This window comes from Amaranthus tricolor, chromosome 17 (assembly GCF_026212465.1).
Source record: "Amaranthus tricolor cultivar Red isolate AtriRed21 chromosome 17, ASM2621246v1, whole genome shotgun sequence".
NCBI classification, from domain to species: domain Eukaryota; kingdom Viridiplantae; phylum Streptophyta; class Magnoliopsida; order Caryophyllales; family Amaranthaceae; genus Amaranthus; species Amaranthus tricolor.
In genome coordinates, this window is record NC_080063.1 from 15,388,937 (window position 1) to 15,533,115 (window position 144,179).

At 32.1% G+C, this 144,179-nt stretch overlaps 11 protein-coding genes and 1 non-coding gene across 16 annotated transcripts in view; 3 read left to right on the forward strand and 9 right to left on the reverse strand.

Moving 5' to 3' along the window:
• The first annotated feature begins 11,186 nt into the window (after window positions 1-11,186).
• On the forward strand, window positions 11,187-15,009 carry LOC130804608 (uncharacterized). Of its 3 annotated transcripts, none has more exons than XR_009040041.1 (3): window positions 11,187-11,383; window positions 13,059-13,251; window positions 13,389-15,009. XR_009040041.1 is itself a non-coding variant. In XM_057669107.1 (3 exons), the coding sequence occupies exons 2-3, from the start codon at window positions 13,104-13,106 to the stop codon at window positions 14,083-14,085; spliced, it is 405 nt and encodes a 134-aa protein (XP_057525090.1). In that variant the 5' UTR covers window positions 11,187-11,383; window positions 13,059-13,103; the 3' UTR covers window positions 14,086-15,009. The 3 variants fall into 3 exon arrangements, 1 of the variants encoding a protein (XP_057525090.1); XR_009040042.1 differs by having other exon boundaries at window positions 13,752-15,009; XM_057669107.1 differs by having other exon boundaries at window positions 13,829-15,009.
• A 7,681-nt stretch (window positions 15,010-22,690) lies between these two features.
• LOC130803792 (uncharacterized) lies at window positions 22,691-28,296 on the forward strand. The gene is made up of 5 exons (XM_057667993.1): window positions 22,691-23,067; window positions 23,601-24,974; window positions 25,062-25,481; window positions 25,558-25,757; window positions 28,128-28,296. The coding sequence occupies exons 2-5, from the start codon at window positions 23,604-23,606 to the stop codon at window positions 28,294-28,296; spliced, it is 2,160 nt and encodes a 719-aa protein (XP_057523976.1). The 5' UTR covers window positions 22,691-23,067; window positions 23,601-23,603.
• Window positions 28,297-47,774: 19,478 nt separating this feature from the next.
• On the reverse strand, window positions 47,775-53,364 carry LOC130804609 (sulfite exporter TauE/SafE family protein 3-like). Its single transcript, XM_057669108.1, has 11 exons — window positions 52,874-53,364; window positions 52,434-52,593; window positions 51,380-51,580; window positions 50,881-50,945; window positions 50,594-50,621; window positions 50,357-50,508; window positions 50,215-50,265; window positions 49,911-50,132; window positions 49,089-49,182; window positions 48,787-48,927; window positions 47,775-48,182 (listed from the first exon to the last, which is right to left on the reverse strand). The coding sequence occupies exons 1-11, from the start codon at window positions 53,087-53,089 to the stop codon at window positions 48,097-48,099; spliced, it is 1,416 nt and encodes a 471-aa protein (XP_057525091.1). The 5' UTR covers window positions 53,090-53,364; the 3' UTR covers window positions 47,775-48,096.
• A 2,300-nt stretch (window positions 53,365-55,664) lies between these two features.
• Window positions 55,665-57,374, reverse strand: LOC130803793 (uncharacterized). Its single transcript, XM_057667994.1, has 6 exons — window positions 57,206-57,374; window positions 56,576-56,821; window positions 56,354-56,511; window positions 56,167-56,279; window positions 55,953-56,046; window positions 55,665-55,853 (listed from the first exon to the last, which is right to left on the reverse strand). The coding sequence occupies exons 1-6, from the start codon at window positions 57,372-57,374 to the stop codon at window positions 55,665-55,667; spliced, it is 969 nt and encodes a 322-aa protein (XP_057523977.1).
• Window positions 57,375-62,059: 4,685 nt separating this feature from the next.
• On the reverse strand, window positions 62,060-66,567 carry LOC130804610 (ras-related protein RABG3c). The gene is made up of 7 exons (XM_057669109.1): window positions 66,335-66,567; window positions 66,180-66,206; window positions 65,953-66,052; window positions 63,397-63,543; window positions 63,240-63,320; window positions 62,922-63,067; window positions 62,060-62,408 (listed from the first exon to the last, which is right to left on the reverse strand). Exons 1-7 carry the CDS (start codon window positions 66,385-66,387, stop codon window positions 62,342-62,344), a joined length of 621 nt encoding a protein of 206 aa, XP_057525092.1. The 5' UTR covers window positions 66,388-66,567; the 3' UTR covers window positions 62,060-62,341.
• Window positions 66,568-68,884: 2,317 nt separating this feature from the next.
• Window positions 68,885-72,505, reverse strand: LOC130804611 (serine/threonine-protein kinase RIPK-like). Its single transcript, XM_057669110.1, has 5 exons — window positions 71,308-72,505; window positions 70,956-71,091; window positions 70,735-70,871; window positions 70,436-70,562; window positions 68,885-69,676 (listed from the first exon to the last, which is right to left on the reverse strand). Exons 1-5 carry the CDS (start codon window positions 71,710-71,712, stop codon window positions 69,225-69,227), a joined length of 1,257 nt encoding a protein of 418 aa, XP_057525093.1. The 5' UTR covers window positions 71,713-72,505; the 3' UTR covers window positions 68,885-69,224.
• Window positions 72,506-73,390: 885 nt separating this feature from the next.
• Window positions 73,391-78,243, reverse strand: LOC130804612 (proline-rich receptor-like protein kinase PERK15). The gene is made up of 8 exons (XM_057669111.1): window positions 77,257-78,243; window positions 76,294-76,752; window positions 75,416-75,502; window positions 75,265-75,335; window positions 74,998-75,083; window positions 74,756-74,903; window positions 74,503-74,664; window positions 73,391-73,907 (listed from the first exon to the last, which is right to left on the reverse strand). Exons 1-8 carry the CDS (start codon window positions 77,981-77,983, stop codon window positions 73,641-73,643), a joined length of 2,007 nt encoding a protein of 668 aa, XP_057525094.1. The 5' UTR covers window positions 77,984-78,243; the 3' UTR covers window positions 73,391-73,640.
• Window positions 77,083-77,156, forward strand: TRNAI-UAU (transfer RNA isoleucine (anticodon UAU)). The gene has a single exon. It is a non-coding gene; the product is annotated as a tRNA-Ile (tRNA).
• Window positions 78,244-79,971: 1,728 nt separating the features above from the next.
• LOC130804613 (beta-adaptin-like protein A) lies at window positions 79,972-93,078 on the reverse strand. Its single transcript, XM_057669113.1, has 11 exons — window positions 92,752-93,078; window positions 89,206-89,722; window positions 88,637-88,761; window positions 87,091-87,289; window positions 84,870-85,098; window positions 84,571-84,737; window positions 84,088-84,297; window positions 82,195-82,305; window positions 81,933-82,109; window positions 80,582-81,013; window positions 79,972-80,477 (listed from the first exon to the last, which is right to left on the reverse strand). Exons 1-11 carry the CDS (start codon window positions 92,808-92,810, stop codon window positions 80,187-80,189), a joined length of 2,517 nt encoding a protein of 838 aa, XP_057525096.1. The 5' UTR covers window positions 92,811-93,078; the 3' UTR covers window positions 79,972-80,186.
• A 584-nt stretch (window positions 93,079-93,662) lies between these two features.
• LOC130804614 (lysine-specific demethylase JMJ32) lies at window positions 93,663-99,193 on the reverse strand. Of its 3 annotated transcripts, none has more exons than XM_057669114.1 (5): window positions 99,104-99,193; window positions 97,270-97,989; window positions 97,010-97,185; window positions 94,123-94,181; window positions 93,665-94,022 (listed from the first exon to the last, which is right to left on the reverse strand). In XM_057669114.1, exons 2-5 carry the CDS (start codon window positions 97,957-97,959, stop codon window positions 93,952-93,954), a joined length of 996 nt encoding a protein of 331 aa, XP_057525097.1. In that variant the 5' UTR covers window positions 97,960-97,989; window positions 99,104-99,193; the 3' UTR covers window positions 93,665-93,951. The 3 variants fall into 3 exon arrangements, with proteins under 3 accessions (XP_057525099.1, XP_057525097.1, XP_057525098.1); XM_057669115.1 differs by having other exon boundaries at window positions 93,666-94,022; window positions 97,270-98,011; window positions 99,104-99,190; XM_057669116.1 differs by lacking the exon at window positions 94,123-94,181 and having other exon boundaries at window positions 93,663-94,022; window positions 97,270-99,186.
• A 1,874-nt stretch (window positions 99,194-101,067) lies between these two features.
• Window positions 101,068-102,762, reverse strand: LOC130803794 (cysteine-rich repeat secretory protein 59-like). The gene is made up of 2 exons (XM_057667996.1): window positions 102,660-102,762; window positions 101,068-101,819 (listed from the first exon to the last, which is right to left on the reverse strand). The coding sequence occupies exons 1-2, from the start codon at window positions 102,760-102,762 to the stop codon at window positions 101,068-101,070; spliced, it is 855 nt and encodes a 284-aa protein (XP_057523979.1).
• A 40,092-nt stretch (window positions 102,763-142,854) lies between these two features.
• LOC130804615 (indole-3-pyruvate monooxygenase YUCCA6-like) overlaps window positions 142,855-144,179 on the reverse strand; it is a 6,140-nt gene continuing 4,815 nt past the window's right edge. Inside the window, exons 3-4 of the mRNA XM_057669117.1 lie at window positions 143,763-143,885; window positions 142,855-143,601 (exon numbers count right to left, since the gene is read on the reverse strand). Coding sequence (XP_057525100.1) covers window positions 143,395-143,601; window positions 143,763-143,885 — 330 coding nt within the window. The 3' untranslated portion in view covers window positions 142,855-143,394. The remainder of the gene's footprint in view (window positions 143,602-143,762; window positions 143,886-144,179) is intronic.

Below are 144,179 nucleotides of genomic sequence, written 5' to 3' on the forward strand. Positions count from 1 at the left end.
GATTTAGATGTGTCGTTGGGGAGACCAGAGGATATAATGAGTCAGTTTTAGATTTGTTTTTTTGATTCGATATAGACAAGGAAATATAGAATTAATCATTCTTATGTGATTAGAATGAATTTTTGTTACAAGGATAAAAAGAAAGTTTTAACCACTAAGCTAAATTCACATAATTTTAGATTTTAGTTTATATATTTTTTGCTTCTTTTATTTTTATTTGCAACCCGTATTAGCTAAAGACTAAATCACTAATCAGAAAAAGATGTTAGGTTATAGTGATTTTGATTATTATTTTGGTGAACAAATTCCATTCATAATGAAAAAAGGTAGTATTAGATTTTGTTCATATTAAAAGACAAAATCTAATAAGATCATAATTGTTGCGCTACTGAAATCGACCAGGTTTTGAAATTCATTATGATGATCAGACAAACATACAAGGTCATGACATATTTCACTTTACAAAATTATATTCCCTCCTTCCCGTGTCATTTTAATTTGTCCTACTTTATATTATTTTTATTTTTGAAAATAACTCACTATTTTTTTTAATTTTATCCATTCATTTAATTTTATCCATACAATTTATTCTCTCTTTTCATTTATTACCATTATTCACTTTTTTCTTAAAAAATACGCACTTTCTCTTTGCTTTAATCCTATAGAGGGAGTACTTCTTTGTTTCTTTTCAAATGTCCCATTTAATTTGAGCACGTTTGTCCATCCACTAATATTACCCATAATATTTCTTATGGTGTATAATTAAAAATTATAAAAATTATATACCAATAAACCTTATGTTGAAACGAATTAAACAAGATCTCATTTGACTTAAAGATTAAAAATAAAATATAAATTAAACTTAAATGATGAACAGTGTCCAAAAATCAAATTAGACGTTTGAAATTTAGAGTATATTTACATGCAGCTCTAAGAGCTATAAATAACATTACTCATATTATTATGCATAGCTAGTTTGACCAACAAAAATGAAAAAAAATAAGATAATATAGGGTTGACTTAGCAGAACATTGAAAAACAAGTAGGAAGATTGGTGCCTCGTGAAGGTCCACGACGACCATTAAATCCATCACGATGAGGGAGTGGGCGAAAATGTTTACCCCAAACTGGTTTTACATCTTGAAAATAGTCGTGCATTTTCTTCTTACCATCCCAATTATTACCACCTTTTCTCCCTTTTTTAAATCCTTTTTTGGAATTACCCCATAAATTTTTACCTCTTTTATTTTTATTTGATTTTATATTTTGTCCGGACATTTGCATTTCACGACGTCCTAAATCTTGCTGTTGTTGTTGATAATTTTTGTGCTCGGAAAGTGAGGATCGTGCACCCGAAACAATGTTTAAGTTGATCAACAAAGTTGTTAGGGTTAGAATGACAACCCAAATTATTAAGGTCGGGAAAACATTCATGATGATAGAATATAGCTTAGGAAATTATTTTGTGATTTTTGGATTTGGAATATGTTTTAATTATATGATGATTTTGTTAGGGATTTGATGACTACTATGTGGTTGGTGAGAATCTATATATAAGTTAAGATGTACAATTTTAGCATATTTTCTAATTATAGTATAGAAAACTTGTGAAATATGAATCAATTTGTATAGCTAAGATATGGATAAAATTAGGTGAAAACAAATAATATCTTTCACGTTTATCTGAGTTGGAGTAAGTATTGCTTTTTTTAAATAAAATTATCTAATGATTTTAATACAAATCACACAAATAATAATTTATTACCACTTCATTATTCAACAATAATTATTATAATTTCATTATAAATTTCACAAATAATGATGTATTAATATTACTTCCCTTTTCACCAAATATGTATATTATTAATTCAATGCAAATGGTGTACATAGATGAAAGAGGATAATGCAATATAGTTACTCCCTTCGTTTTTAAAAGATTGTCTACTATGACTTTTTCACACATATTAAGGAAAATAAAATCTTTGTAGTAAGTGGATATTATTTTAATCAAATAGTAATGTGAAGTAATAATTGTATTGGTATTATGAAAGAGAAAAGACATTTAAATTAAAGATAAAATAAAGAAAAAAAAAGAAAATAATCAGTGTCATAAATTTGGAGAGAGAAATGTACAACATTAACAAAACAACAATCTCTTTTGGTTTCAAAGGGGGCTTTTTTATTTTGAAAAGTTTTAAAGGGTAATTCCAAATAAGGAAGGAAACTATACAAAATCTAAAAAAAAAACCAGCAGCTCATTGGGCAATTACATTAAACATGGATTAACAATTTAATGGAAGCTAATGATTGATTACCAAAATAGAAACCAACTGGACTTTACAAATTCTGTTAATGATGTATATAAACATAATAGCTTCATCATAATACCTCCATAACTCACATTTCATGAGCTTAAAAAAATAGAAGTGCTTGAGCACAATAGCTTCAAAAACCAGTCATTAAATAGCTTCAAAACAGGAGTGCTATGAGATGAGGCATTTAATCTTTAGATCAAGCCAATATGATCCTCAATCAAGCTCAGAATCAAAACAAAAACCGACAGAAATGGAAAAGTAGCAAAGAGAACAACAAGACAATCATCATAAGCCAAGGCTCAGTAGTGAGATGAGGCATTTAATCTTTCAAGAGATGCTCTCATTGAGAACAAGTGACTCACTACCTCATGGGACTTTCAAAAGGATTGCACAAAAATATGGTTATCATCATAGGACCATAAGAAACTTAGGAAAAGGGAAATGCAATCAAAAGAAGCAAACAAACTATACATCGTTGATTCAAAATACAAAAACTGTGGAAGGAAGAGAGTTGTGGTGCCTCCAAATATTCTAGAATCCAAACCAATGGGCGACTGTACTTGTATAAGAGATGTTGCAAGTTGTTTAGACTTGGCACCATCGACAATTTGGAGGTTGATCAAAAGAGGAGAAATAAAGGCCTATTCAAATCCACTTCACCCGGCTTTAATTGATGCTAATAAAGTGAGAAGGGTGGAGTGGATTTTGAGTCTTATCCAAGAAAATAGCATTCACAGACATCCAATATAAAAGGGAATGTTTGATTTCATTCACATAGATGAGAAATGGTTTTACCTAAGCAAAAACACTCAACGAGTTTACCCTGCACACAAAGAGAAGATCCGTACAGGCATCAAAGTCATCTAAATTCATACTGAAGGCCATGTTCCTAAGGGCAGTTGCTAGGCCTAGATGGAGTCCACATGGCCAATGCACTTTTGATAGGAAAATAGGTATTTTCCCTTCATTAACATGGTGACAGCCGTGAGGGACTCAAAGAATAGACCCAGGGGGTCAATTGAAATTAAGCCAACATAATCAGTCACTCAAGATGTTTATAGGAACATGCTCATACAAAATCTCATTCCGACAATATTAAGAAAGTGGCCAAGTGAAGGGCCCTCAATCATTTTTATTCAACAAGACAATACAAAAGTGCATATTACAAATAATGATCCAATATGGCAACAACACAACAAGCAAGGTGGGTTAACTTTCATTCTCACACGACAACCCCCTAATAGTCCAGATTGTAACATCTTGGACTTGGGATTCTTTAGAAGCATTCAATCATTGATGCATAAGAAAATACCAAAGAATATGACAGAGTTGATAAGTGCAGTTAAAGATGCATATGCGGAACTTCATCCAAAAACATTAACAAATTTTTGAATTTCATTGCAGCACCATTTGAATGAGATATTGAAGGTTAAGGGATGTAATGACTACTTCCAACCACATTTTGGTAAAAAGGTTCAAGAAGATAATGGGACGCTCATAATTCAAGTAAGAATTCCAACATAGCTAGTTAAGGACTCATTTTAGTAGGAGAATCATATAGCCACTTAACAAATCTTCAAAAGGGGTTCTTTTTCATTAAAGTATGAATAAGAAGGAGGAGAAGAACTAGTCTCACGATACATTGAAGAGGCGTCATCTTCAATAGACTTTTGATAGGCCTCAAGTTCTTTGTTAGACCACCTCAAAATCTCATTTGAGTATGAATGTGGCCGGCCATGCAAGGAACATGAACATAAATCCCCATAATCACAAAGCCCATCATAAAGAGAACTAGGAATTGTCGAAGACCTAGTAGATCTGTTGTTTTCCATACTCGAAATTCAAAGCACGTATTAGTTTAGGTTTTTTTTTTTTTGTAACACCCGAATTTTCCTCCCATCCTTTACGGTTTTAATTTCGTTAAGGGGTCGAAAATTCAGGGGTGTTACATGTTTAAACCCAAAAAACGAAGGAAGAAAGATCAAAAAACACAGAGCTTTGAACAAACGTTAATGGCGGGTGAAGAACAAGGGGGTGATTTTGCAATATTCGGCCAAAAAATACGAAACTTACCTCAAAATGTAGAGAAAATACCGATCTTTATTTTAGTTCAACAAAAATGAACTAAAGGTAAACCAAAAAAATGGGGCAAAGGTTTAAAGAAGCTATGAAAATGGAGTATTTTAAGAGAGAGAATGAGGAAAAGAGAGATCAGAGAGACACAGGAATTGAGAGATCAATTATGAGGGCTCGTTTCATACGAGACAATTAAGGAAGAGACAGAGAGAGAAAGAGTATATTCCAGGTAGATTGGGGAAAATGGAAGGGATTATGAGGGTATATTAGGAAAAAAAATTTTCAAAAATGAAAAATATTTTAAAGTGGACAAACGTTTAAAACTACCCGTTATAGTTAGGTAAACAAACATAAAAAAAACGGAGGGAGTAATACTTATTTTTCACCAAATATTTCTACTTTAATTTCAACTTATTATATACCCATTAAAAATTATATATTTTTTTATGCTCCCTCAAAATACTCTTTTATTTAATTTCCAATGCTGTTTTAATATTCTATTTTGGTTTTTGGATCAATTTATCAGCTAAAACATCTTGAAAGTTCAGTTATTACAATAATCTAGAACTTTATAAAGATAAATATAGTAGTTTATGCTATTTGCTATAGATTATTTGTCCCAATTTATTTACTCCAAATGAGATACTGTTGTTTTTATATAGAGTCTACTATGGGTATTATATATATATATATATATATATATATATATATATATATATATATATATATATATATATATATAGAGAGAGAGAGAGAGAGAGAGAGAGAGAGAATAACAAACCATTAAGTTTCGTATTATACTAATATATTCATGTTTATTACTCTCTTTGTCCCATTAGAATTGAATCAAAGACAAAGTGAGTATTTTTTTTAAAAAAGTGGATAATGGTAATAAACGAAAAAAGAAAATAAATTGTGTGGATGAAATTGAAAGAGAATTAAAATGTATGGATGAAATTAAAAAAAGTAATAGGCATTGTCCAAAAATATAAATTATGCAAATTAAGTGAGACGGACTAAAATGACAAATAATGCAAATTGAGCGGAAAGAAGAGAATATTTCAAAACTCCACTCATACCATTTTAATCATGCAAATTTGAAGAGATTAGTTCCCTTAATTAGAAAATTAATTTTTTTTCCTCTTCCTTCTTTTCCCTCTTAAACAAAGATCAAAACTTTGCCTATTATTCCCTCTCTTTGCCATCTTAAACAAATAACAAAAACCTTTGTTGTCATTCCATCCCCTCACTTTGCCTTCTATCCCTTCTCCTTCTCTTCTTTTTCTTTCCCATTAAAATTTTTATCCAAACATAATAATAATATAATAAATGTGATACAAATGAAAATAACAATTGAATTGTATGGATAAAATTACAAAAAAGTTTAAATGTGTGATTAAAATCAAAAGAAAGATCACGAATGCAATTCCTCATATTAAACCGATCAAATTAGAAATTGATGCAAATTAAAAGGATAAAAAAGTACATAATTAGTTAAGTTGTTCAGCATGATCATAACTAGCTTAAATTTACATCATTAAAAGAATTACAAATGCAAAAAAAAAAAAAAAAAAAAAAAAAAAATCTAAACATTAGGTAATGTAAATTGAGGGAATAAATGACTCAATTTAGAAGATTACAGTGTATTAAGGGGTGATAAATGATAATCATAGGTCATTAGGTAGATAAATTTGGCCAATATAAGCGTATGTGTTGGTAGGTTGGGGTTGGTAGGCATTTACAAGTTTCATTAAATGGCTGTCTTTGTAAAGATCATTTGGGTAATGAGTCTTAGAAATGGCAAGAGCATTGCTAGGGTTGTTTAACAAATTACAATCCACATAACTAATCTTTCGATTATCACGTACAAAATAATATTGATTCGTATTTAAACTCACATACTTGTAACCGAGTACCGGGCAATATGACGAAGTACTCTGTTCACTAATTTGATCAGAAATATCAATACCTTTTTCAACACCTTTCGTGAATCTTTTTGTCGGAACTGATTTGATTACCGGCTGCTTTACCACTTTTGATGTCGACTTTGTTAGACCAGATATAACGCCCGCAAGTAATAAATTACGACGTTGTTGCACCAATTGCTGGTCCGACCGCGTAAAGCGTGCATCCAAAACAATGTTTGATGAGCATATTATTGGAATGGTGATGAAACTAAAGATCATGAGGACCTTAAACAAGAAGGATGTGTAACAATTCATGTTCCTTATTTTGTTTTTGTTTGATTTGATGAGATATACGTACTATTGCTAGTAATTGTTTTTGGGATATTTAGCGTTGCAATCCTTTTTATTGATAGAGGGTGATATTGATCTTTACTTCATGTAAACCATTGACCTAGCTAGTCATTACACGACTTGTACTACTTGTACAATAAAAAATTGTCAACATACAAACCATTGACCTAGCTAGTCATTACGCAACTTGTACTACTTGTACAATTAAAAATTGTCAACATACAAACCATTGACCTAGCTAGTCATTCCGAGCAACATGTACAATAAAAAATATGTATACAAACTAAAGCTGTTAATGGGCGGGTAGCAAATCGAACATGCTTATAAAATATGTCTGTGTACTCAATCTTTCAATAGTCCGCCCGCTATTATAAACCCTTTTTTTGCCGCTACCAGCCATCTTTCATAGCGGGCTTATTTTTAAAACTATGGACTAAGAATTTGACACTTGGAGTATTGTATCTTCGCATATAATTTTAAAACTAAAAATTAAAAAAATTGCATATTTTTAAATAAGTGAACGGACGTTACCTATGAATATTATTTTATGCTGCTAACCGTCGGCTTAAATTAGTGGACAGATATTAACCGTTCAAATGTTAATTTTTTTTTTTCAAAATAATTATCTTAACTCGCCCATTTTTTGTTGAATAAGTCGAATTTGATGAATAACCACCTATACACAACTCTAATAAAAACATTCGATCACCTAGCTAGTGGTACATGCAAAAACTTCTAAAATAAAAAATACTTCATGTCAACACGCAAACTATTGACCATTTGACCTGGCTAGTCATTACGTGCAACTTGTACAACTTGTTCAATAAAAAATTGTCAACATACTTTCTCCGTTTTATAATACTTGCTACTGATAGTGACATTTTTCCATACAACATATCACACTCAGTAGCAAGTATTATAGAACGGAGAAAGTACAAATCATTGGCCATTTGACATAATCCATACATGTACAAACTTAATTAACACTTTTTTTTATATTGGAGTACACAAATTCTTGTGAGAGACGTCTCTTTGAGAGATCATCTCTAATTGAACCAATTTATTATATATTTTATAAAATATTATAAGTATGCATCAAGAATAATGTAAGTAGACATTTAAGATATTAAAATAGACATTAAGGATACGGTAAGTAAGCATTAAGGACAACATAAGTAGGCATTAAGAATACGGTAAGTAGACATTAATATTTAATGGGCTGTGCTTGAGATACGTCTCTCAAAGAGACGATCTCTCAAGAGACTCAAGAGACTAGCTGATTGGAGTATTTAATAATGAGAGTTGTACAATATATTTATACTTAGTCTGAGTCTATTTTCAGTTTTCATTATGTTTTTTTACAAAATAATTTCCATTTTACATAACTGAAAAACATATTTTTCTCTATATTATCCATGTAGGTTAATATTTTATTTAACTAGTTTGCTAATTTAGATGACAATATGTATAAAAGAAAAACTCGTTATTTGAGATAACGGTTTGCTTCTAAATAGATAAATTAAAAAATTAAGATTAAAGCTAAGTGGTCTTATCTGGTTCTCGAACCCACATTCAACATTCTAAGACGCATTTCATGGAGAACTTTCCAACCAACTGCACTCCAAATTTTCACTAAAATAATTTCTTGCCTATGGTTTCAACTAAACAAATATAGCAATTTTGGCCCATAAATTTTCACGGAGCCTAATATTTTTTTCATTAAAATATTTTAAGTAGATGGCGATTTACTCTTAGATTTTTTTTCTCAAAATTATTGTTTAATTAAACTCCCATCTCAAATTACGGTTTGCTAAAAAATAATATCAAACCGTCATTTAAGATAACGGTTTAATCTAAAGAATAAATAAAAAAATTGTGTATTATCCTACGTGCGTGGACAGTTCTATAGGAAATATTTCTCATTAATGTAAGATTGGAAAAAAGTTACCAAAAAACATTATTGATGGCAAATTAACTGTATTTGTAACATTTAAGTTTTTCTATATGAAAGCTTTTTGGGAAGACATGTAGTAATTTCAACGAGACCAATGGCGGAACTTTGATGGGGCGGGTGGGGCTTCGCCCCCTGAGATTTTCGGAAATTTTTTTAATATACAACGTCATTTTATATTTTTTATAATTTCAGTCAAACAAATGAAAGCAACATGATTAAAAGAAGAGAATAACAAAAATAAACAAAAAATCTTATAAGTAATACTCTCTCCCTTCCACTCAAAATGTTCCATTTACTTTTTCACACTATTCAATTCACTTATGCAATGCTTAACATCCGTTATTAACTTATTATATATAATGAAATACTATGAAAAGTGGATATTAATAATCTTTGCATTCAGATGAATCAAACAAGATCTCACTTGATTATGTTTTAATCTATAGATTAAGAATAAAATACAAATTAAGAGTGGTTTGACACTATTGTCAAAAAGTAAATGGGACATATTGAGTGGAAGGGAGGGAGTAATAAATTATCAAATAGAAATAAAATTATCATTTAACAACTGAAAAAACGAAAAAAGAAGCAAGCGATTGAGAGAAATCGACAATCAAAAATTAAGCTTACCATCATCCCTAATTGAAGGATAAATGTTTGTTATATATTTTTATATGAATTTTTTTATCTTTATTTGATAATTAGTTTAAATAAATACTTGAATCACTGAAAATCCATTAAAAAAAACAAATCAAATATGAAGATACTAAAAAAAACTTTGTAACAAGATGGACCACGATTTTCTTGCTGATAATTTAGTAATATATTTTTATAGTGTCAATGACATTATAGATAATTTAAAAATGTCAAAATAGCGTCGAATTTTACTTTGATTTAAATTTACATTATAATTTTTGCTTGTATCGATTGGCTATATTTTAGTTGAATTCAATTTTTTTATTAAATTCACCTCTTAAAATTTTGTTCAAATTTCGCCAATGAATGAGACCAACAATGCAAATGGTAAAGCAGTACACAAATTGGTACCATTAGTGAGGAAATAGAAAATCATACAACTTGTTAATAATAGGAGTCAAGAGCGAAGCCATATAGGATGCCGACAAGGGCCTGCACCCGCAACATAGCTACCTTCGCAGTAAATTCTTGTGATGATCTTAGCACAGTTAGCTAATAACAAACCAACAAATTGTGTAGTACATTATAACAAAATCTCTAACAAACTATATATGGCAAGGCAAAAATAGAAATTCTATTTTATGCAAAGATGATGATCATTATTGGAAAAGCATGGTTCAATATCTTGCAACTTATTTCTAGCTAGTTTGGCCCCCCAAAATTCAATTACATATTTCTAAATGCTAATATCGTTTCATAGTATCCCAATTCCCTTACTTTTATATTTCGGCTTTGTCCCTGATAGAAGTATCCCCTACGAAGATTATTAGGATCTACTGATCCAAGTACATGAAATGGTAATTCCATATGATTTTGGAAAAATTACTTCTAAAAGTGAGGTTAACTTTTAGCCCGTCTACAAATAAAAGGTTAATTTTTAGTTTATTTTATAAAGGTCCAACCTTTACGTCTTATTTGCAAACAAAGGGCTTTTTGACCGGTAACCGGGAAACCATTTAATGCTTTTACCTACCTGATGTTACCTGTCACTTAACATATTGTTTTGAAAAGGTAAATTCGATACTTTTCATTTTAACCTTTCACATGTAACTTACCTTCTTCAACTCAAAATATTATGCAATCATTCTTCAATCCTTCAATGATGGTTCATCGTTTCTGGGTTTGAGGTTCGATTGCGAAGGGCAATTTTGTGGTTTTGCGAAGTAGTACTAGAGAACATCTTCGGTACACAAGTAAGTATTTCTTTTTAATTTTTCAATTAAACCTTGCAATGTTTCTTTAAAGGTTCGAATTTTGCTCAGATTTTAGCTCTTCCTCAATTTATGCTCGAATGTTGATTTTGTACATAGGTAATTTTGAATTTTTAGGGATTTATCTCAATTTATGAGCACAATGAACTTAGCCATTAGCTAATACAATGGAGATAGAAGGACAAATTTGCTTCCGATTTTAATTTAAAGGATGAATTGAGGAAGATAGATGTGAAAAATAAAGTTGTCCATTTGCATGATGCAACAATTTGGAATAGAGCAGTGAAAGTGTATGTGCTTCATAAAAATCCAATTTCATCTAAACCTAGTCTTGAAAGAAAGAAAGAAAGACAAACAGCGAGAAAGAGAAAGAGAGAGAGAGAGAGAGACAGAGAGAGAGAGAGAGAAAGACGAAAAACAAAGGAAGTAGGGTATAGGGTGAAAGAAGTTACTAGACATCCCTACTCATTTATAAACTTTAAGAATATATTTTAATATCCTTTCAATAACCATTTACCTGAAAGCCCTTTGTTTGCAAATAGGATGTAATAGTTGGTCATTTGTAGAATAAATTAAATGTTAATCTTTTATGACTTTACTTGCAGACGGGCTAAAAATTAGCCTTTTAAAAGCAATTTTTCCTATAAATTTATGGTGATGGATGACCGCAGGCATACACATACCCCTTATTCTTGGAAGAACCACTCTAAAAACTTTCGACGCATTCATTGATCAATTGTAAGAACGATACAATCAGTCATCGAAAAACAGGAGGGCTTGAACTACAATTATTGAAAAAATTTAATATTTGGGTGGGTACTATCCGTGCGCTAAGTAAATCGGGCTGGTGGCAACACAAAATAATACTCGCGGGTAAACTTGCTCGCTCACCTGTTTATTTATAAATTATATATACAATTAATTTTTATTTTATGAGATTGAAAATTCTATGCTTTATTATTTTTTTTTTCTTATAAATTTTTGTGTTTTTTGTGTTCTCTAGGATCCGTTGTAATTATGAATTGCATATTAGTTAGTCTTGAATTTAAGTATTTTGTATATAGTTCAAGAACAAATTTCTAACTATTTTTCTTATGGTATCAACATAACTTTGGATAATATATTGTATTATTTTAAATCTTGTTATTAAGACTTAATTTTGATTTTGTATTGTTCTTTTTAGTTTTTATAAAGGTAATGTCCGTGATCAAATCACATTTCTAAGTCAGCAATGTCATTTTTTGCCGTATATAAGTTATGAACTAAAAGTAAGAACATATAAATTAGAGGTGTTCAAAACCGACTCGATGACTTGAAATTTACATACAAAGGTATATTTCTTTATTGAAAAACTACCTACTAAGTGAAAAAACATTGTTTTGCGATAAAAAGTCATTTATTATCGGTGATTTTTGATAAAAAGTCAAAATTTATAGGTAATTTGAGACAATATTATCTTTTTAAATACGGAGTAGAATATGGAATAACTACTGGAGAAAAACATAATAATCTATCATATAGTTAATGAGAATCAAACCATATCTCAAAGATAAGAACGAATGAAAGCCCTCAAAATAGTGTAAGCATGAGTGCATGACTACTAGGTTATAAATTAATCGACCCCATATATATAAATTAATAAGCTGGTGTTTATTAAATTAATTTGAAGTCGTTACACATAATATATCAAGCTGATTATTATCAGCATGACTAGCTTACATCGTTTTGCATAATCAATTAAATCAATACAAATCATTGACCAAGTCATAACTAGCTGATTATTATACACGTGTTAAATAGTTTAATTAATATAAATTATGAGAAAATATATATATATATATATATATATATATATATATATATATATATATATATATATATATATATGCATCCTTTATTTTGAAGTTATCTCACAAAAAGTAATGATCAATCTACTACTGCATCGTCCTAAGCATTTGTCTCATTTGTTTTTGACAAAGAGACTAAGGAATTTCATATAGGGAACTAGAAAAAAAAAAAAAAAAAAAAAAAAAAAAAAAAAAAAAAAAGAGGAGTAGTTTTCATGAGACTTGTGTTGTAGAAAATATTGCCGAGAATTAAATGATCACGCAGTTTGGTATTTGTGAGGACATTAACAGGTAGTACGGAAAAGCGTGTTCAATAATTAGTGAACAAAGAAGCCGAAATGAAGACATAACGCCATTATCAAGGAATATTACTTTCCATGTGTCTTTAATATTGCAACAAGGATTTAATATGACATACAAATTAAAAACTTTTATAGTTGTGTAATAGGGAAAAAAACAAAGACTAATACTTAAATTGTGTAAATTTATATAAAGAGTAAATAAATATATAGATTAGATCAAAAATTCAATGGCACGATCTAATATTAGGCAGACTAATCAAAAAACTCCATGGATTATGCAAGATTATCAGCTTGTTTGACCCGCCCCACCCTGTCTCATTCTTTATGATCAATTGAAAGAAAAAATAATATTGATATATTTCTTTTAATGTTTGTCATTTTGTATTTGGTAATCATTAGGTTAAAGGCATCGATTATACCGACACTTTTGCTCCTGTTGCTAAGATGACTACAGTTCGGGCATTCCTTTTAGTTGCTACTGTTAAAAATTGGAAATTCTATCGGATGGATGTTCACAATGCCTTTCTACATGGTGACTTGTTTGAGGAGGTTTACATGAGGATGCCTCCTGGTTTTCAAGGTACTCTTTCTGGTAAGGTTTGTTCTTTGCATAAATCTATTTATGGTTTGAAACAGGCACCCCGTTGTTGGTTTGCAAAGTTCGCTATTTCTCTTTGTCAATATGGTTTTCGTTAGTCTTACTCAGATTATTCTCTTTTCACCTATCAGAGAGGTGCAATTCAATTGAGTATTCTCATCTGTGTAGACGATTTGATTATCTCCGGTAATGATTCCGCTGCTCCTAATGCTTTCAAGCAATATTTGTGTTTTTATTTTCATATGAAAGATCTTGAGGTTCTTAAGTATTTTCTGGGTATTGAAGTTAGCTCGAAGTTCAGAGGGTATTTACTTGTGCCAAAGAAAATATACTCTTGATATTATTATTGTTGAGACTAGAAATCTTGGTTCAAAACCTGCTACCTTTTCCATGGAGCCTAATCATAAACTTGTGTTGTCTGTGAGTCCACTTCTTGAAAATGTAGAGCGGTATCGTCGGTTAGTTGAGCGATTAATATATTTATCATTTACTAGATCTAACTTGGCGTACTCTGTTCATGTGCTATCACAATTTCTTCCTACTCCTCGTCGTGATCATTGGGACGCGGCAGTTCGTGTTGTTCGCTATCTCAAGGGGTGTTCAGGTCAAGGTATTCTTCTCCGCTCTGTGACTTGTCTTTGTCTGGTTGGTGTGATTCTGATTGGGCCACTTGTCCGCTCACACGTCGCTCTGTCATGGAATGGTTGGTTTTTCTTGGGCATTCTCCTATTTCTTGGAAGACAAAGAAACAAGTCACTATGTCTAGATTTTCAGCTGAAGCATATTATCGTTCTATGGTTGCTGTCACATGTGAGCTTAAGTAGTTGAAAGGTCTTCTTCTTAGTTTGGGGGTGCATCACCCAAAAGCAATGAAGTTATATTGTGATAGTAAATCTACTCTATATATTGCGCATAATCCAGCATTTCATAAACGTACGAAACATGTTGAAATTGATTGTCATTTTGTTCGAGATGCCATTCAAAATGGTTTCATTAGTCCTTTTCATGTCCCTACTACCGTTCAATTCGTAAACATTTTTACAAAGGCTTTGGGTCAAAGATAATTTTTGTTTCTTCTTAGCAAGTTGGGCAATTGAATTTTACATACTCCAAAGGGATGTTAAGGTTATTCGGTGTATTATTATTAAGTCATTGTATAGCCAGCCCATTGAGTAAATCATTTAGAATACACTTGTATTTAAACACTTTGAATCACAATGACAGGCAAGGAAAATTTCCCCAACAGTTGCCCATTTTAAGGTTTTTTTAGTGTTAATTAGAATATGGTGGATATGCAAATCCAAACATAAAACCCGAATCCATGTCCTCGCCCATGCCGGGCATGTCATCGGGCCCAAAAGCAAAGTTGTCACTTTTTGAGCATCAGTTTTAGAAGCAGCACTAATACCAGACATTTTACTCAGTAAACTTCCTAAAGCGTCCCCGTAACACTTCAAATGGCTGCACCATTGAAAACAGACGCCTCGATTTCTCGTAACCATTTGTAAGATCATGATCATAGTCCGTAGGAGGATATGCTCAGCACAAAAAACGATTTTTGCACTTAAGGATGTGATCACAATCACAATCCAAAACAAATTCAAGAAACGACCATCCAAGGAGCTATGACGATATTTCTTCATTTTTTTTTTATTTATTTGAATGTAAGATTAATTTTGAACTTGAATTTGATGAGTTTTCTTTAGGAGTTTCTATTCTAATATATATAGAGGTTTCTTGAACCTAATCTTATTTATGTTACTTGCCTCCGTTTTCTTCGACATGTTCGAATTCGTAAGGTTCTAAAATATAGAGGGCTTTAATATTAAGTTACGTAGTATTTTTTTTGTTTCTTTTCAAACCTTCTATTTGCTTTACGTATGTTTGTCAATGCACTAATTCAATTTTTAATATCTTTAATTGTGAATAATTAAAAATCATAAAAAATAGATATTAATACACATTATGTTGAGATGAATCAAATAAGATTTCATTTAAGTATGTTTTAATTTATATATCAAGAATAAACTACAAATTAAGAGTGGTTGATGAATCAAAAAGCGAATAGGATGTTTGAAAAGAAACGGAAGTAGTATATCTTAAATGTTTAGGAGATACAAACTTAGTATAGAAATATCATAAATTTTGAAATTGCATAGAGCCTTTAAAGAATTCGTCAATTTTTCTTCCGCCTCTATTCTTTAATATCTTTAGTTCTTTTATTTTACGAAAACTTTTTAGGTGAAGTGTTGCTATTTAAAAAAAAAATAAAATACATTAAAGGAACCATAATGCAACACATGTCTTCTAAGATAACGACTTCCAGCTATCTGTATTTGCTTTTCTTGTAAAGAAAAAGTGAAAAGATCCATTAATATCAACCGTTAATGAGACGAAAAGATCCATTAATATCAACCGTTAAAGAAAAAGTGATAAGTGGGTAAAAACCATTTAGTTGTGGTACGGGCAGCGTAGTACTAATTTTTAGTGGTTTAATGAATTAAAATTGCTATTATAAATATAATAAAGAATTTTTTTTATTCAATAAAATACTATTTTGAGTAATATTCATTGGTGCTAAATTTTTTCATAATGTTACAATTTGTATTCTAAAATCAAAAGTAGGGATTTTAATTTTCTCAACATCTTTTTTTACAACAATAATAATTTACACTTAATAAGATAGCTAAATATTCAACAGATAAAATTGTAGTTTGTATAAATATAGCAATCCGTACAAGTATCTTACACTTAATATGCGTTAAGCTTTTAATTAATGCCATAAGATAAAGTATTCTCTTTTGTTCCCGAAATTATAAAACTTTGAACTCCTACTATTAATTTTAAGTGTTAAAAAGAAGCATAAGAGACTGAAATGAGATAAGAAATTACCCAATATGAGCAATTTACCTTTGTTTTTCTTTCAAGAAAGTGGTGTTCTTTTTCAATTATTAGTAAACAAACACATGTATGTATGGCACTCTAGAAAACACAAAGATAGTCACTCATTATTAAAAAATTGAAATCCAAACGAAATAGGAAAAAACTTCGTGACTAGTTTTTGACTTTTTCATAAATGTTTTTTAAATTCGCATGGTAAGTTTGAGCTTTAAAGTTTTCCATGTGGTAGACAAAATGTTAAATTTTTGAATAAATTAAATACTTATATATTTTGATTGAATTTCAAAATATGTGGTCAATTAGGGTGATCACAATGTTTATTTTTAGAAAAAAAATATCGGTACGTGGATAAAAATAGTGTTAAGTTAACAAAAAAAAACTTTTTTTTTGTCTACCAAGTGGATAAGTTTGAAAGTCAAGGTTACCATGTGAATTTAAAAAAAGATTATCTACCACGTGGAAAAGCCGAATATTTAGGATTACCATATGAAATTTTCCAAAGAAATAACAATAATAATATCAAAATCTTAATCTCAAAAAATAAATAAAATACAAGTCAAAGAAGGAACACAAAGTTAATTAATTAGATAGATGATTCAAGAATGTAACGAAAAATGGTTAAATTAAAATTAGTGTCCTTATTTTAGAGTATATAAAATTACCCTAGGAGAGGGTGGGGGAATTTTTTTCCTCCAAACGAGAAAAATCATTCTTCTTTTTTATTTATTTATTATTTGATTCTTATTCTATATCTTTCACAATTATTTCAATTATTTCATTTGCATGTCTAAATATTTTTATTTTATTAATCTATAACGTTTTTACCCCTTAAATATTTTACATTCAATCCAAGGGAACCCTTAGTATTAAAAAATAGAAGTATAATATGACAACAATCTATGAGTAATTCCACTCATAATAAATGGACCAGGATTTTTTAAAAGAAGCTCATATTGATGTTGAATTGAGGATTGAGTATTTGAGTGTATACTACATGTTCAGATTGTATAAAGTTTAGTCGTTTACAAAATACTCATAATAAATGGACAAGGATCATTTCTCTATCATTTAAATTTTTTTTAAAATATGATCATTATTTAAAATAAAACAAATATATTCGAAAAAAAATATGATACATATAGCTTTATACAGTAAATTAAAAAGAACGTTAAATTATAATGTAGTACTCTTGCTTTATTTCTTGATAAAGTATAATGTTATATTCTTATGTTCTTATAATACATATAAAATATAAGTTAAAAAAATATATAAATACATATAAAACATAAGTTAGAAAAAAATATAAATACATATAAAACATAAGTTAGAAAAAAATTATAAATACATATAAATTCATAAATATACATATGTTAGAGAAAAAAAGATACACAACATAACTTTGTAGTCAATAAATTAATTAACCACAATCACAAATATTAACAGTTAAAATGCTACCTCAAAAAATGAAAAAAGTTAAATGAAATTAGTAAATTAAATAAGAGGGAGTACGTATTCTAGTATAACATCTAAGTCATTCATTATTCATCATACAAATAAAACATTTATAAAATTAATTAAAAATAAGTTTTAAAAAAATTGATGTTTAAAAGTAACAATCTCAAACGTAATGGAGGGATTAATTAATTTAGATGTTGGGTGAAAGAAAGTAATAATAAGACAATTATCTTGATAGCAAGTTAGCAACACACACAATCTTCATAAATCATAATTGAAAGAACTCCATCAAAGAAGTAGGTCTTTCAATTTGGTTCAGTACAAACACAACACTACTAATTGATAAAACCAGACCGCAACATATATATATATATATATATATATATATATATATATATATATATATATATAATACTTTTTCCGTTTTATAATACTTGTTAGTGATTATAACATTTTTCTACACAATGTATCACACTCGGATGTGAGTATTTCAAAAAAGAAAAAATACAAGCTAAGATATCGATCAAGGAGAATCGATGATTAATTTCTAAAACAAAGAAAGCAACACACACAACGATGAAACTGATCGTGTAAGAGATCAACGATAGGTCCTGATCATACCTAGTTAGTACAATTTTTGTCGCTATCACATAGAGATGATGAGCCAATCCAATTATAGATTGTTTCTCAAAGATACTGTCTCTCATAAGAATTTGTGTTAATTTATTATTTTAATTTGTGTCTTCAATTTCAAACATCACCCTTTCAATGTCCTCCGTTATCCCAAAATAGAAAATTGTAAGACCTAGAATTTACTCCTAAGATTTACTCCTCTATCTATTTAAGTAAATTATGAGACTGACTCATATGGTGCGGTACAAAACACAATACTACGAGTTAATAAAACCAGACGACAACATAATTTTTAAAACAAACAAAACAACACACACGAATACAACGATGAGACTGACTCATACAATCAGCTTATAATATAATATCTTTAATCGTTGATCTCATTACTATAAACTGTAAGAGATCAACGATCCTGATCGTACATACTACTTATTACAATTATAGCCTCATACAATTACAGCCTCTATTAACCGCGTGCTGGTTCCGAGTAAACGATTTGGTTCAGCTGTACTAGTGTTGTTTGATCGCCGGTCCCATATCAAACTAAAACAAATGATTGTGTACTGCTCCTTTCGTTTCTTTTTGTTCAATTTTCAATGTAAATTTTAAATCTCAATATCTTTAAATACACATAATAAAAATTATAAAAAATACATGATAAAAAAATATAAATTAACACAAATCTAACGAGATCTCATATAAATATATTTTTATCATCTAAATATATATTAAAAGTATTAATTAAATTTCTCTCTCCCTAATATGAAAAGAATATTAAAGAAAGGGAGAAAGTATTATTCAGCACGCTTAAATTATGGCTTACTCCCTTGTCATCAATATCAAAATGATGATAATCCAAATTTTCTTTCAAGAAAGAGTCCAACTTTTTCGTGTATAGTCTCCCACCAATATTCTCTCATACTCATTGTCTATTAATTTTAACTTTCTTTTAATTTTAATTTAATCTCATATAATTTGATATTTTTTTCAATTATTATTATTATTATTATTATTATTATTATTATATTCATATTTTTCTTTATAACTCTTTATTTTATCTTTAATTAATATTTCTCTGTTCCTTAATGAATTTTCTGCAAGGAATGTTTATGCGAATTACGAAATACAGAATCTTTTAAATAGTTAATATATTATTTTATTGAATAATAAATTTGATGGAAAAAATGGGAATTATAAACATTAAAAAATATTTAAAAAAATTTGTGGAAAAATAATCAAATTTTTTTTTAAATTGCGTGGTGATCCAAAGTTTTATTCGTTAAATCACCGTGACCCTACAAGAAATATGTTTTGATAAAGGGTGCAATCAAAATCGATAAAATCAAATTGTAGGATTGTCTTATAAATATGTTTTGATACGCTATACGATGAATGATTATGTGTCATATTTGTTCATATTTGTTCATTTTTAAAGTTTTGAGCTGAAAATAAAAATTTATTTAATTTCATCTTTTATTAATTAAAAGAAATATAATACTTATAAGAATCATTTATAAATCGCAAATCAGTAAGACAGTAACTATATAAATTTTCATAATTGTAATGATAATATATTTTTAATTTATATTTATATAAAAGTAAAAGTTAAAATAATAAGATTGTTTTATGATTTAGTCATTTGGATTACCCTTGTAGAATTGGTCGGATTGGTTTAAGGTAACTTTAAAGTATGTAAATCTCTAACGATGAGTTTGAATATAATTTTTAAATTTTATCATGATATCTGAATAATCCACATACAAAAATCAGCATTTTTGAACGCAAAATCCATTTATAAAAATATGATATTTATATTTTTACAAGAACTTACTCTACTTCATTTATAGAATTAAAGTAAAAGTTAAGATGGTACTCAGAATTTTTAACTTATTGATTTTTCTACAAGCCGTCTCGTCCTATCATTGTCACCACATTTACGCAAGACCACCGCTAACTGTTACGCATTAAAGCAGCATATTGATTATTTTAGTACCCTTCTAATTATTAAAGTAAAAGAAAGTAATTTTATTTAGTTTTTTATATTTATCGAGATAATATTTAAGTATTTAATATTTTTAATTGTTCTTAATTAAAATTTATAAAAACTTAATATTAATAATTCTTATATCAATACGAATTAAATAAGATTACATATGACTATATTTTAACTTATAGATTAAAAATAAAATACAAATTAAAAATGATAGGTGAATAGTGATAAAAAATAAATAAGACTACTAGCTTGAATAGAGGGAATATAAGTTTTGAGTCATTCATTTTTTAGTAAACAAATAAAATATTTGGAAATTAAAAAAGGAGTTTTAAAAAAAATAATATTTTAAGACAATAATATAAAACTTCATTTGATTTTAATAGTTGCTACACTTTTGTTTTTCACGCTATTTAGTGCACGATTTTAATTTTTAATATCTTTAATTTTATGTGATAAAAAATTATAAAAAATTGATATTATAAAAATATGCATTAAGACGAATCAAACAAAATTCCACTTGACTATATTTTACATTATAATGGAGAAATATATAACAAATAAGATCAATTAATGAAAACTATAACAACTATTAAAATTCAGAGAAAGTATTAAGTAATCGATAATCTCAAACTTAATAGAGTAATTAATTAATTTAGATGGGTGAAAGAAATTAAGTAATAAGACAATTATCTTGATAGCAATAGACACACACAATCTTCATAAATCATAATTTAAAGAACTCTATCAATAAAGAGATTTTTAATTTAATTTGGTGAAATATAAAACACAACACAACACTACTAATTAATAAAATCAAACGGCAACATACATATTATATAATACAAGGACGAAAGCTAGAGATCAACAATATTGATCGATGTTTTCATTCGAAAACAAACAAATTAAAGCAAACAAGTCTGATATAAGAGAGTCTTAACATTACTTACCATAACGAGCTTATCTCTTTGATTGATGATATCTAGTTAATTATTTTATGACAATTATCATTAAGAAACTTCAAAGCTTTCTGGTACAAAGATATTTGCTGCTGGTAAAAGTGAATACGACACCTTAACTTATCACAAGTCTACAACTTAATATTTTAATAAAAATGTGAGATTTTCACACTTGTAAAGTACTTCCAACAAACTAAGTGTCTTTTTTATTTTAGGATGGTTGTATTAATTCTGCTAATGCCTAGTAATTAATACAAACTGTACGTTGATTGGTATATTTAATTATTCACTAAACATGATCATTGTATTAAATTCAAATAAAAATACAATATTTTACTATGATTCATATATCACGTGACAACTCTTGATTAAAAATAAAAATAAATTAATATATTAAAACATATAGAGTATGTAAAAACCTGATGATAAGCTTGAATAGTATTTTAATTTTTTTTTTTCAAAAAAAAAAAAAAATCACACACCCCTTCGCCCTGCCTCAATTACAACCTTGATTCCAATCATCGTACGTACTATCTACAACTGTGCAAATGTGAACCGGACCGGTAATCTGGACCTAACCCGATTAAACCTAGATTTGAACCGGATAAATCAATATCCAATTTTTTTTTTTATAAAAATCTTCTCCTTGCTCAATGATGCTCATCTATCATCACACAGGGAGTAAGTACTGAAAACATCCATTAATTACTCTTTTTATTTAATTTATTTGTCTCATTTAGATTTAGTCACTTATCACACTCTTAATTTGTATTGTATGATCTTAATTATCTATAAGTTAAAATGTACTCAAGTTAGATCATGTTTGATTCGTTTCACTGCAGGAGAATCAATATCAAATTTTTAAAATTTTTTAAATTTTATCTCGGAAAACATAAAAAATTATATTGGACTAGTAAATTGAATCAGACCAAGGATTTTAGCATAACTTCTAAGTCATTCATTTTTCTTCATACAAATAAAATATTTAAAAAGTAAAAAATGAGTCCTAAAAAAAATTGCTATACTTTAAGACAATAATATAATATTAAGTAATCATAAACAATCTAAAATCTAATGGAGTAATTAGTTACAGCCAGTGTAAGAGACTATTTTTTTGAGAGACGTTTTTCAAGCCCTACCCATTAAAATTTAATGCCTATTTACATTTTGTCTATATGTACTTACCGTATTCTTAATGTCTACTCATAATATCTTAAATGACTATTTAGATTATTTTTAATACATACTTATAATATTTTAAAAAGTATATAGTGGACTGACTCAATTAGTGATGATCTCTTAAAAAAAGGGTTTCTCACAAGAATTCATGAAATGATTAATTTAGATGGGTAAAAGAAAGTGGAGTAATTAATAAGACAATTATCTTGATAGGAACACAAACAATCTTCATAAATCATAACTCCATCAAAGTAGGAGCCAGAGGTGCAGTACAAGCTCAAGATCAACACTACTAATTATTAATAAAACCAGGCCAGGCGTACGGCAACATATATTACAACACAAGCAAAGGACCAAAGCTAGAGATCCATCAACGACAAATCTATGATTCTCTAAACAAACAAAGCAACACACCCAATCCAACGATGAGACAGACGATCTCATTACAATTAATTAACCCATTTCTTATTTGTCGCCACCAATTTCATTTTATCGCCACCCCCCCTTGAATGAAATTACGACTTTACCCCTGAAATTTAAAAAATTACGAAAATGCCACTAAGCTTATAACTTATATAAAAACACTTCAAATCCACTCAATAACACTTTCATCACTTCCATAAAATCAAATTCTTCACATAAAATTAAGCGGAGCTAAAACTTTGGAATCGAAATCGTCAACAAAAATTCGAGGTAAGTTTTTTTTAAATCAATCGAAGCAAAAAAAAAAAAAAAAAAAATTTTGGATTCGGCCCAGTCGCACAAAACGTGCGACTGTACAGTCGCACGTTTTGTGCGACTGGGCCAAAACCAAATTTTTTTTTTTTTTTTTTTTTTAAATTTTTGAAAGAGTTTGTTGTTAGTTAATGTTATTTAGTAAATGTTGTAATAATATGTATTATGATAATGTTGTTGTAAGAAGTAGTTATTGATTTACGTATTCGAAAAAAAAAAAAAAAAAAAAAAAATTAAAACCGGTCGCACAAAATGTGCGACTGTACAGTCGCACATTTCGTGCGACCGGTTTTAATTTTTTTTTTTTTTTTATTGTAATGAATTTGTTTAGTGTAATTAATTTATTAAATTTGAGTTGTTTAAATATTTATGAATATAATAATTGTTTAATTATTTGTAAATGTGAAATATTTTACGTGTTGCTTGTTTTTAATTTATTTGATTTTAAGTAATTTAAAATGTTGTCTTAATTTAAATTATGAAAATTCTAGTAAATGGCTGGAAATCAAGGTAAAGGAAAAGGGTTTTTTAGAGGTTTATTAAGCGGCAATAGATCTAGGCCTACTTTACTGAGAGGTGATCCCCATGAGAGGGGGGTTACGGGATCTGCAAGGCGAGCAAGGCAAGAACAAGCGGCCATACATAGTCAGGCCCAACGTTCAAGTACCCTAGAGCAAGTGCGTAGTCGCTTTGAGCGCCAAAGTAGCCTACATAGTCATACGGTCGGCTCAGGTGACGATGATACTGATTACGACGAGTCTCTTAGTCGGGAAGAGTCTCTTGGTCAGGATGAGTCTGCATGTCATCCTGTTGATTGGACGATCGTAAGAGGCCATGCTGTTAAGTTCAAGAGTAGAGGGCAGGGCTCGAGTGGCACTTCTGATCAGGCAGGAGTAAGCCAGGCTGAGGATGCGGCTCCACGGGGGAGGAGGCGATCGCAGTCCGCGGACACGGACTGGTTAATCACATCAGCCCAGCCCGGGGGCCCTGTTGATACTACTTTAATACCCAGCTACGGTGGGCACGTAGCAAAGGCTATATTTGAGGGATCGGAGCGCACCCCTCCGATTTTGGAATGTCGTGCTCGGAAGAAAACGTTGGATTCAATCATTAGACTTCAGGACATGTCTGATGAATTGTACAGAGTGTTACCTGGTACTCCCCTTGGTCGGCTGCCGTATATAATGCACCAGCACATCGACAGTGCTCTCATTACGGCATTTGTGGAAAGGTGGCAGCCTGACACCAACACCTTCCACATGCCGTGGGGGGAGATGACCATAATGTTGCACGACGTGCAACGCATCTTGGGAATTGGCATTGACGGTTCACTTCCCGTGCAACCGTCTGATAATGAATGGCAGCTTGGCCTGGCCGGCCTTTTTGGTATGCCATTGTCGGAGCTGCGTGCGAAGGGGCACTTCACAAGCGGCAGCATTAATGTTGGTGCACTGTTGCAGCTATGCCACCGTTCTCAGTCTATGGATACTCAACGTACCGCCTACTACATGGCTATAGTAGGTTCCACGTTGCTCGTGGATAAGACTAGAGTCGGGATGCGTCCTCACCCTGTTGTTACTATTACCGCTGATGAGGTTGATATTGCTTGGGGTGCAGTGACGCTTGCTCACATGTATCGCCAACTGGGTATGGCGACAAGGACTGGGTGCAAGACTATTGCTGGTTGCCTGACACTGTTGCAGACATGGATTTACGAGTACTTCCCAGCCTTCCGCCCCCATCTGCGTCAAGCTGACATGCCGAACAAGACAAGGGCAGAGATGTGGTCCCCGCCGAAGCCAATCCGCGAGCTGAGCAGACTGATAGACTGTAGGAGCATACTGGATGCCATGACAGAGGCACAGGTTTTGTACATGACTTCAAACTTAATTGTTTAACTTGTCAAGGGCAGAGATGTTATGTTGATTATGTATTATATTCATTGTGAGCAGGTGGAGTGGACTCCGTACTTGACTTATGATAGGTCTTTATTGAACGAGCACCCACGTACCTCGTATATCGGTGGTATCACCTGTTTCGATATCGTGGAGGTCTATTTGCCTGAGAGGACAGTGAGGCAGCTCGGTTTTGCACAGGAGATTCCCCCGGCTCCGCTGAGACCTACCCAAGCTCTGCAACCAGCACAGGGCTCCTACTCAGTTACATTCGCTTCTTCCTGTATGTTTACGGAGATGTGGAGTAGGTTCCCTTACTGTGCCCGTGTAGTGGAGCAGGCACAGCGTCGCGCATCGGTTCCATCAGAGGCTGCCCCGGATTACGTGGACTGGTTTAGAGTGTCTTCCCACTGTTTTCTCATCCCAGGTGAAGGACCTGCTGCTGCGTTTGGTGCTGCTGATAACAGAGTCGAATATGTTAGTATTCCTAATTATATATTTTATTTTTATGTTTCATAACATGTATTGACTTTGCAATTGTCTGGTTTTACAGTTTGCTGCTGAATTTCCAACTCGACTTGCACCATTGCTCAGGATGCCAGCTATTGCTCAAATGACGCCTCGGGAAAGAGATGCTGCTGATATGTATTTAGAGGATCTTAGAGAGTTGTTTTCCGAATGGCAAGAGTGTAGAGGGCGCAGCCCCTTAGAGACTTGCACCAACCGCATTTTTCTAAAAGACAACTGCCCAGGGTTAGCATCCGGTTGTGCTCCATCATCAATAGTTCCAAGGCAAATATAGAAACATGACGATACAACGGTCGTAGAAAATTTAGTCGCGACGTTCTTGAAATGGAATTCTTAGATTCCTCAAGAGCTTGTATTATTTTTGATTGTTGATTCGTAATTTGTGCGTGCGCCCTTTTAAACAGCGTATCGAATGAGCTATTACCGCTACCCAAGTAGTACTTGAAGGAAGAGTGTTGACTTTCAACTCGACTGGTAGTCTGGTTACCCAAGTGCAAACAATCATTCGTCCACGCACGCACAAATTTCTCTTTGTGAGGAATCCATGTTCCTGCCAAATATTGCACGACTCTCCGGTTCCTAGTCGACCAAGTGGACACAATCCCTTCCCATCTGTTTTCAAAATCGGCGATCGTCATACTGTTAACCAAGGGGTTCCATTTTGTTTGCCTGAATAACTGGCCCTGTTGATTTTTCTTGCCGCCACACAATTTATCGACCATGTTCTCCACGTCATTGCCAATATGCCATACGCATAATAGATGTCGTACATCTGCATTAAACATAAATTTAAAATTAATTCAGAAATATATAATACATAGATCGACGATAATTAATAATTAAAACATGTTTACCTGGAAAGACAGCATGAATAGCTGCAGACAAACCCTCATCCCGATCCGTTACGATTACATCCGGCGTCTGCACTGTCCCGTAAATATCCCTCAACCTCTCCAACACCCAAGAATAAGACACAGCCGCCTCATCTCGCATCAAACATAATGCAACCAAGAAATTATGATTCGTTGGCGTCATTCCAATGATTTCGCAAAGGGGCCACTTTTGCTTATTCGTTTTGTACGTTGTGTCTATCAACACAACATGGGGCCACGAACGTAGCATCTGGATAGAAGTTGGATTCGCAATCAATAATCTAGTCAACTGATCCTCACTATCCAAGTCCCTCCAAACTACATAATTATGCTCCGTGGCCATATACAGACAGTGTTGAAGAGGAGTCCTACCATCCATCTCTTCTCTCCTCATTGACTGTCTCTCATTGTAAATTTGATTCATACTAGCATAAAAACGAGGAAAATTTCTTCTAATTGAAGACATTATAAATGCTGGTTGCATGCCAGTTGCACTTAGATCTCGTATGTGCTGCCTGATATCCACAGTCATCCTATTTACTCTTATTTGACCATCTATGTACATGAAGAACGGATGGTTATGTATTCCTTTTTCACCAGGAAACACTCTAACCGTCCAAGGTCTTTCCTTTGGGTTACGACTAGTTCCTAAAATCATAAATTTACACCCACAACCCCTACTTTTGGAACCTGGTCGGGGAGCATTGTCTAAGTTATGCAAATCAACACTTCTTTTATCGTAACGGTGACATCTTAAGTACAGACTCACTCTAGAACGCCCTTCTTTTTTTTTATATGAAGCACGTGTAAATTGAAATCCAATTGTTAGTGCTATCTCATTAGCCCAAGTATGTAAATCATCTACAGAATCAAATTCTCTATCGGTAACAAATCTATCAGAATAATCTATATTATCTCCTAAATTTTCAAAGTCCTGCAAATAATAATTATAATAACATTATCATAATATATCAAAATAATAATAACTTAAAAAATAATTATTTCTACAAAATAATTATAATAAAATACCATTATTATAGCACAACAATAGATTAAAATAAAATAATTTAATTAAACAAAATAAATTTTATAATTCGAAGTTAAAAAAAAAAATAAATAGAAGTCGCACAAAACGTTTTGTGCGACTTCTATTTATTTTTTTTTTTATTCAAATACAAAAAAAAAAAAAAAAAAAAAATTATGAAGCAGTCGCACGAACCAGTCGCACAAAACGTGCGACTCCCAGTCGCACGTTTTGTGCGACTGGTTTGTGCGACTACGTTCCTATTTTTTTTTTTTTTTTTTTTTTTGCAAAAATCGAACCGATTAATTACTTACCGGATCGTTATCATGCACGTCTTGGTATGCCATTGATGTTCGATCTAGAGTTCTAGGTTGTTTAACTTTACGTATTGTTTTTAGAGAGTTTTTAGAGAGAAGGTATCGTGTTTGAATTCGAATATACTACCATAAAGCCTCTGAAAATTCAATATATATATAATTCCGATAATAATGTCATTAAGCGATAACAATGTTATTAAGTGCCATTTACATTTCTTAAACATTTTTTAACTTAAGTGGCATTTTTGTAATTTTTTTTAATCTAGGGGTAATATGGTAATTTTGTTAGAAGGGGGGGTGGCGATAAAATGAAAAAGATGGCGACAAATAATAATTCCCTTAATTAAATCATGTGCTTTATTAGATAGATCTGATGGATCAGTCTGCGCCGCATTCAGCCCCACATCCTTGATCTGGTCCTTGTGCTCAATTTTATTGAAGGTTTCTGTACTCTTCTCAAACATTGTACCAATAAAACCTTCAACATCCGGCAAGGCTTCGGTACTTATAGTAAAAAAATGAATGGTGGCAGCAGCAATAAAAAGCCATAGAACGAGACTCAACCTCATTTTTTGTCCGGCTAATATAATTGCTGCGTTGAGGAAACTAATAAGCATAGTATACCAAGCAAGGGACTAATTTATAATGAGCTAATCCGTACTATCTTAGTGCATGCTGTGTAAGAACTGTAGCTGTATTATTGGTAACCCAACCGCCTGTTCAGCAGCACTAGTGCTGTTAAATCGCCAGTCCCATACTATCCTTGTAAAAGAAATCATATATTGTCTACTATTACTCTGCACGCTTAATTCTTTTGACTTTTAGGGACTAATGTCAAGGAAATAGGTTACAATTACAAATTTATTTCGTACATCATGTGAGATTGTCATTATTATTTTTGACCCACATTTATGTCCTTACGTTACGAGTAATAACGTGGACAAATATAATATATAATGCACTCGTTTGCATAGAATATGTTTCACAAAATTTAAAATAAAAAAATATTATTGTAAGATTATCTCTGTTGAATTAACTCTAATTTATTTAGAGAATGTTTGGTACAAAGAGTAGAATAGAAAGGGAATGGAATATGAAAAGATAAGGTAAGGGAAACAATAATCGTTAGCTTGAAAACCTATTTGGTTTAAATAGGTAATGGAATCAATTACAAATTGAGTACGTAGTAGAAATGCTTCTTTTACCCATTCTCTCATCAGCAACAACATTGTTCCCACTTTTATCTAACATACACCCTTATTATTTCTCTAATATTATAAATAGTTACCTCAAAAAAAAAATTCTATTTCAATTGCTAGAAAAAATATATAGTTAAGTGGATCGATTGAAGGACTTTTATTAAAAAATTTGATTCGATTCTCTTTATATATATATATATATATATATATATATATATATATATATATATATATATATATATAATGAGATAAGATGTAATTGAAAAGCCAAAACTTACCATACAATGAAATTAAAACTTGTACAAAATATTCTTCTATATTAGAGGAGAGAGAAAGTGGAAATAGAGGTGTTGATTGTTGAAGATGGGCAAGCCAAACTGATATAAAAGTAAAGTCTTATACACAGAAAAGTTGAGATGATGATTGCGAGAAAGAAATCTATTTTTTATTTTTGATTCGAGGTATTTATGAATTTTGTTACTGGTGTATCATGAGTGGAAATAAATTTTATGTAGTGTTTGGAAACAAGTATTTCACTTCAAATTATAAATTTCAATTATGAAATCATAAATGAAGAATTTGAGAATGACAAGGTTTGGGTAGTCATTCTCAAATTCTTAACTTTAACTACTTTAAAAACAATGATGGAATTGGATTCAAATCCAAATTTGAAAATTATTGATTTGCTAAACATGACATTGGGAATTGGTTACCTCTTGGTAATGGTAATGGTTACCGAATATGCAAATCAATCATCAAGTAACAGAAATAATTATTTATTATCGTTTACTAATCTTAAATTTCCCAAACCAAACACCCCCTTAGTTTATTTAAATAATTATTTACAATTTAAAAATAGACTAATTACATGATAAAAAAGAACAATCTCATACTGCAACACTTGCATACGTGATTCAATGCACTAATTCAATCATTAATTTCTCTAAATATATGATAAAAAATTATAAAAATTTGATATTAATAATCTTTGCAATGAAACGAATCAAAAAAGATCTCACTTGACTATATTTTAACCTATAGATTAAAAACTAATCACAAATTAAGAGGGACTCTTTGGACGCGCTCTCCTCTATGGATATAAGTTGCCGTCGTCCTTCCCTCCCTAGACCCCGACCATAGTTTTCTATGGTAGGGATATGCTAGGTATGATGATGATGATAATTACTCTTGCAACTATTTTACGCTGAATACTCTGGAAAAGATACCGAAAGTCATATCCATAAAGAAGGATGCGGCGAAAAAGTCCCTTAGCTCGAGAATGACGCCCTTATAATGACATAAAAAAATATAAAAAATATAATCTATAAAAGTTAAAAGAAAAATAATTAAATAAGGAATTGAGTTATCATGTAAATAGGCAAAGAACAAGAGCAAAAACATGTATGTGAGAATGGTTTCAGTAGTCTAAGACACGAATTATGTGTCTCCAACTACACTTATCCTTAGTCAGGTCTTTAAAAAAGTGTAACTCATACAAATCACTTTTGATTTGTTCCTCCCATTGTTTCCGACATACGCATTAATCATTCACATAAACTTGCGAGAGACAGTCTCATATTGAGACCGTCCATATGAGCCGACCCAGAAGCCAAAACTTGAAAATAAAGATTCCCAAATTCCATAAATTAAAGAATAAAAATACAATTTTGACCTTAAAGGAATCAATTTCAACTTAAAGTAAATCATAACTAGATCAATTAAAATAAAAAAGTTAATTATGACATAAAAGTGATCAATTTTTATATTAAACTGATCAATTTCCACTTACAGGTTTATAACCTTAAATTAATTAATTATTTTAAAGTCTTTAATTTTGATGTTAAAGTGATTAATTAATACTTTAAAGTAATTAATTATATATAAAGTGATCAACTAAATGATCAGTTATAACTTTTAAAACAAATCATTTTGACTTTAAAGGTATCAACTATGATCTTAATTACATTAATTACTGATCGCGTATTGGAAAAAAACTATAAATTAGCCGATTGAACTATTGGTCTCATATTGAGATGGTCGCGCGTAAGATTAACGGTTAATCTTTTTATTAATACCATAAGATAAAGTATTCTCTTTTGCACCAAGCTCGCCCATAGTTCATGACATAGTGACATTATACAACTTTGAACTGTTGCCATTAATTTTAAGTGTGAAGCATAAGGTAAGAGATTGAAATGAGGTAAGAAATTGCTTAATATGAGCAACTCACCTTTGCTTTTCTTTCATAAAAGTGGTTTTTTTTTCTCTATTATTACTTTATTAGTAAAGAAACACACGTATACCACTCTAGAAAACGTATAGATGGTATACACTTCAAAAAAAAAAAAGTGAAACTAAGAGAATCAAGAATAATACTCCCTCCTATTCAGTTTATGTGTCTCATTTTTTTTTATGGTCAAGTCATCTTAATTGTTCCATTTTTATTTTTGGTATGAGTTTTTGACTTTTATGCCCTTAGTAGCTTTATCCTTTTTTCAATTATACCCTCCATTATCCATACTAATTTTCCTCCCTTACATTAAAAACCCATAATACCACTCTCTTTCCTATACTTAGGGTCCCACTTTTGACTCTCTTTAAAATTCGTGAAAAGTCAAATAGGACTCTTAAGATAAATAGGAGGGAGTATAAGAAAATCCAAAAGATTGAATTCGATTAACAAATTGAAATAAAAAATAAGGATACACAAATTGAGAGGTGAGAATCCTTTGAAAAGAAAAACCATACAACTCTTAAACACGGGCCGGGGAAGCTAAGATAATTTTATTAATGATTGTTAAATAAATTCCCATCATATTGTTGTTTTATGTCCCGTGATTATTAATTAGTGTTATGAATGGTAGTATACTAATGTGATTATAAATGATAGTATACTAATGTGTGACTTGAGTGCACATTAAAGGGTTGAATTCATGTGTGTGACTCTTGAGTTGTGGAATCCAAAAGGGTGTAATAAGGTGAAGAGTATTCATGGGAATTATTGGTGTTAATGAAGATTAAGGTGAAGAGTCTCATGTGTGTGACTCTTGAGATAATGCCTTTTCAAGTTCTTAGAGTTATTTCATAGTATTCATTACCCTAAATTAACTATGTATTTATGTGAGCCATTCATCTTCAAGTACCTAGCACTATAAATAGGGCTCTCATACCCACACTTCAAATATGTAAAAACACATCAAACACAACCCTTAAGCCAAACACATAGCCTATTGTTGTTATCTCTATCTCAATTGTAATTCTTCATATTGAAGTGTTGTTTGTATTCATTTGATATAATATAAACATAACTACACACCACGGAGGACGTAGCCATCATTGGGTGAACCTCCTTAAATTTTTGTGTCCTTGTTTGTTACTTTGTCAAACTTATTTTTGCTCATTGTTGTTTGTTCTTAACATCGTATTTGGCGATCGTTTTCAATTGGTATCAGAGCCAAGGTTATTTTGCGGTGTTTTAAGAAATTATTACTTGAAAATCATGACTACAATGAAGCTCGATATTGAGAAGTTTGATAGGAATGTAAACTTTGGCTTATGGCAAGTCAAAATGAGAGCCATTTTGATTCAAAATGGTGTGCACAAGGCGATTGATGGTGTAGAGAAGATGCCGGAAGGAATGTCCGCATCGAGACGGGAAGAGATAGACACAAAGGCGTTATCGGCAATCCAATTATGCTTATCCAATGAAGTTCTAAGAGAGGTTGTTAAAGAAACAACAACCAAGAGTATATGGGAGAAATTGGAATCACTCTACATGGCCAAGAGTGTTACCAATAGGCTACTTTTGAAGAGTAGACTCTACGACTTACGCTTGGAGGAAGGTAAACCTTTAAAACCTCACTTGGATGAGTTTTGTTCCATTGTTATGGATTTACAAAACATTGATGTTAAGCTTGATGATGAAGACTTGGCAATTTATCTTTTATGTTCTTTACCCCCTTCTTATAAAAATTTTAGAGAAACTCTACTTTATGGTAGAGATAATTTGAGTAGTGATGATGTGAAGAATGCCTTGACTCAAAGGGATCTCATTGATACACAATTGTCACAAAAGTCACCAAGCAATGCTAGTGACGGTTTGTTTGTAAGAGGGAGGTCACAAGAGAAAGGTTCCACTAGTGGGAGTGGAAACAAGGGTAAAGGAAGGTCCAAGTCCGTGAGGCCAAACAAAAATAAGTCTTGTAACTATTGCAAGCTTAAGGGCCACATCAAGAAGGATTGTTGGAAGCTTAAGAGAAAGCTAGAAGAAGAGGCAAGGGAAGGAACTAGCAATGCCAATGCTAGTTACGTGAATGATAGTGATGATGGCGATGTTCTTGTTGCCACTCATGAGTACAAAGGTAATAATGAATGGATTCTTGATTCGGGGTGCACATTCCACATGACTCCCAACAAAACTTTCTTCCATACATTTGAAAGTGTTGATGGGGGAAATGTTACCATGGGAAACAACACCACATGTAAGGTTGTTGGGATTGGGAGCATTAAAATTAAAATGTTTGATGGGATTGTGAGGACCTTAACCGATGTAAGGTATGTCCCGGGCTTGAAAAAGAATCTTTTATCTTTGGGTACTCTTGATAAGATCGGGTGTAGAATCACTTGTGAAGGTGGAGTTATGAAGGTAGCCAAGGGTTCACTAGTGGTGATGAAGGGGAGGTTGAATGGGAGTTTGTATGCTCTTCAAGGTTCAACCATTCTTGGCTCGGCGAATGTATCCACAAGCACAATGTCCGATCGTGACACCAAACTTTGGCACTTGAGGCTTGGTCACATGAGCGAAAGAGGTATGTTTGAACTCTCTAAACAAGGTTTATTTGATGGAAAAAATTTTGGGAACCTTGGTTTTTGTGAACATTGTGTTTATGGGAAACACAAGAGAGTTAGTTTTAAACCCGCCATCCACAACACTAAGGGGATATTAGATTATGTCCATTCCGACTTGTGGGGGCCTTCACGAACGCCCTCCCTTAGTGGTTGTAGCTACATGTTGACCTTTATTGATGATTACTCTAGAAAAGTTTGGTGTTACTTTATAAAACATAAATATGAAGTTTTTGATGTCTTCTTGGAATGGAAGAAGATGATTGAAAAGAAAGCCGGTAGGAGCATCAAGACCTTGAGAACCGACAATGGTCTTGAATTTGTTGATAGCAAGTTTCTCAATTATTGTTCTAATGAAGGTATTGTTAGACATAGAACTTGTGCAGGTCGTCCTCAACAAAATGGTGTTGCGGAGAGGATGAATAAAACGTTATTGGAAAGGGCAAGATGCATGCTAAATCAAGCAAATTTGGGGAAACAATTTTGGGCCGAAGCGGTGGCTACGGCATGTTATTTGATCAACCGTTCACCTCATACCGCCTTGAAGTTCAAGTCGCCACAAGAGGTATGGTACAACACTCCGGTAAACTATTCTAGTCTTAGAATCTTTGGTTGTCCAGCTTATATTCATGTAAATGATGGTAAGTTAGAACCTAGGGCTAGAAAAGGTATCTTTGTGGGGTATGGAGTGGGTGTAAAGGGGTATAGGGTATGGTGTAATGAATCAAAGAAAATTATTGTTTCTAGAGATGTTGTTTTTGATGAAGATAGCATGCTTGTATCTAATGTTGAAAAACCTTTTAATAATGATGATAATGAAGCACAAGTGGAGGTTGAATCCTCCAATGTTGATAATGAGAAAAATGATGATGTTCAACAAAGGTCTCCTCCTTTGTCCACAACTAGGCAAAGAAGGAAGATCGTGGCTCCAAGGAGGTACATTGAAGAGTGTGATTATGTTGTTTATGCTCTCAATATTGCTAGCGAAGTCGAAGGGTTAAATGAACCAAGTACGTACAAGGAGGCTATGGCCTCAAATGACTCAAGCAAGTGGTTGATTGCTATGAAACAAGAGATGGAATCTCTTGCGAAGAATGGAACTTGGGATATCGTTGTTGCACCAAAGAAAAAGAAGATTGTGGGGTGCAAGTGGATATTCAAGAGGAAGGAGGGTCCTTCTAGTGATATTCCTCCCATCTACAAAGCAAGGGTTGTTGCAAAGGGATACTCTCAAATTGAGGGTATTGATTTTCACGAAGTTTTCTCTCCGGTCGTGAAACACTCTTCTATTAGGGCATTGCTTGCTTTGGTGGCGATGGAGGATTTGGAGTTACATCAATTGGATGTAAAGACGGCTTTTCTTCACGGTGAGCTTGAAGAAGAAATCTTTATGAAGCAACCGGAAGGTTTTGAGGTAGCCGGTAAGGAGAATCATGTGTGTAGATTGAAGAGGTCATTGTATGGGTTGAAGCAATCTCCAAGGCAATGGTACAAAAGGTTTGATTCCTTTATGATTTCACATGATTTTGTTAGAAGTTCTTATGATAGCTGTGTTTATCTTAAGAAATTTGAAGATGGTTCTTTACTATATTTGCTCTTATATGTTGATGATATGCTAGTAGCATGTAGCTCTTTGCTTAAGGTGGAGGACTTGAAAGAGTTGTTTTCAAGTGAATTTGATATGAAAGATCTTGGTGAAGCCAAGAAGATTCTTGGGATGGAGATTTTGAGAGATCGGGCTAAGGGTGTCTTATACCTTAGTCAAAGGAAGTACATTGAGAAAGTTGTTCAACGTTTCTCCATGGATGATGCTAAAGGTGTGTCTACTCCTCTTGCTTCTCATTTCAAATTGTCCAAGAATTTGTGTCCACAAACAAAAGAGGAAGAAGAGCAAATGGTAAGAATTCCATACACTAGTGCCGTTGGTAGCGTTATGTATGCTATGGTATGCTCTAGGCCCGACATTGCTCATGCGGTGAGTTTGGTGAGTAGATATATGTCTAATCCGGGTAAGGGACATTGGGAGGCACTAAAATGGCTATTGAGGTATTTGAAAGATACTTCAAATGTTTGTCTCATGTATGGGAAAAATTCAAGTGAGCTAACCGGGTTTTGTGACTCGGATTATGGTGGTGATCTAGATAATAGAAAGTCCACAAGTGGGTTCGTGTTTACTTTGGGTGGTTCGGCGATTAGTTGGCAATCATCTTTGCAAGATGTGGTTGCTCTTTCTACAACCGAAGCGGAGTACATAGCCGTGGCCGAGTCATTCAAGGAAGCAAAATGGGTTAAAGGTCTTGTTGGTGAAATGTGCAATAAGGTGTGTGAGGTAAGTGTGCATTGTGATAGTCAAAGTGCAATACATTTGGCTAGAAATCAAAATACATTTCATAGAAGGTCCAAGCACATTGACATTAAGTATAACTTTATCCGGGATGAAGTTGAGCACAAAAGGGTGTTATTGAAGAAAATTGACACTACGGAAAATCCGGCCGACATGATGACAAAGTCATTACCTACTACCAAGTTTGAGTTATGTGTTGACTTGGTAGGTTTAGCTCCTTGCTTGAGATAATGCCCTCTTGGGCATTTTGAGGTGTGTATGTTTTTTGAATATGAAGTGAATTGATGAATGTTGTGACTTGGGTGAACTCAAGTCAAGGTGGAGATTGTTATGAATGGTAGTATACTAATGTGATTATAAATGATAGTATACTAATGTGTGACTTGAGTGCACATTAAAGGGTTGAATTCATGTGTGTGACTCTTGAGTTGTGGAATCCAAAAGGGTGTAATAAGGTGAAGAGTATTCATGGGAATTATTGGTGTTAATGAAGATTAAGGTGAAGAGTCTCATGTGTGTGACTCTTGAGATAATGCCTTTTCAAGTTCTTAGAGTTATTTCATAGTATTCATTACCCTAAATTAACTATGTATTTATGTGAGCCATTCATCTTCAAGTACCTAGCACTATAAATAGGGCTCTCATACCCACACTTCAAATATGTAAAAACACATCAAACACAACCCTTAAGCCAAACACATAGCCTATTGTTGTTATCTCTATCTCAATTGTAATTCTTCATATTGAAGTGTTGTTTGTATTCATTTGATATAATATAAACATAACTACACACCACGGAGGACGTAGCCATCATTGGGTGAACCTCCTTAAATTTTTGTGTCCTTGTTTGTTACTTTGTCAAACTTATTTTTGCTCATTGTTGTTTGTTCTTAACATCGTATTTGGCGATCGTTTTCAATTAGAGTTAGGCAAATTTATTGATTTGCTTTTATGAATTTAACATGTTAATGTATAACGTGTATTTGCTGTTAAAATTTATTTTCTCTTCTTCCTTTTTTCATTCCCTCTTAAACAAATAGTATGAAAAGTGAATACTTTTCCTATTATTCCGCCCCCTTCCTTTTCCTTCTCTATCGTCTCCTTCTCATCTTTTCCTTTCTATTTAAAATTTGTATCCAAACACAGTATTAATATGATAAATGTGATATTAAAAGGAGAAAATGTTTAATTTGTACGGTTAAAATTTACAAAAAAAAGTGAAAAAGATAAAAAAGTACAATTTCATATAAGAATTAAATAGAAGTAAAATTATAAAGAAAATGCAACTCAACATATATATTGAAGCAAATAGATAGAAACAAAGAAAATTACATAATTATTTAAGCTAGCTGATCAGCATGATCATAAGTAGGTTACACATATATCACATTACATCATCTAAAAAGTTGAAATGCAAAAAACAAACATAAAAAGAAAAAATACATGAACTTATAAATTTAGGGGTGATTATCGATAAATGATAATTAATCATAGGTTAATAGGTAGAAAAGTTTGGCAATTATAAGAGTATGTGTTGGTAGGTTGGGGTTGGTAGGCCTTTAAAAGTTTAATTGAACGGATATCGTAGTGAAGAATAATTGGGTAATAAGTCTTAAAAATGGCAAGAGCATTGTTAGGGTTGTTTCTTAGACCAGCTTTTATGTAGTGTCCTGAGCCCACAAGTAAACCACCTTGTTGGTGTTAGCACGAAATGGTGGTGATGATAATTAGCCTTGTTATTATTATTTTGGTCCACCACAAAAAGAATTGAATTTTGAGATAAGAATTATTTTTGAGGAGAAAAGTTTAGTGAAAAATTTAGTGACAAAAGTGCTTTGTCACCAATTAGTGACAAAGATTTTTTGTAGTTAAATTTGTTGCTAAATTATTTTCTAATTTAATGAATTTAAATTTTAGAGAAATGGGCAGGAAAAGGTGAAATTAAATAGTAAAAAACGTTTAGCGACAAAGTGTTTGTCGCCAACTTGTCGCTTAACTATTTTCCAAATCCAAAATTCAAAATAGGCAAATTTTAGCGACAAGTTTGGCGACAAAGCTTTTGTCACTAACATTTTTTCTGGATTTCAAATACGTACTTCAATCCCTTTCTCATTTCATTCTTTAAACTTATTCTCTTTCTGCTCCAACTTCTCTCTACTTAATAACTTTTCTCCTCCTTCTCTCTACTTCTCACCACTTAGTTCGGCGACTTTTCGGCGTTTTTGAAGCGAAAATTCTTGCCTTTCCATAGGTAATCTTACTCTTTAACTATTTTTTTCATGGTTCTTGTACACTTTTAACATGCATTGCTTATGTTTTTGTTTTATGTCGAATTTGATTCAATTCTTTTGTTTTATGTCGATTTTTGTCCCATTTTTTGTCTCAATTAAGTTCAGGATGTTGTTGTTTTTCTTTTCATTTCTTTCAAATTGTTTTTTTTATATTGATTTTAATGTTAATTTTTTCAAAATTTTGTCCAGCCCTGGTAGATCTGGAGGATCGCGTGAATTCCGCGGCGGTGGTAGTCACTCTAGTCGTAGTGGTTATCACTAATTTTTTATTTAGACATTGATTATTGTATATACATTAATGTAAACAATTATTTTTGTAATATATATCTAACTTTTTATTAATAATCAATTTAATCATATAATTTTAATTTAATTATTTTTGTTGATTATGTATAGTTTTTGAGTATTATTTATAAAAAAAATAAGTGAATATTTGTTATTATTGTTAGATAATAATAGTAAAAATTACTATTACTATTTTAATATTAAGAAAAAATATTTTTTTTATAATCTAGAAATAAATTAGCGACAAAACAGGAGACAATGATTTTTTAGCGAGAAATTTTTTATAGATATAAGGTTTTGTCGCGTATTTTATTGCTAAACCCCTTTAGCGAAAAAAACCATGTGTCACGAAATGCTTTTGTATTTGCTGTGGTCAAACGACGGTGATATAACCAAAACAGTGTTTGAGGTTATAATCAGCAGAGTGCTCACTGATGCAAACATCAACACCTTATAATTAAGCAACAACATCATCATCTAACTTTGGTTGGGATTAGTATATTTTAATAATAGTGTGTGTGTTTGAAATTAACATAATAATCCTTCCTATTTATAGAGCTAGCTAGGGTCATCAAATCAAATGGAGTATTAATTGTGTACTTTCTCCGTTTTCTAATATTTTTTCCGTTTAAAATATTTTATTTTAGAGAAAGATTTAATTAAGATTTTTAAGACGTATACAAATGATAGAATATAATGTGTATTTAGAAATATTAAAACTCCAAATTTAATTTCAAAACTATATGTATGACCGGTCTTCTTTATTTTTCATCTTTCATCTGTTAATACTAGAGATGCAGGCGGGGCGGGTCTAATAGGAGACCCGCCCCATCCCAGCCCCATCGGGGAGGGGATGGGTCCCGGTTTGATGGGTCATGGGGCGGGTACGGTATAAAATTCATACCCACCGCGGGGATGGGGATGGGGATGGGTTTTAGGTGATACCCGCCCCGCCCCGCCTCAAGATATCCGCCTCAAAATATTTTTAAGTCTTTTACTAGTTTCCGTTTTCTTTCCCGTTTTGTAAATGCGATATCTTCTTCGTCCGGACTCGCATTTGTCTTCATAAAAATGGTTAAAAGAGTTCAAAGTTGTTAATGATGAGTCGATTGGTATTTTAACTAGTTATTGATATTTATGTAATAATGTTATTAGTTTTATAATATGATTGAATATAAATATGTGGCACAGATGGGTATTAATTGGGGATTTGACGGGTGGTGGGGTGGGGAAAATGGGTATTACACGGGGATGGATATCCAGATGGGTGGTGGGGCGGGAATGGTTTTAGATACAAACTCATCGGGGCGGGGACGGGGAAAAAAATTATACCCGCCGCGGGGATGGGGATGGGGATGGGGATTGCATTAACATATGGGGATGGGAAAGGTAATTCCAATACCCGCCCCGCCCCGCCCCATTTGCATCCCTAATTAATACCAAGCTCCTTTATTACGTACGTTTTTTTCGATTTTCTACTAATGCATAGTGCCAAGAATTTTCTACCTCGTACTATTAATAATGATACAAACCAGGGGCAGATTTAGAGTGAGGTCAACGAGGTCAGTTGACTCCACTTAAATCCAAAATAAAATCAAATAATATAAGAAAATATATACTAAGTCAGTGGTTAGTACTCTCATCTCCCACAACATAGATCTAGGTACAAAACTAAACAATAGTATTCATGAATATTTTTTTGTTTTTATTACCCCTATTAATTACCCCCAATTCCCAAAGAAACTAAAAGCCCAATGTCGAACAGTCGAAGCAAGGCCCAAACGGCCAAACTCTCACTCTCTGTCGACTCGGCTCTGTAAGACTATGACGGTCATCTGGCCGGCACCATCTGACCAGCGATCGACGTCCACCACAGCACCACTCCAAAATATGAAAACGCGATGTGGGCCTTTACCTTAATTTATTCAATGGTGATTGTAATTTTTTTTATTATTGACATTACTTCTTTTTTTTTTTTTTTTCAGAATTCGCCACTGATACAAACCATTGACCAAGTCATTACAACTTATGGAAAATTTGGCAAATACCAATGCAAACTTAAAAGGTATTGATGAGTAGATGTCATGAGATTGCCGAGAATTAAATTAAATCAGTATGCAGTTTGGTATTACCTCTGTTTTCATTTGTTCTTCTCATTTACTTTTTGCAAAGATACCAATGCAAATTTAAACGTCACATTATCTTAATTATGACTTTTTAAAAATTCAAAAAAATTGATAATTAGAAAAGGAAAAAGTATCAAAAAGTACCTAATAATTTTTTTTTTCAAAAAAAGTACCTAATAAAAAAAATTCCAAAAAATACCTAACAAAAAATTTTCTTTTCAAAAGAGTACCAAGTAACGGCTGGGGTTAAGTTTTCCATTATCTTTTTTGCCCATCTTTAAAAAGTACTTAATAAAAATTTTCTTTTCAAAGAGTATCAAGAACACAACATAATTATCCAATACAAATACAACATCATATATATACAAGTGGTCTTTGGATTTTTCCCCCATATTATTCTCTTCATGTACAATATACAAGTGGTACCATCTATCAATTTCAAAGGATTCTAAAAAGGAAGGGATATCTTTTATCATCTTTAATTTCACTTCTCCTATCAAATAAAGTGTACCATTTTCTTATACCAAATCCTTCCCAACATCATCCAAACCACAATCATTCTTAATCAATTGCGCAATTTCAAAGTAACAAACTTCCTGTTTTAATGTCTTAATCCTAAAATCCTTCCAATCATACACAATACTATTACATTTTGTCACAAAAAAACCCCCAAAGTAAATCCAAATCTTAATAGGTTTCATGAGGTCACACAGCCTAAAACAAAGTAATTAAAAAGAAAATTCAAAATTCAAACACAAATCCAACAAGAAGAATTAAAGCAAAAGTATAAAATTTAACAAGAATTAAAGCAAAAGTGTAAAATTCAACAAAATTATGCCAAATTTTCGAACAAAAAAAAAACTAGGGTAAAGTTACTTATTTGAAAATTTTTGCAGAGGGAAGTGAGTGAAGATGAATAAGGAAATAGTAAAGGAAGAAGAACTTTAAAATTGCAAACAAATGACTGCTTGGGTGAAGAAGATGGGGACGTTTGTAATGGGGGTTTTCGAAACAGTGAGTAAGAAAGCAGATGAAGAATTATAGGAGAGAGAAAATATTTTGAATAAGAAAATGGAATTGCGTCAATTTTTTCAAAGGGAAAAAGCAAATGATAATGGAAAACTTAACTCTAGCCGTTACTTAGTACTCTTTTGAAAAGAAATTTTTTGTTAGGTATTTTTTAGAAATTTTTTTTTATTAAGTACTTTTTTGAGAAAAAATTTTATTAGGTAGTTTTCGACACTTTTTCCTTTAGAAAAATAGATATTGAGACGAATCTATTAAGATTTCACATGAATATGTCTTTTAAATAGATTAATGAGAAATGATAGTCAAAATTTAACACTAAAATTTATAAATTTTAATTAAGAACATATGAAAATTTGTTAGGAGATGCGATCGGTATTATTACTGGACACTGGTATTAGTACGGTAAAGAGTGTTCAATAATCAGCGAACATATTGCCGAGAAGTAAATGTCGGTGCATGAAACACGTACAAATAGAAAATTCAAAAGTGGGAAAGTAATGTTATCACTTGCTAACCGCATTACTTAATAGCTTGTTATGTGAGACTTTTTGAGTAAAGTGTCACTATTAATAAATAACTGAGTTAAATAGGGTTGTTTTGTTTGTTTTTAAATTTTAGAGCAAAAGATAAAAAGGACTCGTAAATACTTAAAGTATAATAAATAATATAATATACTTTTTGTTTTTTATTATTGATATTTAAACTATATTATAAAAAAGCACTAAGAACTAATATTACTCAGCAAAAAATGTGAATTATTTTTCAATTAATTCAAATTCATATCACTTCCTCAAAAATATATCACATACACACATAAAAATAAGTTTTTGGACCTAAAAAAAATTCAAGATCCTGGAAGGTAGCCCACTTTATGCTTGCTAATCGACGGCCTTGAGAGGTAGTATTATCAATTGAAAAGAAAAAATTACTCATATATATCCTTTGGTTTGACATCAACATTTGGTATATCATTATGTTTTTTATACCCAAAATAATTTTCTAATGTGTGTATGATACCCTTAATACCAAACTCAGGGAAAAAAAAATTATGTTTTTTTATATCCTTAGTACTTTTACTCTATCAAAAAAAATTAAGTACTTTTAAAAGGTTTGTAACTTGTTCATCAGAGAATAAGAAAATAAAATAAAATGTGTCCAACATATTATGTAGAGACAATTATGTAGAAGTTTAATGTTTTAACTCATTAATTAATCACCTCTTAATTAATTAGGCTGAGGTTTTTGGCTAACAAGATGTCCAAATGTGTAATTGGTAATTAGATATATAGTAATACCCAGGTATTGAACCTATAATTAACATGCATGGTCTATAAGTTAATTAGATAGATAATTTAAAAAATTTAATTATTAAAGCGGTGAAAAATTGATTAGACTGTAAATTTGAAAAATAAATTTAACGTAGGGGAGATTGAGGAAATTTTTTCCTCCAATTGAGAAAAACCATATGTTTTCTATTATCATTTTTAGTATACTCTTATTTTATTTCTTTCACAATTATTTCAATTACTTCATTTGCATCTCTAATTACTATTAATCTATTAGTTTGATTTTTTTACCATTAAATATTTACCCTCAATTCAAACAGATCTTTATTTTAAAAAATATAATATGACGACAATCTATGAGAAATTCTACTCATAAATGGACAAGGATTTTTCAAGAGAAGCTCATATTGATGTTGAAGAATTGAGTTTATACAACATAAGTTTGTACAAACCTTAATTAGTCGTATAAATCGTGAAACTATACTATATCGGAATTTAATTGTTTAATGTGCTTTAGTTTGCAGTCTCTAAATAACTGAATTAAAAGCCTTTAACAGGTTCAACAATGAAAAACAAATGAAAAATATAATGCAAAAGATGAACACAGGTGTATGAGGTATCTTGGATACATTCTCCTCAAATGTAGTTTATTATATTGAATTCAACATTTACAAGTATAATAAACCTCCTTTTATCTTGAAAACAACTCTCTCAAGATTACAATACTAATTCTATGAAGAACACTCTCAAATTTCTTACAAAGAAATAGCCCTCTCAACAATATGTGTGTTTTTTTTTTGTGGCCTTTTTTCTTTGAATGATACTCCCTTTTATAGTGGAAGGTGAGTATCATTCTTAGAATCTCTCAATTACTCACTATTAAGCACTTTTAACACTCCAATTAACTATGACAATAAACATTACAATAAACATTACAATAAACAAAAGAGTAATGCACCATATTATTGCATAATCACTACACATTCTAACAAAAAACAGGATCCAATATAATCTGCTCGACTACCACTCAATCGAGTCACTACCTCGCTCGGTCGAGTGAGCTTCCAGTGAAGTTATTGACTTGTTCTGGACATTCTGCTCGACCGAGCCAACACCGCTCAACCGGTCGAGCTAGGCACTGCTCAATCGAGCGTCTGGTCGAGCCATTCACGGTTTGCTTTTTTTCTTGTTGCTTTGATCAAGCAACTCTTATCAATCGTTCCAAACCTTAAACCACCCATATCCGACACATCTTTATCGACCTTATTCAAAGTACAAGACAAAGCATGTTCGACTAAATGTTCAAAGTTAACGTCATTGTTAAGATTATTGACACTTGCTTTAACAATTAACAATTTTAACTTCCTTACTTTTGTTACAATTTGATCACTATTTTGCTAGGTCATCATTTATTGGTCTCCAATTTGATGATGAAATTAAAGTATCGCCATTTCGTTAAGTCGTCGTTATTTTTTCATTTTTTTATTATCTGTTTTTCTACGGCAAAATGCGTAGGTTAGGGCACAGGGTGGGGCGTCGTCTCCAATATTTTTTAAGAAAAAATATTTAGAATAATCTAAATTTTTCATGATTTTCCTATAATAATTTATCTATTAATTAACCATGAATAATCTTAACTTTAAGGGGTATTTTTCTAAAGTAAATTTGGATAACCCGATGACCTGTTATAGTGGATAATTCACCAAAAAATCCAATTCAAGAAAACCAAATTTGAGATGTCAAATGATATCATCAATTATGAATAAAACCCATCAATTTAAAAACAAAAAATTCAAAGAAGACCCAGAAAGCATAAATAAAAATGCGATAAAAAGGGATAGAAATAGGTAAGTGGATTACCAAATGTCTTAAGGAAAACCGTATTTGATGAGTTCTTCATTTTCATACTTATCAAGACCCATGAAGATGGTGTAATCCCCAGCTTCGGGTCTAGCCTTGATGTAAAACACCATCTTTGATTGCTTTTTTGATGTTGTCTGTCTAATTTATTGCTCGATTATTTGGAGACAAAAGGAGAGAGGCAGATGTTGGTATACTCCTACTAAAGAGGGGCTAAATTATTACTCCATCAATTCACAAGGGAAAACAGCAAGGAAAAGGAAACAAGAATAGGTCTACCTTTGCTCCGGGCCTCTTATTTTTTTCCTCTTCTTATTTCGGGTGCCCGAGACTTGAGACTTGTTGAGAGTTGGGACTTAGAGAGTTGGGACGATGGACATCGGTCTTCAATATTTTAAGGGTTTAGATTCAATTTGATTTTAATTTAAGGGTTTAAATTTACTTACTTTTATACTTGTACAGATCGGATTAGGGTTTATGAGTTTAGGTTTGGATTCACACGTTTGATATCCATTTATATTTTTTTTCCAAAATTATGTATTAACCATTATATGTTTTTAACTGTATGATTTGGAACTTTATATTTTGAATGATTACGTGATTTGGAACCTGCCGGTTCATGTAACTTAAAATGTGGTCGTTGTATCTATGCTTTAAATTCGAAAGATTTGAAGAGTTTGAATGTTGGAAAACTGTGTTAAATATTTTAAAACAATTTCAGATTAAAATAATTCTTTACTAGATTTAATTTTTCAGACCTTATGAATCTGGGTCCGAATCTGAATCCAATAAAAATAGGGTCTTAGTTTGGATCTAGTTGGACCCGACCCAAACCTACCCATGTCCATCTTGACTTAAGGATCGAGACTCGACTTCTATGTCTTCTTTCATCAGATTAATTTTGGTCAAACAATTTAAATTTAAGTATTATGTTCACTGGAACAAATTTTAAAATTAATTTTCATTCAACTTGTTTTTACATGTAGCATATAGGTCACCTAAACATGAGGCCACTTACTCACACATTAATTATTATGGTAATTTGTGTCACCAATTTCAATTTTCAAGTATCACCAATGTCCTAGGTACTCCCAGAATACAAAATTGTAAAACCTTAGAATTTACTCCTAAGATATACTCTTCTGTATGTTTAATTTTACACAAAATTAAAATTGTAGATATTATCTCTTATTAAATCGCTCTATATAAATATAAAGTAAGAGTATGTATTAAATTTTATTAGGCTGAGTATAAGAGACCAACTGAATTTACACAAATTCTTGATAAATTCATTGCAATTTCAATTGCTTTTCAACATTATTCTTCATGTAACTCATTTTGCGAGGCAATTTGCAAGCTTCCAACTATTGTTAGTTATTATAGAGTAAACAAAGCATTCTCACTTCAAATTTGCTACTAAAATAATATATTATGAAAATTTAAAGAATAGAGTAAACTCAACAGTCAACAACATCTTGTGTTCATTCCAATCATGAGCCTAAAAAATAATTGGGCATTTAAGCAATACAAATTGCTGGCATCATCTCTATTTGAAAAGGCATGAATCCATTATCTAATGCTTATCCATAAAATCTTAGTAGACCAATTGTTTTGCTGTCATCAGTCCTAAATACGGGTGTTCTGCGCCGGATAAGAGCCCTTTAAAATTAATATGGGCTTTAAATGGGCTGGCTTTTAAAGTCTGACCCGGCCCACTTGACCCTTTTTTACTATTAAAAATTATTTTAATCCCTATTTATCAATTTATAACAATTAAATTATCATTTATAATAATTAAATTGAAAAAATATTAATAATTTTATTGACATTGTCATTTATAATATTTAAATTATACATTAATTATGCTATTTACAAAGGCCCGTTTTCGGCCCTTATTGAGCCCTTTTATGACCCCCTTCATTTAAATTATAGTATAGCCTGTTTTCGGTCTGACCCTTACAAAGCCCTTCTAAAAAAAGGCCGAATAAAGGCTCAAAATAAAGCCCGGCCCATGAACACCCCTAGTCCTAAACATGCGATAATACACCAACACTGTCAATTTCATAGCACTTGGTCCAACTACCTGGGGTCCACATTTTTGACATACCACAACGCCCCACACCACACCATGGTCTATATTTTAAACAGATCCAATGATTTGACATTTATCTGACCTTATAATTATACTTAAACTTAATCTGACTTTAAAAATAAATTTACAATTATGTGAAAACCAACATAGATGCAAGACTTGAATTGACATCGACACAAAACACCTGATCTTAATCAACTCGATGAATTGAATAAACACATATTAGATCTTCATTTTTTATCATTAATGAATCTACAATAAATAGCATAAGGAAGGATTCTACATTCATATGAATGACAACAAAAAAATCTGTCAATTCCAAAATTATTTGTTTGATTCTTCATTTTAATTAAGTGGCGTACATGCAACAAAATTATTATTGTCGAATTCTCAAATCACATTTACCGCACAATGCACATAGACATAGTATATCCTCCGTCTTTTTTAAGTTCTCACATAAAAAAAAATATATAATATCTACTCGATAGAAGGATTATTTGTATATGAATATATATTTCCGCCTTCTGTAACTAAAAAGGAGGAAAATATGGACAATCTGAGCTTCTAATCATCGTTCAATCATGAAAACAAATAATCCGATCATGAAAACAAATCCATAGGTCATGTTGAGATCTTCGCAAAACCATGGAATCGCCCAGTTGTACATGAAAATGAGCACAAACATAAATTGAAACTATGATTTCACTGAATTCGGAGAACATAATCACTCGTTCGCCAGTTCCCAACGAAATCGTGGGAATAAACAATCAACAACTGCTTAAGATACATCATCCATCTTTTTCGTCGAAAAGTAAAGGAAAAAAACATTTATACAGAAAGAATTGGTATACTTTTTACATGGAAAAAAATCTATGGAACAAACAGCAACATTGCTCAAGGAAGAAACACACAACTTTATGTAACCGAATTTGTGTAATGTCGTAAGAAGCAAGAGGTCTTGTTACCTCGAGAAACAATAAAAAGATTGAAAGACTTATTTCTTGTACTTGCAAAGATTCTCAAATCCCATGTATTCATGTCGTTGAATGCTTCCAATCATGTTCGAGATGCCAACTCCACCTGCAAATTATAAATAGCGCGTACAATGAGTTCACTTAGTACTTATATATGCATGTAAATTGTTACTCGGGCGTTTTAACTCATGAAGTACTCGTGTTGGGTCCACGACACTTCGACATTGGTACTGAGACTTTGACACTCCACATTGGCGTGACACCTCAACACACCGATTTGGACCAGAATTATGGAATGTTTTCACAAAATAAGCCAAGACAAACACTTGGGAACATACTTAAGTATGACACAAGTACCCAAGTCCGACTAAAATATCTAAGTTACTTGGACTCGGGTACTGAAGTTGGATACTGTTACGTGTCCAAGAGCCAGATACATCTGAATATTCAATTTCACGCCTAAAATGAAGCGTCTAAGTGCAATGCCAATGTCCGAGCATCAAGAATCGGACAAGGGTACTGAAGCAAAATGAAGAATCCGAGTAACATAGCATAACATACAAAAAACTAAGCCATATCCGAATAACGGATTTCAGGTCAGAAAGCCGATAAGTTCACTTCAGTTAAAAGTCGATGTTTGCATGTCTATGCAGATAGCTACTCTACAAAGATGATTGTAGAACATCAGAAGTGCTGGATAAGTAACTTACCTAATGAGACAGCACTAACGAAGATTGTAAAAGACAGGATGAAGATAATTATGGATGCCCTTCCCAAAATAATTATCAGCTTTCTTACAGCATGTTGTCCAACAATGGCAGCAAAAGTCGCTACAGCAATGAAGTAAAGCGCTGCAGTTACAAGTCCAAAGAAAAATTGTTAGTTTTCCAGGAAAAAATATACAAGTAGTAAGAAGTCATCCTTGCAGATTTAAGGGATCAATTTTTTCAGTTAACTGTTGGATTGAGAATATATATGGAGCAACAAGTGGGAAAGTAAGACAATTGTTTACCAAAAGGAATTGGAAAACGCTTGAGAAGGTAGTACTCTATAACAGACATGGAAGCAGAAAAGGCCATTGCAAAGGTGGCCGTAGCACTTGAAACCTGCAGGATATAATAAAGATCAGGAGTCAGGGTTTTGCTTCGCTATCTATACCTTCAAATTCTAAGTTGTGATCATTTGTAGAGCTAACTACTGTTCAAATCGCGATATGGATCGTATAAGCGTACGATTTTACTATCCAGATCGGACCTAATGACTAGGATTGTTACTGGAATCGGAATCAAGTGGGATCGTTAGAATCGGCTAGGATCGCTAGTAGGATCGTTAGGATCGGCTAGGATCGTTTAAAACTACTGATTTAAATATTTTTGCTAGTATCTTCGTTCTTTTTTATTTACAATGGTTTATTATTTTATTCTTGTGTGTATGTGCTCTAAATATATTATGTGTATCTTCTAGTTAAGAATAGAGAAAAAAAACGACATTAAAAGGGTAAGATATGTATGTATTTTAAAAGTAAAGCAAAATCTTTAGAAAATATATGGATTCTTAATGCTTTTTTATATTGAAAATGATCAAACAATAAACATTGACATAATACAACTTGTTAATTCTGCAAATTTGTAGGATTGTCCGATCCTACGATTTAGTCCTACAATCCCTCTCACCAGTTGATTTCAATCCTACGTAGAATCCCGATCCTGACAACCTTAGAGCTAACAATCAAAAATATCAACAGTCCAATTTCATTAATTCTATTACATGCTCTTAATATATACACTTCTCAAAGAACAATAACAGACGAACAGATAACACAAATAAGTCTCACCTGAGGAGGAATTCCTAGCTCCAAAAACAAGGGACCCAAAATAAACCCACCACCAAGACCAAGCAGTCCACCAACGATACCGGCTGATACCCCACAACAGCAATATAAGACAAGCTGGTGCACTTTCCAGTTAGTGGTAACATCTCCCTTTGAGGAGATTATTCTGTGCCCCTTGTATAAGCTGAATGCCTGAGAAGAGGATACACCAACAGCAACAGGTATCTGGAATACATTTACGATCATTTTATAATCCGAATAAAGAACGGGAAAAAAGCAAATGGACAACAAAATGAATAGAAAATACCTGCATTAAGTTCAAAACCCAATAGGTTGTAGAGCAAGTGGCTGTTTTTTCCTGTTTGAATTGTATTCGGGAAGTTAGTAATGAAAACTAATTATCTCGTAGGAGAACAAATAAGTTCAAAACTCTTTCTAAGAACGCGGACCTTGAAAATTTGCAGGACTAGAAATGCAGCCCATACAAAGACAAGGAGACCAAGTTCCTTCCAGCGAACATTATTGATGACGGAATCTGCGTCTTTTCCCTTGTTTGGCCTGCTAGGCAGGGCCTTATATTCCACTGCTTCACCATTGGTACCTGTTTTCAATTAGAAAGGCGGATAACTAAGATACTGAATCTCAATAGTCTAGTGATGCCTACGCAACGCAAGTATCTTACTTACCATTGGATGCATACTGCCTAAGAGCTTCCTGCAATCAAACATAGCCATGTTTAAAGAGAAAGGAAATAGTTACTCATAGTTAACTCCATCCCGTACCATTACCCCATTGCCGTTACTACCTAGATGGGGTTTGGGGGTTTGATGCTCCAACTTTACACTTGTTAGTATTAACAAAGACATTGTTTCCGATTGACCCCTGGAGTAAAATTTTAACTTATTTAACTTATTTTCTCGTTAGTGACACTATAAGAATCAAGTGAGAATTGGGGATAAGATGCACAAATTACCTGCTTCATCAGTGTTTCTTTTCTCCAAGTTTCAATACCCTTAAGCAATGCTTTAATAGATGTACCTACAGGGAGTCAGCTAGCTCAGATCAGGCCACCATATTGGGTGTGTTTGGCAATTGGCTGTTGTATTTTTTAGTTGGCTTGTTTGATCAGTTGAAAATGTTGGCTTTGTTTGTTGGCTTTTAAGCTAGCTCAAAAAGCCAACTGTTTATGGAGATATTTGGTAAATGTTTCTTTGTTTGTTGGATTTTTTTAGTATTGGTCATTGGCTGTTTATTAGAGAAAAAGTGGGCCAACAAGCCAACAAAAAAAAGCTAACTAGAGTAGCTTTTTATTTTGGCTTAAAAGTCACTTACCAAACACTTTTTTAGTTGTTTGACCAACCAATAAGCCAAAAGCCAACCAAAAAGCCAAAGTAAAAGCCAAGTACCAAACACCCCACTATCAAAAAAAGACTAAAACTCATGTAGTAACACCAAAATGAACAAAGAATTACCAACAAAAAGAATGAGCAGAAGCACTGTGACCATCCAATCAGCAAAAATCACATTAAAAGCAACACCAATACTAACTCCTAGCATGAGCATCGGCTGGAAAAGCAGAGCCAAATCGTAATCGATGATCGGCATATCAAGAGTTGGATGCCTTAGTTTTAGATTATAGTACACAGTCGAGGCTGCAGCACCGGTTATCATACCTGAAGATCAAACAAAATCACCCGAACATCATATTTGATGATCATATAATGCGTACCTTATTATCCCAACAAGAAATTTTCATTTTCAGCCAACAGAAATCACTGAAAATACAGAAAAAAGGCACTTCAGTAAAAGAAATTTCCAATTTTGTACTCCATCAATATAAGAAATTGACCAAGAATCCTTAGATTCCTACATAATCTTTACTATTCCCTCTATCCCATATAAATTGCTTTCATTTGATTCCGTCCCATAAAAATCATTACAATTCTATTTTTTTCCATAATCTACGCTCTTTCTTTAATTCTAATTTACACGTGTAACTTATCTTTTTATCTAATACATACATTTCGTTAGAGTATATAACATATCCAGGTTAGCTTTTGGTAGTTGGTTCCTTGACATGATATCAGAAACCAATGTAACAAGACGTTATGGAATTGCATCCCAACCACTCCTCTTATCAAGTGGAATATTCAGCATTAAGTACGAAAAGGGTCTGTGCAGCATTCACACTTTTAGCACAAAAAAGCTCTCGTATAAGGGGCATGTTAGAGTATGTAACATATCGTGGGGCTTCAACCTTCAACTCAAACTTTTGGTTGAGTTGGTTGCTTGACACATTTCTACAACTTCCCCTTAAAGCACACTGTTTACCCCTTTCATCGGAAAACACCAATTGTATACTTATAGCTAACCCCATAAGACAGAGGAAGTATTCCTTAAAATAAATTCTGGGTATTCAATTTTGGCGTTATCCTATTCCTAGCTAAGTAACTATCATTGTAACATGGAGAAATTCTTGACAGAATCTATAATTGGAATATAACAAGGTTAAAGATAAACCCTTACATTTAGATATAGCAGTTGCAGATTTAGGATCAAACCCAATGATTAAACTAAGCATTGGTACAAAGATACCACCACCTCCAACACCACCAACACTTCCAAATGCTGCTCCACAAAATCCAATGAATGATCCCAAAACAATTTGCCACCCAAATTTGATTTCCTGTTAAACCAATAATCATTTCAAAATAATACCCACAAAATAAGATTCAAGATTCTGGTTACCCACAGAATAATGAATTAAATCCCATTAAATCAGAACAAAAATGAAATTAATTCATCAACCAATAGAAACTCATTTCTGGGTTTTGTTTTTTATGTAAAAATTCCCTAAAAATGCATTAACATAAGATTCAAGATTCTGGGTACCCACAGAATAAAGCTAAAAGTGAAACAGTCCATATTTAATAAGTGAAGAAAAGATAAATTGTATAATTATTTACCGGCCAAACATGGTGGTAACCAGATTCATCAGGTCGCCATAAAAAGTAAACAAATTGAGAAAGAAGATGATTAGAAGAAGCAAAGGTGGGATTATTGAGGGAGTTCAGGGTTCTTCCAGCTGAAACTAATACGGAGGCCAACAAAAAGCTCAAAGAAGCCATTAAAATTGATCTCAAAAGCTTCCATTTTGGCAACCATGAAACCATAATCACCATGATTATTTTATGATACCCACAAAAATTTAATCAGATTGATATTTTGGTAATATTTTTGTATAAAACTATGAGAATAGAGGTGGTTTTGGTTGAAGAGTGGATATGGAAATGATTAAGAATACTAAAAGTATAAATTATCCGTTTTAATACTTGTTATTAGAAAAAAATATCATATCAAAAGCAAGTATTTTGAAACGAAAATAATTACTTGCTGCAAGATATACATGGTGAGTGAATAATAATGAGTGACAATGATTGTTTAATGGAATAATTTTGAATGAATATTCACATTGAATTATCCATTATGGTAAGAGTATACTTCTTCTATCACTATATAAATGGAATTATTTTAAATAAAATTATTCTAATTAAAATTAAGAATTCAATTTTATTGAGTTCAACCAAATAAAATCAATAATGTAAAGTTCGGAAACAAGTATTTCTTTCAAATTATGAATTTTTATTATGAAATTATAAATAAAGAATTTGAGAGTGACAAGGTTTAGGTAGTCATTCTCAAATTCTCAACTTTAATCACTTTAAAAATAATGATGGAATTTAATTTGAATCTAAATTTGAAAATTTTTAATTTGCCAAATAATAAATTTAAGCTAATTCTAAATTTTCAAATGAAATCATTGTTTCCAAATATGGCATAAAGAAATTTTTGCTCAAAGAAATTGATCTAAGTTATCATTGTAGTGTGATAGTATTTTTTTTAAAAAGGTTCTCAATATATTGTGCACGATAGCATGTTTATAAAAATATAAACAATTAAACTGTTTACATTGAATTTTTTCATGTGTTTTTCAAATTTCATAATTTTTTAAAAATATAAAGGATTAATTACCAACAACAACTTTAAAGTTTACTCAATTTCAAATAAATAGCCTCGAACTTTTTTTTTATTTTTACCAATAACAGCCTTCAACTTGGAAAACATGACAGCGATACAGTCAATTTACCCCAATCTGACCAAATGACCGGCTGAACCCTTTGACTTTACTTTTGACTTACCTTTAACCTACCTTTTTACCTTTGACTGAACCCCAGTTAACACTCATAACCCAACTCCCAACTACCCATTACCTCTTTTTAAACCGCCATTTTACTCCCCTCATTTCTCCACTCCATCTCCTTCATTTAGGTGCATTAAATAGGCCATAATTACAGGTAAGTTCTCCCAACCTCTGTTACTGTTCAATTTAGGCTTAATCTCACATTAGGGTTTATTTCACTTACTTATTTCTCTTCTGTTTATTCTCTTTTTCTGAAATTAGGGTTTTTTTAACAAATGTCTACATCATCAATGAACTACGAAACTCGAATGGAATGCTACTGTGATTATGATGTATCTGTGCAAAGGGGATGGATTGTTCAAAACCCAGGTAGGAGATTTGTGGCGTGTCCTGACTACAAGGGTCATAATAACACAAGAAGCTGTAACTTTTCCGTTGGGTGGACAAGCAAATGACTAATTGGCAAAAGGAGGTCATATTGCTTCTTATGAATGAGAGAACAAATCTACAAAGTGAAGTTGATGCATTGAAAAGGAAACTTGAGTTGGCCAACAAGAAGATTAGGAAGAAAACTTCAGATCAGGTGATGATGAAGCTGCTTTATCCTCAGCGTGTTTGGAGATGCGGATTGGTTGTTAACACATTCCTTGGTGTGATCATTGTGTCATGGATAGCTAGTTACGGTGTGTAAGATTTGTTGAAGAATGTAGGTTTTGCATGATGTATTTTTTTGCTTGAATGTAGAACATCATGCTATAACGAGTTTTAAGATTAATGTAGACAATTATGAATTTTGGGATGATGTAACCATCAACTGTAAACTTGCTCTTTTGAATCATAATATAAGTAAACGGAGCATAAGCTTTATAATCATCAATTGTGCCTCATAATATCAATCCTAACTTCCCATTCCAAATGTTTCACCACAAAATGACAGTTAGTTAAAGCTTACAATACATAATACTTAAACAAGTTTAAAGACATAGTGTTTGCACAAAATAAATTACAACCTTCAAGCTAAGCACAAACTGGTGTTGGGCTATCAGGGTACTCATTACTATCTAAAATGTTTGATGCTTGGGATGCTTGTGTGACTGTTGATGCTTGGGATGCTTGGGTTGCTGGTGCTTCTTCTTGTTTCTCTCTTCTTGCCCTTAACCGCACAGACAAGTCATCAGTCAATGGTGGCCTTCTTCCCTTCTTCGTTGGCTCAGGTGGTGCAGGTTCAGTGCTCTTGCACTTTCTTTTGTTGTGTCCTGGTTGATTGCAAAATGAGCACTTGATTTGCTTACCAATCTCCCTGCCTACCTGATCAGCACTTGAATTCCCTTTCTGCTTCTTATCCTTACTTTCCTCACCAGGCTCCAATCTTCTCTTTTTCTTTGAAGGCCTTCCAAGCAGCCTTTTGTATGGTGGAGGGTCTGGCTTGTTGTGAGGGGTCTTTTCCCAATCAGAAGCATCAGGCATAGGTTTCATTATTGGAGCATACGCCTTAGCATAACTGGCTCTACTGTTGTACTCATGTATAAACTCCTCACAATTTCCCCTACTGTTCATTATTGTTGCATACGCATGATGGCATAGAATACCTCAAACAATGTGCTACTAGCTACTATAACAATACAACTTTTGTTTGCCTCAGTAGACCATTCAATTTTTTTTCTTAACATAAGCAAAATACCACCCTCTATTGAATTTAACCCTTCCCTTTTCTTATGGTGTCTTTGCATGATAAATCTCCTAATCTATTCCATATGTGTCAACATAGCTTTGTCTCTACATGGTTTCAACACAGCATTGAAAGACTTACACATATTGTTCAATAACATGTTTGACTTACAGACAGTGTCAAATGCATGCCTACTCCATGCATTTGATGGTATTGAAACCATGTACTCATAAGCCTCTGCATTAAGGTCTTTCAGTTCTTCATCTTCTCTTTAAACTTTGTCTGCAAGCAAAGACATTAACAAATAAATACCAAAAGTAAGTAGTTAAACACAAAATAAATGCAATAGACATTGTACCTCAATGGTTGCTTTGGTAGCAGCCCATTACACAAACTTGTATGCTTCAACCGACCATTTTTGTTTGAAATTTCCCCAAAGATGTCTCCAACAGTACCTTGTATGTGCCTCAGGTACAATCTCATCAAGGGCTCTTATAAGTCCCTAAAAAATACAAAGCATAATATAACCTTCAAATTAATGTACAAAATACAAACTAAAATGTTGACTTGAAATACCTTTTGCCTATCAAACATGAATGTGTAGCCCTTTTCATCATCTGTGCCCAGACATTCTTTAATATTGGTCAAGAACCATGACCAGGTTCGAAAATCCTCCACATCCACAACTGCCCATGCTAATAGGTAAATGTTGTTGTTTCCGTCCTTACCTACTGCTGTCAAACATATACCAGGATATGTCTGTCAAATGACACCCATCCATCTCTATTATTGGCCTACATCCAGCTAAAAACCCATCCAATACAGGTTTAAGACATATAAACATGCTCTGAAATATTGGTCTCTCTATCTCTGGTAAAACCTTCACAGGTGCTGAACTCCCAGGATTATGCATCCTCACTACATTTGCATAGTCATAAACTCTTTTGTATTGATCAGCACCATTTCCGTACAACATAACTTTTGCTTCTACCTTAGCATACCAACATTTTTGATCCCCCACAACTATTCCAAAGTCTTCCTTGACTTTCTATTGTAAATCCTTAACTAAATCCCACTCAGGATACCACTTCCAAACCTCCAAATAACTCTCAGCTAAAAACTTAGAAGTAAGCTTCCTTGTTCGATGCTTATTCCAATATTGATGCTCTAGCCTGCAACTCTTGATCTACATACTTTTCTCTCCCCTTAACTTACTAGCATGTAAATAAAAAGTGCAATTCAACTTGTCACAAGTACACTTAACTCTTTTCCCTCTCACCCTATTCCATGCACACTTGTCATATCGATCTACACAAAAAGTATCAAACCTCTTTGTGTAGTTGTGCAAAGAGTAGAAATCGTATTTGTTTTCAATGGCATGTTACTGTATAGCAAGTCTTAAAAGTCTCAAATTAGGAAAAATTTAACTAGCTTTCAAAGTAATTTTTCTTGCAAAATCAATATCAAGATTGAACACTGGATACTTATCTGATCCTTCTTTTAACTCTTCTGGCTGTAGATCTTCCTCATGATTTTCATCATTAGCTTCAGCAGCCTTTGTTTCTATTTCCCTCTTCAGTTGTAGCATCTCTTCCATCAACTGTCCTGTTTACCTCCTCAAGTACAACCTCTGCTACATCCTAGTAAACAAGTCATCACCAACATCACCCTCAAAATCATCATCATCAAGCTCAACATATGGTTGGGGCTGCTCTTTATAGGCTAATTCATCCTCATCAATGAACAATGCTCTCTTAGCACTACGCTCAGCCCTCTTAGGAATAACCTTACCTTTTCCCTTTTTTGTGGTTGTCCTCTTACTAACAGGTGGATCTAGTTGTGCAGGTTCAGCTTTAGCTTGTAGTGGAGGTGGAGGTGGTTGAAAGGGAGGTGGTTGAGAGGGAGGTGGATCTAGTTGGGGCTGCTCTTTATAGGCTAATTCATCCTCATCAATGAACAATGCTCTCTTAGCACTACGCTCAGCCCTCTTAGGAATAACCTTACCTTTTCCCTTTTTTGTGGTTGTTCTCTTACTAACAGGTGGATCTAGTTGTGCAGGTTCAGCTTTAGCTTGTAGTGGAGGTGGAGGTGGTTGAAAGGGAGGTGGTGGAACAGCTTCAGGCTGTTATGTATGTGAAGGTGCAGGTTGTGGTTGGGGTTGAGGAGGTTGTACCTTCTTCCTTTGAGAAGGTCCTCTCCTAGCTGAATGCTTTTTTCTTAGGATGACCTTTGGAGGTGCAGGGGCAAGTGGAGGTGGAGGTGAAGGTGGAGGAGGAGGCGTGGGTCTTTTCCTAGGTGGTTGTGCAGGAGCTTCTATGGCTGTTTTGAATGACTTCCTCTTCACAAGAAGTTTATGTCTTTGAACATGTGCTTTTGGTGTTTTTTTTGGAGCTTGGTTTTGGTCTTTGAGAACCAGGTTTGTGAAGTGGTGGTTGTGAATAGTTCACTGCAATAGGTTTAATGTTAAGTATGTTAAGTAACTCAACATCTGAATCTAGATTTTGTGGTCTCCTAGAAGAATATGTTGAAAGTGAGGTCAATGACTTTCTACTTTTACCTACACTAGGCTCCACCACATTTGTTGTATGTGATGTGCTCACCTTCCCATGATTTCCTCCCACTACATACAAGTCTACAAAGCCATCTTCATCAGTGCTTTTAAAAGCCTCAAATACATCATCATTGTCCTTCACTTTTTTTTCTACTTTTATCTAATTTTCATGCCTTTCTCCTTAAATCAAATCTCAAAGGGGACCTCAAATTTAATGTCTTTCTCACCTTTGCATAGCATTTTTTCACACGAAAATCAACAATCCCAATTTCAATACCATCATGCACATAGCCGTTAATATAGCTAACTTCATTATGTTCATTAACAAATTCACCACCATAAGAGACCCTTAACCTCACAGAATTAGACATCTAAGTATAGCAAACAAGAGAATATCATCAAACGTTATCAAAAACCCTAAATGACGAAACAATAGAACCTAAAAAAAAGTGATGAAAAAGGTAAAGCAAAACCTAACGAAAATGAAAACCTAATAAAAAGGAAAGGACAAAGAAATTACCTTCAATGGAGGCTGACTGAACAATGAAGATGATGTTGACAGTGATACAGAGGAATTGAAGGATGAAAATGCGATTTTTTTTTCTTTATTTTTAAAGTGAGTAAAAATGGCAAAGTAGTTGATAGTTGGGTTATTCATTAACTATAGTTTAGATGAGTTTTTTTAAAATTTAAGTCAAAGGTAAAAAGAATTGGTCTAAGGTAATTTTGGGGCATAAACCGGTCATTTGGTTAGATTGGGGTAAATTGGTTGTATCGCTATTATGTTTTCCAAGTTGAAGGCTGTTGTTGGTAAAAAAAAAGTTCGAGGCTGTTAATTTAAAATTGAGTAAACTTTAAGACTGTTGTTGGTAATTGATCCAAATATAAATAGAAAAGATAATATTGTAGAGAGATATATTCTGAGTTTGTGACTATTTTTAAAGAAAATTTTATTTTCTATATTTCTCATTTAAAAAAAATGTATCCGCGAAGGACATTCATCCAAAACTCCTCATAAAATAGTCAAATACCTGATATTAATTGTCATACCAAAGTCAAATACAGCCCCTGATATGGTCCAACCTAAGTAAAAGATAGTGTCAAGGAACCAACTCAACCAAAAGCTTAAGCTGATGGTTGAGGCCCCAGGATATGTTATATACTCTAACACGCCCCCTCACACGAGAGCCCTTTGGGCTAGAAGTGTGGATGCAACACATGTTCTCCTCATACATGGTGCTCAATATTCCACTTTGAATGAGGGGTAGTTGAGATTCGAACCCGTGACCTTTTGTCACATTGGCTTCTGATACCATGTCAAGAAACCAACTCAACCAAAAGCTTAAGCTGATGGTTGAGGCCCCAGGATATGTTATATACTCTAACAGATAGTTTATAAAATAGTCAACCTTAATTTCGGATTGTATATCAATTCGTTTTCCCATTTATTAGTTTGTAAAGTTAATTCATCATGTTTTAAACTACGAGTTATCGCCAACGGATATAAATATCGTCAAAAATTCAAAGTCCAAAAGTTCTTTGCTTAAGTGATTTTAAGACATTCCATCAATTCAAAATTTATATTCAATTATTTCTTTTGGCAAAAAATATTTTTTTTTCATTTATCGAAAAATTTCTTTGTACAACTAAAACTTGAAATTCAACCTTTCTTAGTTTGCATTAATACGAAAACAAGGCTCATCTTATATTCAATTATGAAAATTTGAAAAAATTAAGAGCATTGAACAACTTTATTTCAAAAATAAGCTCCGTGAAAACTTTATTCCCAAAATAAGCGTCCGTACATCCAAACTTAGGCTTGTTATAAGTCGCTGTTACTAACAGCGAAAATCAAAAAAAAAAAAATTAAATAAAAGCCTAAGTCGCTGTTAGTAGCGACTTAAGGAGTTGACCAGTCAACTCCTTAATCTCGTAGGTTGGAATGAGAAAGTAACTGAAATAATGAAGAAGACTTAAGTTGCTGTTACTAACAGCGAATTAAAAAAAAAATTTTTTTTTAATTCGGTGTTAGTAACAGCGACTTATACCAAACCTAGATTTAGATGTACGGACGTTTATTTTGAGAATAAAGTTTTTACGAAGCTTATTTTTGGAATAAAATTATACAATGCTCTTATTTTTTTCACATTTTCTTCAATTATTAAGCGTGTGTTAGTAACCTTTGTACACTTAATAAAAACATTTGAAGATCTTCAATTAATTTTAACATTTTCAATTTCCATTAAAGAATCTCCAAGATTCCAATGGGGATGACCCCTTAATTCCTGGACCACGTCAATATTAGTTGACATATTGTGCAAACTTCATTTATACACACACTCCACATGATTATAAATAAATAATTATATAAACATATAAACGAGGTTAATAGGCATTTTAAGTCTACTTTTTGAAATAGAATTATTATGTGTTTATAAGAAAAATTACAAAGATAATAATATAATTAATTTTTGAATTTTTGTTCTTTTTTTAGTATGATTCTAAGGTTTTGTACCTATAGATCATTACTGTTCTGTTTACAATTTTAGTCCACTAAATCTGTTACATCTCTTGTTACGGATAAGAACATAACTATCTCATTTAAATTTTATTTATTATTATATATTTAATCTTTTTTTTTATTCTGTCCATTCATTTTAAATTTTTTCGTTTAATCCCAATTAAAATTAAACAAAACTAAACATGACTCATAAAAGTAATAAAAAAGAGTAGAAATATGTGAAAGGAAGGATTTGGATAGATCCCTTCCTATCATTATGTAATAGTTTTAAAGTTAAATATAGCAATCTTATTAATAAATAAAATAGATATTATTTCTATTTTCACAATACGACCCCTTATTGTTTTTCATCAAAAAATAAGGATGAAATTAACTTAAATAGTTGGTGCAATGAGTTTATTACAATTTTTTTTACAAAGACCCTTTAATTTCATTGATTACAAAGGAAAAAAAAAAATAAAAAAACACAAACAATCACACTTCACATATACAAACAAAAACATGTATTAACTTTTAATGTTCTTACTTTAACAACACAATTTGTTTTGATAAATTGTCTTGTATATTCTCAACCAAAAAAACAATTCTTAAGTTGCTTTTTGCAATAACAAATAAAAATTACTTTATTAATTTTTTATAGTAAAATATGAAAAAATAAGCTAGCATTATAATATAGTTCTATAGCATGTAAATAGTTTTTTCAGTTTAGGGGATAATTGAGTAAAGAAGAAGAGCAGATGAGAATCAAATTCAAGTAGCTGATAGAAAAAATAATAAATGATTTAAATGGAGATAAGACTAGATTTTATTGGGGATTGTGTATAATTTACATTGATATTTTGCCTTTATTAATTGATAAGGTTATGAATTATGATTGCATACATCTAAAAAGGATGTGAGAAAACAAAAGGATGTGTTCCTAATCCAACCAATTGATTGTAGACAGCTTTGAAGGTTGTCGTCAAGCTTATCTCGCTCTCAGCTACGTGTCATAACCTCCAAGTCTATTTGTAAAACTAATTAAATTTAGAGATATCATCATACAATACACGTAAAATGAATAAATTAATATTTTAATTTAACTTGCTACTGATAGTGATATATTATAAAGGTAAATTTCACCTTTAATAATACTCTCAAATAGACATAGAAGTATTTTGTGAAGTAGCATAAAAGAAATAGGTAGACAGCCTGACCTTGCAAAACATAATGATCAAAAGATATATGCTCCAGATTCCAATCTCATTCAATATTCATACTGAAGTACAGAGTATACAATATAGTTGATGGCTTGAGAGAAAGAAGAAGGGTATCATTTAAAACTCACTGACAACATTGAAGGACTTGTACAGCATAAAAACACAACAATTTAGAAAAATATTGATTATAACATGATCTATAATGTCAACTCTATTTGAGTAATGTACACAATCTGGAAATTTTCAAAAATTAATAGATGCTGATAAATGAATATTTTGATTCTGAAACCAAGCTAGCAATCACATCCTGATGACTTCTGTTGCTGCCCACCAGACATGTCAATGGTGTCGGGAAGATATCTAATGAATAAATATATCAGCGAGTTAGTACTCGACTCGAACCAAACAAAACTACTTATAGTTCTTAGAAATAACTTCTATTATTTTTACCATGCTAAAGTTGCATACATACGATGCCACCAAACCCCTCCGAGGAGCCTATGCAAAAATCATTTAATAGCGTTGGTGTATATGAAATATGGCCTCATATGACATAATGCCCCGTTTGATTAATGATATTAAAAGGTGATAACAAGAATTAATTTTAGTGATAATTTGATAAGATGTGTAAGGACAAGTTGGACTATAGACCTTGTTAAATGAACTTTTAAGCTAAACTACATTATATTTCATAATCATTCCAATATTTGATACAAACAACCGACAGCCAACAACCAACAACCAACAAGCAGCAAGCCATTAATGCAATAGAGGATAAAAAGTTTTTTACTTGCCTTGAGATTAGATGATTTTAGCTTTAACAAGGAAACAAAGGAAACCTAAAGATGACAGAAGTTAAATGAATATACTCACACTTCTTCTTCAGGCTCATTTTTTATGGCATTCTTTGCAATGCACAAAAAAGCAGCTTCGACATTGGTGCCATCTTTTGCAGATGTTTCAAAGTAGGGAATGTTTCCTTTGGAGGCACACCAAGCCTTTGCTTTCTTTGCAGACACCTAGAGACCAATAAGTAAAACTCAGGTTAGCAAAAGTACTGAAGCAATAATGGAGTAAAGAAAACATGCCGAAAAGGCTCAGAAGATAGATATGCTTTTCTTTTTTTTTTTTTCTGTAATAGTAAATCATTCATCATATCAACGTACAAACTGAATGATTAAATGGTCTTACCACTCTGCTGTTTCCACCATCTACATCTGTTTTGTTCCCCAACACAACAAAGGGGAAGTTTTCTGGGTCATGAGGACTAGCCTGCAGTGAATTGAGAAGTAAAGATAGAGAAGGTAAAACCTCCCAAGAAACGGAAAAGGAATTTGTTCGATAATACCTGTAGAAGAAAGTCTTCCCGCCATCGGTTGAGATTATCAAACGATTTTGCGACATTGACATCATAAACAAGCACACAACAGTCTGCACCACGATAGAAAGCCACACCAAGACTTTGAAATCTTTCCTGCCCAGCTGTATCCCATATCTGAAAAATATGTGCCTCGTTAATCCAAAAGTGTCGCGTAAGGAACAAGGGAAGTGAATCTCTATATGAAAAGAATGAATTTCGAAACCATATCTCATGAGTTTTAGATCACTATGATTCATCTTAATATACAACTAACTGACTAAATTTACCTAAATGATCATGAAATGACCAAACAAGGGACGTGATACACAGAATTGCAAAGAACAAGTGACCCACATCAATTTTCCCGGTTCAAGTGTAAAGACTACAAAGCTGGTAAAGAAACACAAGACCAAAGTCAGTCTCATTATCCAATCCTGTAGGCTGCAGCTCAAAATTTCCATGTAATTTCTAGTCCAGTTTATATAACCCATCAAATTTTGTACTAAACAGTAAAGTGAATCAATCTTAATACGTAATCTTTAGCACCATGAAACACAAACACAGAGGAGGGAGGGGGAGATTGTTGTTGTCCTAATACCAAATTTTAAGAAGAAAGTGATCCAGATAATTGAATCAAGATTCGCATTTCCGATGGGTAGCTAACATCCAACATTCAATCTCACACTTCAAAGCTTAAACGGAGAGAAACCACTAGGGTGCTATGTGAATTGTTATAAGAAATTTCTGATTAGATTAAAAGGAAAATTAAGTCGAGTTGCAGTCCGGCCAGCCTAATTGTATGGAACAGAGTGCTGTCCAACTAAGGTAATGTATGAGCATAAAATGGAGATAGCACATTGATAATGATACCATGCTAATGTAGGTAGGTTGATATCATACATAATTAGACTCTATGTTTTGTACTAAAGAACAAGAAATGTCATCTACTGCGCAGAAAATAGCTTGTAATAGGCACAAACAGATTATGTTGATTATCAGTTAAACTAAAAGTGACCAACACATATGCACCACTGTTCTCATGAAATAGACCAGACTGTCACCAATTGCTTTCTTCATCTACCTTCACACACCACACACCCCACAACAATCTCTAGCCTAATCACTAATCCCTCCAGTGTCCAGTCAACTCAGCTATCAAACCTACCGAGGTCTAGCATAAGAATATATCAATCGTATTGTGTTTTTAAAGATAAACAAGGTACACATACACGAGCCTGCCTAAAATTTGTTAAAGCTCAATAATATAAACCGGTTTAACTTTCTCAGTGGGTTGGGTTGCTTATTCATCATCTATAGTAACAATGAGATCACCCCATAGACTAGGATATTGTCCTTCTATCTTTTCCGAAGCATAGAAGAATGTGCTCCAATTAACTTGTCCTACTACATTGCCACTCAGTTTAAGGGTGTGTTGAGAATGCACCTGCCTTTTATACCAAGCTCTAACTCTGAATCCATATAAAACTCTTTTTAAAAGCACCCCAGATTATTTCCTCAATTGCACCCTCTCTAAGACTGAATATTCTATATAATCACTTAAGCCCTTTTGATGTGTACATTAATGTTGCTTTTTCAAAAGCTCCAATAAATTTAAAAAGTTTTTTGGTATATGCTGACTGACTAAAATAACGCAGTAGTACGTAGGCTTTATCCCATCACAATACAATTAATTCTTCACTATCCAAGAAAATCCATTATTCGCTGAGCCCACTTTATCTCTTGATCAAGCCTCAGGATGTACTATTAAATGAAGTATTCATTATTAGGATGTTATATGCCATAATAGTGCGGCTGCTCACTCCCTTTTGCCTTGTCATTTTTTTACTTTGGTATTACAGAAATTTCGACTACACAAACTAACCAGACTCCAATTTTCTTTACGCAGAGCCCTCTTGAACATGACTAATTTAAATAAAAACAACTCTGTGTGTATAATCACCACTGCAATTTACATTGCAAACAGCAAACTGCACATACCAACATTAGGAAATAGGAAATAAGTGAAACAAAGTCACAAAACACAATCCAAGCCAAAACAAGTTCCAATAAGCCACCATCACATATTTCTTATCTTGAAAACAAATTATTGACTATGTCAAATCAACCGAATGAGAATCCATAGATAATGCTTCCATATAAGAAAAATTCTGCATTCAGCAGACTTTATGATACCAATCGACGAGTTATTTTACCATAATTTCCTAGCTAATTCGCCTTTTGAATTCGACTTTTGGATTCACAATTTGCTTAAAACCGATCATAATTAACTTTAGTCGACTCACGATTCGCGAGAAGATTAGTGAATCACGTGACACTAGTTGCATCCATAGTTTTAGCCCAAAGGGCTCTCATGTAAGGGTGCGATATGTATGGATCAAACCAGTGATCACATTACATTCCTCAACAAGCAACGTACAAAATGACACAGTTTCAGTATGAAAAAGTGGGAAAATAAATATCCCAGATACAAATCACCAAAATAGAAATCCCAAAAAAAAAGAGAGGAACCATAAATAAATTCACCTGCAAAGTGAAAAGCTTGTCATCGATCTGAACTTCTTTAGTCAAAAAATCAGCTCCAATTGTGGCTTTATACTGGTTAGTGAACTTATGATTCACAAATCTGAACAAATTTTAAGGCCAAAACCAAATTATATCATATAAACATTACAGCCACAAATGCAAATCATACAGCTAAACTGAATCATAATTTGACAAACAAAAGTCATGGAAATCATTAAAAAGGATACTGATTCATCAAGGATGTTTTTCCCACACTGCATATCAAATCAAAAGATTAAAGATCAAAACAATCATCAATAAAATTTAAACTTGAACAATCAATTTGGGAATTTGTTGTTCATCGTAAAAGAGAGATGTTTGGGAAAAAAGAGAGGAAGTTTACCCGCTGTCACCTAGAATGATGACCTTCAAAAGCATTCGTCGGCGAGAAGCCATAATTACCGAAAAATGCAATGAAAACTTTCGAATTTTCCAAAAAGTAATTGAAGGGTTATTTGCTTTGAATCTGGGCAATTCTTAGTATCTATTTTTGAATTTGATTGGCTTTCTAGGAAAAAAAGAAGACGGTTTTTTTTTTTAAAAAAAAAAAAAAAAACCCTTTCCCTCGTGGCAGGCCTGGAGCAACCCATTTGTCATATCAATAAATATACATATACATATATATTATAATAGTTCAGAAAAACTTTATCCAAATGCCGCACTATTAAAGAGTGTTTTGGTGCTTCAAAGCTCATTCTATACTTTGCTTCATTGTCATTATAGTGTTGAATTTTCAAATTTAATTATTATAATGATAATATTTATATTTATAATAAATAAAAGTCTTTTCATTTTCGAATGGTAGAACTTCATTTTGTAATGGATGTTGTGACTCTTAATGAGCTTAATAGACTTAATAAGATTTACATGGTTTTCATTAAATGTAGCTATTATTTAAAAGCAGTGGTTTTTACTAACTATAGCTATTATTTATAGTTTTAGGTATTATTAAGTTAACAATTGAGACTATTCCCACAAAATTCAAATAACAAGTCCTTTGATTATTCCATAAACTCTACAATATATTTATCATGTTCCAAGACAAGAAGAAAAAACATTAGTTTTTTCACACCTCATCTTTATTCCAAAAATGTTTTAATTTGATTATATCATATTGTTTTTTGTATCCAAAGAAGTTTAATGGATATGGCTTATTAGATTTGGTTTTGGTGTTTATATGGAGTATATGATAATAAAAGAGTGATGAGTTTTGTTATTTTATTTGCTTGTTATAAGTGATATTTTTTTTAATTTACTTTATTCTTCTTATTTTGATAGACTAATTGTCAGATTGAGATTAATAAATTTGCAATTTGGTACAATTTTATTTTGATGTATGTGTAAGTTATTATTAGTTTTTTATATTCTACCTTTTTTGGTGGGAATGCAATCAAATACATCTAAAACAATTTAATTTTATGAAACTGCATTTTTAATAGTGAAATTTTTTATGAAATTAAATTAAATAATATAAAACACATTCTTATTGGTTTGTTTTAACATTGTGTCATGATTCCATGATTTATTTTGGATTAATTGGTGCTAGATCATGTTTCTTTTATTGTAAAAAAAGATAGTTAGATTGTTCATAAGTTATTGCTAATATAGTAATATTTGCATGTCCTCTGACTCTTAATTTCACTCAAATCTTCATTGTAGAAGAGGTCTATAATAAAAAAAATAATTCATATGATTCATAAATTATATATTAATTTTTTGAGTATAATAATTAAATAATATTTTTTTATCTATAATAATTAAAGAATAAATTATTTTTTTGTGGGATAATAAAATAATACAATTTAATAATTGTCTCTATTGTTACTTATATATTTTTGTATACATAAATGTTTTGTTGTTGTTTAATCACGTTCATTACTTAAACTCTTTTTTTTATAATTGAGCGACATTGGTTCAAAATATTTTATAAATCTGTAATAATAAAATCTTTTGAATACCATGTATGACACGGGTAAGTATCTAATTGTTTATTAAAGAAAAACAAGGCTAATTTGCCAAATATCAATAAAAAAGCGAACTAAGGCAACTTTAATATATAAGCTAAGAAAAAGTAGCAATTAAGAATTGTTAAATAAAGTGATGAATTACACTTAAAATATCGTTTTCATGATGCCTCATAGGCTCGCTCGTATATCTCCATTTTTGTGGCTAGAAGGCTTTTTTAACTCGAAAAAGACATGCACAGGTTTACTACACTACTCTAGCTTCAATTTTTCCATTTGGTCTTATAAATAACATCAAATAGATCTCCATGTCTTTCATAAACCCCATTTAATAATCAATTGTTATGAGTTATGGGAGTAGCTGTTAATACCTTTATTATTATAAAAGTATTATTTGAAATATAACCATAGATAAAGTTTAACAATTGGAATATTAAAATTTTGTTTTTAAAAGAAATTTTGTGGTAGTTTTTTTTTTTCAAAATCTTATTAAAAGGTAGTTGTACTATTTTTTTTATAAAAGTTTAACTTAAACACTAACTACTCATTTGGTTAATAGTACTAAATGATGGTAATAAGAATGTTTTATAGTGTAAAATTTCATTAAAAGTTCTATGTCATTTCCATGGTAATGAAACTTTAATTACAAAAATAAAAGTGATTTTTTTACAAATTTTCATTACCACTTAGTACCACCACTCCCAAAAATAATACATTGAAATGATTTTTATGAAGAAAATAAGATAATTGAAATTAAACAAGTATAACCATTAAAATGATCAAGAGATTTTTCAACCAAAGTTACACTGATTTTATAATTATTATCATCGTTTATTAGTGCACCAACCAAAAGGGCATTAAAAGATACAACAATACACTTCTCAGTTAACACTAAAACAAATCTTGTAGTGGAAAAAAAGTTATGAATAAGACACTTGCAATGTCTAAATTTTCAAGAGCACGTATAAAGTCTTGAAATATGAAGGCTTTTACAAGATCATATTTCTTTATGCAAAGCTAACACATCATTTTTTACACCTTTTTATACTTTACAGCAAAATTTACATTTCTAATTATCAACACTATTTTGTAAACGATAGAAAAATCAGTCTAAAAAAAGCTTAATTATATTATGTACATTTTCTTTACTAAAAATGATATACATTACTTTAGTGTAAATGGAGCATTTTCATAGTTAATGAGACCAATTCAATCAGATAGATCATTAAAAATTATTGTTTACGCTCCATATACTGTAGCGAGTGACATCTATAGTATGGCATTATTAAGCTTCCAATGCAAAGCGTTATGTCTAAATCTGTTCTCATCCTTTTTCGTATTTTTTACTTGGTTTGAACACTCTTTTGTATCTATTTCTTTTGGCACAACATAGACAAAATGAATAGGAATATCATCCATCTTCATCAAAGGCTCTAAGGCCTTAACCACCGCACTCATCATAGGCCTCGACTTAGGATTTGGGCTAAGGCATTGATATGCTAACGCAGTGGCTACCTTTGCCCCTTGATATGAGAATTGTCCCTCGAGCCTAGGGTCCATAATTATGTTAAAATGTCGTGGATGCTTTAAGTAAGGCAGAGCCCATTCAACTAGACAACGCTCTCGTCTAGGACGAGTCTCGTCCATACATCTCTTTCCGGTCAATAGCTCGAGAAGCACTACTCCATAGCTATACACATCACACATGGTTGTCAAATGACCTGTAATTTGTTTATTATATATTCAACTTGTTAGAAACTTTGACGTACATTTTTTTTAACATTTGTTTATACTTAATGTAAGCATTTCTTGCAAGTTGCTTAAAAATAACATCAATATATATTATGTATGCTCGTCAACGTTAACATGCAATGGAATCTTCTTTATTATATTATTTTTAATTATTTATTATATTCTAGATTTGTTAGTATATTTAAGTGAATGTTATAACTTCCCCTTGTTCAAAATAGTTGTTACGCACACTTTTTATTTTATGTTATCCAATGTATTATTTCAATTTAATTCTTAATATATTTAGTTATGTATGTATAATTAAAATTACGAAAAATTGATATTATAAAAAAAGCCATTAATACGAATCAAAAAGAATTCCACTTAATAATATTTTTTCTTATATTTAAAGAATTAAATACAAAATATATTGATTACTTTTTAAATATAGCAATTATCTTTAACCAGAAAAGAAATACTCCCTCCTATTCAACCTAAGTGTCCCGTTTGCTTTTTGCACTCTATTCAATGCACTTATTCAATCCTTGAAATCTCTAATTGTGTATAATTAAATATTATGAAAGGTTGATATAAATAATCCTTGTATTGAAACGAATCAAACAAGATCTCACTTAACTATGTTTTAACTTATAGATTAATAATAAAATACAAATTAAAAGTAAGAAATGAATAGTGTCAAAAAAGTAAATGAACACTATCAGTAAATAGAAGGGAGTAATATAATATACCTGCCTCTAGATATTCAGGAGCAGCATAACCTTCGGTACCTAGTATGTGTTCTGGAGTTACATGACCTTTATCTCCTTTTGGCCCATCTCTTGCATACCCAAAATCTGACAGCTTTGCTTTAAAATTCTGTGTCCAAATTAAACTAGAAAATATAAATAAAATGACGCAAAATTTATTTTAAGGACAGAAAAATATATAATTTACTTGACCTTGTTACTAAAACTCAAGTATTCCTATTAAATCTATAAATAAAATATAATTTTAGAAATTTCAAATTTGATTTAAAGTAGCGACTTACAGAATCTAAGAGTATATTTGCCGCCTTAAAATCTGTTAAGATCACAGATTTACTAGATTCATGAAGAAATGCTAGACCTTTGGCAGCTCCTAGCGCAATTTTTATTCTTGTCAACCATGGTATGGCTATAGACCACTCTACATTCACAAAATTCTTGTCAAACTTTTGAAAATAATTTGTGAAAACTCTATAATATATTATATATTCTATCAAAAACTCACTCGGGAATAAGTGGTTGTCCAAACTGCCTCTAGCCATATATTCATAAACAAGAATTCTTTGTTCATTCTCACAACAATACCCTATCAACTTCACCAAATTTTGATGTCTCAATTGACCAAGATATATAACTTCAGCCTGAAAAATGTAACCCAAAATAACCATATATTATCCAAAATAATAATATGTGGCATTTTTTTTTATTATAGGCTGGAAAATTAAACCAAAAACCTTATTTGAAAAATGCAATACTTATTTCAGTTGAATAAAATCTAAATTAAAGAACTGTGACTTAAATTTTAAATATGTAGCAAATTCAAAACGACTTATTATCATATTAAGTTAATGGATTACCAGCCACTCTTTATGCCCTTGTGAACCATGCAAATCCAAGACCTTAATAGCCACAGGTTGAGCTTTTAAAACCCCGGATCCGGGTCCAACCTTATCATCAATGAACCCTTTATACACAACACCAAATCCGCCTTCACCAATGAAGTTACCAGTATAAGAGAAGTTATTAGAAATGATCTTTACCTCATCCAAACTAAACACTCGAACATTTGATCCAATCAAAGAGTTAGAAAGGTCATTAATGGAGAATTCCGAATCCGGGTTACAAATGTCGGATATGGATAGCCTTTGTGGATATGTTGCTGGTACAACTTTGTTTGGTTCATTTTTGATCATGGATTTGGGTTTGGATATGGGTTTTGATTCCATTACATGGAAGCACTTGGGTAGAATGTTCTTCCACATTATTAGTATTTTTAATTAATTTACTAATATTTTATTATTTTGTAAATTATATGACTATGAATTGATTTGGGTGGAATTAGCTAGCAATGAGATTGCTGAATTTATATTGGAGAGTTGTTAAAGATCAAAACTTCGTGCTGCTGATGTGTGCTGTAGTTTTGTGTTTTGCCCCCAGCTTTACTAGTTTTCTAGTATTTGTAAAAGTTTATCTAGTATAATCACCTACTCCCTAACTCCTAGACAACTAACACATTATTTTAACGGATTCTGTTGAATTTGTCTCATTTTCATTTTTTAGTCATGACATCTTTTATTTTGTTCACACATTTATTTCATTTTTCCATACAATATAGCCCCTTATAATCAGAGGTGTTCATTGGGGTCATCGGGTTGATTTCGGATCAGGTATTTTAGTTCGGTTTAAATCGGATTTTGTGTTTACATTAATTTTTACATAATTGTAAATTTATTTTTAAGTCGTCAAATCGAGTTCGGTTATAAGCTCGGTGAATATCAAGTCATCGGATCTGTTTTGAGCACCTTTACTTACGTTTAAGACCAAGACAATAAGTGTCTTATTTGAAATTTACATAAATATTAAAGAAAGAAGAGAATTACAATAGGGTGTCGATATCTATATATTAGGAGGGGACCAAATAAAAACATTTTCACATGTACAAATTAAGGAAGAGACTATCACAAAAAGGTGTCCGTATGTACAAATAGAGAATCACAATAAAAATTTATCCATATGTACAAATTAAAGAGAAAGCCATGATAAAAGAATGTGTTTATATATGTCAAAAATAATTACTTAAAATAAAAAAAGTGAACAATTGAGGTGAATTGGTAAAAGGGAATTCAAATATTTGCTTTGAAAAGAAAAGAGTCTCGTTTACCATTTTTATCGATTTTTACCTTATATATTTGTGGCTATTTCTTTGGCATAAAAGAGTAACAATTGGTATATTTGTTTATGTTATTTAACCATACATATATTCAATCCATTATATTATATTTTTTTTTTGATTTCTTATGGGAATGGATTTTAAATTAAATGATTTTAATATTAGTGTACAAGTTAAGGGAACTAAAAGCATCCAGCTCCGTACGGAATTTGATTACTATGTCCGGATAATCAACACTCTTGATCATTTTACTATTAATTGATACACATATCAATTCAGAATAATAATTAATTAATTATGATAATTAGAGACAAATTTAAAATTTTAATAATATGGGTCATTAAGTTGACTATTACGATGAGATCAAAGCAAAAAAATAGATGACAATGACATTCTTTTTGTTAAATTATTTGTTTTTTTTTTACGATTTTTCTCAACATAGTATAATTTATTTTTTATAATGATATTGTCTGGTAATGACGAATTTATAACATTATTACAAATAAGTCGAACATTCATATCTATATGTGTAATTGAACCTACCTGATTATCATTTTCTATATTAATTAACAATAATAAACTTTCAATCAAATGATCCAAGACCATAACAGACAGACTTGCACCAAGATTCTCGCTGGTGACCAGCCATCCACCCCTATATGGTATAGGTCTGCCGCTTTACATAATTATTTAACTTTTATAATATTTATTTGTATTTCATTCTTTTTACATATTTACTCTAATTCTATTTTGCCATAACACAAACCCTTTCTTTATTAAAAGAACATTTACAAGAAAATTTCACTGATATGCAAACTGAAATAATTAAGATTATCTACATTGATTTATTAAATGAACATTTACAAGAAAATTTCAGTAATCCTAATCTTCACATAATACAAGCCATTTCACCCTTCTCCCATGTCCCATAATCAAAACAAAGAAACAAAGAACAAATTAAACAAGAATTTCTGTAAAATTGTAAGAAAAAGAATGAAAAATTCGAAGTGAATATTAAGATCAGACTCTTAAAATACTAGGATCACTAAAATCAGTGCTTGAGGCAGAGGAATTAAGACCATATTCACTAGTATCCTCACTGTACCTACTAGAACTACTTGTATACCCATCATTGTTGCTTGTCAATGCCATATTCTTTAGTTCTTCCATGTAGTTTCGTGCATCGAAATCTAAGCTTTCGTTGGGAAGATGCATCGCGTTTTGCCCGGGTCTAGTTCCATCATCAAGGTCTGATGCTGGGAGGTTCCCCTCTAAAGCCCGCACTACCTGCATTTGTATACACATTCCATGCTCAGAATTCGATAACTTTTTCCTTGAGATCCTAAGATATGTTATATAATATTTAATACCCCTCACACATCTCTCTAATGAATCCAATGTGATAGAAGAGTCACATGGGTGAATCCCATCCACCCCTCGATCCACGTGGAAGATTTAGGATGACATGTATGAAAAAAGCACGTTCTAACTTAAACTTTTAATTGAATTGGTTTCTTGATAGTTTTCTTTGGAATCAAGGTTACTACTAGAGTATATATAACATATCCTAAAGGCTTTCTTGACAGGGTATCAGAAACTAGCTTGACAAAAGGCCACGGTTAGAATCTCAACCATTTAAGGTGGAATATTCAGTGCCAGATATAAGGAGGGCATGCGCTGCATCCACACTTCTAATTCAAGGGGTCTCATGTGAGGAGGCGTGTTAGAGTATATAACATATCTTGGGGCCTCAACCATCGGTTTAAGCTTTTGGTTGAATTGGTTTCTTGACAATTACTAAGGGTTGTTAAGATTATGAACAATGTTTAGAAAGGATGTCAAATAAATGGCAGGTTCATGAAAATTTGACAGCAAGAGTTACCTGGCTCATTCTTGGCCTATGCCAAGCTGAAAGACGAACACAAGCGGCAGCACAGGCAATCATATTAGCCATTTCATCAACATTATAATCATTTTTCAATTTGGGATCAGCTAGAGTATCAAATTTTCCGTCCTCAATAGCTTGTGCTAGCAGGGGTCGAGCCTATAGTAACATTGAAACACAAAAATCTCAAATCTGTTCATATAATTGTTCAGTTTATGAGCCTGAAGACTAATTTAGAATAGTTGATTACCCAATTAACCAAGCTTCCATTGGTGACAGATTCGAAGTTGGTGATGGGTGGGCGGCCAGTTATAAGCTCAAGGAGCATAACCCCATAAGAATACACATCTGTTTTATCAGTAACTTTACCACTTGATACATATTCTGGGGCTAAGTACCTGCATATATGCATGATTATAGAAATGTGGTAACAAGATAAAAATTGTTCAATGCTCTATAAAACTATGATTGTTGAAGAGGGATCGGACTTACCCAAAAGTTCCTATAACTCGAGTGGTTATGTGGGTAACAGTGGGATTAGAACTCGAGAAAATTTTCGCCAGTCCAAAGTCGGAAACCTATGCAATAGACCATCAACTTAAGCTTTTAGTTAAAAATATCACTTGAAATGGTATCAGAGCTAGGTCAATGTGACTAAAGGTCACGAATACTTTGACTACTCTCATTTCAAGTGAAATATTTAGGGGAATTTCAATTGTTAGAGAAATGCAAGATGTGACAAAGATAGCTTTTCATCACCTTTGCCTCAAAGTTAAAGTCGAGGAGGATATTAGCAGCTTTGATATCTCGATGAATGATTGTAGGACTACCTGCAACAAATAGCAGATGTTCCATATTAAACACTACTTGTGAATCTTTTCATCAATTGACTAAAGTGTGTAACTCTTACAGTCTTCATGTAGATATGCTAATCCTTTTGCAGAGCCTATTGCAATCCTCATTCTAGTAGGCCAATCCATCACTGGTTGCTTTTTTCCTGCAATTTTGATTATTTCTCAAATATTATACATAACATTGGACTTAAACTACTGGGGTTATAAAACCTTTTTTATCCCTGCAACCTAAGTTGTACAACATTCCATTCTTGACAAATCAATTTAATTGATTGATTAATATTGAAAAATAAAGTCACGTCGTACTGTATTAACTGTGGTGTAAATTTTTTCAATTTACCAAACCAGTTTAACCGTATTTTAGGCCAATTCAAGGGATATCTCATAATTTCGAGCGACATGATCACATCAATAATGTGTTTTTGCACAATGGGTTGAGTTGAATATGCCAAACATGTCTAGTGTCTTATGACATGTGCTCTTATAATATAGGTGCAAGATATGTTTTATACTCGAACAAGCCCTCTCACATGAGAAATTTTCATGCCAGAAGCGTAGAAGCAACACATATCCTCCTCATACTTAAGAGGCAAGAAATATGGATGCAGCACATACCATCCTCATACATGGCGCAAAATATTCCACTTCAATGAAATGATGAGTTATTAAGATTTGAACCCGTGATCTATGGCACATTGGCTTCTAATATCATATCAAGAAATGAATTCAACCAAAATATTATGCTAATAGTTGAGGCCCCAAGATGTGTTTTATACTAACTCTATACGTGTATTGGACCAACTTAGCTACCATTCTTATATGTTTTTATACTCAAGGCTATAACCTAGACAAACCTGGGCAAAAATTCCCTCTAAACACCATGAACTACTAATATTTTACTCTATAATAAAAAAAGGAAAATCAATAAACATACCATGTAAGTGGAAGTCCAAGGTATTGTTAGTTACAAACTCATAAACAAGCAATCTCTCAGCACCAGCAATGCAATATCCAATCAAGGAAACAAGATGCTTATGATGAACTTGGCTTATTATCTCAACCTCTGCTCTGAACTCCCTATCTGCCTGATGCCCTCCAATTTTCAGCTGTTTCACTGCAACCTCCTTCCCATTTAGAAGTACTCCTTTGTGCACGTACCCAAAACCGCCTTGTCCAATTAGGTTCTCATCGGAGAACCCATTGGTCGCTCTCATTAACTCATTGTACGTGAACTTCCCGCTTGAAAAGGTGGGACCCACAAATGTCAATGAGGTCCCATTAGTGATAGCCATGTTTGAACCCTTAGAAGTGGCTACATTGATCATATTGTCATTGTGGTGCACTTGAGTGTTATTAGAGCCACGCTTTGTGTATTGTGATAGTGAATTTTTCTCTGATCAATAAAATTCAATCATGGATATCAATTTCATGTCGCAACATCAATCTTGTATATCACATACATGTTCAATCTTGTATACTCCCAACTATTGTTCTTTGACTCAAAATATCAAAAAAAAAAAAAAAAAAACTGATTGAAAACAATTTACATCGTATTCAAGGTTAAGTATCCCAATAATTAGGGGTATATAGAGTTAAATAATAGTTAAGGATATTTTAAGTCAATAAGTATTTTACAAATTTTTCTTTTCTATTTTAGGCAATTATATTCAAAATTTTTTAGATTGGCTTTTGTTATAAGCACAATGATTGATTATCAACGTAAGGTCCCGTAGCTCAGTTGGTTAGAGCGTTGGTCTTATGAGCCGAAGGTCGCGGGTTCGAGCCCCGCCGGGACCAATAGTTCAATAATTTTTTATTTTTTAAAATTGAGTTGATTAAACTTTCCATTTCTATTAACAAAATTTCCCAAATTGATGAAATAAACTAAGTAAATTACCTTGAAAATCACTAAATATTGTAGCATGCTTTCTTCTAGAAGAACCATGATTATGAGAATTGTTGTTATATCTCCTCTTACAGAACAGAAACAGAAGGCCAAAAACAGCTACAAGAAGCAGAAGCAAAATCCCACCAACAGCCAACCCCATAATAAACCCATTGGCTACATTATTAGACCCATCAGTAGTTTTAATATTCTGATGATCACCTGATGAAGTTGATGTTAAGACTCCATTGATACTACCATGTAGAGGAGCTGCAGGAGGACTTAACGTTGTCCCAGGAAGTATGGGAGGCGGCGTAGATGATTCCGTTGAGAATGGAATCAACGCGCCGCCATTTGGAGACTGTGGGACCGGCGTTGGAACAGGTGCTGATGAAGGAAGAACAGCAGAAGTTGGAAGTGATGATGGCGGTCCAAGGGTTGTAATAGTACTACTTTTAGGCGTCAATGGGCTTACGAAGAATGGGGGTGCCTCACTTATGGGCCGGGTTTCGGGCCTCGTAGAGATTCCGGTTGGCGTTGCTTGCGGGAGCGGTTGTGGATGTGGGTGTGGTTCTGGGTCTGGGTTTGGGTCTGAGTCTGGGTCGAATATAGGAGATAATGATGGTGGTATTGAAGGTATTGATATCGGCATTGGGGCCGGTCCAGGGAATTCCGGTACCGGAAAGTTTAGAATTCCGCCATTATATTCTGGTAGTGTGGCCGGCGGGAGAGAAGACATGGGCTCTAGGATATGGATGATGGTAATGTTTGTATGAGTTTTGTCAGCATATAGTAGTAAAGCAAAAGGAAACAAGGGACTATGTGGTTGATGAAATTCTTTTGTTAACTAAATTTTGTCAGTAAATCCTCATAAAAGTATGGAGAATTGGACAAAATATGTGAAGAAAGCCCGTGAATGAAGAATTTTGATAGTAGTACTCCTATCCTATGTGATATGTTTGTCCTCGAAGTAAGTGATGTAAAATGGGCCCTACACATCTTGGGGTGCATTAAAGAACATATTGTGGGAATCATAAGTTAATCTATTAGTTGAAAATTCTTTTTTTTTTCCTTTGTAAAAAAAATTTGATATTCACCGACTATATAAAAAATTAACCCTTTTCATATCTTGTATTGTATTTAGGGATTTCCTAGCGTACCTTCCAATCAAAAAACAAGAGCTTATTGTTTTTGCGAGACTTGGTTAAAAACATAAGTTTTTATCATGGAAAAAGGTATAATTTTTTTTCTAAAAGCAAGAAAGTATATTTTCTCTACAATTATTTATGGCCAATTTAATTTTCTCAATCATTTTTATTATAAGTCAATCAAAAAAACATACTCGAATTTTACTTAATTTTTTATTTTCTTATTTAAAAATGGTAGAAGAAATACAGTAAAACTCGAACACATTTTGATCACTATTACAGTATGCTGGATAATGCAAAAGGGGTGTTATTTGGTTGTTATACCTTTAAATACAATTGAGATCATTAAATATCCCTTAATCCTATCTAAATAACTTTTTACACCATTACAATGCTGATTATATTAGTTTGATAAATTTGAAAATTTCTCAAAACAAATTTTGCACCATGACTTAGGACTAGGGGAACCAAAGTGATGGCCACATTATCTTGAGCAGATGAAGCATGGGAGTGAGTGAATTAGAAGCTTTGAAGCTTTGAAGCTTTAGGTAGGCAATAAGCAATGCATATATTCAACCATTTCCTTATGCAATCTGTGCTGAGCAAAAAAGTGAAAATATGTGGACCCACAACATTCACATGCACCAATTATAAAGAATACCACCAATACTACTACTCCCATCCCAATTAACTTTATGACAAAAGAGTCTAGTTGTTTTATTCCTCCTCATTTTTTATAATTTGAGCTTCATTTAAGCTAGGCATATCTTTTCTTCTGGTTCTGGATCAAGAATTTCCATAATCAACATTTTTAGTACTGAGAAGTATGAAATTGTTAATGTTTGTAAGTGTGCTAGAGAATACCCAATGGCTCATGACTTGGCCTTAGCTTTTCAATAAATTTCATATAATTTAAAGGAATTATTGTGACATACGAATCATGAAATAGGTAGCTTTTGTCATTAAGTGATTTCCGCTTAGGTAAAGTTTGAGAAATTAGGTAGATTTTGATTTTTGATAGATAAATGTTAATTTTAACGTACAAAATAACGTGGTAAACATTAATTTTTGTACGAAAGTGGATGTTTTTATTAATTTAGTTGGATTTTTTGGCTCAATTTAAGACTATCTTATGATGAGACAGTGTTAAATGATAATTTTCGTATGACAAATGACTGGAGAAACAAAAATCAGGCCAATCGAAACTGAAACAGGGTGGTACAAATATTGTGCACATTATTCGTGTGTGTCAACCTACATAATTTTATTCAGATTCCAGAAAGCTTGGCTTTCGACACATAATACTCCGCAATTGCAACTAATCACCTCTAAGAAGTTTCGCCATAAAATTACATAACAAGCTTTATGTAATGCATGTCATACTCAAATTGTACTTTTATCTTCACAAAATTCATCCTCATCTAATTCATCTTCCATGAATTAAAACCAATGATTCAAGCTGTAGGGTTCCCCCTTAACTCCAGACTTTACACAATCTTGAAAAAAGTTACAAGTTATACTGAATCGTAGGAGACTAGGTGTAGCAGTGCAACACATCCGACATCATAAGCTAAAAATCTTCCGCGATAAAAGTTTCGAGCTCAAACTATTATTGTTGAATAAGAGTGTTGAAGCTAAAGAGGATGCTAAATCTGATAGAAGTTTGTTATGTTACACATTATACAACATTCGGCATCTACAAAAAGAGTAACTGCAGGAGAGGGAGATGGAAAAAGAGCAAAACCAGGTACAAAGAAGAATAATAATATAAAACAAGACGATGATTTCTCGTACTCAATGCATGCCGAATTTGGACAACGCTGACTGAAGCAAATCTGAGAATGCATTCGATGTACTTTGGTCATCAGCTTTGATCTTTATTTGAGCTTTACACGATGAAGTATTGATGACGCACTCTACAAAAAATGTGGATGTATCCTCGGCTTTCTGAGCAAAGAAAAAGTACTTGAAATTTGGTGCTTGACCACCAGAGGCAATGCAGTGTATAGAGTGCGCTTGCATATGCCGGAGAAGGGATTGAGGTGTGGTTAATGCCGCAACAAATTGAGGAGTCAACTGGGTTTCCTGTACACGTTCATAGATACCATAAATCATTATTCTTAGTCATACAAATGGGCAAGTAAAATGTCGGAAAATTCACGTAGCTTGAAAACAATCGTTTTACAAACCTGTGATAAAGATATAGGTAACTGACGCCATTTTTGCTGGAAAGTCCCAGGACCTATAATAGCCTTTGCATTAAGTTGTAGAGAAGGTGGAGCTGGAGCAGGAGTAGGAGCAGGTGTGGAGAAACCTAAACCAAGTAAATCATCAATAGCCATACTAGCCTGTGCGGTTTGTACCACTGGTTGTGTATCTAAAGCAACAAGAGGTCCTGAAGATGCATCGATAAGAGGAGCACTATAACCAGCATCATTGTTACTGAAAGCTGTACTGTCATCCTTATCTGTTGTGATAAGGAGGAGATCCTTGTCATTGGCCTCAACTCTCTCAACAGAAACTACATTGTCAGAAGAATCCGCTCCAATGGATAAATTTCCAAGTTCATCAGAAAACTCAAATGGCCCTCGGTGTTCCTTATCAGTGAACATGTAAGATGGCTGCAGAGGGAAAACCACGTAAGTCATTAAATCATTAGTTTTTGGAAGTTGCAATTTGACCCAAAACCTGTAATACAATAAAATTCTTCAAAAAAGGATTTAACTTTAAGGGATTTTGAAGATAAATCATAAATTTTTAATAAGTATATCAATATGCATTAATGCAAATTATGTAAAAGATAAAAAGAAAAATATGCAATGTTGTATAATTTCTAATGGAATGTTGTTAATTCATAGATATTTAAGAAAATGAAAAAATAAAAAAAGTAGGGGTAAGAATGGTTGGCGTTGAGCTTTATGCGTGATTCAAGGCTTCGACTGATCAACATAACCAATTGCCACTTCGATATTTTGTTCATGGATGAGGGAGGTACCACAATCTTTTTATCATCACCAAAAACTTGCTTATTCATATTTTTAACGAGGTTGCAAGAAGTAATGGGCCACCGGCCATTTTAGATCACTAAGTGTTTTGTTTCTCTTAGAGGGTGTTTGGTTTGAGAAAAAAACATTTTCTTGGAAAAACAGTGTTTGGTGCTCTCCCATGTCCCGTTGTTTGGTATGACAAGGGAACTAAAATGGAAAACTTGAGTAGAAAATTATTTCCAAACCTTTTGCAAGTATTTTCATCCAATTTTTGAAAAAAAGAAAATTCCTCCACTCTTCCATTGCCAACATCTCCATTTTCCAAGACTATTTTCCATCAAACCAAACAAAACAAAATAAATCATCATTTGAAATATTCATGAAAAACTATTTTCTAGGAAATTTTTTTTCGCCAAACCATCCTAAAAACAGTTAAAGCTTGAGAATTATAAAGACAGATGAAAAACTGACCAGACGAAGATGCAATGGCTGTTTTAAGAGAGAAAATACTTAGTTACAAATATGTTCCACAATAATAAAATAAATATGCTACCTTCTGATATACAACCGAGAGACTGTTGAATTCATCAAAAATACGATCTTTGATTTCACTGCTCTGAGTATCAGCAAACACTGACACAGCTTGCTTAGGAGGATTTATCACCTTTTCAGCTATTGATGTACTTTGCTGAAGAAGCCTATAGTAGAATAGAGCTCTGTCATGGACATCCTGCAGAGGACATGTTTAATCATAATTTTATATAATCAAAAATTCTGTATATTCCTCAGCCTATTTGATAATCAATGACACAAACCTGGTGAAAATCAGCAATGCCAGCTGCCAGTGCTGCTCCCAGAGCCTTTTGAGTTTCAGGTGCCCTTCTAAAGAAGCACTTCATTGATGCTGTAAGCAGGTGCAAACGAACCTAGGTAACAGCAGAATGCTTAGCTAAGATGAATGAAAGTAGCATATCCTGATTTGTAAAGCAACAATAAGAAATTGTAAACTTGCTCTTTGTCAAATTTTTTAAGTTTGCAATTCAAGATGTAAAATCAATTTTCAGTGACAAAAAATAGGGAAGTTTGTAGGATTGCAGTTGTTGCACACAAATCAAACTAAAAGAAACGACATTTTTTGCCGTGGTGAAGTACAAGTTTATAAAGAATAATTCAACGTTATATTTTCTTAGGGCTTGTTCAGATACAAGCAGTCTCCGTATCCCAAAATATCTTAATCCATACTCTCAGGACTTCTTCACATACAAACAATCTGTAATGAACTGAGCTTGGGGAATTCTATAGGATTTAAGGCATAATTTTGTTAGAAAAGCTCGAAAAAGATGATAAACAGTAAAAGGAAAAGCAGAGAAATGGCATCAGAATTTTAAAAATAGGGCAGAGAACCAGAGAATCGGGAGTCAAGGCTCTTAAGAAGTTGATAGTAAACCTTTATTTCTTTGATGTCAATTTAATTAGATCCAATATAGTCATCTTCTTCATTAAATCTGAGAAATGGCCATATGAATCCTTATAAGTTTTTTCCCCTAAAAGTAGAATATATTTCACACTGTGTTACTCGGACTCTTCATTTTGCTTCACGTACCCGTGTCGGATCCTTGATGCTCGGACATTGATATCAGAGTCGTATCAAACATTTTAGTGCCCTGAGCGAAATTAATTTGTAAGCCCTTAAGAAATGAATATGTGTCCGATTATTTTTTAAATGATGGTTGATAAAGTATTATATGTTTCTCACATTAAAATATAAAAATTGTTATACAATAGTCACTAGTATAATACCCTACCCATAACTTACAAAAATGATTAAATAAAAAGTAGCCACCAACTACCGAAATATTAGCAAAAAAGCGATGAACTACACAAATATGTAATTTATTTTTTTTTTTTGAGGAAAACTCAAATATGTAATTTAATCCTACAATTGGACAAAAAAAAAAGAAATAAATCTAAGATATCGAGTTATAACAAATAATCAATTGAAGAAATTAAATTATTTTATATTGCTTACACCTACAATAATAGGAAAAATAAATCAGTACTTTTTATACACAAAAAAAAATTATGTGCTCTCTAAAATCGGGTCCTAAGATGTAGCTTAAAAAACTAATATTAATAATTGGGCAAGAATTGAAACAAATGGTCAAAATTATAAATAGAAATTGACCAAAGAAATCAATATGTAAAATGTAAAAGACTAAAAAAGGAAATGGGAGAAATGTTGACTAAAGGAGTTTTAATTTGAAAAAAAATAATAATAACTAAAAAAGGAAAGGAAAATTGTAGAGAAAAAGATTTGGACTAAAGACCTAGGAGATACTAGTCTAGTCACTTTGCCATCAAGCTAGAACTAATAACTACATTAGTACTTGCATTAGCACATTATAAACAAAGAGAAGGAGGCCCCAATAACGAATAGGCCCTGTGCATGAGCTCCGGCTGCTCCTGCTACAGGGTCGGACCTGATTGGTATGGCACTTAGACACTTAATTTTAGGCGTAAAATTGAATATTTAGACGTATCCGACACTTGGACACATACCAGTATCTGATATCAGTTGCCGAGTCCAAGTAACATAGAGTTTTACATAAATGGACTAGGAAACAGTATTTTGTGATATCATTCAAGTTTACTCTAGACCATGTTAAATTGCATTAAAAGATGATAACTTTTACTGAGAGCATCATTACCTCTGCAGAATCCTCCTCTTCCCAGTTCTCAATCATACTCTCCAACACATAAGGAGCATCTGCCACGTCCTGTGCGTACTCCCCAAGCATCCAAATAAGAGCTGCCTTAGCCTTCGGCTCTTGAACATTCTTGCTACTGATGCTTCCAACAACAGCAATGCAATCATGGCTCCATTGAGGATACTTCCGCAGCAAATCTTTAACAAGGACCTGAAAATGCCAAACTTGATGAATCACCAAACAAGATCCAATTATAACATATTTTCTAGAAGAGCAAAGCCAGTTAGAATTTCTACAATTCGGATGAGCTAATATGATTCTACGACACCTAGCTTATTTTATAACCTCCTTAGGAACAATTCTTGATACATGTCTATACTCTACAACAGAGGGGAATATAATGTTTAGCCGTTTCATGTATGCAACCTCTCATATTCTTAACCCAAAAAAAGCATTTGCGAGAGAATAGATACTTGAACTCACAAGGGTTTCAGCTGTCACATAGTCCTTTTCCATCTCCAGAAACTGAAGTAACCTATCAACAATTGCATTCACATCATACTGCTGCAATGCTATCTTCCCAACAGCTCGAATAGATTCACGGGCAATCGGAATGTCAACATTAGCAACATACTCGCATAGCTCAGTTACTGAAACAAGCTCAAGGTGATCACACATAAAAGATTAGTTTGAATTTCAATTTAAATTTATTGATAAAGTTCTAAAAGGATTCCCGGTTAAGAAGTTCATAAGACTGATGAGAAGATAGATTCTTTGCTTACCAATTTCATATGTATTATCCTCATTCGCAACAGCAGTCAACATTTCAAGCTTCAACTTTTTCACATAAATTGGTTCATTATAGTGGCAATAGAAATGTTTGTAATCCGACGAAAACAGCATTGGTGCACGCATCACTAACAGATGAAGATGGCTCAACACCGCGTAAGACTGTTCTGGACTCCCAGTGTTGACCAGGGTTATAAGAGGAGCTTTAATACGTTCATACACCTGATAAGATCAGTGAGCCAAATATGATAATTTGAAAACAAACATTTCATTTCCAGACTCCCAGTGGGATTGTGTTTGATTCGTCTCAATGTAAATTTTATTTCTACTTCCTCCATCCCACTAACATCTGCCCATTTCTATTTTGGGGCAGTTCAATAACATCTTCCCATTCCTATTTTTGGTTATTCTTTTACCATTTAACCTTATATTTTTAAAATTACTGTACTTGTCCTTACTTACCTCATAACCCACATACATTATTTTACCTATTCTTTTTACTTAACACTAAGTACTCCCTCCCTTTACACATTCATCCACAAAATAAATTATGGTCAGTATTTTGAAAATTTGACCATAAAAGTCAAAGTGCAAAGAATAACAAGGGGCAAAGGATAACTATCTTAAAGGAGGATCATGCATTTAGAAGAAGCTTACAAGATACAACTTAAGTCCGAAACTATACTAAAAATCATAATCAAACATGTAGAAAACTGGTGATTAAATGTGATTATATTTTTAAAATTTTGTTCAGCATTACATAAATAAATCACAAATCAACAACAAAAAACAGTTAATGAACACTCATTAAGAAGGCCATCTGTTATGAATGGATGACTCGCTTATAAAGGGGAAGAGGACAACGCCAAAAAGTGACGAATTCTATAGAAGGATTACTAGCAAGTTTGTGGATTACTTACAAGTTTGTTATGGTGAGTGGGAGTTGTGATGGGGAGAGTTCGTTATTGGTTGCAAAGGAAGATTTTCTCAAATTTTAGTATATATAATAAAGGGGAGGGATTGAAGAGACTAGAGAGGCATGATTGTATTGACAAAACAGTGTTCATACACTTGGGAGTTTTGAGCCAATCAAAGAGCTAATTTGACTATGTATGACAGTATTCCTATCTTTTCTATTTCATTGTTTATTATCTATACAATGCTCCAGCTACTAAGTATGAACCCGCCCCAACCCTTGCAGATACCCATACACAACCCTCTCACAACCACGACAAACCCCCAAGCATTACAGCATCCTGAATTTCTAAAACAATAGAGACTGATGTGCCCCTTAAAACATACAGATCCAACAGCAAGAAAATTACTCACTGTAAATTTGATATAACATACAGTACACAGAATAAAATAAGTGACTGAGCAGTTCCTATATATATTAAAAAGCTATAAAATTACAGATGATCAAATTTCTTAAAAATTAGTATAAGTAAAAGCAAGCACCAAACTCATAACACATAAATTGGTCCCAACAAAATTCAGACGATTCTGTCAGTCTATTTAAAAAAGAAAATCAACTCTCCATAAAATGTGTTCATTCTCAATGAAGATTCTATGGTTTCAATTCAAATTATGATGGACTGTAGTAAATGATCATGTGCATTTATAATTTACACAAATATGCAGATTGTGTTTGTTATCAAGGGTCAAAAAACGAGTTTTTATTTATGCACGGATACCGTTGTGTAAATCCAACTACCCAAACCCACGTAGTTGGGAGCCAGTTATGACAAAGGAGTAATGGAATGGAATGAATTAACTTTTCAAAAAAAGTAAAACGTAAGAAGCCTATTAACATTCTTAGGATAAATAGCAAAACTGCCTTTAAAGTCTTACTTAATTGTATGGCTATATAACTGATCATGAACATAAAGAAAATTCTCAATGACATATCAGCTACAACCAATTAATATATATAAGCCATAGTGTAAAAACAAGGCCGCATCGCATCGCATCGGCCGCGTTGTAAAGGTTTTCAAATTAAACGAACCGATATTCCCCTCGCTGTAAAGGTGTTAAAAAATCGCGTTTTAGGCCATATTAATGGATATCTTACGGTTTCGACCGATATTTAGGCGCTATGATAACCGCATCATTCCTGTTACCGCAATCGCAACCGTTACCGCTTTTTTACACTATGATATAAGCTTCCTAACACAATTTATATCAAAGAATTTATTTGGATTAGGATAGATATACCTGTTGATGAACATCAGTCATGGACAAGGTTAAATGCATAAACACCTTAATGGTGGCCAAAACAACAGCACCATTAGCATGCTGAAGCCTGTCCTCGAGAAGATTCATGATGTCATATATTTCACTGCTATCAGATGGCACATATCTAGCAACCAATTCGAGCACAAGACATTGAGCCCATTCACTGAATTCTCTAATCCTGAAACCAAAAGAGGGATATTTGAAAAGAGCTATAATTTTCAGTGAGGACATGAAGCATCAACGGATATACAATGATACAACTTAATGAAACATAAACTTCTATAGGAGGTGAGATTCATGGACAAAACTTACAAGGTACTGATTATAATTAAAATTTCTTTACGGAAAGCTCAATAAAGAATCATAAGGCGAAAGATTACAGAATCTTGCTTAATCAGCCTTCTAAATGCGAAGCAAGCTAGAGTAGGTTTCAAATTATCAAAAACCAGGCTCAAGGACCCTTCAGGTTACACAGATTTAGCCATGTTTAAGCTTTGGAGCAACTCATATGTGCACGAATTTACTTCAATATAATTTTCCCCATCAAAGGAAGGAATAATTCAACTAAAATGATTTTCAGAAAAGACATGCTTTTAAAAGGAATCATTATAAAAATCTAATGCAGCATCGTTCTGCAACAAGAAACAAGCGCTAAAATATTAAATCCAAAAACATACTATTTGCATGCACTTAGCAGACATCAACTGGAATTGGATATCTACTTTAATTTCACTTCACTTACCAAGTATATGTCTGCCCTACAATAGTCTTAGACTCTTACTACCGTTGCTAGTACAGTGGAGTTCAACCATAATTACAAAGTTGCAAACAAAGTGTCAACCAGCTACAACTCACAAGAGACTTATAACCGGTAGAGACAGCAAACATGTACTTCTCATCCTTATAATTAAAAATTGTGTCAACCCAGCTTCTGCTATTTGTGGACTTGCATTTCCAGAAAGCTAGGACCCGTTTCTACTTACAAGTTAGTCCCTCAATTATCAAAGGCAACATTTTCATCTTTGCACATTACTTATATACTAACGGCCATCATTAATTATTCCAATAGTCTTAGAGTGTATCTAGAACATTTATTGTCATCAGTTATCAAATTTTACTCTAGCTGTTGCAACTAGCTAGAGCTAATTCTGAGTATATCTTCCATGACTTCTGGGGCCAAACCGATATAGAGATACATGCTAACTCACTTTTGTTGAAGTAGCATAATGAGGAGTCAAAGGCATAAGAAAAATATTATAACTCCACGTAATAACCCAATTATTTCCTTAAAGCTCAAGAAACTTTGGAAAAAATTGACTAAAAGAAACTTATATTTTGGAAAACCCTTGAGACAAGATGCTCCAAAAAAGTCATATTGATAAGCAATAAACAGAAGCAGCAGACAGTAATATAGTGCTCCAAGAACATTTGATATATACAGAATCATATATAATTAGTTTAGTTGGCCAACATAAATCAAGGTGAATTTCACATTATTATACAACGGAAGAAAAAAAATCGGTACCGATTCAGGAAATAATATATAATTGGCTTGCTGAGCAAAGCATCTCTCTCCCTAGATGCTTCTTCAGACGAACTTGCTTCTGCACTCCATATTTCTTGCAAGGCTAACAAACAGTTGGCAACAACCTGAAAAAAATCAGATAAGAGTTATGAGCACCAAGTCATCATAAAAATAGAGAAGGGAAGTGAAAACACAAAAGCATAGAGCTCAATACAAACTTTAAATCAAAATGTAGCAAAAAAAAATCACAAGTCTATTCAAGTGATCGTTGGCTCACAAATATACTGACCTAAAAGCTCAAAAGGTAGATAGCTGCCTCAGAATTATCAAAGTACATAGCAGTTAAACTAGTTTTTTCAAAATCAAGAATGGATCCCTTATACCATCCTTCCCACAAAATAAGGAAGTTGACTCATACCAACAGGCATAAGTTCTCATTCCAAAAGATGTTAACAAAACATGAGCAATGAACAAGATCAACAGCTTGAAACAACAATGTAATGGAAAAACTACTAAAAAAATTCATCTTACATCATTTATTCAGAAAAATATTTTATATGTATCCACACCTGGGTTTCCAAATCATTGAGCATCATATGCTTGATCACTGAAGGAAAATCGGCATCAATACAAGTTGCAGCAGAAATATGATACAGTTTTAAGACACCCATGACAGCAACCATTCTCACATAATTGCTACCATCTTTCAACCCTGAGCTCAATGGACCAACCAAATACTCAACCAAATTAGCAACACGCAACGAACAAAGACTCCTCAAGGCAAGACCCCGAATCATTGGGTCCTGATCCTTGCAATCCCTTTGAAGAAAATTAATAGTGAGAAGCGCAAGATCAGGATTGTACTTTGCATAATTCCCCACATACAGATAGCACATTTTCTTCAGAACAATATCTGAAGTAGCAGAGCACATGACCATTTCACTAAAAACCGATGAAACATCAATACCAATGGTCATGTACGAGATTACTTTCTTGAAGAGCTCACGCTTCGAATCATCAGCTCCAGGTGCACGACTGCCTGCAAGTTGGCGTAGTTGAAACCTCAAATCTGAAACTTCACTTTTCCTGCAGTTATAAACAGTCAAACTATCATTCAATGGGCTTAAGGGTGATTTGGTTTTTTATATAATTATCAATTAATAGCACCAGTAGTCAGACAACATTGAAAAATGAAAAACAATATACAATGAAAAGAGCACCAACTGAAGCATACTATTGAACAAGAACCACTGGGTTGTCATATTTTTTTTCCATTCAAGGACAAGTACCAACATTTTAATTTAAAAATAAAAATTCAATTTGTTACAAAAGTACATGAAACATTTCAACTTACATTTACAGAATTATGCAAGCAATCACATCCTCCATCTAGATTCTAAATTACATTTTTTGCTCCTATGAAGTCACTCTCTCTTAAACAATAAGTCATCACGGTGATTGCCTCCAGGAAAACACTAAACAAATACCTTAAGCTCAATGTGTTAATACTCTCGTATGTGCACACCAAGCAGTAAGCATGCAGAGTCATATAGCATATGAATCCAGATTTTGTCTTTTTTGCACAGCACTGCAGTGGTCTGCTATTTACAACCTATGTAGCTCATGATCTGGTGTAATGATTGTACATTCTCCTATTAGGTCCTCTCTTTTCGAGGTCGTAAAATCAAGATGCAGCCTCATCAGAATTAAATTGAAAATGATCAGGTAAGATGCTCGTTTTCGGATATTTTAAAAATCCAGAAAGGAGTTAGCATTCTTCAACAAACCATTAACTTCCAATAAAGAAATTATATTTCCACACCCCATAGCAACCCACACTACCTATTTATCAAGATAAACACATTCTCCGACTAGAATTCAATACTATATACAACTTCTAAGCTTACACTCATGGAATTACCTAAATAAACATGTTAACCATCTAGATTCAAACTTTCATTTTTATTCGTGCAAATTAGCTTGCTCTAAGAAACAAGTCCATTAGGGAGACAGCCAAAATGAAACCTTCTAACTAAATCAATCAAACACCTGGGCCTCAAACTAAATCAATCAAACACCAGGACTTCAATGTTGGTTCTCACCAAGTGCATACGGTAGATATCATCATTTATACAACAAATGTCTTATGTTAACATACCAAATAAGACAATGACAATAATGGTTCATATAGCAATATCATCAATACCAAGAAAAGAAGCAAGCTCTTGACCAAAGTGAGAAAGTGAGACTATTTCTTTCAACATACTACATGAAACATTTCATCTTAATTCTTATGTTTATAGACCAATAAGACAATGATAATATGCCTTTCAACATATTTCAAGCAACATTTCAACTCACATTTACACTTTATCTAGGTAATTACATTCTCCATCTAGATTCTATATTTCACTTATGTCCCCACAAATTCACTTCCCCTAAGAAAATACTTGTCTGTGTCAATTTGCTACATCATCATGTAGCCTACAACTTTATTTTTGGTTGGATGGTTCCGAGGGATAAGACAAAAAAAAAATTGTGTGGATACTATTAAAGAAGAGATGAAATGTAAGGATGAGGACTACAAAAAGTTTCCAAAACAATTTCGCAAAAGAAAATGTAACAAAATCATTGTAGCATCCCAAATTAGAAAATGTAGAAAATGAGAAGGGACGGAGGAAGTAAGTCATCAAGCTAAAAACACCCGCAAGAAGCTATTGAACTAAATCAATCATACACCTAAAGCTTAATGTGTTGATTCTGTCCTCAGTGCACTGTGTAAACTGTAAAATAGCACATTTGTATACCACATCATCACACTAGCGCCAAGGGAGCTTATGGTTAGTTACAATAGTTGTACATTGTCTCAGTATTTACGAGGTTGTCAATTCAAGGCGTCGTAGTGCAAATTCGTGATGTGATCACAATCACAATATCATCAAAAATGCGGTCAACATGTGTGGATTACGACTGTCACTGATTGCGGCCTATATACCTCAAGGCGTGGAAATTGCACTCAATGAGGTCAAATTGTGGCAATGCGACCCATATTTTGCAATCTCTCTTATTTTGATAGAGCCAAGATTTATTTTTCAGATTATTATGGACTAAAGTAAAATGGATCATTAAATATGTGCACTTCTTATTTGTGTATTTATGTGAAGTTGCAGATGACGTTTGTTACCAAGGGTCAATTGGAAACAACTTCGTAGTTATTTTTATCATAATCGGGATAAGGTTGCGTACAAGCAATCCTCTCAAATATCACCCTAGGTGAGAGCCACTTAATGGCATTGGGCTAATAGAATGTTGTGTATCAACTATCAAGCAAGAAGCATGTTGTCACAAATCCCAAAAATCCGGAAAGGTACTAAGTATTAACTTTCTTCAGCAAACCAATGACAATCAAACTAAACCAATCAATTGCCCTACTCCAAAGAAACTACCAAAGCAAATAATCATCCAAATTCCAAACAGGTGTTGGCTTTGTCTACAGTCCACTAAAGTAACAATTCATCAGAAGTATTCACAACCAAACTAAATGAATTGAACTCCCACAAACCATAGTAACAAAACTACAGAAATTTGACCTATCAAGGAAAATGCGATATGCAGCTGATGCTAAAAATAGAAAAATTAAGCATCAACAGAACATTAATAACAAGTCAATACACAATTCATACATAAATTCCCAAATGATACAAAGTAGTATACTCAGTAAATATCCAAACACCAATCCTATCAATACTGATGGATTACGTGAACTAATTCTTTTAATCAACCAATAAAATTTGCACATTGCAAAAGCCCAAAAAACAATGGCATAATACAGAAAAACCAAGGAAAATTTTTGTAGCATCTGTATAATCTTGGCATTAACTTTTTAAACTTAATGATCAAATTAATCTAAGAAATCCAATCCATAACATCTCGCGTCAAAAAATTCCAAGTAATTAGCTCTAATTCAGCAAAATCAAAGTAAAATACAAGAATTCGAAGAAATAAACTGATGATTTAGAGAATGTATGAATAGAATGCAAAAGAAATGACGGGAAAACTAAAAAGAAATTAAATTTTTCTAAAAGAGAAAAAGGAAAGGGCGAGAAAGAGCGTACCCAGAAGGTTGAGAAGGGGAAGGAGATCGCTGAGATTGATAAGCTGGAGGAGGAGCCATTGTATTGCCGACGATCAAAATTCACCGGCGTAGCAAAATTCTAGGGTTTTCCGATGATCGGATAATTGAACTTAGAAATTGAGAGATCTAATTGTACTGCGGCAAATCCGATCTGGTGCAGGAGGAACAAGAGTAGGTGCTAGTGTTGTGTTTCTCAATTTAAGTCGTGAGTTACTCGTGAATCATGATGGGAGAAGAAGACTTGTGATTTGATTGATAAACATATAAATTTTTTTTCAAACTAAATTGCACTTGATATGCACTATGCAGTACTAATTGTTAATGTCATAAAAAAATATACTAATTGTTATTCGTTAATTGTTAAATGTTAATTCTCAAAATACAATTTTAAATGCATATTTGGTCCTTATGGTCCGTTAAGCAACCTTTCTTGATCGGGTGGAGCGCACCCGCTAGATTAAACACTTGTGCATTTTTTCAGTTTATCATATTGGAAAAAGTTGTAAAAACGCAACAATTTTGCTCATTACTTTACTTGATCAAGCTAACTTACAAACTTGTACTTCGTGTTTAAATGTGTGTTGTTTGATGGAATAATGTGCAAGTTAATTTACACATCTTTATACTATTCTTTGAGGATAACTGACACATTTTACATATAAATGTTAAATTAGAGTTTCTCTCTAACACTCATTTTCACAAAAAGAATTGGCTAAAATTAGTTAACATTGAAAATTTTAGAATGATTTTCCAAATTTTGACATTCTCAAATTTTTCCTATATAATTTCATAATTGAAATCTACAATCTAAAAATTAAATACTTGTTTTTTTTAATGCAACTTTATATTATTCGTATATACAAATATCCGAAAATCAACAAATTAGCCGAAATATACATTTTCATAAAAAAAAAAATCTCATCATCAATTTATTTGTTCATCAATATAAAGAAAAGTTCTTTTTTGTTTTCTAAAACAATACAAGAGGCAGCCTTAGCTTCCAATAATATTCAGGGTTTGTATACAATGAAAAAATGATGAAGGGAAAATTTTTTGTCAAGTAAAAAACCTTTCCCTGTGTACAAAGCAATCTATTTCCTACAAACTAATTGATAAAAATACATTTCATCTCGACCAAAATGCCTCGCTCGTCAGGCAACAAATTATCGAAACAATGCCTTCAAATGGAAGGATCAAACGATTGCAAAAAGTTGAAATACGCATATTTGATATCAAACTGCATATCATACCCTGCAAGAACAAACAAGATGGAATTTTAGCACACATAATCAATGATCGGAAAGACGATGTTAATGAATACGTAGATTGTTGGTTGTACAAGCTTTCTTACAATAATTGACTGCAATGGTACGCGGGCTTTGTTTTACGTAATGAAACCACATGCTGGGCCTGCAATATACATAGCATGTCACTCAGCACTAAGCTAAGAAGTGTTGCATATACAATGCCGGGCGGGCCTTCTTTACAGATGTTCGGGCCCTCCTAAACTTTTTGAATGATTTGGCCCCAAAAAATCGCTCAAAAGATTGGCATAGGATTCAACATGTTAATAAAGAGTGAGGTATCAAGTATGAAATGTTTTCGCTTGAATTACATTCTTTAAGCTTCACTCTCACTGGATCCTGACAACAGGAATCAGGCTACATACAGGACTTTCTGAAGGATTTAGTTCAATTTTTCCAGGATAAGCAAGTACACATTGTGTTAAACTACAATAGCAAGAATAGAAAGCTATCATTTACTAGAACACAAATTCTCATATGAGACGATCTTACGGTGAGACCATCTTTATTAAGTTGGTTCAATGTGCACATATGGTCTAAAATTAATCACTTATAAATTATAACCTTAAAGGGTTAAACTAATCACTTACGATCTTAAAATGGTCAGTTATAACCTTAAAATGACAATTTTTATAGTCTTAAAAGTGATCACTTATAATCTTAAAGTGTCTCATGGTGAGAAGGTCTCGTACAAGACGAGCTGCTACTAGAAATGGACTACTTAATCAGCCAATTCAAGGGCATTTTTTTCTCTCCTTGCTGTTTGAGGGAGGCTTTGAATGAATTTAGAGGTTTGAAGCAAGATGTAGCAATAACAAGTAAAACATATACTACCAGATGATGTCATATGTTAGGTGTTAGACTATGTACATAGTTAACATAAACCATGTATCTCACATATAGATAAGGAAACTATTGACTACCTTGTATATAAATAAAAAAAAATTTAAAAAAAAAAAAAAAAAACCTACGGGTCGATCAATAAGAAGGCGTGGATCATACTCCTTCACTTGATCTATGAAGAATGGATGGTAGACATCAACAGCACAGGCAATGCGGTATACCTCAAGGCTTTGATAGAAAAGAAAATTTGACCAGAGGATGGTCATGACTCATGAAGATGCAATCCATAGAGTAAGGGAAATAAACAGAAGCCCTAGTCATCGAAGCATTGAGGATGCTGTTCTTCCTTGTGAGATGAAAGAATGAATGGGTTTAATGACGCAACTCTTATGATGGACTATTGGCACTTTGAATCGGTAGTATGATGTAACAAACATTGGTCTTCATCATAATCCTTAAAAATTGGAAGGCCATTATAACCATAAGCAATGAAATCAGGTACAAAGTATATAGGGGCTTGGAATCAAAGGATCAAAAATATTTATGCCTACCAATACCATATTCAAAAACACCATGCGGAAAGCTGGCAACCCTAACAAGTAACAACATACACTCTCTCTCTCATAGTACAAAACAAGGCCGTATTGTATTGTATCGACCATCGTAAAGATTTTCAAATTTATCAAGCTGATATTACTCGTATCGTAAAGGTGTAAAAAACCGCATTTTAGGTTGTTTCAAGCGATATTTCATGATTTAGGCCAAAATTTGGGGATACGATAACCGCATCACCACCGTTACCGTAATTCCGTATCCGTTATCGCACCGCGGCCGTTACTGTATTTTTGCACCAAGTAGTCTCTCCCTCTCTCCCTCTCTCTTTCTCACACAGCCACAAAGATATACACTGCCAAAGACATTTAAAGTAAAACTGATCTAATACATGATGCCATTGCATAAATGTCAACATTATTTATAATTATACAAAACATTTAATGTAAAAACATACACTTAAAAGTTTCAATATTGAGGCCAAATTTGAGCATGAAGAATCATAACAGCACTAGTTGCACGTTGTTCTTACTTCCATAATCAATCCACACGCTCCAAATTCTTACAGTACCAATCACGTCATTAACACCAATGTTTTGCATATAGTTTACTATCTTAAGCAGAGCGTTTTTTATTTCTTTTTCTGGGTACTACTCTAGCCGAGCGATATGCCGATATACTAATTACAGAAAAGTTATGCTTTCAGGTGTACTGGTTCCCAGAATCATCGCCTTCTTAGGCACTCTAGTTTACTAAAGCAATACCGGTCATAGCCTCCAAGGTCAAAATTCATGTAAACCTCCTCTCCAGAAACATTCCTATTGCATTTCCTTTTTGCCCATTTTTGTTTAGCATTCCAACTACCAAGCTTTTGCTACAACAACCCCATAATCTATCAACCGTCTCATATACTCTAAACACAAATATCAATCAACAATTGATTCTTGGCATAACTGATGCTAATCTAGCATACCAAAACCGTAGAGATGCATGTGTTATGTACCCATCCTAAATAATATACCACCATCTTTCAAGTGCCCAAACGAGATCAAAGGAATTAGACACCAGCCTAACTGCCTAAAAGATCTTTCCAAAATGGATAACAGAGAACAATAAAGCACTCGTGCCAATAACCCCTTCCCCAAAAAGTAGCCCGTGGAATTTAAAAAAAAAAAAAACTCCCTTTGCCAGTGATTTCATTAGTTAAGTCTGACACTTGGACACGTACACGTGTGGGATATGAGTTCCGAGTCCAAGTAACATACGATATTTTTACAGCCAATAACCCAAATTACCGTCGCCGGAAACCTTCCTACATGTGCAGTACGAAAACTATTCCTTTAAATCACAACCACAATCCAGAAACAAAGACCTCTCTGTGTGGAAAACAAGAGACCCTCGGTGGTCATTGGACGATCATTAGAGAAAACTAGTTCAAACTGTTTATATACATGCATTCACAAGACAAGTTGTAAATAAAAATTTTGACATTCTAAAGGAAGAAACACAATGACATGAATGAGCATAAGAGGGACTTACAAGTATAACATCTCTCCAGCCTTAACCGTACACGCAAATGGCTTTGGCCCATTGAAATACAAAGGATATTCTTTGTGTTCCTTCTCCTCTCTCCCTTGAGATGGAAAAGGATTCACACTGCACCAAGGGACATGTCTTACAGGATCTTCAAGTTCCAATTTGAACTCTCCAGTATCCTGCAAATATAGAACCCAACTTTATGTCTAAATCGGCGGATCCTAAGAGCTAAGAGATCATAAAAAACGTAAGTGAAAACGTGCCTGACGGTATGAGTAATTTGCAGCAGGATATGGACGAATATACAACCGATGAACATCAGTAGGTGGAAATAAAACGAAATGTTTCTCTCCGGAAACAACTGCATAAAGATTTTCATAATGGTCTTTGTGGAAGGATGTCTCGGAGAGATCATTACCAATCCAAAGGTTAACAGCCTCTGGGAGACAACCTAGAGCTTCAGAAGCCCAGTCGATGTGTGTGTCACAATCTGAAGCCAAAACTGGATATTCAGTCCGAAAGCAATCATTTTGCTGCTGAGCATATGCCACAACATTTTCATTCTCTCGAGGATTGGTTATGAGGCGGAAAGCATCAGGAAAGGACATGCATTCTACATGTGCAGAAGCAAAGCAACGTGAGGAAGGGTCTTCCGGGTGAGGGACTAAAGAATCAGCTCGTCCATTTGGGGTTAGATGGACAGACACCTTTGCTGACCCAAGTGATTGACAAAGATAGTCATCTGAAGACCATAATGAAAGGGCGGGCCAGTGTTCAAGGGCATTGGCAATGATGCAAGGCTTGTTCGGAGTCACAAAATTTCTAAGAAACTCAACAGGAAAAGGAGGAGCATCAAGCCGTTCAACCTGGTTTGAGGTACCAAGGCTTAGCTCCCTAACTTCCTCCCATAATGTCTTTAGTTCTTCTGAGCAAATACTATTCTTTTCACTCATTTGAGTACTTTTGCAGCTGTATCTAATTGCCTATCAAAAAACAGCTATAAACCTGTTTTGACAAGTTAAAAACTCAAGGAAAAATCTTTATCATCTTGTCCTTTAAAGAACTCGATTCTAACAGCATAATAGAACTTGAAAAGAGTTGTATAATAGTATGACAATAACAGGGTGTTTGTGTGTTTGGTCAATAGTATTAAAAGGTGGTAATGGTAATAAGTTTTAGTGTTAATTTTTATAAAATGCGTTGTGTCACTCCATGTTTTTTCTTCACAATTTTCCGATAGCACCAAAAACCACATTTTCAAATGGTAATATATGAATTTGAATTTTGTGAAGAAAAAAATAAGACAAGAGTAGAACAAGCATATATTAGAGTATATAACATATCCTAGGGCCTCAATCACCATAACAAGAGGTCACGGGTTCGAATCTCAATCACCCCTCATTTCAAGTGGAATATTCAGCGCCTATGCGCATTCACACTTCTAGCCCAATGGACTTTCATGTTAGAGGGTGTGTTAGAGTATATAATATATCCTGGGGCCTCAACCATAAGCATAAGCTTTTCGTTGAATTGCTTCTTTGACGGCATAGTTATCAATAATCAAATTGGCCGTTAAAGTAAAACAAAAACAACAACTAACCCTTAATTTCAATAAGTAGAGGTTGGAGTTGGGATGGGCTAAATGAATCAATAATTTGTCTATTGTGTTGGTTCACAAAGATCTTGTTGCTTAATACTACAGATGATTAAAACAACAATACGACTAAACCCATATATAACAATCATGTCCCAACATAGTAATTAATGAAACCCTTCATTGGCATACACAAATTAAGTGCAGAAATCAGACAAAACTGATAACATGACAAAAACATTCAAATATTGGATATGAATGATTTCAACAATTATACCCTAGAGTTTGAATGCTACTAGTTTGCACACAAATAAAAAACTTTAACTCTTCAATAAATTACCAAAATAATCAGAAAATCAAAAGTATTTCAGCATAATATACAACTTTGTTTCTTAATTAAGTACTTATTAAGCTAAAGCCAATCAATTAAGCCGATCAACTAATGGAAAGTCCAAGCGTTAATATTTCAAAAATGTAGTAGAAATCTTGAAGCGAAGACTCACCAATTTAGAAACCGGGAGGCGTGGCTATCAGTTTGCTGGGTTGAGTGGTGACGGCAGCGAGACTGGAAGAGCCGAGAGCCCAATACCAACAGCCAACCTAGTCATATACATATTATAATAGAAGAAATTTTGTGCCACGTGGCATTTTATATAAAACACAATTTGCCGCTCATGGCATTTATATAAAACGCAATTTGCCATTTAAATTTATATAATATTCATTTTTATATGTTTTTTTTGCATTGAAACTCTTAAATATCAATTAAATTTAATTATATTAAACTTTTAATCTTCATCAATTTAATTCATCTTTCTTTGTATCATATGATAGAAAATAAAAATCTTTATCTTCTGAATTTAATTATAATGAAGATGAAAAGACAAAATTTTAAGATATTTTCTTAGTGCCACATACATAGTTTGCCTTATTTATACGATTGAATTTCAAAGTTTTCATTTAATGCATCCCACGTATTTAAGTAAGAGTAGATGGTGTTTTAAGAGTTGAGTTTATTGATTATTTCAATTAGTATGAAAATTGAGATAAAAAACGGAGAAATATATGAGTTTTGTTTCGTTGCTATGTGAATATGTAATTTTATCTCATAAATTTTATGGGTGTAGATATGGGATAAAAGAAGGTTTACAAATTGAGATCAAATTTTGGAAAGTTGAGTGGAGATGAAATGGAAGCAAAGAGAAAAAAGATATTGATGAAGATGATGTTTAATTTTTTTCATATTGACATGTTGTGTAGTTATAAATGTCATAATAATCAAATATATATTATGATGAAAATCAAGTTTAGTAAGCATATGAGTAGCCTTTGTTTTAAATATCACTTCTTTTCAAGGGTTAGTAAATATTTTTGATTAAAAATACAAGGATATTTGATATACTTAACACAAATTGAAGATATTTTGTATTATAGTTAGTTGATACTTTTTTGGTTATGTTAAAATTTTATAGATATAGTTCAAATAACATTTGTATTAATTTAACAACAATGTCTAAATTAATATTATATTTTTTTTTATAAAATAGCTCTATATTCTAAATTCTTATCAATTTTTAAAAATTTTCTTGAATCATTATTAGGAGTACTTTGTACTTTATAGGCTTTAAAATCGGTATTTTGGTCATTTTATAATAAGTTTCTTCATAATAACAAAAATTTTATTACACATATATTTTTGAAAAATGTTGATGAATTATTTAAAAAAAATAGCCACTAACTCGTTCAAACGATCTAAACTCGAGCCATTCAGAAAATAACGTAACTAAAAATATGACTTGACACAAAATTTGTCTGACATCGTTTTGACAAGTTTAACTTCAACATTCAAAGGAAACTAAACTACTTCTAGAGAAATATAAAAACCGTTATACAAAGTCCATACTATTATACTTACGCTCACACCATTCCTATGAATTTGTAACATTTGACTAAAAAAACTCGAACAAACAAATGGTCAAACGGGACGACCTTTAAGGACGGAGAAGTACAAAACTAGATTAAATACATGATGATAATAATATAATAATTCCTAATACAACTTAATGATGGAGAGTTAATGCACAAGGGGATGAATGTGTTTTTTTCAATAGTCTTGTCTCACTTGAAGAGTAAGTACTACTTTTGAAAAAAGTATTTTGGAATTGATTAGTGTCCAAATTATTACTATCTCTATCACATTCATTTAACATCATTCGTTTTTTTTTTCTCAATCTCACTCATTTTGCATTATTTTTATGTTTAGATGACGGCCTACCACTTTCTTATATTTTATGCATATAATTCATTATCTCTCTTCATTTATGATTACATTTTCATCTTTTCTTATAAAATACAATATTTTTCTTTGATGCTAATTTAAAGAGCTGACAGAGTATTACATTTTAAACATAGCCAGTAAAATGATTCAAGAATAAAGTCATACCTCATAAGCTTTTACGTTATTTAACTATAAAAATGTAAACTGCATTGTCAATAATACCACCAAAATCATACATAAATAATTTGGCATAAAGCTAAGGTATGCCCTACTAAAGAAGGACTCATTATTGTAATTCATAAAACAATTACCAAAATGAAGAATAAGGCCAGCTTTGGTATCCGGTGAACCAAGACGACTTAAACAATCACTACAATTTATAGCAGATAAATAAGGCATACATTGAACTAATATGTAAACTTTCTCATGAGATTTTTCTACCCCAACAACCTTGGTCATAAAATTAGGCTTAACCCAATTTCCATAGCTAGCTTCTTTCACAAGTTCTTGCTTGATATTCTTCAACGTCGCATCGTAATTAGGGTAGAGTGTCAAGGGATCTCCGAATCTTCCATAGGTGAAAGGATTACGCTTTTCATATTGCAAGGGTTTTGAGCTATTTGTGTAGTGTATTATACATTTTAAGTGCATATTATATGCGAAGCAATTTGAGTAATTGTCGGTTAGTTGTCGATCATTGACATATTTTTTTACCCTTTTTAGACATTTACGACATCTTCTAGAACTTCGATCACCTCGGCATAAAAAAGAACCATAAACCATGTTAGAACCATCACCTGCCGTGGTATTGAAGAAGACACTATGTGAAGAATATGAGTTGTATATGAAAAGTGATAGAAGTGAATCTACATTGTTTTGGAATTTATGGCTTAAATCGGTCTTTTTACCTAAACAAATCTGAGTAATTACATCGTCATAACCTTCATCAACACTAAGAATAAAATTAAAAATTTGAGATATAATGGTAAGGATGAATAAATATTTTGTCATTTTGAATTTTTTGGATTTGATATTTTGTTAGATATTCATATTAAGTTGTATAAGGGAAGATGTTAAAAAAAAAAAAATCACTCTATTTATGTAATATTACAAGCTATAAACAAGGGGTGTGGGTAACATGAACCACTCACTCAATTGCTAAATAAATAGTCCTGCCCAAGTAATTAGGACACAAACACTATTGATCCTATAACATAGAAAGAAATAAACTAATCTCAATATCTAAGCTGAAAATCCCATCTCCTTGAAAAAACAAAAAAATGGTTGATTTTTTTTGGAATCAGTAGTGTGTTTGGTAAATGGTTTTTAATTAGCGTTTTGATTGATTTTTAATTGTTAGTTTTCTGTTAAGTTTTAAAAAAATGTACTTTACACGGCTTTTAACTAGTTAAAAAGTTGGCTTCTAAGCCACAACGAAAAAGGTATTATGATTAGCTTTTTTATTGGCTTTTATATAACTTGTTGCGTATTTTAATTAGACATCTCTTCAAGCAGATTGTTTATTGAATAAGATTAAAAGCCACAAACACATCTATTATTTTCAACTGGTTAAATAAGCCAATTAAAAAAGTCAATCATTAACAAATAACAATCAACCACCATTTACTTTGTTATATATCTTTGGAAAGATATAATATCAGAATTTATCTAATTTATTTTCTTAATACTAACAAACATTGTGGTTGAATTTTAATTAAGGAAGAGACTTAAAAATATGTCCTCTAATCGCTTAATTTTGGATCGAATACATTATTATTGACCTATTGCTAGCTGACTGCTGAGAATACGGTTCGTGTGGCCAATACCGAAAATGTCATGCATTATGTTGATGCAATTTGCATTTCTTAAGTAATAATCTGTCATGTTCTAATCAAATGTCATTATAGATGTATTAAATTTTTTTTTAAAGTTATATGGATGTATTAATTTTGTCTTTTATATCTTTAATCGTAAATAATTAAAAATTATAAAAAGTTAATATTATTAAAATTTAAATTAGAAGCAATTAAATAAGATTTGAGCCAACTATATTTTAACTAATAGAGAAGGGACAAGGGAGTAATTCACGGGTCATCGATGAACAAATTAAAGTATAGAGCAATTTGAAATTTTTTATATATTTCCAATGGGAAAACGCTTCAAAAATGCCTTATCTGCTTACGAACAAACAAGAGAATAATTATGGTATGTTGAGTAAAGGCACTATATTTGAACTATATTTTATTATACTCTTAAATATTTTTACAACTCTTACACCTCTACTACTTATAATTTTCTACCCTCTAACCTATCACTACAACACTTTAGAAGAGGTAGGGCTGTAAAAACGGGTTAAAAGGTCGGAAACAGGTCGGTCAAAAACAGGTTCGGTAAAAAACGGTCGGTCAAAAGCAGGTCGTATAAGTCTTTCGGTACCGGTCGGTATCGGTCGGTTTATTCGGTATCCGGTCGAATCCGGTTTTTTTCTGGTTGCGGGTGTCGGTCGGTATGGGTCCGGTATTTATCGGTCCGGTCATTACCGGAAACAGGTCACATTCGGTCGGTCAAAAACGGTTTTTTGCAGGTCGTAATCGGTATACAGATCATAACCGGGCGGTCAAAATCAGTAATCGGTCGGTCACAATCGGTATGCGGGTCAGAATCGGTCGGTCACAATCGATCGGTTTTGGTCGGTATCGGTTCAGTTCAATTTAATTGAACCGGGATTCAGTTCTGTTCAGTTCAGTTTTGGTTGGTATCGGTTCGGTTCAATTCAGTTAAACCGATATTCCGGTTAATTTGGTTGATATCGGTTCAGTTCAATTCATTTAAACCATGATTTAATTCAGTTCAATTATGTTCCAATTATTCTGTTCCAATTTGGTAAAAAATCGCATCGTGTTGCCTCATAATGTCATTGATCATGCGTTTATCCATGATGGGAATGATATATAGAAGGTGGAACCTCACATCAAGTTTTATAGATGTCGTTAGGTTATGAGTTTTATGACATCAAATTCAACTAATCAACTCCGTCTAAGTTAATTAATAGATCATAACATGTTAATTGATCGACTTCATCTAATATCAATTAGACAATTACAATTTACAACAATAATATGTTATTAATGTCACAATGTAAGTTTGTTAGATTGTCTTAATAATATATCTTCATCACTGATTGAATTGACCTTCGTTTGTCCATGGGGTGTGTTATTTTCAACTAATGTGATCGGTCATAATTAGAGGTGTTCATTCGGTTGATCGGGTCGGTTTCGGACGGGTGTTATTCGGTTCGGTTGTATTTCGGATCGGTTATTTTTCGGCTATCATTGACTTATAGAGTTATAGTTATAGACTTATAGACTATCATTGACATTTGACTGTTAACTCAATGTTATTACTTATTACTATTAGTTATTAGTTATTATTGATCTTGAATACTCTAAACTCTAAAGTAATTTATAGGCTATTATTAATAATCGATCGTAATTCAAAGTTCACTTATCATAATTCGATCTATTATAGATTATAGTAAATGAAACTAGTGTAGTACTCCACCTTTTTTTTTACTTTGAATTAAATAGCCTAAATTATGTAATTTGACCAAATTCAATAATAAAAATATTTAATATTTGATATAAAATATTTATATTACTCAAATAAATTATTTTAGATATAATCATATAATTGTCCAATTTGATGATAAAATGTTATTGGTTATATTGATAGCACACGGATAACGGGTTTAAGCCGTTGGATTTATAATGGTAATATCATATCAGTGGTCAAGATTGTGCCACGTCGCCGGATGAAAAAGGGATTTGATGTATTTTCGTCATCCTGAAAGTGAATCTGATACAATACCTTATTTCCCAATTCCCGCTCGACTAAACCCTAACCCAACTCTCTCTTCTTCATCCTCTCACTGAAACCGGCGGCCCTCTTTCAATCCCATCCCTTCTCCTCCAATCCGGCTGGTAGAGTTTTAGGTATTTCTACTCCTCAAGTTTAGTTCATTGATTTTTGTTTAATATCTATCAAATCTGTTCATCTTTGTTTTTTGTGTTTAAAATCTTTGTTCGATTTGATTTTGTGTTCTTCCATTTTCGATTTGATTTGATTTAGTCTTCTTCCATTTTTTTTTTGTTCGATTTGATTTTGTATTTAATTTTCTGGGTTTAATGTGTTCGTTTAGGGTTAGATTTAGGGTTTTTTGTATTTAATCTTTGTTTTTTGTGTTTAATCTTTGTTTTTCGTGTTTAATCTTTGTTCGATTTAGTCTTCTTCCAAAAAATTCGGTCTGGCGGTTCATGTTCTTGCTTAAATTAAATTATGTGGAAAACAACAATCTAACTATAAGAGGAATTAAATTATGTGGAAAAGAAATTGAATCAGAGAATGAAAAAGATTATGGAAACTAGGGTTAAATATCTTCTGTTTCCTTTTCCTTTCTTCTCTATTTTCCATTTTTCATGTTCTTGCTCTCGAAAATGGAGTATATCGTAGCTGCTCTCGACCAGTTGCTCCCATGAGTTCTATGTCCACGTTTTCCGGCGAGAAATGCCTTCTGAATTTCATGTACTTTAGGTTTTGTATCTCCATCAATAGATTTTACTCTGTTTAATCTTTTTCTCAATTTTCTTCGAGTTGTTGATAAAATTGAAGATGCGTTGGAAACACTTGCAATATTTTGTAAAGTTTAACTGAATTACTACTATTAGTTACTTTCTTATTCCTGTTGTCATATGTGTTTTTGGAAAACAGAAGGATTTAGATATTATAAATCTTTGCTTCATTTTTGTGTTCTTTGCTGCCTTGACTATTTGTGCTTGAATATAGGGTTTATTTTTGTTTGATAATTCCGTGACTAAGTTACGTGCGGTTGTTATATATGTTGATTCTTCTGATTTTCGACTTACAAATTTTGAGAAAGCTAAAATTGATAAAGGTTTGCAATCAAAGGGTAAATTAGTTTTGGATGTTTCCACTAGATGGAACTCTACTTATGACATGATTCATAGGGCTCTTGAGGTAAAGGATGCTATTGATTTATATCTTGTTCGTGAAAGGGATATTGATGTTGATATTATTTCTGAGAATGAGTGGGATACACTTCAAGATATTTGTGATTTTCTTGAGCCATTCTATGAGATTACCAAGCTTTTTTCTGGTTCAAAATATCCCACTGCAAATTTGTACCTTTCTTGCATAATATGTATTGAAAAGATTTTGACTGATTCCCACCAAGATCCTAGTGATGCTGTGAGAAAGATGGCTGCTCCTATGTGGGAAATGTTTGATAAATATTGGTCCGATCATTCTATGGTTCTGTCTTTTGCCTTTTTACTTGATCCACGTTTTAAGATGACTTTCCTTAGTGATTATTATTCTATGCTGTATGTACCTACTGCGGTTGAACAAAAGGTAAATGATGTGCTTGCTGCGTTTGTTGCTTTATATGAATGTTATATGAATACCACTCAATCTGCTCCTGTTGCACCCTCTCCGTCAAACCTTGGTCCTCCTCGTCCGTTCCAAATGCGCAAGTTACGTCATGATTTTCCTCGTATTTCTGCATCTAGGACGGCGAGAGGTGATGTGGACTCTTATTTGGCCATGTCTCTTGTTGTTGATTATGATGGTTTTGATGTTCTTGAATATTGGAAGGGACAGTCTACCTCTTATCCAACACTCGCACTAATGGCTAGAGATATTCTAGCCATTCCAATTACTTCTGTTGCATCTGAATCTGCTTTTAGTGTTGGTGGTCGGATCCTTAACAAATTGAGATCTTCTTTGTTACCAAAAAATGTTGAAATTTTGGTGACAACGCGAAATTGGCTATTTGGGTTTGAACCCGAGGAAAATGCGAAGGAGATATTAAGTGTTATTGAGGAAAATAACACTGATCATGATGATAATGCTTCAGGTAAGTGTAGTGCTCTATGAAGATTTTTTTTCTTGTAATTGGGTTTTTTACCAAATTATCATATCTGAGCGCCCAATTTATATTTTATAATTAATTTATATTTTTTTTATTTTATTTATTATAACTTTTTGTCGTTTTTCCATCTCATGCTCTTAATCATAATACTCAGTATCTGAAAGTTGTTACTTTTATATGATCTTAAGGTACACTAAGTTTGGTGGAGCAGTTCCTTACAGATTATTGAAAGGCGGTGTCGCATTGAGGACTAGGAGCAGGAGATCTAAGGTGGTGATGGAAGAGGAGGAAGAAGATGAAAGTGATGAAATGAGTTATACTTCTGAGAAAATTAAAGAAAAGTGATGAAATGAGTTATACTTTTGCAATTTCTTATGCATAACTAAAATTTGGAAAAGACTTTTTGTGTAGTTAGGATTATTGATGTTTATATTATTGGTAGGGAAAAAAATGTAATGGATCTATTTTAAATTTCGTCTAAACTATTAAATGAAATGAAAGTGGTTTATCAATTTCATAGGTTAATATTTTGTATTGGTTTATATTGTTATATGTTGATTTTAATACAGTATTAATTAGTTAGCAAATTAACCTGAACTTGGTAATTATATTGGTTGCAAAGTATGAACTATGTTTATGCAATTTTGCAATTTCTGAGTTTTGTAAAATTTATACTTAATTTTTTAGAAAAGAAAAAGGCTTTACTAAATTACTGAGTTAATATATATTAACTTATAATTTATATATTTATTTTATAAAAATTTATATTTAATTTAATTTTTATCATATAGAAATAATATAATTAAGTTTAATTTAATTATTTTATATAAAATTTTATTATATTTTGACAACTTAGAAGAATTATGTAGATAAGTTCGGTCCAAAACAGGTTCGGTACAAAACAGGTTCCAGGTTCGGTATAATACAGGTTCGGTACAATATAGATTCGGTCAAAAACGGTCGGTTAAAAACGGGTATTAAGCGGGTCGAAAACAGGTTTCGGTCTGAAAACAGGTTCGGTATCGGTCGGTCACGGTATGATAAAAACAGGTCGAAAACGGTTTTCGGTTTAAAACAGGTTCGGTACCGGTCGGTTTCGGTATGTGTAAAACAGGTCGGAAACGGTTTCGGTCACCATTCGGGTTTGGTAGCGGTCGGTATCTGGTCACTTGTATTCGGTCAAAAACGGGTTCGGTATCGGTCGGTAACAAGTCGGTAAAACAGGTTTCTGACCACATTTACAGCCCTAAGAAGAGGACACTATTTGGAATCCTTACTTGCTCTCTTGCTTGGTACCTACACTCATGCCATTACCACCTATTTATACTACTCCAATGGAGCTATCTAGGTACAAGATATTTTCTAAGAAAATTCTAGATTTAAGATATTTATACTTAGATATTTTTAGAGCACATTCTAGAGTTAGAGATATTTTCTCATGCTCTAGATTATTATTCCAAAATATTTTCATTCTTTATTATTCTAAAATTCTCTTGATCTTGGGCTTGATAACTTGGACCTCAACGTTGATCATCAACATGGTACTACTCATGGAATAATATTTTTGTCAAATAAGAGGTTGACATTGATAATGGTTACATATATTTTCTAGTTTGACCTTTGTATTAAAATTCTTTATAAAAAGTCATTTGGTAGTATCATTAGACATGTTTAATGGTCATATTTATTGTCATTTGATAATCTCCTTTTGGTAGCATCTATTTGCAAGTGCAATCTTGTCCTTCCTTTTCTATTTTCTTTTCTCGTTTTAAATCATGCTTTTTGGTGACATTTTTTCTGAGCGTGTCCACTCGATCTCTCTAATAAAGTGAAGAGTAGCTTAGTTATTGTCATTGTGTAAAAGTATGAACTTTAGAGGATGAATGTTGTCCATGTATGATGAATATACTTTATGCAAGCATTTCTGCTTCTTTTTTTGTGACCTTATGACAAAGCATCCATCTCCTATTTCTGACCACCAGTGTGTGCTGATGAAGAGTCCTAAGTGAAGCTATTTTATCATATGCTGATGCAGCTCATTTTTATTTCTTGCTTCTTGTTTTATCTCATCACGTGAGTTAGTTAGAATCCAAGTTAGTTATCTTGTAACTAATTCATCTATTTATAGTTCTTCTGGTGCTGATGCTGCTGGGTTACTTCCGAACGACGTTATAATCCAGTGTGTTGAGAAAGCGGTTCAGAGTTTCTTGGGGGTATATTCCTTTGACTAAGGCATATTCATCCCTTAAGTTTACGTAAGCGGAGATAAAATTATGCATCAATTGAAATTTCTGGGTTAGATCTTATGTTGTTTATGTTTGTGTGTCTTTTTGGTGATGATCATTAAGTCTTGGCCTTGATTCGTTTAAATTTTTGGATGAATGGGAATTGTGCTTAATATGTTGGGACAATGTTGGTTGAAACAGTAGTAACAAGCTATTTGAGTATCAAAATGATATTCATGGTCTTCCTACTTCCTACACCGGGAGACACAACATGGAACAAGGCAACTTTTGAATCCAACTTTGTTACTAATTAAGACTATTTTAATAAATTCTAAATTAACAAATTAACAATTGAAATTCAAACTTAAAGGGAAAGAAAGATAACCAAAAAAAGAGTATATAATCTGGTGGTGGGCGAAATGATATCAACTTGTTCTATGTACGAAAAGATTCCTGATTAATCAATAAAGATACAAGTTAAATTAAACTTAACCCTAAAAGCAAATATATCGGTAAAGTAAAAAAAGCAAATTGATCAAGCCAATATATTGACGCTTAATAAGCCTGGTACACTGATCTTGGAGGTCATATTCTTGGCCCTGGTCACATATAGGACAATCTAGAGGATAATTTATAAGTAAAAACTCCATTACTCCCTCCCGAGCTTTCTTCGCTAATGGAGTATCGAATTAGGAAGTAATCGCGTGTTGCAAAATTTTTAGGAATGATTTTTGAAAAAAAAAAATTCAGTTACAAAATGTTATTAACAAGGCTTGAATCCAGGTGATTGCTATCAATCACTAAAACCTCTGTCAACCGATACTTCTAACATATCTTGATGGAAATGGAAATAGGCTTTTATATAAGTCGAATGTTGTCAAATGACAAGATTGATTAAGGTTGAATCCACCCTTAAATTTAAGTGGATTAATTTCACGAATTTAAAAAGCACAAATTGCAAATTTCACATTGAAAATTTAGGGTTTTAGGTTTTGTTCATGGTATGTTTAATTGTTGTGTTTCAATTTTATGTTGATTTGATGTTTAATCTTATCACTCTAGTATGCTTTTATGTTACATATAATGTTAAATGTTAATTAAACTTGATTTTCAACTTTAATTTGCGTTAGACAGTTGCTCATCATGGTAATTTAGTTCAAACTGGAAATGAAGTTGTTTAAAATTTTAATTTTCTTTATTCAAAATAATTAAATTAATTCAAGTTTTAGTCATGGTAATGCTTTTCTAAGTATCAGCTCCTGCAAAATCGTGCTACTAGTGGTGCTATAGTTCATTAATGTGTTACTTTATGAAATAAATAGTATTGATGCCTTGTACCAAAATGTTGTTGGTCTGGTGTTGTATTCAAGTCTTAGTTATATGAATTGTGCTACTAACAATACTTCCTCTTTTCCGACGATACTTGTAATATTTGACTTTTTACGTAATTTAATATGTTATTTTAATCATTTATATATTAAACTATACTCATTTAAAAATTAAAAAAAACTTGATACTATGAAAATATGCAGTGATTTCGGATCATGACCACTAACAACAACTGCCAGAAACTTACAATAATTGATTTATATAATGTGCTAAAGGATAAAGCCTACCTGAAGAAGTATTGGAAGATGGAGTGGAGGGGGACGGATTTTTAGCAAACACTAAGGGAGTCACATAATCACGAAGAAGAACCGAGGGAACTTTTTCCTGAAACCCACGCCCCAAAGGCTGACCTGCTGCCTCTCTGCTGGTGTCAGTGGGCTGGTCCCGGTGCACTGTGGCAGCTTCGGGCTGATGCTGTTGGGCAGAGGCGGCCTCATCCGGTGGGGAGGCAGTAGCAGGGTCACCAACACTACTCGTATCCTCACTGTCACCATTGTGCACATCATGCACCACATTGTCAATATACTCCTTATACTCCACAAAATCATTATGTATATCGTAAGGCAACTCAAAACCATGAGACTAAATATGAACATCTTCCGGAGTAGCAAAACGGAATACATCCTCAATAAATTTGACATTCCGAGACACAAAAAAAACTTTGGATTCAAGGTCATATAATCTCCCCTCTTTCTTCCCAAACGAATAGCCCACAAAGACACATTTTAGACTCTGACCCGCAAACTTATCTCTATGAGTAATCTGATTATGTGCAAAACATAAACACCCAAAAGTACGAATGGCACCAAACATAGGAGGTTTATTAAAGAGGATTTCAAATGGAGTTTTATTTTGTAGCAATGGAGTAGGAGTTCGACTAATTAGGTGAGCCGCAGCAAGAACACACTCACCCCAAAAATAAATTGGTAATTTGGCTTGGAATCTCAAAGCTCGCCCAACTGAGAAAATATGTTTATGCTTTCTCTCAACCCTCCTGTTTTGTTGCGGAGTACCCACGCATGAGGTTTGAAAAATAATACCAGTAGTATGAAAAAAATCACATAAACAATTAAACTCCATACCATCATCACTTTGCACAATTTTTATGGTTTGAGAGACTTGTCTTTCTACCATAGCAACAAACATCAAAAACATACGAAAGACCTTTGTTTTATCATTCAACAAATAAATCAAAACAACACTAGAATAGTCATCAACTATCGTCAAAAAATAACGAGCTCCGCACGACGAAACATGTCTATACGGGCCCCACAAATCACAATGAATTGTTTAAAAAATTCTAGATGCTTTATTGTCGCTCAAAGGAAACCTATCTCTTGGATACTTAGCATGCATGCACACTTCACATCCTTTATCTAAATATTCTTTGCTATTTATGGTGGGAAGCTACTTAACTACTTTCTCGGAAGGATGACCCATACGACGATGCCACAACTCCAAGTCAGACTTTGCAGCAATAGCACTCACATGATGCACCAAATCCGATTTGCTGAAATAATACAATTCGTCCCTCCTAGCTCCCATTCCAATTAACTCCTTCGTTTTGTCCTGTATAGCACACATATAAGCATTAAATTGGACAATACAATGAAGGTCATCAATAATTGTGAAACTAAAAGTAAATTACAATGAAAATTAGGAACATTAAGCACCCCAGTGAGGGTGATTTTATCTGACAAACAAATAGAGCCAACAAGAGAGGCTGACATTGTTTCACCATTAGGCAACCTAACCGGAAACTCAAAGTTTTTGGTGTCAAAAGGCAAGATTTTTCTCCGGTTACGTGATGAGTAGCTCCCGTGTCAATAATCCAAGCGGTATCATCAAACTTACCATTCAAATGATTATTGAAAATTGTAGCGTTACCTATTTTTGGTGGTGGTGGAGGTGATCTCTCACCGTCGATCATGGTGTAAAAAAAAACTAACAAAGATCTGATACCATGTAGAAAATCATAATGCGAAAATAAAGGTTGATTTAGATTTTTGAATACTTGGTCTATATTAAATAATAATGAGAGGTACAACCTCTATTTTTACAAGTAATAAGGACTCCCACACAATATATTATTTTCAAAATATATTATACCCACAAAATATATTATTCCAATAAGTAATATACTAGCTGGCTTGAGTTTTTAGCTGAGACAGTCTCAACTAAGAAAATAGGATGATGTTATCTAACTTGGATTTGTAATTTTTTTAATATGTAGGAATCCATATCAATGTCTGATCTGAAGAGCTTAACCGAGGAATTGAATCCTGTTGTTTGGGTTCTCTGTGCTTTCGACAATGCTGGTTTAATGGCGATGGTTACTTCATTTTGTGTGCACAAAAAAGGGTATATCATGACTTGTGCCCAGGGTTTGGGTGAAAATGAGCATTCGGGTTTACAGTGTAAAGCTCCAAGAATTGATGAGAATGGACTGAATCATACAGCCAAAATTGTTGCCCAACGTCAAAAATGGGATATTACTGTGTTGAAACTGGAGGTGCTATCTAGTGGATTAATTTATGAAAGTGAAACGGTTATTCTTATAGGAAATTCTAATTTCCTGATTGGATCAGTTTTTGTTGGTCATTCTGCGTATCGGTGTGTTCTTAATCCCACAGTTCCAACAAGGAACTTAAATTGCCTCAAATATGTCTCCACTGAGTCATGTACGCCATAATATCGAATTATAGACCATTATTGCAACAAAAACAATATGCTGCAATATGATCGGAAGCTCCACCCATTACTTCCCGTTATACAAACAGTGGGTTATGTAGTGAAAAAGAGGCATTAGGTTCTTCAGGCGTGTTTTGTCTCAAGTTGATCTTAGAGCCAAAAAATTATTTAAATAAAAAATTATTAATCTTATATATGTAATTAAGTTATTATATGACATTTAAATGATTGTTTTATAGCAATAGTACAATTTCCGGTAACATAAAAAATAAAAATAAAAAAACATTCTAATCAAAATAAGTAGTAAAACTAGAGGAGAAAAATTTTCTTGTTATAGTGACACGTGTTGAAATCTTCTATTGCTTTAAAATATAGTATGATTATATGACTCTTAAATCATTGTATTATAGCAATAGTACAATACTCGGTAATATAAAAAATAAAAAATAAAAAATAAAAAATAAAAAAATATTATAATCAAATAAATCGATAAAATAAATAACAAAATTATCAATAAAACTTATTTAGTTAATAAAAATATTTGACTTTGTAACTATTCACATAGACATTAGCGTATGAATATCCAATTTGAAACTAAAATTAACTAAAATAATCCAAATATTATGATTGGGGAAGAAAACTTTAGTATATTGTATGATTACTATATATATATATATATATATATATATATAATTTACTGCCGATAGTAACTGTACTAGTACTCAAGCAAGCAACAACATAGTTGATTATATATATATATATATATATATATATATATATATATATATATATATATATATATATATATATATATATATATATATATATATATATATATATATATAATATAAATATATATATATATATATATATATATATATATATATATATATATATAAATGGAAAAATTACCTAGAATAATCCAACTTCTGTGATTTTCCTACAATAATCTCACCTATTGATTAACCATGAATAATCCCAACTTTAAGGAGTATTTGCCTAAAGTAAAATTGGGTAACCCGATGACCTGCGATAGTAGGTGATAAGTATTGCATTTATCGTGTCTATTTTTATGCTCCTTTGATGAAGTTTAATGGTGGTTTAGGATTTTTTTTAGTCATTTACTCCAGTTTGTAATATTTTGATCCTTTGGAAGTAATTGGGTCGATTTTGATAATATTGGGATATATTTGTGCAAGAATTGTGGCTCTTACAATTGCAGTGCACTTTGAGATGGAGATTGATGCTCACGAGTCAAAGAATGAATGAAAGAGGCCGCAAAGCGATCCTACATATGAAGTCCCTAGCCCCAAAGGAAAGCCTACTCGGCTTTGAGAAGCCTTCAAAGTAAAGCCTAGTCGTCTTTAGCATTTGGATACAAGGATTATTGGCAGAGAGTAAAGCCGACTCGGCTTCCTAAGAAGACTAAGCCACCGCCGACTCGGCTTAATGTTCTGGAAAATTGATGATATTGATAGTGACAAAAGCCGACTAGGCTTTTGTGGAAGAAAAGTGACCGCCGACTCGACGGTAGGTTATGGAAAAATCATTGTTTTGCTTCATTAAAAGCCGATTCGGCTTTCTGTTGAGGTCCTTGACCGCCAAGTCGGTGTTTTTAGTTAGTTATTTTTGAGAAGTTAAGTTTTATTCTTGAGTAGTTTTCTGAATTTTTCATCATTTTGCTTTCAAGTTCTTCCATTAGCCCTTTGTGGGGGTAAAACTCTATTGATACATTTGATTTCTTGGTAATTTTCATTTATGTTATTCCCATTAGTAAGTTTCCTTTGGTGATAGCTTTATTATTTGCTTTTGTGCACTGAATTTATCTATGATCTTCATGTTTATAGTTTTACATGAGGATTTATTTATCATTTACTACATGTTCTTCATCGTTATGTCTAGAGAGTAGTTTTCCTTTCTAGGGTTAGGGCATAAATCCTAATTCGAAGCATAGGATGATATTTTATTGATTGATTGTGTGAATTTGAGTCTATAATTGAATCTATGCTTGATAAGTGCGATTATCTGCACTTATCGCGTCTACTTTTATGCTCCTTTGATGAAGTTTAGTGGTAGTTTAGGGCTGTTTTTAGTCCGTTTACTCCGATTTGTAATATTTTGACCCTTCGGGAGTAATTGGGCCGATTTCGATGATTTTTGGGTATATTTGTGCAAGAATTGTGGTTCTTACAATTGCAGGGCATTATGTGAAGGAGATCCATGCTCGTGAGCTAAAGTGCGAACAAGATAAACCTCAAAACGACCCCTAGGTGCGAGTTTCCAAGTATCAAAGTGAAGCCTACTCGGCTTTGAGAAGCACCCAAGGTTAGAGCCTACTCGTCGCTAGCCTCTGGAACAAGAATAAGAGGCAGTAGATAAAGCCGACTCGGCTTCACAAAAGGATCAAGCCCCAGCCGAGTCGTCTTAATGTTCTGGAAAGCAGCAATATAGGCAGTGATAAAAGCCGACTCGGCTTTTGTGGAAGGTAAAGTCACCGCCGAGTCGGCTGTAGGTTCTGAAAAATCAGTGTTTTTATTTCAACAAAAGCCGACTCGGCTTTCTGCTGAGCACTCACCACAGCCGACTCGGCTGTACATCCTGTCTGGCGGTTTTCCCTAATTTTTGGAGCGACTATTTAAAGTGGCGGTTACTCTTATCTTTGGTAATCAGTTTTAGTTTTAGTTTTCTTTAGTAAATTTCAAATCTTCTCTCTAGTTTTTAGTTAGTTTTTATTGGAGATTCGTTGTGGAACACCATGGTTACTCTTTAATTCCTTGCAATTACTCCGGGACAATAAGCTGTACGCGAAGTTTTCAAAGTGTGAATTTTGGCTCGAGAAGGTTTCGTTCCTTGGGCATTTTGTGTCCAAAGAAGGAGTTGCCGTTGATCCTGCAAAAATTGAGGCGGTGAGAGATTGGCCTGCACCGAAGAATGTGACTGAAGTAAGGAGCTTTTTGGGTTTAGCTGGTTACTATAGGAGATTTGTGAAGGATTTCTCAAAGATCGCCCGCCCTATGACCAACTTGATGAAGAAAGACAAGAAATTCGAATGGTCTAAAGAGTGCGAGTTGGCCTTCCAAACCTTAAAGGAGAGGTTGACTACCGCACCCGTGCTTACTCTTCCAGATAGCACCCTTGAGTACCTTGTGTATAGTGATGCATCGAAGTATGGGTTGGGATGTGTATTGATGCAAAATCGGAAAGTGGTCGCGTATGCATCCAGACAACTAAAACCACATGAAGTCAATTACCCAACTCACGACCTGGAGCTAGCAGCCATTGTCTTTGCTTTGAAAATTTGGAGACATTACTTGTATGGAGTGAAGTGCAAGATCTACACTGATCATCAGAGTTTGCGATACTTGTATACGCAACAAAATTTGAACATGAGGCAGCGAAGATGGCTAGAGTTGATTAACGACTATGACGTAGAGTTTAATTACCATGAGGGTAGGGCGAACATGGTAGCCGATGCTCTAAGTAGAAAGACCAATCATTCCGTAGCTACCTTGACTATTCCTAGAGAGTTGCAAGAGACATGGAAAAGTTGAACCTCGAGATTGTGCAGCACGGGGAGCTGAGGTCCAGATTAACAGCCTTATCAATTCGACCCTCAATTTTTGAAGAAATTTTAACACATCAAGTGAGTGACTCCTTATTGGAAAAAACGAGGGAGCAGGTTAGAGAAGGAAAAGCTGAAGGATTCACAATATTCGAGGATGGTAGCATTCGATACAAGGGTAGATGGTGTGTACCCTCTTCTTGTGCAGAGCTCAAGGATAAAATCTTATCAGAGGCTCATAGTTCGATGTATTCCGTCCACCCGGGGGGAGATAAAATGTATCGAGATCTGAAGCAAACATTCTGGTGGTCTGGGATGAAAAGAGATGTTGCTGAGTTTGTTTCCAGGTGTCTGACATGTCAAAAGGTCAAAAGTGAACATAAGAGACCTGCAGGTTTACTCCAACCCTTGGATATTCCTGTATGGAAATGGGATGACATATCGATGGACTTTGTTTTGGGTTTACCGAGAACTAGGTCAGGAAATGACACGTTATGGGTGATCGTTGATAGACTCACCAAGAGTGCAAGATTCATTCCGATGAATAATCAATGGAGTATGGATCAGTTGGCTCGAGCTTACCTTAAAAATGTTGTGCGATACCATGGTGTCCCTAGATCTATAGTTTCTGACCGTGATACTAGGTATGTGTCAAAATTTTGGGAGGCTTTTCAAGCAGCTCTGGGAACAGAACTTCTAAGAAGCACATCTTTTCACCCTGCCACTGATGGACAGACCGAGCGCACTAATCGGACTCTTGAAGATATGTTGAGAGCCGTAGCCTTGGATAGGCAAGGATCTTGGGATGAGTGCCTAGATATGGTGGAGTTTTCATACAATAATAGTTACCAGGCAAGCATCCAGATGGCACCTTTTGAGGCTCTGTATGGTCGTCGTTGTCGTAATCCTGTATGTTGGGACGATTTCAGTGAATCTGTTACTCTAGGACCGGCTATGTTAGAGGAGATGACCGATCAGGTAAAAATGATTCGAGAAAGACTTAAGGCGGCCCAGGATCGACAAAAGTCCTACGCAGATCTTAAGAGGAGACCTGATGAGTTCGCCGTAGGGGATTATGTGCTATTGAGAGTTTCACCCATGAAGGGAGTCATGAGGTTTGGCAAGAGGGGGAAGTTGAGCCCAAAGTTTATAGGACCTTATGAGATCACAGAGAAGGTAGGAAAGGTCGCTTACAAACTAGCATTACCCAATGAGTTGGGTAAGGTCCATGATGTGTTTCACATTTCGCAGTTGAAGAGATATGTTCCCGATAAATCTCATGTGCTAGATCCCGAACCCTTAGATCTGGATGAGAATCTATCTTATGAAGAGAAGCCTATCAAGATCTTAGATTCTAAGGTGCGTAGTACGAGGAGAAAAGATATAAAAATGGTGAAAGTTCTATGGGCTAACCAGCGCACGCAGGAGGCAACGTGGGAAACTGAGGATTCCATGCGTGAGAAATACCCGCACCTTTTTCTTGAGGTTAGTAAGTTACGGGGTCGTAACTAAGTCTTTAAGGGGGGTAGAATGTGATAGAACTTCGCGCGTTTGCATGCATTTCCTCCTCTATGATACCGACCTATTAGAAAATTGCATGCTTTTGTTTGATCGTGTCGAGTCAATTGTACGATTTTTACATGCTTTTGATTGATTATGTTAAGTTAATTGTGTGACATTTACATGCTTTGTTTGGGTGTCGAGTTAATTTAGAGGACTATGAATGCTCGGAACAAAATATGCATGAATATTTGGATAAGAGTGAGTATAATAGTGTCAATAAGGTCACGATCCTTGAGATAATTCCTTAGGCTTAAAATCGTTAAGACACCTTCTGGAGTTATTAGAAATATAAATTTTCTCAATTAGTACCTTGGTTGCGCTAGTTTCGGGGACGAAACTCCTTTTAAGAGGGGTTGCCTGTAACACCCCGACATTTTAATGACGTAATCACTTAATATTTTAATAGTTTTTAAAGATTTTACAATTATTATTTAATTATTTCCGAATTAGTTTTAATAAATTTCTTTCACATATGGATTTAAATGTCGACTTATATATATACTAAAAATATAGTTACGACTTCTCAAATAAAGAGGTTCGAATCAAAATGATTATTTTATTAAAATGTATGAGGCCGCGAAGGTGAGTCTCTTAGTTGGATCTTGCAACAAAATGAACCGAAATAAAAAAATAAAAAAATAAAAAAAAAAAAAAAAAAACGGTTAAAGACCCACGAAACCCTAAACATCGAAGACAAGCCGTCTTCTCCTTCTCCTCCCTCTCCTTCTTCCTCTCTCTTCCCGTGCGCCTCTTTCCCACTTCCCTCAACCGACAGCTCCACTCGCAAGCAGCAGCAAGGGCTGCGCTCTTCTTCCTCCAAACCAGCAGTAGCAGCCGGCTTCTCCTTCCCCACGCAAGCAGCAGCCACCGCAGCACACCCCTCCTCTCTCGCTGTGTCTAGCCGGCAGCCAAACCAGCAGCAGCCGTCAGCTGCTATCGATTTAAGGTCTTCTCCAGCCATTCTTGGCTTTCGTGCACCACCACCACGACCTTCATCCTCCTTTTTACCATTCTTGCTAGTTTTGATCTTTGTAAGCATCTCACTTTTCAATTGATTGATTTGCTAATTTTAATTAGAATCTACCATGTTCATGAGTTGTGTGTTGATTGTATATTGTATTAGTCTCATTGAATCATAGTATAGGTAGTAGTTAAAAGAATTATCATTGAAATAAAATGATTAGGGTTTATATTATGATGAATTTAAAGATAGTAATTTGGGTAAATTCATGAATCTTAGCTTGGATTAAGTTATATCTTAATAGGATTTAAAGTGGGTAAGCATTTGAAAGTGTGAATTGAACTTGAATAAGTTAGGGGTGGATGAATTAAAAGTAGTATATACTATTTTTGTGGTTTGGATGAATGGTGACTAGTATTGTTAATATCCATTGTTGTAGAGTAAACGATAATAATAATTACTGAGACGGATTAAGGTAGCGATTGTCATTAATGAAAGTATTATCGTGGTTATAGTCGTTGATGAGGTGGTTAGTTTTGAGCTCGGTTGCTAAGTTGGGTGACTTTGACCCAAATTATACGAATCGTTATTGATTCGCCAAGCTACAAATCTAATTCATTCTTAATCGTTTCACTCTAAAAACCTTGGAAAAATAATAAACCACTACTATCATAGGTGATATGATTGTTATTAAGTGTAACGTCATGTATTACGTGTTCTTGAACATATCTTGATATAAACCTGACTAGAATCTAATGTTATGGTTTGATTGGAATTGATGGCGTAGTTCATGTATGAACATGGGTTGAATTTATTACATGAGTATGCGTAGAATGCGTATTAGCTTGAATCGAAACTTAATTGGCTAATAGCGTAGCTTGTATGGAGTCGGTGCTTCGTAAATGATGTGAAGTAGGCTTATTAGTCTTACTTTAAACGTGTATAGGTGCCCGGTTCATAAGAGGGGCGTAAGAACCCCTTCGAAGCGATTTTTGTGGCTGTCGTCTTGCAGTGCAGGTAAGTACACGCAGTAACTGATTCTTGCATGCATCTTCAATCTATTTTCCTTGCGTGATAATATTATACGAACTAGGTTGAATATGATTTGCTATTTAAATACGGTTAAGTTCGTGTCACAAGTGAAAATCAGTTGTAAAGATAGTAGAGATTGAGTTCTGATATCGCGAGAGTAGAATGTTGGATTATATGAGATGGAATGGGAATGAGTCCCTTATTGATGAGATATTAAGTTGGATGTTACTGTGACTCCACTGGATTGGTACCCCAGTTGGTTTAGTTCCCGGAGGCATGGATCATCTATATATGGTCGCTGTACGGGGGTATGATCATACTTGCCATTGGGCGCCGGCATGGCCGTCACCGCCCTTGGCTGAGGTGTTGCCATGTGGGTCTTGCAAACCCCAATATGGTGGCCTCTAGTCACAAAAGATAATACGTGGAATTAAGGAAGGAATAGAAAATGGTGAAGGCATTGAGAAGTGCACAGAAGTGAGGAACGGTTGGAGTAGATTTTTATACATTGGAGTGTCTATCTTCTCTCATCTTGTTGAATTGATTGTTGGTTGCATATATAACTTGTTGCTAGATACTGACGTGTACTGCTTGTTTCCTTGTTGACGGCTTGTCTCTGATGGCCCTGCTATGACACGTTTGGTCCACGACTTTACGTTGAGCAGCAGGGACGTCGTAGATAGGTCTTGCAGGTTTTGGAGTTTCCTTGCATTGCATATGGGGGGGGGGAATCGAGTGAGAACCTTGACGCGTGCCCTGTTCGAACCATTTTTGACGCTGCATGTGATTTCGAATTGAAAGTGTATATGTTTTGGTTGAGGCATGAGTCCTCCTTTTGATGTAATTCGTTCCGCTGCAAAGATTTATATCGTTTTATATTTTGTTATAGTATCTTGAATGACTTGTACAGTGGATTACCTTTTTTCTTGGAAAACCCAAGCGTTTACATGGGAACCACGATCCATGCTTAGCATGTCGACAGAGGTTTTGGCGATGACCTTTCCGCCGTGATCCTGTTACGAGGCCATTGATGCCTCTTCATTATGATGATTTATCGTTTGTCTAAATCTTCGGCGCGTCAAATTTCAAGGCAGATGCTGCCGAAATTTCCGTAAGACTTTGTTTGGAAGTTTTCAAACGTCATCTTTTTTTTTTCCTATCTAAATAATTATTTATTTCCACAAGTGACACCCCTGAAGGGTCCGAAATTCAGGGGTGTTACAATTTACAATTACGTTCTTCTCAAAATTTGTAAGTTTTCTTGTTTATTATTTCATTATTCAATGTTGTCTATCATTTGCTACATGTTCTTCATCATTATGCATAGTGAGTAGTTTCCTTATCTAGGGTTAGGACATAATCCCTAATTCAAATCATGGGATAATATTTTATCGATTGATTGTGTGTGAATTGAGTCTGTAATTGAACCTACGCTTAATGAATCTCGATTCAAACATCTTTATTAACCTTTTCAATAAAACGGAAGTTTGAGATTAGGATTAATTTAGGATTGAGATATATTTAAGTTAAATTCCTTCTAGTTTGACCAATAGAACGGAAGTTTAAGGATTAACATTAGTTTGGTCTTAAATTGATATTGATCAATAGAGCGGAAGCTTGAGATTAATTAGATCACGTTTAATTATGTCGATGACTCAGTTTCATACAATCATGAGAGTGATTGACCCTCATGTTAGAATTAAGTGACGCCCGACGCTCGACGCCCTAGAGCTTGTCCAATAATTGTTATCTCCATATCGTTTCTGTTTTCGCATTAGTTTATTTGCATTATAGTATTAGTTCTCAACCCATATCTATTGTTTGAACCGTGTTTTTATGCATTAAACAACCAAGTCGATTAACTCGCCTCCTTGTGTTCGATCCGCGGCTACACGTCAACCGTGCGCTTGCGGTTATTAAAATTTACACTATCAATACTTAATGAATCACAGTTTAAATATCTTTATAACTTTTTCAATAAAAAGGAAGTTTGAGATTTGGATTAATTTGGGATTGAGAAATATTTAAGTTAAATTCCTACTAGTTTAGCCAATAAAACGGAAGTTTGAGGATTAACACCAATAAGGTCTTAAACCGATATTAATCAATAGACCAGAAGCTTGAGGTTAATTAGATCACATTTAATTATGCTAATGACTCTGTTTCATACAATCACAAGAGTGATCGACTCCCATGTTAGAATTAGGTGATGCCCGACATCCTAGAGTTTGTTGCATTATTGTTATCTTCATATTAGTTATTGTTTTAGTTTTAGTTTTAGTTCTTGCATCGTAGTATTAGTTTCCCCAACCATATTATTTTCTTGATCTGTGTCTTGTAGTCATAAAACAAACAATTTGATTAACTCGCCCCTTGTGTTCGACCCGCAGCTACACGTCAACCGTGCGCTTGCGGTTATTAAAATTTGCACCTATCAGTAGGTAATTCACCGAAAAAATAAACTGAAAATTAATTTAAAATTAGAGAAATTTTGAAATTTTTCATAAAAAATGATAATTTTTTTGAACATTTTATAACATTTTTTTCGACATTTTATTTTAATTTATTTTTTTTAAAAAAAAAATAAAACTTATTATAGCAAGTCATCTGGTTACCGGGTTTACTCTAGGAAAATACTCTTCAAAATTGGGATTATTAATGGTTAATCAATAGATGGGATTATTGTAGGAAAATCACGAATAGGTTTGATTATTCTAGATAATGGTTCATATATATATATATATATATATATATATATATATATATATATATATATATATATATATATATATATATATATATATATATATATATATATATATATATATATATATATATATATATATATATATATATATATATGAATAATCTAACCTTTTCATGATTTTCTTTTAATAATTCCAACTTAAAAGGGTATTTGCCTAGAGTAAACTTGGATAACCCGATGACCTACTATAGTAGGTAATTCACCAAAAAAAATAAACTAAAAATTAATTTAAAATTAGAGAAAAATTTTGAAAATTTACATAAAAAATTTTAAACAATGAAAAAAATCATAATTTTTTTAAAACATTTTTTAACATTTTTTGACATTTTATTTTAATTTATCTTTTTTTTAAAAAAATAAAACTTGTTATAGCAAGTTATCCGGTCAACGGGTTTACACTAGGAAAATACCCATCAAAGTTGGGATTATTCATGGTTAATCAATAGATGGAATTATTGTACGAAAATCACAAATAGGTTGGATTATTTTAGGTAATTTTTCCTTAAAAAATAAACAAATTATATAAGTTCGTCTCATTATGAGATGGTCTCATATTTGCTGAACCTGGATCACATTTTCTATGTGGGACTCGGATTAGAATTCAAATTCATACGGTATTGAAATTTAGGACCCGGACAAGCTTTAAAGTTTGAATTTAAGTTCAAAATGTTTTTTTTTTAAAAAATTTTTGCACAAAATATATAATCAAATCATATATTCATTTAAAAATTTTCAAATAACTTTTTCATCACAAATTTTTTCATAAATCTGATACAATACTGGAATTCATCAAGGATTTCGGCTAGCAATCAAATACAACATCTCTAAATGGTAATATGTTTGAATAAATTTTGTGATAAAAACGAGATGATAAGCATAACATGCATGACCATTAGAATTTTGAAGAGATTTTGCTACCAAAAATTAAATTAACTTTCCATTATATTCTCACTATATAATACCAAAAACAAAATGAGCAATAAAAGCTAACAATATATATTAATACTTTAATATTTAGAGGGACAACCATTAGAACCGCATTTCATAATCTTGATCTAGTAATAGATTCTTCAAGTAAAAAGTTTAAAGGTAACGATATTAGCTTTTATTATCAAAACACTACCAAAAATGCTAGTTTTATCATATTTTATAAAACGTTACTTGAATTGCTTAAAGCTACAATAAATGCTATTCGCCAAAAGTATTACTAACATTCAATTGTATATTTAGTAAAACCAAGGTATAAATTCTAAAACACTATACCAAATACTCTTTTACAAAATTCTAGTGAGAGACGGTCTCTTTGAGAGTCTATTTTTAATTGGATCAGCTTATAAAAAAAAATATATAGTAAGAGTAGGCATTAAATTTTAATAGACTGGACTTAAAAGACGACTTTCAAAAAGACTGTCCCTCAGGAGATTGGCTGATACCCTTCCTATGCTCCATTCAATTGATATGAAACACAAGTAAAAAGAGTAAGATGAATTTGGGCCAAAGAGCATCTAAATTGGGGAAGTAATTTAAGTTGAAGGGCCTATATCCCAAATCCATGTGGATACCTTTAAGCCCACACCTTTTCATGCTCTTTTTTATTTGCTTAATGTACTAAATGATGAGTATAGGACAAAAGACATATGTTATGTGATAGATTGATTCTTTTGACCTCCAATTGTTAACAAAGCAACCATTCTATAAGAAAAGGTAAAGAAAAAGAAAAAGCCTATTCTTTCTTTGGATCATATGTCACTCTCAAAAGTAACAAGCCCACATTATAGAATACAGCAAGCCAAGATAATCTTGTAGACAATGACTCATATATAATTGATATGACCTAAACCAATTTCAAAAAGATTCACCCAATAAAAAGTTCTAATTTTTCAGCCTTTTTTTCCCTTTTTATTATTATTTTTGGGTGTGCAAATAGAATTCAGTTGTTTACAGTGAATATGTATATGCTTGTGGTTGGAACCCATTTTTTAAAGTAATGTTTATTCATCATCAATTACTCTTATGAGATATCCTTTCTCGATAAACAATTTTAAATAGAGACTTTATATTTTCATAATTTATATGAATTGACCTATTTAATTCATATATAAAGTGCGTCTCATAGTAAAATCGTCTCATATAACAATTTAAAATCCAACAAAATATTATTTGCACATGTTATAAGATTCTCAAATATACTAGTGTGTTTTCTCAACCAAAATTTTATTATAAGTCATTTAGAAACAAACGTGTTTTGCTCTTTCAAGATTGACAAGATTGACCAGACTTCAAAATATATTCAAAATTACGTAAATATTAATATGGATACAAGATTCGATTTTGAACCGACCTGAAACTGTTGATCCGAAATCAATCTAATGACTTCAATAAAGACCTCTAGCAAAAGCCAAGAAATGTTCTTGCAATTCTACCAGACTACGGATCTCTAGTTAAAGTTATATGTCTAACATAATTAATAGAGTGAGTCAACAATTATGCAACATATATAAAAGAAATCAACTCAACAAAAATAAAAAGTGTGGTTGTTGCACCACTCTTGTTCATATTTGGGGATTCTAATTTAATTTGAAAGGATGGGTAAATGTATTGGAAAAATAACTCACATGTAATTTCACATTGAAGAATAATTAGAAAAAGATGACTAACAAATAAGCTTAATTGATTATTCCTCCTATTACACCAATTTGTTTTAGTTAGAAATATCACGGGTTTATGTTCAATTAACTTTTCTCTTTTACATGTAGACTAACATATACGCTTGATAGGTTAATACTCCTCCTATATGTTAGATATTTTATCACTTTGCACTATTCAAATCTTAGGCATGATAGTAATACCCTTCCGGAAGGATATGTTATCGTCACTTTGAGAAAGTACCACTACGAATTCCTTGAGGTATTTAAAGATTATATCATTCACTGTACTAATGCTTTGCTTTGTTATTATAGATGTACAATATTCTTTCTATTTGTTCATCGAGAATGCAACATTTAAATTCATAATAAAAAAATTGTATTGGTATCATCATCATTATACTTATTCTACTCCGCTCATAGAAAATATAATCAAAGTTTAGGAAAAGAAGCCGACAATTCATATCATAAAGAAAGATGCGGCCAAAAAATCCTTTAACTCTAGAAAGATGCTTACAAGAGGAGTTCCTGCACGAAAACAACTAAATGAAGTTGAAACCTCAAGTCCGTATCTTACCACACAAACTTAACCCTTAATCATTAAATTAAAAAAAATTAATAAAAAATATAAATAAAAAAAATTGTATTGCCGATATTTTACATTTTGAATGAGGCAGACGAAATATGTGATACAAAAAGTATGTATAAATGGCGGTCCCAAAAGAGTAAGAGTGAGAAAGATATGAGAAAGCTTGAAGAGTTAGAGTTAAATAAGATAAGTACTCATATATAGACTATAGTAGTATGATGAACAATGATCATGTTTGAGTTGTCATTCTCATGTACTTAGCTCAAAAATTTAGGTGATAGAATCATAATACGATTCTACAATTTTATGATCCGATCCTAAATGGGTAGTTTCAATTGTAATACATAGTATATAATTAAAATAATTATATTAATACCTTTATAAAATTCAAGTTTTTGTTAATTTGCAGTTTTTTCTTAATAGATGAAGTTAAATAAGTTTTTAATTACACCTTAAAACTTAAAAAGATAACAAATATAGATGATAATCAGTAATTGAAAGCACGTTGATGCATATTTGTAGGATCACACGATCCTACGATCCGATTCTACCAATTTCGATCTTACCCCCACAACGATCCTAAGTAAAATCCTGATCCTAATAACCTTGCATATATATATATATGTGTGTGTGTGTATTATGGTTATTATAATCTCGATTCTGATCTACAATTCTATAATTTTACGATCCAAAAACAAGGGAGCGATTTGAATCATAGGTAGAATCGTAAGTCTGCAGAATCTTACGATTCTAATTACAATAAAATTTGTAGAGGTACAATTATAACACGATTTTTCGATCCTACAATTTAGCGATTCGATTATACAAACTTATTCTTAATTTTTGTTTGTTTTTCTTATGTATCATCTTCATCAGTTTTACATTCAGCTCGACGATCCAACATCATAATTTTTAAAAAATACATTTCTTCATTGGTATGAAGATTCAAAATAATTATTAATTATTTTTTCATTTCATTCTTATAAATGAATTTAATGAAACTTTTAATTCATAAACTTAAACATTTGAGATGAAAATATTATAACTAAATAGCAAATTTAGGTTTATTGTATAATCTTACGATCCTACAATTTGATTCTACCTCTCTGAATAATTTTAAATATATATATATATATATATATATATATATATATATATATATATATATATATATATATATATATATATATATATTTGTGTGTGTAGTAATTATTTTGATTGAACCAAGATACAATCGTAACTCATTGAGTCTCACAAAATAAGAATTTTACATTGAGGTTGAGTTTGAGGGTTAAGTTTGAGGCATGTTAAACTTAGTATTAGACTATAGGTGTATGACTAAATTTAGTTATCACGTGATTAGAGGAAAAACTTTCTATAACCAAAGTTATATAATTATTTTTGTATTGTGGTTTTGCAATAATTGAATAGTTTTAAAAATAGTTTTTCCAATTCAGCTTTCATTTATTTTCTCTTTTTTAAGAAAAAATACAACTAAAACGATGCAAAATAGTGCTTTAAGTTTTTAGTTAATTTGATCTTTTGACATAATTGAAGACTTGAAGCCATAATGTATGTTATGTATTGCAATTGATAGTGTATATATAATATATTGAGGTCACAATAATTAGCTTAAGTCAGGATTGGTCTTAAAGGTAGGCTAAAGGGGCCTCTGCATAAGGTCAACGCCTAAAAATTAGAAATTTAATTTAAAGGGATCCATTATTGTTATAAATAAAAGTCACAAAAAATACTAAAAAGAGTAATATTGTCGTACTTATAAAAATATATAGTTTAGAAATTTTATAAAAGGAGTTAATTTTTCATTTTAAATAGGACCCATAAAAACCTTGGAATTAACATGTCTTAAGGTTTTAGTTAAAACTTTGAATATACTTCGTAGAAGTATATAGAGTACTATATGTTTTATTATTTTGTTGTTTTTGAGGCGTAAGCAAGGATTGTTTTTATCTTTTGTGGTTAGGTATATCTTCTAATTAAAAGGTTTGTCCTTTCCATTTGAAATTTGTCCTTGTATATTTTATGTTTTTTGGTAATGAAAATTTTTTTTTACCAAACAAAAAAATTATAATAGCAGAGGAACATCAGGAGAAAACATGTTAAAATACTTTTTTAATATTAAAACGTAAAGTTTCTAATGTTTTAGAGAATATTATCTGTATCATGAAACATGAATAAAGTTTCTAATATTATAATTTATTGTTAGTTGTTAGTTTTATTAACCTAGACAAACTATCAAAAACAACTAAAGTTGGTACACCAAATAAGCCCATAAAATAAATATTTGCAACTTTATACTTTAGAAGGTTTTTTTTTTTTTTTGACTAAACAACCCTTTATCTATAAAATATACATTCAATTATTGTTTTGTTAAGATATATCTATTGGTTCCTAAAAATATATATTTAGACTAGCTACTTACTCGATGCAATTTGATATTGTTTTTAATTATTTTTTTGTAATTTTAATTTTGAAATTATACAGTGAAATTAATATGAATGACTTTTTATATATTGAGACAACAACAAATTCAAAATAACTAAAACATTTTTCTTTCATCAAAGAAAAGAAAACTAAAAATTAAAATGCAAAATAACACACACTTAATAGGAGTAATTATTGTTTTTATGCTTTTAATATGTTCCTTGATAATTTGTGAATATTGTATAAATGAAATTTTGTGAATATTTTATAATTAAATGAAAGTGTTGTGATTAAAACCAATGGAAAGAAGTCTAAGATAATCATCCAATCTACATCCATAATAAGTTGAAGTAAAGATGATAGACCTTTCTATCATTGCTAAGCCTAATTCTAAGGACTAGTCAAAAACCATTGGTCGCTTTCAATCCAACAAAAAAAATATATATATCAATCAATCTTCCTTTGGATTATATTACATCCCGTTTCATAATTTCGGTTATGTATTTCGTTTTATGTGTATTCTTTTGTTGGTTATCAATTAATTTTCTAATTTAATAATCTATTAATTTAACATAGGATGACAAAATGTTAAAAGTCCTTTAATTAAGGCATATCGAATTAACAAAATTAATTTTTTTAAATATCGTTCTTAAGTTAATCTCTAATTTTTTATTCCAATATAAAACATAAAGTAGATCGATTAATATTCTTAATTACTTTTAGTAATTATCATTCAAAGTATCAAACACAACCATTATTGTGAATGTATGAAATAGTTTATATCTTCAATTTTAATAAAATCCTCTAAACATATTAACTTTATTATTCTAAATTTAGCTATCCATCAACTAAATTACTCAAGATTCAATCCATATAAGATATGAACTATAGCGATCAATCAATTAGTAGTTCGTAATTTAACCATATTTATTATACATTATTTTCCCTTCAGTTTAATTTAGTTGTCTCATTTTATTTTACATATATGTCATTGCATTTGTTAAGGCTTTAATATGTATGACCTATAATTTAACATAACTAAAACTTATAAAAAGTTCATAATACTAAATTTTTACATTGACTCAAATTAAATTATAAGATCTCAGTTGATTATGTTTAAATTTATAAGTTAAAATAAAGTACAAATTAAGATTGGTAATTCATGAATTTATAATGATAAGAAACAAATGGGACAATCAAATTGAGTAAGAGGAAGTAATAAATTAGAATTCCAATCTTCACCTCAATAGTCAATATTGCTAATTTGAACTCATTTTAATGAACTGAAGTTATTTTTACTGATTATTGTTATTTTTCTTCTTTGCACTAATAAATTAAATTTATTAACCTAAGCTTATTATTATCTTATGCATGCTTTCGTCTCATACTTTCATGCCGCCCCTTGTAGAAAGGATAAAGTAAATATGATGCTATGAGCTTTGTTTGTCCCGCTACATATATAGCATATGAGATATTCAAATAATACTCTAACGGTCCGTTTGATTAGTAGTACTAAATGATGATAATGAGAATTGTTTATAGTGTAAAATTTCACTAAAAGTTTCATACCATTCCTATGGTAATGAAACGATATGAAACTTTGATCACAAAAAAGTTTTTTTATTTATAAATTTTCATTACCACCTAATACCATCTCTCTCAATGGTAATGCATTAGAATGAATTTTATGAAGAAAATAAGATGATTGGAGTTGAACAAGCATGGTCATCAAGGTAGCCAAAAGATTTTTCAACTAAAATTACACTAGTTTTTTATTTTCATTACCACCATTTATTACTACCTACCAAACAGACCATACATATTTCAACAAGTGCTACTTATGAATTTAAAGAAGTATGGATCCATTAGATCTCCACACACACATAAATCCCACTCTTCACTTAAAAAAATAGCCAAAAAATCTAATCTTATTTTATTTACCATCAAATTTCACTTTGATTTTTTTGATTATAAAAAGATTCGATTCTCATCGGTGCCCACAATAATATGTTAATCTTATCTATAAGAGGATTATCCTTACCCAAAATCATTTTTTTTGCTTGTGAGTCAATATTCATTTAATATAATCTTATTGCACATTCAACCATCAACATAATTAAGATTTTAATTGTGTCGAAGTCAAATTTAACAAAAAATCATAAGTTTGAATTTTCGTACCTCATATTATTTCAATTGAAATATTTAATCTTATATATGAGGTGGGCATGAGTTACAACCATAATATATATATATATATATATATATATATATATATATATATATATATATATATATATATATATTATAACATATTCTATTATAAAAAACTTTAACTATTAGTTTAAACTTTTAGAGTTTCGATTCAGTTACTTTCTTAACACAAATAAATATATTTTATATTTAATTTATTTCAGGTTAATTTAAGTTGAAGAAGTCGGGTGTGTTCTGGTTGCTTCTTGTGTTCTCTAGTTGTTCATAGGTCAGCAATTTGTATAATTGTGACGGCAGACATTCCAGGATGATAATAAGAATATACACCAATCATTAGTTTGAACTTTCTTGATTAGATAATAATAATAATAATAATTACTCCCATTTCATTGGACAAATAACTAACTCAACTTGATGTTGACTTCTGCCAATGAACTTTGTATGTTTCCACCCAACCGTTTCTGTTTTTTTTCAAAATAATAACACGGCATATTGATTATTCTTCTAGAAATTAGTACTCATTTTTGTTTAATGTTTGATTAAACAAATTAAATGAGAAATCAAATCATACTCCACACATAAAAATCAAATCATATACTCTTCTTGTCGTACTTTTATGTTTCACATTTATTTAATTTGACATTGTTCTTTTTTCATGTAAACGAGTGTATGAGTTATTCTTGTTCTGAGAATTAAATATTAATAAATTAATAAAAGTATAACATAATTAAAGTAATTTTTGTCCTTTATTGAGTAGATATGTAAGGATGAACTTGTCCATAAATTTGATATAAAAGGAAAGTTAAACATACAAAAAAATAACTTAAGAAAAGAAAGTGAAAAAATTAACTGTGGAAGTTACGGTGCAAACAAGTTAAAAAATAGAATGTAGAATATATTTGTCTTAATAAATAGATTTTCACACCATTCAACTTGATCTAACATCAGGTCTAATCTTAATTGGAGCAACAACTGCTTGTTTTAACCCCGTAATAAAGTAATTATGCTTTCCAATGGATTCATAACTACTAATGCTTTTTAATGCGAAATTAATACATATTAGCAAAATTAACAATAACTCTTGATCAGCTTTAAACTACTATTATTAATCAGCTATTAATTGATGACTTAATCAGTTAGAAGGTTAATTCTTAAAAAATATATAACTATTGTAAGATAAGATCTATTGAGCTCTTAATCTCTAAAGATATTTTCGTTCAAGTAACATTTTTAAATTGTATCAACTTATAACCTAGATATTAACATTAAAAGAATATAAAAAGAACAAAAAAAATAAAATAAAATAATATAATATAACAGATTAGCAATTTATTTATTGTATCATGTTCAATGAATAAACTTGAATTTAAAATTTATATAAAAAATATAAGAAAAATTACCTAGAATAATCTAATTTTTTACTGATTTTCTAAAATAATCCAAATTTTTTATTAATCATGAATAATATCTACTATAAGGTCGGGTGCTTACAAAGAATACACCAGGATAACCTCTTACCTACACGACAAGCCATTTTGCATTAAAAAATTAAAAATTAAAATCAAAATAAAAAAATTGAAAAATTTTTTAAAAAAATTTAAAGCAAAAATCGAGTAAGTTTATTTTTTGATTTTAACTTTTAATTTTTAATATTTTTAATTTTTTATTTTATTTTTCTTTTCTAGTGGCAAGCTGTAAAAATCGATCACCATTTGATAATAATGTTCTTGGGCATGTGACCCTAAAATTTGAATTATTCATGATTATTCAAAAGTTGAGATTATTGTAAGAAAATTAATAAAGGTTGGAATATTCTAGGTTAATTTTTTGAATTTAAATTCGCAAACGAACAACTCGTTTTGTTTGAGACTATCTCATTATGAGAGAGACCCATATAATTAGTCATTACTCTTATTGATCACATTTTAATTGTAACTGATTAATTTAATACACTATAATGTATGTGGACCAGTGCAATAGAAATAGATTCGCAATAAAACAGTATCATTTACGAATTTGTGATGAAAAAAAATAGGGTGAGGAAGATAAATGGTGTCTTAATGTAGATGGGCCAATTAAACCGTTAAGGATAGTAATCAATTAAAAAGGGACCACATTAAATAAATCATTAAAAGCTAAGGACTATCAAATTGGAATGGTCCTAAAATGTTTGTGGGCATATACTCCATGTGTACGTACATAATAAGGAGAGGGGAAGGCTGGATTGAGGAGGTATGAATGCCTATGATCATAAACTTGTGGATCATATTGCCCTTTTGCCTTGGACCACCCACCTAGTTGTTCTTCAATCAATCTATGCTCCTAATTTTTGAATAATAATCCCAAAATTTATTATTTTTTTTCTTATTTTTTAATATGTTTTTTGAGTGATTAACAATTAATCATGTAAGGTGCCAAACATCTTGCTAAATACGGCATTTTAATTATTGATGCGACTTGTAGACTATTTTAATATTTTGTCATATATTAAAAAACGATAATTTTAAGCTTTACTTGAAAAAGAAAGTTAGAATTTTTTTTTATAAGTCTACAACTTCAAAGTTTTATGAATTATATAATAATTTATATCACATTATCATAATATTTTTCAAACATGAAATATTAATGAGTTTCGCCCATTATTAAGTGATTTTCACACATCCATTTTAAAACATTACTTATAATATAAATTGAACTTGAATTGAGATCTTATATCTCAAAGGTGAAATTCTCGTACATAGTGCTATGTTCCAACCAATGGTAACACGTCCTAGTAGTGTAAACGTTTTGTCACTATATATTTGGTTGAGATGTGACCAAAAGAAACTAGAAGTTGCAAATAACAATCCAATCATCTAACTATTTAAACTAAAGTATTATGTATCCTAAAAAAGCTAAGAAAATTTTAGCATGCGTTTTCGTAAAAGTTGTTTTATTAAGTTTTTCCTTAAACTTTTGGTTCTTTCGGGCTACTATCATAGACAAACGAAAAGCTCCAAATGACAATCCAGTTGCTCAAAATAAAGCCCAATGTGTTTCTAAAAAGTTGAGTTAATTTTCAGCACGATTCAATGTTGAAACTTCGACATATAATATTTTTGTGAAGCTTGTCTAACCAAATGCTCTTAAATTTTAAATTTTGCTCAACTGTAAACACATTTAAATAGAAACTTCAAATGATAATTAAACCGTTCAAAATAAGATCGTGTCCTTAATAAGTAACCTAAATATCTGTACAATCCAACAGTTTAAACTCCAATACATAATTTTTAGAATGCCATCTACAAAATTCTTTGAAACTTTCCAAACATGACTTTCTTGTTCTATCGCTAATATAAACATATAACTCATCATATTGTCATACCGTCCCAGTCATGAAAGATATGATCAGAGTCTAAAGAGGGACTGAAGATGACATACGATACCTTTATCACAAGTGATGAGTGCGTTGCTACCATAAAGACCCTCAGTCAAGAAAGACATGCAATAAAAACACATCCTATATATATAAAATAATCATAGAAGCACTAAATATGATCATACTAAGAATAATTACTGACGGTCTAAAACATAAATTCTTTATCTTTAACTAGTTTTATCCATAATCAATCAAGTGACTCAAATTAAATTATCGCCAATGATATCTAATTAAATTAGTTTAATTAGTTTGATTTAATTTTGAATTTAGGTTAGAGAAGGTGCAAGAATTAAAATCATGACTCGTTTGTACCTCAACGCTCTCGACTCTCAAGTACATAACATGATACAAGGACAGGAAAAGGTAACGACATTATAGCTCCCTAGGTAGATTCATGGGCCTTGTCTTTGGGAGCGTAATTACTGTCTCCTTTTCATTCATTTAACATTATTTTTTATTTTTATCTATTTTACTTATTTTGTACTCTTTTTAATTCATTATTAATATTTTATTTGTTTTATACACTTTATCCAATACACTTATTTAATCCTTAATATTTCTAATTGTGCATAACTAAAAATTGTAAAAAGTTAATATAAATAATCTTTGCATTGAGACGAATCAAACAAGATCCCACTTAACAATATTTTATTTTATAGATTAATAATAAAATAAAAATTAAAAGTAAGAGATGAATAGTGTCAAAAAAAGCAAATGAGACATTAGTAATGAATTGAAGAGAATATTATTTTTATAATTGGACAATAATTTATCATTTTATTTTAATTTCATTGACACATTTTAACATTATTTTAATTTTATTTATTAAACTTATTTTATCTCTTTACTTATAATTACATATTTACTTTTCTTGAAAAACACATCATTTATTGTTGCTACTAATTTAAAAAGATGAAATAATATTGCTTTTTACCATTGTGCGATTCCATCATTCCATGTGACTCAACTCTCAAGAGACCTATCTCGTACAAAGAATATGAGTAGATTCATGCTTTTTTCCACGAATTTGGATTCTCTCCATTACTTAAAAACTTAAAATATAATAGAAAGTTCATTATTCAATTTAATGGTTATAATTGCTTAATGAAATTTGAATAGGAAGAATTTTAATATTTTATTTTTTATTCTAAAATAGATATCAAAATTCTAATATTAGTTATTAAAAAAGTAATAGAGAGAATTGTAATACTTTTTCCACCATATTAGTCATTTCATGTTACCATACAGTATCCATCTTATTATGTGTTGAATCTCAATCCCATATACTCATAATCTATCTGTTTTTAAGAAATAATAGTCTCAAGTAAAAATTGAAAAAAAAAATCTAATTATGTACATTGTATTTTAGGTTCAAAATAATTTGGACAATTTTATTATAGAAGTAAACTTAACATATGAAAGTCAATTACATCTTTGTTTCGTTGTTTTATGTCATAAAATTCATGATTAATTTATCACCATTATATTCATACAATCATAAGAATTAAATATGTTAAAAAAGTTGAAATTACGTCATTTTAAAAAAAAAAAGATGAAATTACTTATTGATAAATGTTATTAACGAATCAACCTTTATTCATTTAGTTAATTTCTTATACATAGCTCTTACGAGTTATGATCATGATATTATTTTACTATACATAGTTACTTAAGTGTTATATTTTTGAATTACTATGAAATAAAAATTATATCTTAAAGAAAAGGGATAAACAATTAAGGGTTTATTTGTTATCGTTTTTTGTTCTCAATTTTATTTTGTTAAAAAAATATAAAACCATAAAATAGGAAACTTGAAAGACTTGTTTTTTACATTTTTGTTCTCAGTCTCCAAAATTATCTGTTTCCCATAAATTTGATTAACATTTTATTTATCATAAAACATTTATCATATGTCTTTGAAAAAAAAAAACCAAAAAAAAGATAAATACAGTAATTTCCATTGGGCTCTAAGATTAAATTAAATAGATTAAATTTAAATAATAAATTAGAATAGATTTAAGCTTGATTTGTCAAAAGGGACCCCCAAATCTTGATATCTTTTCCCCACCTATTATTTGTATGATCTTCTTTTCTCCCAAATCCCCATCATTGTTGAAGTATTATTAGCATAAAACAGCTACTCAAATTTGGAGCAAAAGATATGAGTTGAGAAGAAAACAATGATATTTCTGTTGTAATATTTTGCAACAGTTGCTTTTTAGGTATAAATTATTATTTAATTTTAATTTGTACTTTTTTTAATCTATTGGTTAAAATATAATTAATAGTATTTTATTTAATTTGTCTCAATGCAAGATTAATTACTATTAATTTTTTATATGATTTTTTTATCACGTACATCAAAAATATTCTAGAGAATCTTATCTATAAAAATTAATAATAGTATTTTTTTTATATGCAAGATTAAACAATGATTTTTTTTTATATAAAAATTAACAAATTTTATTTATTATTAATAATTTTAAATATTCTAGAGAATCTTATCTTGAAGTTGGAAAACAATTAATATTTTATATAATTATTTTTACTTTCCAAAAAGAATAAATACTAAAGTAATAAAGTATACTTAAATTTTGATGTTTCCAAAGCAAAAAATATGTTAAATTAAATTAATAAAATACAAGATTCTACTCCCTCCGTCCTTTTTTGATCTTCCACTTTGGGTTTTTAACACATATTAAGAAAGATAGAATCATTGAATTGTAGTGGGTATTATTTTAATTAAATAGTAGTGTGAAGTAATGATTGTATTGGAAGTGTGAGGTTGTAGTGGGTATTATTTTAATTAAATAGTAGTGTGAAGTAATGATTGTATTGAAAGTATGAGAGAGAAAATAATTATAAATAAAAGAAAAGTGGTACATTAAAAGAAAGGGGGTTTTAAGGGGTAAAAGTAGGATAAAAACTTTCTAAAAATAAAAAGTATTCTAAAGTGGAAGAACTTTTGAAACTACCCCTTATAGTAATGTGGAAGATAAAAAAAGAACGGAGGGAGTATCTTATATACAGTCCATATCATTTCCATAAAATATAGCAAAATTCAAGAATAGAAGAAGTACAATGAATTTAGCCTTTTCAACATGTTCGACCACATGTGGCCCCGAAGATTAGGGGGCCTCAATATTAAATTAAGTAGTATATATTTAGTTTTCGAAGATACAAAATTGTTAAAAAAAATATCGTAATTTTTAAAATTACATAGACATTAAAAAAATTTATCAATTTTTGCTCTGTCCCTAAAATTAAAAAAATATTTTAATAATTAATTGTCACTTTAATTTTGCTATATTTTTTAAAATAGACAATATATAAGTCTTCAATAAGGTGAACTTCTTAATTCCAAATATATTAGATGTCTCATATCATATGAAGTAGAGTATTAACACGGTATATTAAGTCATATATAATTATGTATGCATGTATATTAAAAAATGGCCAACTATATCAATAATGTCAAGGACCCACATGCCTTAAATAGAATCCCTCACAACTAAGAGGAAGAACTCTTAACTGTTAACCCCTCAAATGCCAATGTCGTTGACTTCTTTGTGAAGAATATTATTAAAAAAATTCCTCATGGTAATCATCTAATTAATTTCGAAATTTTCATATAATAAATAAAGTTTCACATAGATTTGCTACAATACATTGATTTTTCTCATTTAATGAGTTGTTTAATTGGTGGGTTTTTTATCTGCTAATCTACAATATTTATTAAATAACAAAATAATGTTGAAGATGTTGGAGAGAAAAAAATAACGCTTTGAAAATCTAATATGAAAATACTAATGTTTAGTTGGTAGATGATCACTCATTAAACGAGAAAACTCATTGTCATTTTCAAATCAATACAAAAAAATTAATTGTTTCCGCATTTAGTGGCATTAATAAATGTCACTGATTCATATTTTTAGTGCAATAATTTTTAATTTGTATTTTAAGTTCTACAATAAAGTGATTTAGTGACACTTTATTTGGCCACATATATAATTATTACTATAGTTTATAGTGACATTTATGGAAAAATATCACTAGATCCAATGTCGCAAAAATTTTTAATATGATTTTTTTTATTATGCTGTTAAATGATCTAATAAATGTCACTAAATCCACTACATACACCATTAGAAATTTAAAATAGTGGCATTTAAATTAAATGTCACTAAATATATCCTACTAAAAATAAATTATGTTGTAGTGAATAAAGTAATTATACAAACTAATTTGAAACTAGAAGGTTACTATAAAGATAAAAAAACATTTTCTATCATGCAAAAATTTCAAAACTAGAGGAATTCTGTATATAAGAAATTTTTGTACTTTTATATCCTACTTAATTTGCCTTATTTTTTATTTTAATTTGTCTCAATGAATTTGATGCCTCATTTCTATATGTAAATATAACTCCATCACTTTTACTCTCTATATTTTCTCTCTTATTTTAAATACTCTACTATTATAACCTAATAAACCTAATTTTTTTAATTTTTATACTAAAAATTAATAGGGCTAAATGGCTGGAACAAAAAGAGTGACGTTTTGGTTAACTAAAACCAAAGAAAGATGCAAAAGGAATGTATGTTGTTAGTGTTGTTCTAATCACACCACACGCTTATTCCGTCGGAATTATCCCCCTACCTTCCACGCATGCATGTATATCAATTATCATAAATATCCCAAACCAAACTTTTCATTATTATTATGTAATATATATCTTGTCATAAATCATAATCTCAAACTACATAATATATCCTAACTAACGTATATTGATATGTGGTTCCACGCAAATGTATATAAGTAATATGTATATTTTTCCTTGGTTGTCAATGAAGCCACAATTGTCAATAAATTGTTAGGAATTAGGCATTTTCACATGGGTCATGAACTTAATTGGTCTAATAATAATTACAAAACATTCTTCATTTGGTATTTATGGTACTTAATTAAGAGTTGGCAATTTGGACTTCAAATCTAGCTTGTAAACAATGCACATCATGTATCTCAAAGCCTTCTTATTCATCTTGGTTATGAGACGGTCTCACTGTAAGATGTTAGTCCAATAATATAAATTATTGGTATATGAACTTTTTGAGGTCATCTCACCGATAAACGGTCTCTCACAAAAGTTTCTAGTTCATACATGGGCTAAATAACCTAATAATTAGATTATATTAAGAATTAAGGAGAAAAATAATAATAGCGAATATTGTATGTATCACTTATACTCTTAAATGCTCTGGAGTACAAATCGAATTAGAGAGCTACATATTTATAGGGAAAATATGCACTATCAACTATTGTTCATTACTATTACAAAGTTCTATTTGTGATAACATATTTAGCACATCAAGGAAAGGCATTTACTTTGCCTTCTAGCAAATCAGATTATAGTATATTTGCATTGTGTATTCTCGTCAATAAAGTTTTTTTACGTGGTAGATTGAGAGGAGGGGAGGCTAAGGAAGAAAAAAGCTAAGGAAGAAAATAACGAAAATTAAACTTGTATTTTAATAGGAATTAGGAAAATTATTTTTTAAGGGAACAAGACTCACCCCAAATGGTTACTGTTTTTATACATATAACATAGGTATTTTGGGCTCTTTATAAAATGGATCTAGCGATATGTGTCATTCTTAATTATTTTAAGATCGTCTTTCTAAACAAGAGTAGCGGCTAGATGTAAGTACTCCATGTTTTCTTGGCAAGTGCCTCTTGATGGTTCACTTTGTTCCTGGACGACACTTTAAAGGTCCTTTATCCTTCAGCCAGTCTCCTGAAAGACCGTCTTTTAGGCCCTGTCCACTAAAATTTAATGCCTACTTTTATTCTACATTTTCCCTTTATGGACTGACTCAATAAAAAAATAGTTTCTCAAAGAGACCGTCTCTTACAAAAATTTATATTTATCCGTAGCAAGTTTTTGAATACTCCCTTCGTCCTTATTCATTTAGCATCACTTAAAATTTTTAAGTGAAGGCTTTAGAGGCAGGGGTTTCCAAGGAGAAGTTTTTAACCTATCACCATTTTCATGTAGGATTACCTTTTGGTGTACTCTTAGATTACTTTTGGTGTTCTTGCTCTCTTGCTTCTCCTGTTTCTTTTATTATTAGTTTTTGTTTTCTTTATTTTGTAGTTGGTTCTACTTATTATTTTATTTACAGGCATTTAATTTATCTTTCCCGTGTAGTTACATTTCTTTATCTTTCTCGAGCTGGGGGAATCCTTTGGCCGTGCTCTCCTTTATGGGTATGAGTTATCGCTGTCCTTCTCTCCCCAGACTATGTCCACAGTTTTCTATGAGTAAGATACACTGGGTAAGATGATGATGATAACGACGACCATTTTCATGTAAGATAACATAGAACTGTGGATTGATGGGATTGGATTGGATATTAAAGAAGGTATATCCACTAAAAGAGAGATTGAAGAGGAGAAAGGGATTGGGCAGGAGGGTAGGGAGGAGAAGCTGAAGAGAAAAAGATATCATGAACTAAGGCTGACAGGGACAAGAAAGAAGAGGCAGGAGTCATTGAGAAACTTTGAATTGTCTATGGTTATTGTTCATCTATATTTTTCACAATGAGAAAGCAAACAAACATTATTTTTTATTAGAATGGTAGATCAAGGGAAAATAAAAGACTAGATAATAAGTAATATTTATTCTCCAACTGAAACAAGACCCTTTTAATTGATACTTGTTCTCAAATTCATCCTTGAACAATTTATGAATTTTGTTCATATTTATCGCTTGATTCATCATTCTACAGGATCAAATATTGATTGATTCCATTATTTTCTCAATTTCCTACTTGATTTGTATTTTTTCTCTTAATATGCATTTTTTCTTCTTTTCAATTCTCGATTTTGTACTTTTCAAACGCATTCTTAATCCTCAATTGCAAAATTGACTAATGAAAATACAATTGTACCTATAAGAATAGATATTGATCCTAGTCAAGATTGTTTAAGTGTCTTTTATCTCCTGAACATACTAGCATTAAGTTAGATTCCACACCTTTTGATGGGTTGTGGTTTTGTAGACTAAAAGAAGGGTATGATAAAAGGCCGAAAAAAATGTGTTTTGTAGATGTTACGTTACCTAAATCATTTTCAAGATACGATCTTTTTTTTCAACAAAAAAGACACAGAGAGATTATTGGGATGCATGAGGTAAATCTAGAGACTATAGCCAAATCAATTTGGAGAAGCATCCAGTAGAGTTTATGCTCATATTGACAAAACTACCAGTACTAAAAATAAGAGGAGATCATAATACTTTTGTAATTATTGCAAAAATGTTGGGACACACAATTGACTGTTGTTTTAAGTTCAAAAAGGCCACATATATGCCATAAGAAAAACGTATGTTGTTGTTTCAACTACTCATTAGAGACTATTTTTTGAAATGACAATAGTAATATGAGTAGTTACATCAACATAGTTCTTTCTTGAGGCATAATTGTAGTCTATAGAGCCTATCTACTTGTTTTATGGAGTATCTATTTCCTATACCTTATTTCACTTAATGATACTCATTACAACTCCCATTACAACTTATCCTCTATGGTCTTTACCCACTCCTAACAATTATCATTGATCTTTCTTTATCCCTAACAACCTCTCCTATTCAAAAAAAAATCTAAAAGAATTCATAAGCTTACATCTTACCTCCAAGATTATGTATACTCTAATACACATTTGTGCAACATTATTACTTTTATTAATCCTACAAACTCTACTCTTTCTTTTTCTTTTCTAACCACATCTATAGAATCCTCCTCTTGCAAACAAGCATTCCTTAGAACCTCTATGGATAAAACAATGAACAAACAACTTGTTTATTCCCTTAACCAAAATAAATCCTAGTCCCTTGTTCCTCTTGCTCCTCAAAGAAGCCTCTTAGCTTTAAATAATTATACTAAAATCAATCTCAAAGTTGATGTTGGTATGGAGATATAGAAAGCCAAGCTAATTGTTTTGAGTTACACAAAACCCTATGGGATTGACTATCTAATTGTCAAACTTACAACTTTAAGATGTCTCATTACTCTAGTATCTAGCAAAGGTTGATCTCTATACATACTCCTTGTCAAAAAACACAATTTTTTAATCAACATGGACGAAACTTTCTTTATTGTCCAGTCTCAATTTTTTTACTTCACAAATAACATGATTCAATTGCTAATATCGCCAAAGAACATAACTAAATATATGAATAGCTTTCAAGAAATGATCAAACCAATCAAAAGAATAACTAACAATCAACTTTAATTAATTAGTATACTCAAAATTGCAAATATTTTATCCAATCTTATAAAATCATCATATCATAAATATCAAAGAGATAAATTCCAATATATATATATATATATATATATATATATATATATATATATATATATATATATATATATATATATATATATATATATATATATATATATATATATATATATATATATATATATCATAAAAATTTGAAGGAAAAAGAAAAAAAAAAACAATACCAAACAAAGTATAATCCTTTCTTTCTAACAAGTCTTTCCTATATCTAAGTACTTAAAAATAGCAAATGTACAAGATGTACAGGTCCCCACAAAATTGAACATTTTTGTTAACTCACTTTTTTTTTCCCCTTTTTTTTTCTTGGCCACTCTCCAAGTATTGCATTCAAATTGTGCTTTTCTTTTTAAATTTTCAATTTTTTTTTGAAAAAAGATGGGTATGACCTTATAATATGATCCAACTCATAAAACTCTTTTCCACCCATCATCCCCCTATATAATCCTTTCTTCTTTTGAAGGTAGATACTTCATTACTAGTACCTAAAGCTTTCCACTTGGTACCACCAAAACTTTCTCTTTATCATCATCGTCGTCATCATCATCAATAACATTAATATCACAGCTAATATTCTCTCGGTCCGAAATCAACTGTCATATTCACATAATATGATTGAATTTCAACCAACAATGTGACGACTAAGTCGGGACAGAGTTAGCAGTACCTAACAAAAAACCCTTAAAAGGATCGAGTCGTTAAGGATGTGATTAGTACGGGCGTTTAGAGTTTGTAACATGTCGTGTATCAGAATTCCAAACGTGTCCAATATCAGCTGCAATCCTCTTAGCATCCATAGATGCACCTAACAACCCACGTTTGGTAAACCCCACAGCATATAAGCCAGATTCTCCTTTCCATCCATTAGGAAATGACCTTCTAGGAAGTCCATCTTCTTGAGAAAACATCTCCCTTTCCTATGAAAAAATTAAAATGGAACACCATACTTTATTTACTTTTTCTTAATTTTTGGACTTTATATTTTAAATTTTATAGAATAAAATAGATTCTTAGGAGCCAAGAAACTTAAAAACAAATACATTAAAAAAAATAGTAGTGGGATAAAGATGATAGATACCTTTAGCCAATATGGTACATTGCTTTTGTATCCAGTTGCTAAGATGATTGCATCAAAATTCTCAATACTTCCATCAACAAATTCTACGGCTTGGTACTTTAAACGATGTATTCCTGGACGTACCTAACCAATAGTAACAAATGTATAAAAAGTTTAGTCACTCAACAAATTTTTTAATAAATATACTGATTAATTAATCTGTCCCTAAAAATTTGCTACATAATAAGTTTTTATTGCGGGTTTTTTTTATAGCAATTATTTTAAAACAAATAAGTATTTATTATGTTATGAATTATAGTGTTAAAGTGCCAACCCATCAATCTACAAAAGTACAAATTGTTCAAACTCACTTGACTCTCCTCCTTATTAGTTCCAAAGGTATGTTCAAACTAATATTGTTATTTGCAGGTGGTTTCG

What these genes read in the sequence shown, in the direction of transcription:
- LOC130804608 (XM_057669107.1), top strand. Translation starts at nt 13,104, where the DNA reads ATGACTACAGTTCGGGCATTCCTTTTAGTTGCTACTGTTAAAAATTGG. An exon ending in TTTTCAAGGTACTCTTTCTG is followed by an intron (nt 13,252 to 13,828) that starts GTAAGGTTTGTT and finishes GGGACGCGGCAG; the next exon opens with TTCGTGTTGTTCGCTATCTC.
- LOC130803792 (XM_057667993.1), top strand. Translation starts at nt 23,604, where the DNA reads ATGGCTGGAAATCAAGGTAAAGGAAAAGGGTTTTTTAGAGGTTTATTA. An exon ending in CTGATAACAGAGTCGAATAT is followed by an intron (nt 25,482 to 25,557) that starts GTTAGTATTCCT and finishes CTGGTTTTACAG; the next exon opens with TTTGCTGCTGAATTTCCAAC. An exon ending in CTAAAAGACAACTGCCCAGG is followed by an intron (nt 25,758 to 28,127) that starts GTTAGCATCCGG and finishes CTGATGGATCAG; the next exon opens with TCTGCGCCGCATTCAGCCCC.
- LOC130804609 (XM_057669108.1), bottom strand. Translation starts at nt 53,089, where the DNA reads ATGGTGATTATGGTTTCATGGTTGCCAAAATGGAAGCTTTTGAGATCA. An exon ending in TGCAACTGCTATATCTAAAT is followed by an intron (nt 51,581 to 52,433) that starts GTAAGGGTTTAT and finishes TTTGATCTTCAG; the next exon opens with GTATGATAACCGGTGCTGCA. An exon ending in TAGGCAGTATGCATCCAATG is followed by an intron (nt 50,509 to 50,593) that starts GTAAGTAAGATA and finishes AATTGAAAACAG; the next exon opens with GTACCAATGGTGAAGCAGTG.
- LOC130803793 (XM_057667994.1), bottom strand. Translation starts at nt 57,374, where the DNA reads ATGGAAGAGATGCTACAACTGAAGAGGGAAATAGAAACAAAGGCTGCT. An exon ending in GGATGGGTTTTTAGCTGGAT is followed by an intron (nt 56,512 to 56,575) that starts GTAGGCCAATAA and finishes TATGTTTGACAG; the next exon opens with CAGTAGGTAAGGACGGAAAC. An exon ending in GTTGAAGCATACAAGTTTGT is followed by an intron (nt 56,047 to 56,166) that starts GTAATGGGCTGC and finishes CAAAGTTTAAAG; the next exon opens with AGAAGATGAAGAACTGAAAG.
- LOC130804610 (XM_057669109.1), bottom strand. Translation starts at nt 66,387, where the DNA reads ATGGCTTCTCGCCGACGAATGCTTTTGAAGGTCATCATTCTAGGTGAC. An exon ending in ATCATTCTAGGTGACAGCGG is followed by an intron (nt 66,207 to 66,334) that starts GTAAACTTCCTC and finishes TTTGATATGCAG; the next exon opens with TGTGGGAAAAACATCCTTGA. An exon ending in AAAACATCCTTGATGAATCA is followed by an intron (nt 66,053 to 66,179) that starts GTATCCTTTTTA and finishes AAATTTGTTCAG; the next exon opens with ATTTGTGAATCATAAGTTCA.
- LOC130804611 (XM_057669110.1), bottom strand. Translation starts at nt 71,712, where the DNA reads ATGTGGAAGAACATTCTACCCAAGTGCTTCCATGTAATGGAATCAAAA. An exon ending in AAGGGCATAAAGAGTGGCTG is followed by an intron (nt 71,092 to 71,307) that starts GTAATCCATTAA and finishes TACATTTTTCAG; the next exon opens with GCTGAAGTTATATATCTTGG. An exon ending in GGACAACCACTTATTCCCGA is followed by an intron (nt 70,872 to 70,955) that starts GTGAGTTTTTGA and finishes TTGTGAATGTAG; the next exon opens with AGTGGTCTATAGCCATACCA.
- LOC130804612 (XM_057669111.1), bottom strand. Translation starts at nt 77,983, where the DNA reads ATGTCTTCTCTCCCGCCGGCCACACTACCAGAATATAATGGCGGAATT. An exon ending in ACTTTAACTTTGAGGCAAAG is followed by an intron (nt 75,084 to 75,264) that starts GTGATGAAAAGC and finishes TCTATTGCATAG; the next exon opens with GTTTCCGACTTTGGACTGGC. An exon ending in ATAGGCCAAGAATGAGCCAG is followed by an intron (nt 73,908 to 74,502) that starts GTAACTCTTGCT and finishes ATACAAATGCAG; the next exon opens with GTAGTGCGGGCTTTAGAGGG.
- LOC130804613 (XM_057669113.1), bottom strand. Translation starts at nt 92,810, where the DNA reads ATGGCTCCTCCTCCAGCTTATCAATCTCAGCGATCTCCTTCCCCTTCT. An exon ending in TCCCCTTCTCAACCTTCTGG is followed by an intron (nt 89,723 to 92,751) that starts GTACGCTCTTTC and finishes TTATAACTGCAG; the next exon opens with GAAAAGTGAAGTTTCAGATT. An exon ending in TGACTGATGTTCATCAACAG is followed by an intron (nt 85,099 to 87,090) that starts GTATATCTATCC and finishes TGATCTTATCAG; the next exon opens with GTGTATGAACGTATTAAAGC.
- LOC130804614 (XM_057669114.1), bottom strand. Translation starts at nt 97,959, where the DNA reads ATGAGTGAAAAGAATAGTATTTGCTCAGAAGAACTAAAGACATTATGG. An exon ending in CAAATTACTCATACCGTCAG is followed by an intron (nt 97,186 to 97,269) that starts GCACGTTTTCAC and finishes CTATATTTGCAG; the next exon opens with GATACTGGAGAGTTCAAATT. An exon ending in TACCATTGCAGTCAATTATT is followed by an intron (nt 94,023 to 94,122) that starts GTAAGAAAGCTT and finishes TTGTTCTTGCAG; the next exon opens with GGTATGATATGCAGTTTGAT.
- LOC130803794 (XM_057667996.1), bottom strand. Translation starts at nt 102,762, where the DNA reads ATGACAGATTATTACTTAAGAAATGCAAATTGCATCAACATAATGCAT. An exon ending in CAGCAGTCAGCTAGCAATAG is followed by an intron (nt 101,820 to 102,659) that starts GTCAATAATAAT and finishes GTGTTGATGAAG; the next exon opens with GTTATGACGATGTAATTACT.